Consider the following 144,179-nt stretch of genomic DNA (forward strand, 5'->3'; position numbering starts at 1 on the left):
GCCTAATTTGCAAGTTTGATTGCTTTAACACTTGGTGTGTGCGCACGTAAAAATTGGTGAAAAACTATCAATTGTCAGTGTGTATGTGCATAAAAATTGACAAATGTGTATGCTTAACGGGGTTTGTGAATGCAAATAGATGTTTGCAATATGTAAGTGATGCATTTTTAAAGCTAAAATCAAGGATTTTCATGCTCTAATTACACAAATTTTGACGTAATTTGTCAATGTAATTGCCTAATCTTGGTTTTGATTGATGGAATTAATTGGCAATTGATTTTCTATGCAAATTGTGATTTGATTGAACTGCACAATTTAGCTAAGTATGTGGAATTTAAAAAAGAAAAGGGTATTTATTGGATATTTTTTGTTTTTTGCTAATTATTGAATAATTTCTAATTAATTGGTTAAAATTTTGATAATGCATGATCTTGATGATTTGTTCTGAATGTATGATTTTGGCATGATCATGATTTTGAGTGCTTGTGTGTCTGCCTTGATCGAATTTTGTGCGATTCGCTATTTTGAGGGTTGGTTCACCCACCAAAAGCTAGTCTACTTTCATATAAGCTTCAAGTAATGATTTGTGATAGCTAAAGCACTCCAAATGCACTCAAGATAACCACATAAATTGGCCATATCATAATAGATTTCCCTATGATGTCAAATCCTCATTTATATATACACTTTGGCAAAATCACGTCTATTTCAAACATCTTATTTTTAACATGTCGGTTTGGATTTTTGAAGCACTCAATAGCATCATCTGAGAAATATCTACCTATTTCTATCCTCAAAACTTGATTTGGATATGTATTTTGTGCAATAGAAGAAAAAATTGATGCTAGACAAACATACTTAACATTAAAAAAAAACCCGCAAGAAACTTGCATCAAATGGAAGAGCTTTGACCTATGTACCTATACTTGGAATTGAAATGCTACTTCATACAAGGGAGATATGAGCAAAAGAAACAAGAGCAAAGACATAGTTGACAACAATAGTCGTACTCTCACTTTCATTATCCAAACCTTAGGTTTATTCTTACAACATTGGCTTTTATACCTTAGCCAAAGTTTGAAATAAAAACTTTGACTCAAACTCATGGTAAAATAGGGCTGAGGAACATATCTAATCAGAAGGTAGCTAAAATTTGGAAGTTCTTGGCTCCCATTACCTATTTTACGTTTTTGAATGAATACATTCAGTTACATATTGTACTTGACGGAAATTTCATTCAATAATCAAGGTGAAACTATAATGGTTGGTCTGAGAGTAATAAAAAATAGTATGCTTGTTAGCTTGGTAGCTAGCAATGGCCACCATTGATATTACACCAAGTCTTGGATCCTATCTCAGTTTTTTTTAGAGTTGACACATTCTCTAATATTATGGCATCCGTCAAGAAAAAATTTGTATTGTTTTGGTCGTTTGTGTATTTTATCCAAATCAAACCTCAAGAAATAGATATTACAGCAGGGATGCGAGGGTTAGGTGCGCGCGCGTGCACACACACACACACACACACACACACACACACACACACACACACACACACACACACACACACACACACACACACACACAGAGAGGAAACGGGTTGGAGGGATCAATTGAGGGGGAGGGGCGAGGGATTTTGATTTATAAAAAACTTAAAAGCACTAGCAAAATTGCTAATGCCTTGGTTTTTTAGAGAGAGAGAGAGAGAGAGAGAGAGAGAGAGAGAGAGAGAGAGAGAGAGATGTTACCATACACTAGGATCGTCGGGGCATTTTTTCCCTGTTTAGGAGGTTTTTTCCCTCGTGCATTGTATATACGCCCATCACTCTAGGGCTACCTATCTGTCCATTGCACACTAAGTAGCACATGCCTGCTCACTTTCTCCGATTTGTGTGAGCTTTGGTGAGAGTTCGCAGGTCGACAAAAAATTAGGGAGAGCTCGTAGAGCTCAGTCTGATTCGGGCTCATTTCGACCTCCGTTTCCACTACAGCCAGGCCTGCACGGGCAATTTTGTCATTTTGTGCAAAATTTTTATCAGTGCCAATTACTGCATAACAGCTCCCATACAGTCTGTTGCGGGTTGTGCTATATAGCACGTGTTGGTCTCACTCAGTTTCTCCTCCTTTCAGGAAATTTTCACATCAAGTGCATGCATTTTCCATGGCTGACAACAATAAAGATGTGTTCAAGATGTTTGTTGTTGAGGACAGATTGGATGGGGACAATTACCCTATGTGAGCTTACATGATGCAACATGTTCTTGTGTCAAAGGGCGTTTGGAATATTGTGCAGGGCATTGATGTGCGTCCTGATTCTGAGGATGTAGGCAATGTTGAGGATGTTGCAGGTCTTGCTGCTATTAGAGTTGTTTTGCCTATGGCAAAACAAGCTTGTTGGGATGTAAAGGATGTGCAGGCTCATGCATTGATTGTGTTGTCTGTGAAGCACACCATTACTCCTCACATTCGTTTAGTGAAATCTGCAAAACAGGCTTGGGATATTCTAGCAGGTCTTTATGCAAGCCGTAATGAGGCTAAAATTGCTTTGCTGCGTAAAGAGTTGGAATCGAAGATTGTGCATGAGGAAGATTATATGGAAACTTTCCTTACTGGTGTCAAGGATATTAATGAGCAACTTATTTCTGCAAGTGAAGTCATTTCAGACGGTTCCCTTGTGCAGACTATTCTTGATGCCTTACCAGATTCTTACCAGACTTTTGCTAGTACTTGGAGACTTATGACCCAAGGAAACCCTGAAGTTGTCAAATTTGATGCATTATGCACATTGCTATTGCAAGAGTCACTTTCCAAAAATAACAGGACTAGGCAGCGTGCAGTTGAACAGGTTTTTATTGCTTCTCAAAGAAAGGGTGGTAACAGCAATGCAACCACTTCTTATGGTTCTGTGGCGAGTGGCAATACTTCTGTTCCTAATGCTTCAATTGGCAGCAATTCGTCTAGAAATTCTGGTGATAAGGGCAAAAAGAAAATGCGTTGCCATTATTGTAAAGCTAATGATCACTTGATCAAGCAGTGTCCTAAGTTGAAGGCCAAAGAGGCTAAGAAGAAAGAGGGTGGTTACATTCAAATATTGGTTCCACTACAAATGCAAACATTGTTGAGTCTTCTGTGAAAGGAGACTGTGAAGTTGATGTTGATGCAGAATGGGCTTTTAGTGCAAATTGCACTTACAATCCTGATGTCCATGATGCATGCATGTCAGTTGCTGCAGATCCACATGTGTGGTATTTTGACATTGGTGCTACAAAGTACATTACCTCACATCGTGAATTGTTCACCTCTCTCGAGTCTGTCCCTCATGGGAATTCAGTCACTTGTGCAACAATGCCTCTTATCCGATTCACGGGGTTGGAAAGATTGTGCTTACTACTGCAAATAGCAGTTCTTTACACTTGTTGATGAACTTTATGTACCTGGGATCAAGAAGAATCTTTTGTCTGTATCTGCACTTGCTAGACTTGGACTTGTAGTCAAATTTGTGGATGGCAGATGTATAGTTTACGATCTCAGTTTTGGTGATGAAATTGTTGCATCTGGCCTTTTGTGCCGTGGGATGTATAAGCTCACTTTGTATGACAAGTGTGGACAAAATTTTACAAATGCAGTTGAAGATTCAAGGGGTGTTTCAGATGCAAAACTGTGGCATGCACGTTTTGGGCATCTGAATTTTGCCAGTTTGCTGCGTTTGCAGAAATCTGATATGGTTGCTTCTTTGTTGCCTCTTGAAGCACCTGTCAAACATGTTTGTGAAGGCTGTATTTTGGGTAAGATGCAGTGTTCGAAGTTTCCAAAGGATGGTTCAGTGAGGGCCACATGCAGGTTGCAGCTTGCGCATAGTGATGTTTGTGGGCCCATGCAAACTCCGTCCTTGGGCAAGTACCTTTACTTTGTGACTTTCATTGATGATTCCTCCATGCATGCATGGGTATTTCCTCTTGAAGCAAAGTCCGAAGTTTTTATGTGCTTCAAACAATTTCTGGCTATGGCTGGAAATGTATCGAAATGTACTATGGACACCCTCCGTTCCGATCAAGGGGGGGAGTATATGTCTCATGAATTTAATGCATTTCTGACTAGTCGTGGGATAAAACACCTCAGCAAAATGGTGTTGCTGAGAGGAAAAATAGGTCACTTACGGAAATGGCACGATGTATGGTCAAAAGTCAAGCTTTGCCGCAGTCTTTTTGGCTTGAGTCCATCATGCCACTTATGTACTAAACAAGTGTCCTACGAAAGCTTTGCAGTCTATTACTCCATGTGAAGCATGGCATGATAGAAAGCCTTCAATTGAGCAAATGCGTGTTTTTGGATATTTGGCATATGCTTTGGTGCCACAAACATAGTGCAGAAAATTGGATAATAAGCCTGTCAAATGTTTTTTTGTTGGTTAAAGTGCTGAAAGCTAAGGTTACAAGTTGTATCATCCTCAAACAAAGTGTATTTTGGTTTCACGGGATGTATTGTTTGTGGAAGATTCTATTCAGCCCTTGTTGTCATGTACTAGAGACAATAATGTAAGCTCACAGGACATTTATGACACTTTGTTGCCTCTTTTCAGTGGTGGAGGTTCGAATGTAAATTCCAATGAGGAAAATGTACAGCCTATGGGGGTTTCCAAAAATGTTACAGATCAGCCTATTACTGATGCCGATGTACATGATGTACTTTATGAGGAAAGGGCTGAAAATGAGCAGGCTAGAGGTATGCCAAAACGGCTGGTGCATACATTGTGTGACAACAAATTGGATGCACCTTTGTCTAGTCGTACTCGTTCAGGCTCTAGCCATGCATCTTATGCATCAGATTGTTATGCTTTGGCTCTGTCTAGCTTACATGTTGTTGAGGAACCTCTCTCTTTTGATGAAGCACAGAATTCAAAAAATTGGATGGCTGCCATGCAATTAGAATATGATGCACTTATAGAAAATGACACATGGACTTTATGTGATTTGCCTCCTATCAAAAAGGCCATTGGTACAAAGTGGGTTTACAAGTTGAAACGCAAGCCGGATGGTGAGGTTGACCACCATAAGGCTCGACTTGTTGCAAAAGGCTATGCGCAACAAAAAGGCATAGATTATGAAAAGACTTTAGCTCCCACTCGTCGTATGACTACTGTGCATTTTCTATGTGCATTGGCAACTCATTTTGGTTGGGATGTACATCAATCAGACATTGTTACTGCTTTCTTGAATGGTGACATATTTGAGGAAGTTTATGTAGCACAACCTCGCGGTTTTGTCAAGAAAGGACAAGAGGACAAAGTGTGTAGATGTAAGAAAGCTTTGTATGGGTTAAAGCAATCTCCTCGTGCTTGGTATGAGAAAGCTCACACTCATTTGTTTAAATGAGGCTTTTGTAACAGTCCAACAGAAAGCACTTGTATGTAAAGCGTGAGGGTGATGTACTTCTCATTGTGGTTCTTTATGTAGATGATTTGCTGATCACTGGACCAAATGAGAGACATATTGCTGAATTTAAGGCTGATTTGAATGCTACTTTCAAGATGAAAGGTTTGGGGTTGTTGCATCGTTACTTGGGTATACAGTTTAAGCAGTGTGATGGTGGTATTGCCTTGTGTCAGAAAAGTTGCATGGAGACATTGCTATGTAAGTTTGGACTTGAGGATTGCAAACCAATTGCCACTCCCATGGAAACAGGTTTGAAATTAAGTCTTCATGACGTGGTGATCCTGCTGATGTCACTCTTTACCAAACTGCTGTTGGATGCCTCATTTATGTATGCAACACGAGGCCAAATATTCAGTTTGCAGTCTTACAGGTCAACAGATTTATGCATAGCCCAAGGTCTAAGCATTGGCAGGCTGTCAAGAGGATTTTCCACTACTTAGTGGCACTTTACATCTTGGCTTGTTTTATCCCAAGGGGGGATCATTGCCGCCAGACTTACATGCTTTTATAGAATCAGATTGGGCTGGTTGTTTTGACACGTGAGTGTCCACAAGCAGTTTTTGTTTCATGCTTGGCAGTTCATGTATATCATGGTTGAGAAAGAAGCAACCTACTGTGGCCACTTCGAGTTGTGAGTTTGAGTACATGACAATATTCACAACTACGGTTGAGTGTGGATGGCTCAGACGCCTTATGGCTGATTTGGGTGTTGGACAGGACACTGCCAAAAGCTATCTATACTGAGAGTCAAAGCGCATTGACAATTGCAAGGAACCCAATTTTTCATGCTCGCACAAAGCACATTGAGGTGCATTACCACTATGTCAGGGAGAGGCTCTCAGTAGGAGAGGTCAACTTGGCTTATGTGCCAACACATGACAACCTTGCAGATCTTTTCACAAAGGCATTGTCTCGTGAGAAGCTCGAAGCTTTTCCGCAACGCTTTGGGCTTCCTCCCCTTTGTGGACTCATCATGTCCTCAAGGCATGGCACTTCCCTTTACTCATGTGGCAGCTCTCGTTCACCGCATCACTCTAGGGGGGATTTGTTACCATACACATGTGGTTGTGATGCGTGTGAACACATTAGGATCGCCGGGGCATTTTTCCCTCTTTAGAAGGTTTTCCCCCCATGCATTGTATATACGCCCATCACTCTAAGGCTATCTATCTTTCCATTGCACACTAAGTAACACTCTCTCAGTTGTGTGCCTTGAGCTTCCTTCGTCTTCTCCAAGCTATGTGCGTTTCTTTGCAACCCTAATTCCAACGAGAGAGAGAGAGAGAGAGAGAGAGAGAGAGAGAGAGAGAGAGAGAGAGAGAGAGAGAGAGAGAGAGAGAGAGAGAGAGAGAGAGAGAGAGAGAGAGAGAGAGAGAGAGAGAGAAATGAAATGTTATATTAACGTCTTCAAAAGGCCAAAGTTACCTATGAGACCAGAAAGTTACAATGTGTGGATGTGATACAAAGTCAGAGTAACAAGATGACAGAATGACAAAAAGACAAAATAAAATACTATGGAATCCTAGACTGCTGGGTGTGGACTAAGCAGCTAAAACAGCTAGCTGGGATAGCTAGATCACAGGAGATCCAACATCGGTCGCTGGCGGATCTCATCAATCTCCTCCATGGTAAGTAGTCTGATCGGGCGTCGTGCATCTCGAGCCAAAGTGACCCGAAACCTCTGATGCAGCCTCTGTCGATGTTGTGTAATCCTCCTCAATCGTGGGCGTCTGGATCTCCCCAGCTCAGTCGCTCGATCGATCAGCATTCCCTTGGTGTAAAGCGACGGGCGCTGCTGTGGTAGTAACTCCTCCGGGTGTCCAGTGGCAGCTCTAAAAAAGTCTGTGATCCGTCTCTGAGACTGGCTAGCCTCTCCTCTCATCAGGCTCTCTCTGTGTCTGCGTAGCTCAAGCAAAAACAAACCCAGGCATCTCTGATCCTCGTACCGCATGACTCTAGAGAATGGTCCAAAGCCCTCTTGAACAAGCAATGGAAGCGGCCTCGTATCTCGTAGTAGACGGGGCAGTGGCATGTGTAGTGCAACTCTGTCTCAGGCTCGATGTCACACAGGGAGCATGTCCTGGCCTCTGTTGGTACTCCGTTGTATCTCCTAGTCTTGATCCGCAGCAGCAGCTGGTGTGAAGATGTCCGTATCTGGCCAATAGCACATCGTATCCCATGAGACAGGTGAGTGTCCATATATCTGGGCCTCATCACAAAACCATCCTCCGTAAGCTGGAGGAGATGCTCTCTGTAGAAATCCATCTTCATGCCCAGCTCCTATACTGGTTGTATCCATGTCCTCTTGGTGTCTAGCTGAGTCAAGTCCTGGCAAATGAGCCTGGTGATCTCGGACTTTGTAAGAGTCAGAGAGGGTGCATCCAGTGAGTACTGGAAAGGAGGCAATCTATCTATGCTGAACCCAAGCGCCTGAAACCATGATGTCATCTCCCCATACTAGCATGATGTATCTCCCTGCGTGGCTAACTGTCGAGAGGACTTAGGTGCAAGGTGTGCATATCTGCCTCTGGGAAGTTCCCATGTGCGATGCATGAAGGAGACAGATCTGGTGAGCGCCTCAACCACCAGTGGGGGGGCAGCTAGCTCTGCTCGTATAATAGCACGTGGTACTGAAGCCTTGGCCCTAATGAGCCGCGAGATCATAGAGACCAGAGGCTTCTCCATGTCCCCCCATCCATCACTGCGGCATGTCCTCCCGTGATGGTCCAGTGAAGGTCCCCAAACCTCAGCTTCATAAAGAAATGCAGAAGCCACCAAAATGTCAAAGAGCCAGAGCTTCGTCCGAGGCTCCTGAAACTGGACCCGTGAACACATCCTTTCCAATCTACCCAATGCTGCACGGGCTTTGGTCAATCTAGTCTCCGCTGCCCTCCTCAATGAAAATGCTGGCCCACTAAAAACCACTCTAAGGTAAGTGTAAGCATCTGTATACTCCACCCTTCTCCTGGCCGTATGTGAAGACGGGTGCTGACCTCCTGATCCACTATGGGGTGGTATTAAATACCATGACCTTGGTTTTACCAAGGTTTACGGACAAACCACTTTCTTGGGCAAACCTATGCAAAGCATCCAGGTGACGTTGCATCCCCTCCGGAGAGTCAGAGATCAAAACAATATCATCAGCATATAACAATAGTGGAATCCATGTCCCTGCCAGCTGTGCACTTCTATCACCATCTTTCTCAATGTAGTCAGAAACCTCATCTACAGACATACCAAATAGAGTAGGAGAGAGCGGGCAGCCCTGCTTCACCCCAATAGTGGAGTAAACCGGTGTGGTAGACCCTCTGGGGTGCGTACATGCCCCACTACTGACCTGTATAATCCCGTGACCCTCCAAATGAGCTTTGTGGGTACTCCCATCTGCTGTAATCTGCACATCAATCTAGCTCTGGGCACTGTGTCAAATGCTTTGCGGAAATCCACAAAGCTGCAATAGATCCGTCTCCCGCGCGATCTGCCCTCCTCAATGATAGCTCTGAGTGTCAAGATATGGTCAAGAGTAGAAAAACCCCTCTTGAAACGTGCCTGCCCAGCTGCGCGTATCCCCTCCCTCTCTGCCCATCTACTCAGCTACTGCTCAAGAATAGATGCGTACAACTGTGCCAATGTGTGTCCAATCATGATAGTGCGATAGTTCCCAGGCTCCATAGGGTCTCCCGACTTGACGATAGGTACAATAGTAGATAGGCTCCAAGTATCAGGCAAGCCCTCACACATGGCACGGGTTAAACATAACTGCTAGAAGCTCTGCTAGTAAATCTCTGGCATGCATGAAATTCTCAGCCACTAAGCCATCATGATCATATGCTCTCCCAGTCCTCATCCTGTCAATGGCCTTCCTCACCATCTCAACGGTGAAAAAAACACGTGTGTGGGCATGGATCGGGGTCGGGAAGGGGGGGACTCCTCAGGAACTGTGCACAAAGATGATGCATATTGGCCCCAAGCCTCTGTAGAAGTGATGGCAGGGGGGGGGGGGGGGGGGGGGAGTGCTCATGAAAGAGCCTCCACGCCTCACGCGACTCCTGACTCAAGAATAGCTGGTATAGATCCTGCTCTAGGCAAGCCAAAAATGCCCTCTTCCTCCGCCGCACTAGGCGTCGGAAGTCAATTTGTGACTGCTTGTGAGTGATGTCCCCCAAAAGCACCTCCCTCTGAAGTCTGGCTCTAGTGTCCCGACATTCCTCATCATACCAACTGTTTTGGGGCATGCTCCCCGAACGACGTCTCTGCTCAGGCTGGGTATGTGGGTATGCCTCTGCTGCTGCATCATGTAGTGTCTATGTCAATACATTGGTAAGCTCCTCCAGAGGTCGCCTTGGCTCCTCTGTGCACAGGAGTCTGTAGATCTCATCTATGTAAACAGAGTCCGTCTCCCGCGTGAAGGTGTAGCGAGTAGGGGCTGCTGCCCGTAGCCTGTGTGCTACACAAAATTGAAAAGAGACGGTCAGCGACACAAGAGCATGATCCACTGCCACACCAACAGGTCTAGGTCCAACCGTGAGGTCCTGGATACTAGAGATGAGGCTCGGTTGTGCCATGACATAGTCCACTGTGCTGGCTCCATGTCTGTGTGGGAAGCATGTGAAGCCTCTCGAAGTAGGAAACCTTTGTAGGCCATTCAAGATGGCCACTCCATGTGCGGTGCCCATGTCTATCAGGTGTCGCCCATACTCATTATATTCCGCATCATGTGATAGTCTCGACAAGCCCGTCTCTACAACATCTAGCTCTCTCAGCATCTCCTCTGAAGTATCATAAAACACTGTCTGGTGATAGGCAGTCCTAGCATTGAAGTCCCCTAGAATGATAATGTCACCATCTCTAGAGAACTCCCATATGTCATCATCCAAAATAGGAAAGGGGGAGTGTCCTCTAGGTGATGCATAGACCAACGTACTCGGGGGAAAGTAGCAAATAGCAATGTAGAGATATCTGCCTGTCTCTGCTTTCAATCTCACCCACATGTACCTAGCCTGATCATCCCTACGGGCTATATGTATCAATGGATGGAAATCCTCTCTAAATAACACTGCCACTCCCCCCAGCCCCGTCCTCTGTGTTCTGAGCGTGTCTCTTGTCTGTAAGTTGTCTCCCATCTGTATCCACTGATGTGAGGCATGGATTTCCCAGGGGCCTGGTGTGTCTCAGAGTAGAAGATGATGTCTCTTCCAGTAAAGCTATCCTCAAAAGCACCCACATCAAGATGCATGGATCCATTACAGTTCCAGGCCGCCACTTTGAGTGTGGTCCCATAAGTCTCACACCGTCATGTGGAGCGTCGCTCCAGTATTACCACTCTTCCATCTCGGTAAAAGGCAATCTTACCTTTTCCCCTTGCCGCTCTAATCTCCGACATTGCTTCCTCATATGAGCGATCTGCGAGAGGGTAAGATCATCCCCGAGAAAAATTCCCGTCTCTTTAAGAGTTGACCTTTTCTTCGAGAAGGACTTCTTCGCTTCCATGGAGGGAAAACGGAGGATGAGTGCCCTTTCTTTTGAGGTTTCCCCACTGCTTCCATTTTTCTTTATGTTGCCCACTCTCCAAGCTCTTCTGTGCGTCGGCTCATGAATCTCCATCAAGACCGTGAGTTCTTTTACCTCTTCGTCCACATTGCCTTTGTCTTTAAGATCGCAAATTCTCACATGTAAAGCGTGCACACGTCTTCTTTGCTCCTCCTCTAGTGTCTGATTAATGATAGTGGGTGTGGGTGTGGACGTGGACGTTATCTCCTTGCCTTTTCCTTTCTTGGACACCTCGATCCATTTCTCGGCTTCATCCGCCTTCTGCTGAGTTTTTGTAAGAACATCCACCCAAGAAGTCGTCATCTCTTTGTGTCGCTCTTCTCCCTCTTTGATGGCCCGTACTTGCTCCTTGATCGTGTTGATTTCTTTGATTACTGAGGGTTGCAATTTGCCCTCTTCCACTGTGTTGCTTGATCGTGCTTCGGCGAGATCTTTCTTGAGCGACGCAATCTCTTCATCCTGAGTCGTCACTCGGTCTTCCAGTGTGTTTATCTTGCTTTCTTGGATCAAGACACGTCCTTCAAGCATTTTGATTGTGCCCAATAGATTGCGGTTCATCTTGGTAATAGTCTCCGTCATTTCCTCTTTGCACTTTTGAATGGCATCCTCTAGGGGGTCGACTTTATCATTCAGTTACCTCATGCTGTGAAAAAATCCTAAAGGTCCTGAAAATCCCTACTGATTCTGTTTTTAGCTTGCTGTGTTGTGCTACTACTTGTGCCCGGTTGCGTTTAATTTCTGATTTTCCCCCCAAGGCCTTCCGTTCTATTTTTATTCATCAAGGTGCCCCCTTTCTTGCAAAATACCTGCGCTGCCTCAAGAACGTTAAAGCTGCTGAGAGAGAGAGAGAGAGAGAGAGAGAGAGAGAGAGAGAGAGAGAGAGAGAGAGAGAGAGAGTATGGGGGAGAGAGCAAGATAGATAGTGAAAGATATATAGAGAGGCAGAGTCAAGAAGATAGAGAGATAGTGTGTGTGAGAGAGAGGAGGTCCTTGGCTACTCCATTGGAGGGGAGGGGCGGCAATATGCAGCGATGGTAGGAGTAGGGGAAACACATGGTGGTAGTAAGCTAGCACCACTAACCACCAGTGGCGGGCTAGGATGGTGGTGGTAATGGGTGCTAAGGGGCGGCAACGAGAGGTAGTGGTGGTGGGAGGGGAAAAAAAAGCTCGCTCCAAAGCTAGCTGCGTTGAGCTTTCCCCATAACCGTCCCGTCATATGTGAAACACTCCTTTCCTTGGCCATCCTAGGTTTAACAGCATATGACAAAATTAAAATTTCTTTATTCTTGCCAATAATGAAACAAGACATAAAAACTTGTGTGCATGAGTGCATTAATTGCAAGCAAGTCAAAACTGAGCATAAACAAATGCTTAGGAAAATGTAAAGATTGGATATACATTTGAATAAGTGGGAGTCAATATTTAACGATTTATTACTAAACTACCTACCACACGCCGCCTTTACCATAACATACTCCCACTTAGAGGCAGGTGTGTTGATAAGTGGACCTACTAGCTAACTCTAGTCTATACAAATGATAGGAAGAGGACAACTCTTAACCTACATCCCCTGGCTCTCTCAAAGTGTATACATGTAGTTGTATCCACTCTAGTGGTAAGCACACATGTGCATCATTGCTAGAGCCTGCACGCATATCCTGTAGGTATCCTATAAGAACCTGCATAGCACCACCATGTATCATGCCAATGTCAACCCTCACACAACTAGCAATCCCAAGTACAAATGCTCCCACTATAGCTACTAGGTTGGGTCTCTATCCTAGAAGGTCATACATGAGACTCTTGAACACTCTTGATATTTGGATGACCTCAGTTGACCTAGCCTCCTCAATGCTATCTGTATCAAATGCATCATCACCATCAGGACTAGTCATGTTGGGTGTGTTGACTTTGACTCCTAGAGGGCCACCTCCCCCTCATCCATAAGGACTTGATGCATGTGTCCTTGCATAACCATGTCGGCCTCTAGCATGAGCACATCAAAGAACTCCATATCCATCATCTTAGACTCAGCCTGGTGTGACTCATGAGAGCAATCTTGCTCTACCTTTGTATCTACAGAATTTAGAGACATGTCATGCACAACGTCATGGAGCTCATCCGTGAAAGATACACGTTGCATCTTTCTACATGTTTGCAAAGTGATAAAGACACTACCATTTCATACATGAGGATTACATGGGTTGACATTGGAGACAGGAGGAGTTTTGTCTCAGTGTCGGTCCCAAGTGGGAGGGATGTCCTCTAGGGGTTTAGGGGAAGCTAGACCCGGACATGGCCCTCACATTTCTTACCCAGCACTAGATATGGTCTCGCATGATTTTCTTGATTAACAATCAATAGAGGATGGTTTATGACAAAAAAATTGTTTGATGTTGATGATATTCATGACTTAAGGGTCTCCCAATTTTTCGTCCATGATCTTAACATGGAACACTTGGGGATCTAGGTGATTAGGGACAAGCTAGTTTGATAGAGATGGAGGGAAGAGTTCTTATTTCAAAAACATAGGAATAGAGAATGTAAGCCACATGGAATTGAACGGATTGGCAACATCATCCATTAGGAAGAGAAACCTCCTTATTTGGTAGTTTAAGGAAGTCAAAACTTTAATATTAAGAAAGTATGCAAAGGATAGCTTTTGAATTAAACAAGAATAACAAGTAGTTTATTTAAATTTAAAATTTCCCCTTGAAATGAAATTTAACGTCTAGCGGATAAAACCATAGCATGTAGCATTTATAAGGAAAGGGCTCAATGCATAGACAATATATCTATTATCTCCGCCCAAATTAGAGATCATACGTAGGAATTATGAAAGGCAAAAAAAAAAAGCAAAATTGTCCAAATCCTTTTTGGGAGGAAAAGTACACCCTTTGATCACTCTTACACATATCTTACAAACCCACCATTTTGACAGACATGACGTACACCTATTTGTCATAATCTTAATCACATTCATAATCTTATGGCAAATAACGAGGCCCTCCTAGACCCCATCCTCTTCCTAATGCATCAGTTGTGTCCCACTAATCTACAAAGCCTACCGAGCTAGAACTTTGTCTTGTCACTTAGAATCAAAACTCTTTTCAGAGATCCTTCTAAGGTATCAAATGTGACGAGCTCTATATGCATGCTCACCTCGAGGACCATGGCCGGTGTGCTAAGGGTGTCCTGGTGCTTTGTGGTAGTGCATGCTTATTACCAAAAGCAAGGCAAACGGCATGCTTATTAACAATTGTAGACTAGTGGTGCTTTGAGATTTAGTGAAATTATAGGAGTAGATATCAAGTGTTCAAGCAAGATGTTTTGCAATAGGAGAAGCATGAGTTTTGCATCGAGAAGGAGCACTTATATGCTACTTATGAACTTGCAATGGTCAGGGTGAGCCCACGTGAGTTAGCGAAAAATGATTAAAAACAAAAAAAAATGTGGCTTGTCTTCATAGAGAAATCCATGCAAAAGTCAACTACATAGGGGTAAATAGAGAAGATGATTGCCTACAGGTACTTTCGGCACCAAGAGCCAAGCAGGGAACAAGTTAGGTCCTTCATCAAACCACCAAAGCATTGACCGCAAGTGGCCACTCGAAGATGATGGTGACTCTAGCTCAAAGATTTTGGAGCCTCTTTTATGTGAGTTGTTGGAGAGGCTTAAAATCAATGCAGGAATAAGAGTTTGCAGGTCAAGAAATGCTATGGGTATGGCAAGGAAGGCTTCAAGAAGGGCATGCAAATGCTTCAAAAGAAGGTTATGAGTCTTGAGGATGCCTTGGCAAATATTGTGGATGAGGTATTGAGGCTCAAGATCTCATGCTTAAATTGAAGTTCACATTGAGATTTTTGAAGAGCTTGGGGACAAGATGAAGAATGAAAATGGGCAAATGGATCTTTCAAATTTCCAGGCACACTCCAGTAGCATTAAGAGAGTGGATCCAAGCATGTCATGGCAGAGGAAACAAAAATAAATGTGTCGATTGTTTATTATGCAGGCTAAATTGTAAATCTATGAGGATGACTTGGCTAGGCCACAAAGGCAAGACACATGATTGGATTACATGTGTGATTGTGGACAATTCCCATGCTCTCTTTCCCTCAACACAAAATATCATCGTTACGAAAATGATGCTCATATTTGAAGCCAATATGCTCAACCTATGACATTGGGTTTGCCAAAGATGATATGATGAATGTATGTAAGCTACCTTGTAGGTTTCCTTGCTATTTATTTATGTTTATTTTGATGTACCAGCTACAAAGCAATGCATTGAATTATCCTTGGTTGGGAGTAGCAAGTGACTAGCTAGCTACCTCTTTAGGTAGCATATGTAGCGTGAGGGGTGGAAACTACATGTATACTACCAACCATGTTTGAATAGTTGTAGGCTAAAGGGGAGATAGCTAGACAAGTTGATAAGGCATGGCCAATGACGCCACTTGGTTACCATACTTGGTTGTAGCTACAATGCTCGTACAGCTAGCTGGTCAATGAACAAAGAAAAGTAGGTAACTAGCAAATCTAGAGCTCACGAGTTAGCTGAACGAGCTAGTAAAGCTTGTTAATTATATAGTAGCTTGTGAAGTATACATTGTAAGCCTAGCTAAAAAGTTAGTTAGGTAGGAAAGCTAGCTAAGCAATACTTCCGATAGTTTGGCTCCACTGCTAGTTAAGGAAGCCAATCATAAAGATAAATAGATAACTTGCTAAAGCTAATAGCTAGCTAGGTATCTATACTGGCTAGTAAAACTTAATAGGCTGCTACAACCTATGCTAGCTAGCTAGCATTAGGGATATCTAGAATAATGTCAGCTACCTATACTTAGATTGATACTACCTCATTAGGAAGTTTTTCAGATGGTTGATTAGGTATTAATTAGTCAATTATGAACATTCTGCGTGCCTTTTTCCATGGGGGTAATTTATGTACATACAAGTGTCCTTTTATCTGACTATTCTGCTTAGATGTAAGGATTTATTGCAAGTCAGCTCTACTGGCTGTCCTAATTATTCATTCAACAGACTTTTGCCTTGTACTTGCACATTACATATTTAAAAAAAGGTAAAACTTCTTTCAAAAGGTGTGAAGATATCAAAAGACAAAGCAAGGAAAATCTCGTTTCTTGAGGTTGACTTAGAACCTCCAACCAAGGAAGTTATGGGTAATGGCTTGCAGGCTAAAATACAGGTGGTTGTGATATGCTTAATAGCATATTTTCTGATGTCTATGCTTGACATTTGTAGCACACATAACGAGTACCAAAGAAAACAAAGAACCACATGACAGATGCACTTGCTAGCAAGATGGAGAGAAACAAGAAAGTCACTGCAGTAGTTGTTGCAAGAAAGGAAATATGGAAGATTCTTAGAGTAAGTAATAGAGCTGCCACGTACCCACGTACCCTAAGCAACTATGCCATCTCAAGTAAATTTCTTTTGTTCTTATATTGCAAGAATGATTTCTAACGAAGGCATGATCAACGGAAATCTTGTTGGCCAAGTCTAGGGAATTTTAAAATGGTGGCTTGCATGAAGAGGTTTATGTCAAACCTCCTGATTTTTCCATTAAAGCTGCCGAGCAAAAGATATGTCACCACTTGCGGAAGGCTTTGTGTTTACTTGAGCAAGCACCTCGTACCGCTTACAATGTATATTTTATAAGCTCCTTAAGTATACATTGTAAGCCTAGCTTGTGAAGTATACATTATAAGCCTAGCTTAACACGTATACATTGCGGAAGGCTTCGTGGTTTTCCATGTAGCCCAATAATTGAAAGTACACTTTTGTATGAAAAGTTGGGGATGATTTGATTATGCTTTTGTTCTTGAGGTTGACGATATGCTCTTGATTGGATCGTGGGCTAAAAATGGAGACAAAGGTCCCGAGATGATTCAAGCTTGAAATAGGCACAAAGGCAACTCGTTCTTTGTATGCAAAAAAAAAAAGTCGCAACTTTCATCCGTACTTCCAACAGTTAGTGCCTTGGAGACATATCAGACACTTACCTTGAAAAGAATCCTCAGAAAGAGTTCAGCTCAATACTTAATGAACCGGTCAAGGGAGCCGGTCAATGAACTCAGAAATTCAAAATAGATTTTCAAGAGGCCAAACCCTCAACGACACAGCACATCTAAACCACAAAGTTTCAATTTTATGGGCTGAACCATGAAACATTGGAGAGGCATACCCTGTTACAAAAAGGAAAGGGAATGGCATGTGAAGCGAGAGATATCGAACTTTGCACGTGTAGGACCCGTCATTTTTTATCTCTTATGCATAACCATGCATGAGGTCCCACATATGGAATTTTGCACTTAGTGCAAAGAGCAAAATTGCTTAGCTTCTGGGACACACTAAACCACAATGATGTTACCCTACCACCCTACTCCTAAGATCTCCTGTGCTGGGACAAAAGCTAAACTGACTGACGCATCTGCTGAATATTGAACAATAGAAGTGGAGGAAGCAATTACACTTCCATCAATGGCATAAAAATTGAGCCAGAGTTGATGACCTCTTCAATCAGTCCAAGTTTTCTCAGCTGAACATTTGTGGCAACGGCCTTACTGCCATGAAGGCATCAACCATCTGCAAACCCAAATAACATCATCTGACAGTAATCTAAAGTAGGCTGTAAAATATCAGTGTGACAACACACCGTAGTGCATTCAGCTCATATCTTTGAAAAGAAACATAAACTTGGAAAAAAGCATGCATTTACCTGCTAGCTGCTAATGCAGGAGATAAAAGACAATCTGCACCCTAACTTCTAAGATGGAGTTTTGTGTGAGATAAACAGTGCATGTAGGTGGAGTCAGAGACTGCCGAGAGCTTGGAATAAGATAGATGTAAGGCTTATCTTGGAGACGAGTACCATAGGTGTAAGGCTATGTACGATAGTCATATGGAACAAGACATGGGAATGGGGGACCGTATGATGTACCATTCCCTTTGACTACTTCATCACATGGAATGGGGAATAGAACGGGAAATGGGAACAAAAAACGGGTACCGTAGACCCACAAATGATCATTTCCTGTGACTATGGATCATTCAAGGCTATGTAGGTTTAATTTTTCCTTCCAGCACTTCTTATGTGGATTACATTGGCAACTAATGAACCTTCAATATCAAGTATCAGTACACAACACCATGATAACTTGAGAGCATGCAAACGTGCATATAAAGCAAAAAGTTGATACCTCATCTGTAACAGCAGCACGAGCTTTTTTATGCCGGTCAACCATCCCAGAAAGAACTTCAATAAGACGTCCTTTAACCTCCCCAGTTAGCATTCTACCAGTACCATACTCCTGTAAAAATGAGAAAGATGTCTTGAACATGAACATTCTGACAGTCCATGAAGCACAAACATTCAATACACCTTTGTTTTTTTGGAGGAAGGAGGAGCTGTATTCTGTAAGAGGTACTACAGGCTTAAGGAAATCCAATGTGTAGGAGATATATATACACCAAGGGGTCATATGCAAAGAGTGCAATACATCAAGGGGTATATGTGCATTGTGAACCATCGAGGCGTGTGTAATGCCAATTGATATTGTCACCCCTCTTGTCTCCATCAGTTGTGTAGGACTCTAGTTTCATTTGTAGTGTCACAAAACTTAGGAGACAGACAAAACAGTACCTAACCTCTTGTTAGAGGCACCTTAGAGAAGAGGCTACACAAGAAGAGGCAAGTGTTGTAGGAAAAACACAGTGAGCCATTCTCTAAGATGACTCCCGATTCCCTAACATAGAAAAGGACGACACTAGACAATACTTCTGAAGAATTACCTGTTTAATCTGAGCAAGTTCTTCATCACCCTCAAGAAAAAAGGTAAGATATTTTACTGGAACATCCACCTGTAGTCAAAAGGAAAGTAAAAAGTGACAAAGATTGTGAGAGAAGCTGCAAACTTGCTAACATAATGTCCAACATGATAACAAAAGATGCAACAGCAACAAAATTGCCAAGGACTTTGAAAGAACACCCAGACACACCAAAAATCCTCACCTCTATAGCTCAGAGCACTTCATCATTTCCCTTCTCTTGTAGAGAACACTCAGACCCAGACTCTCAATCCCAATTGCAAGAGGAAGAGCATCAAACATAACATGATCGAACATATATCAGAATGAACCACAAGAAGTTTTGAGAGAGAGAAATCACACTCAAGACTCAACAGACAAGTATTGCGACCATATCACAAAGTAATGCTATTATGTAGACACATGTGGGTCATCTGTACCCTTCATAAGAGAAAAACCAAAACTCTCGGTTTCCATACAAGCTCGCATACTTCCAACAGTGGAGATGGTAGGCTGCACAAGCCACAACTGCCCTCTTCACTCTCCTTAGTGAAGCCTCTTAGCACTCCTCCGCTATCTACTCTTCTGCAACTCCAAAAACACTCTCCTTCTCTCATACTACATTCTACTTTCTTTAGACTCTTTAAATGCCAGTCACTCGGGGGCCCTTGTTGAAACTAATTTCTATTGACCACTCGTAAGCTGCCAGAGAAGCTGGTGTTAAGACTGGGGCTCCCAACTCCCAAGCTTGCCAGCGATCACCAAGACAAGAGTCTTTGCCCCTACCATGTAAGGGGGTGCCCTCAGAAGAGCAACACCCAACACCCACAGCACCTCTAACAGCAGCTGCCCAAGGCCAAAAGCGCAGGCCCGACACCTGCCGTGTGAACTACCCACCATATCCACCAACTCTCCAAGCTCAAGAACACAACCCCTATGCATCCAGTTGGTATATTATTATTGCCTAACCCCTACGCATCTGCTTAACACATGAACCCACATGTAAGTTTACATCTTTCACGATCAAAGAAAATTAACAACCGCAAGACCTTAGCAGCTTGCAAGAGTTTATTAAGTCCGCAACAGCTCGCCAGGGCTTGTAGCAGGCTACAGTGTCACTTTCACAAGACACACAGTTTGTACAGTTGGTCTTGTCTGGTTCACACTGGATGGACTCTCTAGGCAGGGCAATGACACGTGGCAGGGATATGGACGGTAGTCTAGTGGACATCGTGGCCAGGTCACCACCAGTTTGGGATAGACTTAGATGGCTGACATTTATGAGCCGTTGGTGGCTCTTTATGATTGTACATGTGAGTAGTAGCTGTGGGGTCAGGATTATCATCTTCTTTATATATGGTCCAACGTCGTCGTCTAGGGTAGCGGCCCATACACACAGCACGTCTGCACCATCCCTACCCGTCTGAGCCTCGACACCCCCATTGTACCTGTGAGTTCTGGGCTGAAACTGAGTGTGCTGCCACGCCAGAGTCTGTATCGGTTCTTTGAGATAGTCGAGTCCTTATGATGTTCTGGTCTGCTATTGTGTCTCTGTGTTGATTAGCTGTTATCTATTGTTTCCTTTGTTTTCCTTCTGTTTTGAGTGAGATGTCACGCACATTGCACTGAGGAGCACTCACTGTAGAGAGCGCGACACACTGTCCGCGCTACAGGTGCTCTCATTTTTTGCACGTCCGATGGGACCTCAACTGAAGTCTCACTCTCTGTTGAGGTGCAAATCGAGGAACTAGCTGGGTTTTACCTAGCCTCGCCTACGTCGCCTTGCCCAGTGCACCTGCTGGTCTGGTCCTCTCTAGCCCTGGTCCAACCAAGCTCTCGTCCTGGTCTCTCTCGCCCCGGTCCAACAAAACTCTCGTCCTTGTCCAGTCCTTCCTGTCCCTAGTCTAGTCCTTCCTCGTCTTGGTCCAGTGAGGCGGTCTAGTCACTTGCCTGGTCTAGTAGAGTCTAGACCTGTGTTCAACCAGTTAAAGGTCTTCTTGCCCAAAGCTTGGTTGGGTTTGTGGTCACTGCATGACACATACAAGGGGTTCATTAGAGCGTCAAAGCACACTACTGAGTCCTCTAAAGCACTACAAGAGAAGACGTCAACCCTTGGTACGTAGTCGAAGTCCACCAACTTCATCACCTGACACCCATACCTCCACATACAGCTCCATCCGGTTCAACATCTTCCAGGTCACCTTCCCCAGTAAAGCTCTCTCTCATTTTGTTACAACAAGCTATTGAGCAACGGGCTCCTGAGCAAGCGGCCATGGAGGCGTTATCCAATGTTTTGGCCAAGGTAGACATCAGTTTCCTACTTTCAAGGGACTTTCCTCAGAAGATGCAGACGACCATGCAAGGAGGTTTGTATCTATTTGTAGAGGTCGTGGTCTTAATAGAGAAGATGCTTATTTGGTACTCTTTCCATCTACCTTGGATGGCTTAGCAGACAAGTGGTACAGCCAGTTTACAAAGAACCATTTTGCAACTTGGGCAGCTTTAGACAACAGTTCTGTGCAGCATTCAGGCCAGGTGACTACCAGGAAAAGGTTTTGGATGAGTTGGCCAACATGGTGCTCCAGCCAGAGGAGACTTTTGCAAAACTCATGACTAAAACCAAGTCTCTGGTTGCCAAGCTTCCTCAGCAACCAGGGGAATTTATGGTTAAGAAGTGGGTGGAGAAGGCTCTTCCCAAACTTCCCAACAAAAACTCCGAGAGAGTCTCCGACCTGACGCCACTCTAGAGGAGTTTGTCACGGCTGCTACTAGGATAGAGGGAGCTAGGAAGCTGTTCACAAACTCCCCTCAAGTAGAGACCCCCTCAGTATTTTCGGAAAGTCCTTCTGATCCGTTACCTTCTTTACGCAGGGAACTGGAAGCCCTAAAGTTACAGCGTGCTCTTCAAGAGGAGAAATCAATCTCTCTCAGACAGGAGAAGCCCCCACATCACGACGCTTTGGATCAAATCAAGAGAGAGCTAGAAGAGCTTAGGTCCAGCAGGAGACTAAGGCTATGGTATGGTGCAGCTCGTGTCGCTCTCCAGGACACCCTCCACAGGACTGTCCCCTTCGTGCTTATTGCCATTTCTGCGAAAAGTCTAGGCATGAAGACAAGGATTGCTACTATATCAAGGGATTGCGGCAAATACAACAAAGTCTAGGTCCTTCTCTCCAACAAGGGCTAGCTCCAACATCCAATATGGTTTCCCTCTATGGCCATCAAATTTACCTGCCACCTTTGCTCAATACCCCTACTGTCTAAGGTATGTCAAGTACGTTTCCGTCTCAAATTTTTTAAACCCATGCTCCTTCCCCTCACAACTTCTACACCTCAGCCTCCAACTCCATGCAACAACAAGAGCAGAGACCCACCTCGTCCCCCGTTTCGTCCGTCTAATAGGCCCATCTTATGCTACAGATGTGGAGAATATGGGCATTACCAAAGTAAGTGTCCTTTACCTGAAGGGTCTCCTCCTTGCTGACATTGTCCCGAGTCTAAGGACCACTACAGTAAGGATTGTCCCAAGCAAAGGGCATCCTCATCTTCAGACCCAACTCAGACCCAAGAAGAATTCACATTCCCGAAGATCAATCTGATCGCAGTGAACACCACCCATCAACCATCACCTGCTACTCCTACACTTTGGCCACAACAAGTGGAGATCATGCTCCTCGCAAGATCAATCTTAGAGTTGAAGATGTCTAGGGCAAGAATATTCTAACCAATTTCTAGGGGATGGATTTCACTACTGATAAGCTAAGGTCTCTTGTTCGGAGGAGCCCGTTGGCGTTCTCACTTGGGCACAAAGAGCAGCTCTTGGTCTCAGCTTGCCAACAGGTCCATCTCGTCCATCTCCATTTCCACAACCTGACCAAACTTACGAGCCCTTCATTGGTGCTAAGCGTAGGCCAGTCTCTATGCTTCCGGACATTGATGGAGCCTTCTTAGAAGCAATGGCTGGCTTGGAACAGGTCAGAGTTCTAGAGGAAGCCCAATTTAAAGGAGCTAAGCCCACAGCAGGAGCAATCTTGAAGAACGCCTTTCAACAAGTGTCCCGTTATGAGATGCTCCGGCTAGATGCAACCCTCAGAAGTGACACCCTCTCAGTCATTCAGTCTCTGTACCCGAGTGCAGGGCCTAGTGGCTACATCTCCCTATACAGCCTTTAGAGTCTTACATGATTTCTTATCCAGCTGCTCCCCTCACCGACTACAAAAGTCCTCGTCTCACTCTGTCTATTCTTGGGAATCAATTCTCAGGCGTCATAGTGGATGGTGGATCTGAAAACAATCTGATGCCAAAGCTTACTATGTTGGCTTTAGGTCTGCAGCCTACCCGCCCTGCTCCATTCACTGTTACAATGGCGGACCAAAGGACAGTCTATCCAGTGGGCATAATAGATAAGGTGCCTCTGAAGGTACAAGACTTCCCCAGGTGGAGGGAGGATTTCCTTTACTTATTGGTAGACCATGGTTGCGGCATACTAAGGCACTTCATGATTGGGGAAACGACGCCATGTGGATACATACTCCTAGCTCCCCCATGCAACCAATTCGACTCGAAGGAGGTATGGATCCATTGGTGCATCACAGCTCATTGTCAGTACAGTTCAACCCCGACCCCGAGCAGCCTACCCCACCTAACAGGTCTGACGAAGACCTGCTGCAGTGGTTGAAGCTGCTACATCGATGCCGTGCTATGTGGTCTCTATTCAAGCCTCACTTGTGCCGTAACACTCTCTCTCCCGGCTCCTCAGGCTGACACCAGTGACCCAAGCCCTACCACAAAAAGTGTGTCAGTCAAAGAAGCAAGTGTGTTAGTCCCCGATGACCATGATTCAAGTGTTCCTCTGATGGAAGCCATCGGCCTTGGAGAACCTATAACACATCACCCAAGGGGGAAGCAATCTCCTTTGTATGAGCTCGCCAACGTTCCACCTCTTCCTCTAACATCTCTTGGGTCTGACGCCCCGCCCACTCAAAAGCACTCTGCTATGTCTGTGTCTGAAGATTTACCCTTTGAGGAGCTTCCACCAGGATGGTTACAAGAGGAGTATGCGGAGTTTCCAATTGATCAAACACCAGCCCATGATGTCTCGAAGCTCCAAGAGGCAGCTCACTTTTCATCTTCCGAGGCACCCTTTCCAGTTACAGCTGTTGACCCGGTCAAAGAAGTCAACCTGGGCGACCCTGACAACCCTCAGCACGTCCTCTTAGCAGCTTGGTTATGGGAGCATCCCGCGTTACTCGATCAGGTAGTTTCCTTTATACACTCTTTTAAAGATGTTTTTGCTTGGTCATACAAGGATTTGGAAGGGATCCCACCAGAATTGGGTGTCCATACTATCCCTCTTGTTGAAGGGGCTAAAGCCTGTTAGAGGCCGAGCTTACAAGCTCAACCCAAAGTATGCAGAGGCTGTCAAGTTAGAGCTCGAAAAAATGCAAGAGGCGGGGATCATTGTACCTATGGAGCACTCTGAGTGGTTGTAACCCATGGTGATAGCGCCTAAGAAGCAGTCCAATAAAATCCGTGTGTGCGTAGATTACCGCGCTATGAACAAGGTAACTATCGCAGAAGGTTTTCCTACACCTTTCACGGAGCGTGTGCTCGAAGATGTAGCAGGGCATGTATTGCACAATTTCATGCATAGGTTCAGTGGATACAATTAGTTGGGCATCCATCCAGGTGATCAGATTAAAACGACTTTCATGACTCCCTAGGGTATTTTTAGCTACACTAGAATGTCGTTTGGGTTGAAAAACGCTCCACCTTCCTTCAATCAAGCAGTATATCTCATATTCTGTCCTTTACTTACGGATCATCTTCGCATCTTCATGGACAATTTTTCGACCTTCTCAAGTGCTCAATGTTCAACCCCAGTGGAAAATATAGAGGAGCACCTCGCTCGGCTCTCTGCTATCTTCCTCAAGTGCAGAGAGGCACGCCTAAATCTCAATCCTAACAAATGTCATTTTTTGGTCACTGAGGGCACACTTCTAGGCCACGTGGTATCTGCCAAAGGTTTAACGCCTGACCCAAAGAAGATCGTGGCATCTTGAAGTTACCACCTCCCATCAACCCGAAAGGTGTTCAGAGCTTTGTAGGCCACACAGGCTATCATCGCAGGTTTATACAAATGTATGCACAGTTGGCTCAACCATTGACCCGACTCACTAGTGCTACTGTACCCTTCCAATGGTCAAAACCTAAGGCTGAAGCATTTGCATACGTCAGAAAACGCCTCACTGAAGCACCTATTCTAGTGGCTCCAGATTGGTCTCTCCCTTTTCATGTGCATACTGATGCCAGCCAACTGGCTGTGGATGTTGTGCTGACTCAACATAGTAAGGAGTACAACTTGGATCACCCTGTTCACTATGCAAGTCGCCTGCTAACCAAAGCAAAGCGCAACTATAGAACCACACAAACGGAAGGTTTGGCTATTGTGTATGCTTTACAAAAATTTTGCCATTATTTATTAGGAGTCCACTTCACAGTTATTACTGATCACCATGCCCTGCATTATCTACTTAATAAGCCGCAAGTTGCAGGTCAAGTATGGCGATGGCTACTCTTATTTCAAGAGTTTGATTTCAAAGTGGTACTCAGGCCCGGCAAACATCATGTCCTTGCTGACCACCTCTCTCACATTCACACAGGTGAAGAAGCAACAAGGGTTGCAAATGACTTTCCAGATAGTAGTCTCTTTAAGGTGGATACCACTCCGGAATGGTACGGCGATGTATTGCATTTGCTATCTACTGGTCTGTACCCTGATAGTGCGTCTCCACTGCAAAAGCGAAGATTGCTTTTAAAATCGAGGCCATTCACTCTAATTGGAGGCCAGTTCTACAAATCTGGACCTGATGGTGTTCTGAGACGGTGTGTCTCCCCCCACAGTGGTCCCATTGGTGGCCATTACCCTGGTCACATCACCGCCTAGAAGATTCTACAAAGTGGTCTATGGAAGCCAGCTCTACAAATCTGGACCTGATGGTGTTCTGAGACAGTGTGTCTCCCCCCACAGTGGTCCCACTGGTGGCCATTACCCTCGTCACATCACCGCCTAGAAGATTCTACAGAGTGGTCTATGGTGGCCCTACGTTTTCCGGGATGCAATTGCCTATGTGAAAGTATGTGATGTCTGTCAGCGCTGTGGACCTAAACCAACCAAGCAGTCCAACCGTCCTCTGCAGGTCTCTATGGCATGGCTGCCCTTTGAAATGGGGTATAGATTTTGTGGGTGCAATTGCTCCCCCGGCCCCACCAGGTAACCGAAGTATCTGCTGGTGGCTACAGATTATGCAACCAAGTAGGCTGAGGTACTGGCAACAACTGATTGTACTGGCAATACTGTAGCCAAGTTTCTATACGAAAATATTTTGTGCAAGTTTGGCTGTCCCCTAGAGATCACCAGTGATAGGGGCAGTCACTTTGTTAATGAATTGATTTCAACTTTGCTCGCCAACTACAAGATTTTTCACCGTAAGTCTTGTTCCTATTTCCCTAGAGCAAATGGACAGGCAAAGAGTACTAATAAGGTGAGTACTAATAAGGTTCTGATAGCCCTTCTGCGGAAAGCATGTCATCTACATCCGGCGTCTTGGGCTCAAGCTATCCACGGCACTCTTTAGGCTTACCGCACTTCTTTCAAAGTCACGACCAACCACACCCCTTTTCAGTTAGCCTTCGGGTTGGAAGCAATAGCACCCTTTGAATTCAACTCAGGATCTCCACGGGTAGGCAATCTCCGTGCCAATGTTGGTTTGGGGTTTGCCTCTGTATCTCGTCTCGCCCTAATGGAAGAAAGCCACCGTTTGGCTTCTCAGGCTCTTGAAGTAGAGCAACTTCGTAGCAAGGCATGGCATAATCACCATCTCATAAAGCCAAAAATTGTGCAAGGATCATTGGTGCTACTGTATCAAGCTCGATATCAAAAAAAATCAAAGAAGTTGGTTCCAGCTTAGCAAGGTCCGTTCATGGTACAAGAAATTCTACCATAGGGGGCGGTACAATTAATGACTCTCGAAGGTGCTTTCTATCGCTAGTAAATGGCTCCAGAATTAAATGCTACTACCCTTCACCATAATCCATGTTCAAGTTCTTAGTGCTTTCCATCCTGTTAGCCCACTTCTATCATATGCTGTTCCCATTCTTTCTTTAACTTCATCTCAGAGGCACTTCTCAATAGTTTCTTGGTTTACATCTGTCTGCTTATGACTGTCCTCTTCTTGTCTTCTTCTGTCCCCGAGAGTTTCTATGAATCCTGCTCTTTGTCAAATCAATGACGTGTACTCTTTCAATCAGTGTGTGTACTCTTTATAGTTACATTTTGCGTGGGTTGATTGCCTTGTCTATTTATAAAGTTACTGCGTCTCGATCTGTCCATATTTATTTGGGTATTTCTCTCTTCTCATGGAGCTTTCTCTAGGTTTTCTCATCTTAACCGCATTGTTGCTTTCCCTCTTTGGTGTCCCTTCTAAATAGAATATGCTAGTAGAAGTTGTCGTATCACTCTGTCTTTTCCCATTCATTACACGTGGAATTCAAGAACTGTTGTACATCAGAGTGGATGACCTGATAAGGGGCTGCGTTTGAGGCGCCATAGCCAGCCTTTGAGTATTATTCTGGCATTCCTGCCTGGTTATCCCAAGAGGAGGGGGCTTGGCCTATGCTTCAAGTTCCTCAAAGGAGTTCTAAGGCACAGAATGTCATAATTCTGTCTCGACTAGAGCTAGCCCTCCCTATCTTTCCTCCTCTAGCCCCCTCGCCCCTACCCACCCAATTTCCCCCCCTCGCCTCTATCTAATCCCCCTCGTCCCTACTCACAACATCTCCCCTCTCGCCCCTATCTAATTCCCCCCTCGCCCCTATCTAATCCCCACTCGCCCCTACTCCCAGCATCTCCCCTCGCCCCTATCTAATCCCACTGGCCCCTACTCACAACATCTCCCCTCTCGCCCCTATCTAATTCCCCCCTCGCCCCTATCTAATTTCCCCTTGCCCCTACTCACCCAATCTCCCCCTCTCGCCCCTATCTAATTCCCCCTCGTCCCTACTCACCGAATCTCCCCCTCTCGCCCCTATCTAATTTCCCCTTGCCGCTACTCACCCAATCTCCCCCCCTCGCCCCTACTCACCCAATCTCTCCCTCTCGCCCCTACCCTCAATTCCCTCGCCCCTCACCACCCCTCCCTCGTCCCCTCTCTACTCTCGCCCCTCTCTAATACCCCTCGCCCCTACCCTAATCCCCCTCACCTCTACCCTCATCCCCTCTCTGCTCTCGCCGCTACCCTAACCCCACCCCCTCGCCCCTCCCTACAGTCTATCGCCCACCCTCTTCCTCCCTGCCTGCAGCTCCCATGTTGGCTTGGGTCATTAGCATACATGTTAGCCCCATGGATGTTGATACGGAAATGCAACGTAAAAGCTCTAAAGCAAAAGGAAAAGCTATTGAACAGACGAGGGATCTACCTGGGAAACTAAAGAAAAAGAGGGCGAGAGTGGTGAAGGACACAGTAGAATCTCTAATATCACTACCAGTATCTGAAAGCCAGCAGCTTCGAGTGAAGCAACCTGTTCGACGTTCCTCGCATACTCCCGCTACTTGTTCGATGGTAAGTTCAGGCGCTGTAGATCACACTATGCATGTCACAGTTGTGGCTTCTACAGTGTGTGTCCCTCCCTCTATTGCTGCTATTTTTACTCCTACCACAGTGACTAGCTCCCAAGCCGCAGTTGGAATTGCTTCTTCTCCTATGCCTAGTCCTGCTGCAGCCACTCCAACCGTCTCTACTCCACCAGACAAGCATGTTCCCAATCCACCACGAGCAGTGTCACATGCCACCGCAGTGCCACCAGCAGTGCCACTTGCCAGCCCTCTCCCACCTGACACTGTTACGGGATCTTCCACAGTGTCGGACTCTACATCACTTTTTCGCCTATCTGAGGATATATTACAAGAGTCCAAGCAGGCCATTGCTGTTGAGCTTAGCGCAGAGCGGTTGGCAGCTACACACCAGCGTCACGCAGCTATGGAGGGATCTCTGCGAGTCGCTGAGAGCGCCATCGCCGATCGGGATGCTACTATTTTCGCACTACAACAGGCCTTGAAGTTAAAGTCTCAAATGATTAATGACCTTCAAGCTCAAGTACAAGGATTTAGAGAACTGCTTTTACATGAAAATAGGGCAACCCAACCTACGATGATGGATGTGGGGTATGGATGGACTGGAGCAGGTACACCAGTGCACTATGCGGCAACAGGTCCTTCTCAGCAATTTATACGACTCCACCTACAGTCTCCAGTTTAGTACTACAATCAACTGTATCCTCAGGGGTTACCATTGCCTCAGACGCAGAACGTTCCTTGCTGCGACGATATTGCTGGTGCACACCGACGTGGTTGTGTTACTCGACGTCCTCAGTACACTACAGGACAGGTGCTACCCTTTGCCCAGCAGCAGATGGCTGGCCCCTTCCTGGGCGGCCCAGTTACGGATAGGAGAGTATCACCAACGTGTGACTACTATCTATCCTTTTTGTTGATTTCTTTCTTAATATCTATTTACTTTCACTTTTTGGAAACACCCCTCGGGAAATCTAACTGCCCTGCATTGCATAGCTAGTGTGGAACTGTCCAGAGGGAGTCCAGGCCTCAGGGCAAGAGAGCACTAAAGTTGGACAAGGACTATGGTTAGCCAAGTGGGGTCATTGACTAGCCATACTGGAATCCTTTGTTACAGAGGCTACATTTCAGTTCTGGGTGTGGCTGCAGTGTACAAAGAGGGTCGGATGACCTAGAAAGATACAATGGCAGCATCTCCTAAAATTTAGGGAATTGCTATTTTGGGACCTAAAAATGTGTTTGCGTCATTACCTCCGGAATGACAAGGAGAACATTTTCTTACTCTGCCCTGAAGTCCACTGGGCAACCGGTTGGGAGATTTTTAGGCAGCAACCCCGAAACGGGAAAATGCTTGTAAATGTGCCAAGTGGCACCTTTTGGTGCACTTTCCTCATGCAACAAGAAGTGGCGCTGAATTTTAAGCTGGGAGAGGCTCATTTTCAGATTTTGTCACAGGTTAAGAGCTATGGAGTGCTTGCTTTCCCTCTTATGCACAGTGCGGTGCCAGGAGTGATGCCCTGCACGCTACGCACTGCCCTCTCTCTCCCCTTTGGTAGTATGTTATGCCCCACTAGTGGGCTCTTCATTTGACCAATGTATAGTTGTGTGGGTTCATGCGCGATTGCCGAGGCAAGAGCCTCTTGCACAGGTACTAGATTAGCTAGCGGCTAATCCCCCGCAGGTACAGGTGATTCGGAGAGGTTTCACGCTCGAAATCTCGTCCGATTCATAGGGCAAGTAGCCCTAATGGTGCGGGAGCTCGAGGACTTGCTACGGATGCGATCGGCACGCGAAACGGAGCCCGAAACAGTAAATTACAGCCTGCTGTGTATTTTTGCAGGTTTAGGGTTTTGGCCCTAAACGAACCCTAATACCCCTAGGAGGTTCGGGGACGCGAGGGGACTGTTGTACAGGTGATCTGGCACATTTTCGAGGCTGAAAACAGAGAATTCAGCGTGCAGATTCTCGCCAGGTTTTGCAAAGTGCCCGTATGCGTCGGGAAAGTCAGTTAATGTGTGGGAATACTGACTGTGAAGGGTCCTAGTACAATTATGCTGCCGAAATCGGGCCAGAACAGTTGAAATTCAGCCAAGTATGTGCGGGGCAGCTTGTAGGGATCCACAGCGTTTATTCCCTCTTTTGAACAACAAAGAAATACCGAAAGGGGCGCCTAAGTTAGGGGCCAATCTGGTGTCGGTCTACTCATACAGGTGCAATCTAGCAGCCTGTATCCCTCTCCCCTTTGTTGTCTCTTGAAAGTACAGGTAAAGTGGACGACAAATTAAATGGGTGAAAGCTAAATCAAGGTTTGAAGTAAAGTCTACCGCCCTTTTTGGATTGAACAGGCCGGTTTCATGGTTCCATCGACGGGATTAAATCACTTTTTCCCATAGAAGTGAGTCTTGGTCAGATTGGGCTTGAAGACACGGGGGATCATAGACCAGACACAGGGAATTGTAATTATGGCTGACAGACCAGATGATGTGACCGAAGATGTTTCCTCTTCACAGGGTCAACAGACACATGAAGTGGGTGAGTCCTCAAGACCACCACAGACGGATGATGATATATTCAGGACCCAGTTGGCTACTGTTGTGGCTATGTTCACACAAGTAATGCAGAATCCGAGGTTTTTAGCCTTTCTGCAACCTCCTATTCCGTCTCAGCAAGTTGGGTCACTGGATCATATTCAAAAGCCTGTTAAGGCTCCAGCACAGGTGATTCATACTGTACAGTCAATGGAAACACCTGTACACTTGACGGAGAACATGCAGTCTCCACAACCTCTGCCTAAGGTGCAAGAACAGGTGGCTGAGATGCCAGTCTTTCAAGCTGTACCAGTTCAGCCCGCCACCTTTCAGCAGCCTATAGCTGGTTCTAATGGGTAGGGAAGCAACCTACAGGCTATGCAACAGGTCTTCCCACCACCTTCAATACACCCTGGCTATTTTGGAGGTGGATCAGTATTCCAGAGCATGGCTGGTCATGCACCTGGAAATCAGTTTTACACGCCAGGAACAGTGTTCGGGCGTGCTCAAACGATGATGCCTAACCCCATGTATGGTGTCACGCGCATGCTACCAAAGTTTCAGAGCACTTAGGGCCAATTTAGGATGCCACAGGCAAATTTTGGTATGGCTGGAATTACAAATCAGCAGCCAAATATGGCGTTTCCAGGTCAACTTAATTGCGGTCAGGGAACACAAATGAACCCTAACAGTGTTCCCATGTTTCAGTCACTTCCATATGACAATTTAACGCCGCTAGAGAGGCCAACTCCGTACAAAGAAGGTGGCAAAGGTGTGTCTTTCACAACCTTTACAGGGTTTGATGACAGGAAGAAGGCTCTCTCATTCCTCCAGCAGTTTGACAAGGCCTATGCAGGGGGAAACTTTACAGAGGCTTCAAAGGTCCGCAAGGCAACCACTTTCTTGACAGGGAATGTGGGACAATGGTGGACAACTTTATTGCTTCAAGGGCAAGCTCCGTCCACATGGATTTACTTCAAGCAGATTTTTGTAGCAACATGGTTATCTGATGACTTTGAAGCAGATATCATGACAGAATGGCACCAGCTTAATGCTGCCACTTGCAGAAATCTGGATGATTACAATCGGAAGTTTTGGAAAGCTCTACTTCCAGTAACTTCCTATAGGTTTGTGCCATTGACAGAACAGATTGAAAAATACTGTTGTGGCCTTCCTAAGGGATTGAGAAAGTACTGTACGAAGACAAAAGTCACTACTTTGACGCAGCTCATCGAGGTAGCAAACACTGGCAATGGTTTGCTTAAGGGAGAAGATTGTGAATTTAACACTGGCGTCAAAGCAGGATCAGGCAAGAAAAATTCAGCCAAGAAGCACGTTCCCAATGAGGCTCCTAAAGGGACTCAGGAGTCAGCCAACGCAGGGAAGGATAAAGCTACAGCTGAATCAGAAAAGGGACCAGCAAAGAAATGGAAAAGACGTTTTCCTCGCAAGTCGGAAGAGCAAAAGAAGGTCCTGAGGTCAGAGAACAAATGCTTCATCTGTGAGCAGCCTGGCCACATTGCTTACAACTGTCCTACAAAGAAAAGGCCAGCTGATTCTGAAGACAAGGAGGACAGGAAAGGAAAGAAGCCCATGGCTGGTCTAGTGCCAGATATGGTGGGCGACAAGCCAAATTCAGATGCAAGTGAGCTTTGCAGAGCATGGGGAAAGGTCAGGGATCAAACACTGCTAATCTTCTTTGATCCAGGTGCCAAAGCCAACTTCATTTCCCCAGAATTGGCTTCAAAGTTGGGAATCAGACCTGAAGAGATGGGCTATACAACAGAGGCAGGTTTGGCATGTCCTGGCCATACAGAGGCTGTGACACCCATCATTGGAAAGTTGCGTCTACATATCCAGTTCAATGTAGATGCTGAAGAATTTTACATCATTCCACTCGACGGATGTGATGTGTTGTTAGGTATTCCTTGGTTGTTTCGTGTACAAGGAATCATGGATGCCTAAAACAAAAAGATCACTGTACAGAGCAGGGGAAAGACTCACATTCTGGATGTAAAGCTTAAAGGGGAGTCTATTCCCACTGTATCAGCTTCTGCTATTACTTCTGTAATGAAAAAGCATCTTCTTGCGTACTTGGTTTTTGCACGTGAAGTGTCAGATTGTGATGAATCAAATTTATCTATGCTAGATAAAGAAAATTCAAACTTTTTACAACAGCATAGTGACTGCTTTTCCGATTCATTACCGTCTCAATTACCGCTAGAGAGACCCGAGGACCATGCGATAGATTTGGTGCCAGGCAGTACCCCACCAAATAAGCCTCCGTACAGGGTTAGTGCGGCTCAGCAGAAAGAGATAATGGGCCAAGTACAGGAGCTGTTAGAAAAGGGGCTGATTCAGCCCAGTTCATCTCCATTCTGTTCTCCAGTGTTGTTGGTGCAGAAGAAGGATGGCTCATGGTGTATGTGCATCGACTACCGTGCACTGAACAAGAATACCATCAAGAATAGGTTCCCTATACCTAGAATTGATGATATTATGGACAAATTAGAAGGAGCAGCTATGTTTAGCAGGATAGATCTAAAGAGTGGGTACCATCACATCTGCATTAGATCAGAGGATGTGCACAAAACTGATTTTAGAACAACGTTTGGCCTTTACGAATTTTTAGTGATGCCCTTTGGTCTCACAAATTCTCCTGCTACGTTCAATACGATGATGGACAGAATTTTCCGTCCACACCAGCAGTTTGTTGGTACATTCTTTGATGACATGATAGTCTACTCAAAGAATGAAGAGGAGCATAGGCATCACTTGGCCATTGTGTTCGAAGAGCTACGCAGTCATAGGTTGCTCATCAATGCAAAGAAAAGTGAATTTTTTCTGGAAGAGACTGGAATCCTTTGTTACAGAGGCTATAGTTCAGTTCTGGGTGTGGCTGCAGTGTACAAAGAGAGTCGGATGACCTAGAAAGATACAATGGCAGCATCTCCTAAAATTTAGGGAACTGGTATTTTGGGACCTGAAAATGTGTTTGCGTCATTACCTCCGGAATGACAAGGAGAACATTTTCTTACTCTGCCGTGAAGTCAACTGGGCAACCGGTTGGGAGATTCTTAGGCGGCAACCCCGAAACGGGAAAATGCTTGTAAATGTGCCAAGTGGCACCTTCTGGTGCACTTTCCTCATGCAACAAGAAGTGGCGCTGAATTTTAAGCTGGGAGAGGCACAGGTTAAGAGCTACGGAGTGCTTACTTTCCCTCTTATGCACAGTGCGGTGCCAGGAGTGATGCCCTGCACACTACGCACTGCCCTCTCTCCCCCCTTTGGCAGTATGTTATGCCCCACTAGTGGGCTCTTTATTTGACCAATGTACCGTTGTGTGGGTTCATGCGCGATTGTCGAGGCAAGAGCCTCTTGCACAGGTACTGGATTAGCTAGCGGCTAATCCCCCGCAGGTACAGGTGATTCGGAGAGGTTTCACGCTCGAAATCTCGTCCGATTCAAAGGGCAAGTAGCCCTACAGGTGCGGGAGCTCGAGGACTTGCTACGGATGCGACCGGCACGCGAAATGGAGCCCGAAACAGTAAATTACAGCCTGCTGTGTATTTTTGCAGGTTTAGGGTTTTGGCCCTAAACGGACCCTAATACCCCCAGGAGGTTCGGGGACGCGAGGGGACCACTGTACAGGTGATCTAGCGCATTTCGGGGCTGAAAACAGAGAATTCAGCGTGCTGCAGATTCTCGCCAGGTTTTGCAAAATGCCCGTATGCGTCGGGAAAGTCAATCAATGCGTGGGAATACTGACTGTGAAGGGTCCTAGTTCAGTTATGCTGCCGAAATCAGGCCGGACCAGTTGAAATTCAGCCAAGTGTGTGCGGGGCAGCTTGTAGGGATCCACAGCGTTTATTCCCTCTTTTGAACAATAAATAAATACCGAAAGGGGCGCCTAAGTTAGGGGCCAATCTGGTGTCGGTCTACTCATACAAGTGCAATCTGGCAGCCTGTATCCCTCTCCCCTTTGTTGTGTCTTGAAAGTACAGATAAAGTGGACGACAAATTAAATGGGTGAAAGCTAAATCAAGGTTTGAAGTAAAGTCTACCGCCCTTTTTGGAAACACCCCTCGGGGAAATCTAATTGCCCTGCATTGCATAGCTAGTGTGAAACTGTCCAGAGAGAGTCCAAGCCTGAGGGCAAGAGAGCACTAAAGTTGGACAAGGACTATGGTTAGCCAAGTGGGGTCATTCACTAGCCATACTGGAATCCTTTGTTACAGAGGCTACATCTCAGTTCAGGGTGTGGCTGCAGTGTACAAAGAGGGTCGGATGACCTAGAAAGATACAATGGCAGCATCTCCTAAAATTTAGGGAACTGTTATTTTGGGACCTAAAAATGTGTGCGTCATTTCCTCCGGAATGACAAGAACATTTTCTTACTCTGCCGTGAAGTCAACTGGGCAACCGGTTGGGAGATTTTTAGGCGGCAACCCCGAATCGGGAAAATGCTTGTAAATGTGCCAAGTGGCACCTTTTGGTGCACTTTCCTCATGCAACAAGAAGTGGCGCTGAATTTTAAGCTGGGAGAGGCTCATTTTCAGTTTTGTCACAGGTTAAGAGTTATGGAGTGGTTGCTTTCACTCTTATGCACAATGCCGTGCCAGGAGTGAGCCTTGCACGCTACGCACTGCCCTCTCTCTCCCCTTTGGCAGTATGTTATGCCCCACTAGTGGGCTCTTCATTTGACCAATGTATAGTTGTGTGGGTTCATGCACGATTGCCGAGGCAAGAGCCTCTTGCACAGGTACTGGATTAGCTGGCAGCTAATCCCCCGCAGGTACAAGTGATTCGGAGAGGTTTCACGCTCAAAATCTCGTCCGATTCAAAGGGTAAGTAGCCCTACAGGTGCGGGAGCTTGAGGACTTGCTACGGATGCGACCGGCACGCAAAACGGAGCCCAAAACAGTAAATTACAGCCTGCTGTGTATTTTTGCAGGTTTAGGGTTTTGACGAGATCTTGGTCCCGGAACAGATTTTGGCACACAAAGAAAGGAAAGTGAAAGGCAAGGTTGCTAGGCGTTACTTGGTAAAGTTCAGAAACTATCCACCAATGGATGCTAAGTGGATGGAAGAAGGTGAACTTGCAGAGTCACCAACTGTGTTATCACTTTACCTTGAAGCCTTCGATTTGCAACCTACCTTGACCCCTTGAGTTTCAAAGCTACATGGATTGCAGTGTGACAATGGCTTCTGAAACAAATGATGTACATGGTATTTAAAGTGAGCTCAAATCAAATACCTCTTACATGAATGTTAGAGCTGTACAGATTGTCAGTTTGGCGATTGCTCTTATGGAATGTCCAAAAGTTTGGTTCGTGCTATAGAAGTGAGTATTTCTTGTCAGTTTGTCAAGGATACAGTAATTGCTTTTATTAAAGAATACATGTGTACCTGCATTCTTAAACTGTCAGTTTGGGTATGCTTGAAAGTGTTATGGGATCCAACGTGTACTATAAGACAGTGGCAAAATGTGTCGCTACCATTTTGTCATTGGAAAGTTAGTGACTCAGAGCAATGGCAGAGTGCGAAGCTACCACTATGTCTTTGGGACAGGGTTCACACGCAGACAATACATGAGTTGACAAGGTGTTGAATACACCATGGTTGACAATGAGCAAGTATGTGTGGTATATGTGTCGACAGGTGTTGAATACATCAGTGTTGACCGTGAGCATGTACGACATAGATGCAAACGAGGACGTTTGAGTTTTCAAGAGGGGGGTATGTCACCAGCGTGTGACCACTATCTATCCTATTTGTTGATTTCTTTCTTAATATCTATTTACTTTCACTTTTTGGAAACACCCCTCGGGAAATCTAACTGCCCTGCATTGCATAGCTAATGTGGAACTGTCCAGAGGGAGTCCAGGCCTGAGGGCAAGAGAGCACTAAAGTTGGACAAGGACTATGATTAGCCAAGTGGGGTCATTGACTAGCCATACTGGAATCCTTTGTTACAGAGGCTACATTTCAGTTCTGGGTGTGGCTGCAGTGTACAAAGAGGGTCGGATGACCTAGAAAGATACAATGGCAGCATCTCCTAAAATTTAGGGAATTGCTATTTTGGGACCTAAAAATGTGTTTGCGTCATTACCTCCGGAATGACAAGGAGAACATTTTCTTACTCTGCCCTGAAGTCCACTGGGCAACCGGTTGGGAGATTTTTAGGCAGCAACCCCGAAACGGGAAAATGCTTGTAAATGTGCCAAGTGGCACCTTTTGGTGCACTTTCCTCATGCAACAAGAAGTGGCGCTGAATTTTAAGCTGGGAGAGGCTCATTTTCAGATTTTGTCACAGGTTAAGAGCTATGGAGTGCTTGCTTTCCCTCTTATGCACAGTGCGGTGCCAGGAGTGATGCCCTGCACGCTACGCACTGCCCTCTCTCTCCCCTTTGGCAGTATGTTATGCCCCACTAGTGGGCTCTTCATTTGACCAATGTACAGTTGTGTGGGTTCATGCGCGATTGCCGAGGCAAGAGCCTCTTGCACAGGTACTGGATTAGCTAGCGGCTAATCCCCCGCAGGTACAGGTGATTCGGAGACGTTTCACGCTCGAAATCTCGTCCGATTCAAAGGGCAAGTAGCCCTACAGGTGCGGGAGCTCGAGGACTTGCTACGGATGCGACCAGCACGCGAAACGGAGCCCGAAACAGTAAATTACAGCCTGCTGTGTATTTTTGCAGGTTTAGGGTTTTGACCCTAAACGGACCCTAATACCCCTAGGAGGTTCGGGGACGCGAGGGGACCGCTGTACAGGTGATCTAGCGCATTTTCGGGGCTGAAAACAGAGAATTCAGCGTGCTGCAGATTCTCGCCAGGTTTTGCAAAGTGCCCGTATGCGTCGGGAAAGTCAGTCAAGGCGTGGGAATACTGACTGTGAAGGGTCCTAGTACAGTTATGCTGCCGAAATCGGGCCGGAACAGTTGAAATTCAGCCAAGTGTGTGCGGGGCAGCCTGTAGGGATCCACAGCGTTTATTCCCTCTTTTGAACAATAAAGAAATACCGAAAGGGGCGCCTAAGTTAGGGGCCAATCTGGTGTCGGTCTACTCATACAGGTGCAATCTAGCAACATGTATCCCTCTCCCCTTTGTTGTGTCTTGAAAGTACAGGTAAAGTGGACGACAAATTAAATGGGTGAAAGCTAAATCAAGGTTTGAAGTAAAGTCTACTACCCTTTTTGGATTGAACAGGCCGGTTTCAGAGAGCCCACATACAGCAGGGTCCCACCATTGATTGGTGGCTCCACCTTCAAAGACTGATGCTTCGCGTGGTGTGGTGACTAACTTTCGCTTGGGTGATACAAGGCAGTTTTTTCACTAGGACAGTGGAGTGCAATAGTGGTTTATTTTGCATTCTTACGATCTTTTAGCAGTTTCAGTTGTTTCTCTCACCGAGACGGTTAGCGGTCTTGTGGCGGGCAACCTGTAGCAGGCTACAGTGTCACTTTCACAGGACACACAGTTTGTACAGTTGGTCTGGTCTGGTTCACACTAGATGGACTCTATAGGCAGGGCAATGACACGTGGCAGGGATATGGACGGTGGTCTAGTGGACATCGTGGCCAGGTCACCACCACTTTGGGATAGACTTAGATTGTTGACATTTATGAGCCGTTGGTGGCTCTTTATGATTGTACATGTGAGTAGTAGCTATGGGGTCACGATTATCATCTTCTTTATATATGGTTGAACATCGTCGTCTAGAGTAGCAGTCCATACACACAGCACGTCTGCATCATCCCTGCACATCTGAGCCTCGACACCCCCATTGTACCTGAGAGTTCTAGGCTAGAGCTCAGTGTGCTGCCACGCCAGTCTGTATCGGTTCTTTGAGATAGTCGAGTCCTTATGTTCTGGTCTGCTATTGTGTCTATGTGTTGATCAGCTGTTATCTATTGTTTCCTTTGTTTTCCTTCTGTTTTGAGTGAGATGTCATGCACATTGCACTAAGGAGCACCCACTGTAGAGAGCACGACACACTATCCGCGCCACAGGGCTTCCAAGCAAACACGTGTAACTCTCCATGTATTCCAAGCTGGATCAATAGACCTGTATCGACATAGTAATCGCCCACAGGCCAAGCACTCCATAAAAGCCTCATCACCTATACAAAGCTTCTCACAAGCTCACGTGTCCAAAAGAACACTAAAAACTCGTAAAGGGCTAATCAGACATTATCAGAGGCCTGCATGGATTCCAAAAGAAGCCAAACCCCTGCATACATAGTACTTGCTATACCACCACAGAACATCTGTCTTCACTTGGAGTATATAGACCTAAACGTATCTTTAGTAATCCGGTCATATCCTTGCCACAATCAAATCCTTTGCACTTGTATCCAGGAAACCAGTGCGATGTCCTCTGCCATCCAATGGAAAAAATCCCACACCACACTCCTCTCCTACCACATAGGAGCCACTATGCTGCATAATCAAGTCCCCTTCTACTCACATTTCATCCTAGTCAGGTTGTGCCACTTGGTCATTGCACTCCCACAGATCCTATAGATCCTGTAAAAGAGATCTAAGGTTGTTCTTCATGGACCAGATCTGTGATACCTGCTTCCATCCTTGAAATAGCATCCTCTTGTTCAATCACTCGTGGTGATCGTAGGCATCCTAAAAAACCTGAGACTCGACATCCACATCGACAGCATCCTTCATTTATATGCAGCAATCACCATCATGTACACAAGAGTTGCCAGCTAGCCGTTCAATTTCATCATCACTTGTGCTAGAATGCCCAAAGCCGACCGCTGCATTCTAACTTGTATAACTTCCATATAATCTTCATGTGAGCTCCCAGCCTTTGATTCTGTACCGCCATACATACCTCTCAAGGAAAGCAAATGTGTCGAAAACATTGCTTCCAGTTGCCACCAGTCTTCCCTCGCTTCACCATCCAAAACTTTGCTTCACCTTTCACAACATGGAAACGGAATACCTTTGTTGTACAAATCACCACATTGCATCAAGAAGAACGCTTTGAAATCTCAAGGCCGTTTTGTTGGCTTCTTTGATCCCACAAAAACTTGTAACAGTGATTCTTTTGTTTGCTTCTGAAGGCTCCAAGAGTGCTTAATAGATAACAATCACGCTACTTTTTGAAACTTAGATCAAATAATGTTTAACGTGTCCAAACATAAGACGAGAGTAAAAACGATGAAGACTGTCAGAGAAATGGCAGACTTGAACAGAAGATGTAAGACATGATTATGCAAGAGAAGAGAGACCCATGCAATCTTGAAGGGAAACCCAAAGTTTGATGACTTCTTGTAAGGTGGCATTAATGCTTGTATACAGAAACAAGCAAACGCAGCTTTCATGTGAACAGTACTTGCGTATGCACCATAGGGGACATTCAACCCTCGCATAGTGTATGAGAATGGGCAGGCACTCCTAAGTAGCTCAAACTGCACATACATGCTCACTAGCTTAGAGCAGTTGCAGAGAACTGAAGTCAGTTTGAGCTTTATAGAGGAGACCTTCCCATAAGTATTCTCCTGCAGGCATAGCACTCACAAGTTGAAATGCTTTCTAAAGGATAACCCCTACCCATACAAGCATCCCAGATTACTTTCTATGGTTATCCTCCTCCGCGCACAAATATAAAAATGTGGAGACAATAACTGCAACTCTAAGATGCATCACTCTTCCGCATAATGTCGTCATGAAACAGTAACATTTGAAATCAAAACTTGAGTTCCTTTCACAGCATACAATAATACCACCTGGAAATTTTACCACCATGGATGAAAGAAAGAAAATAAATTTTATCGTTTCGGAACGCAAGAAAGAAACTAAATTTCTAGATAAAAACATTTCCCCAGATCATTTTTGATGTCGTGCTCGCTCTGATACCGAGGTTGTTAGCGTGTTGTAAAGCCTGTGCTATTTCACAACCACATCTAAGTGAATTGATTAACCAGGATGTCAAACTAAAAGCAATCACAAAATGGTAATTGTGAGTTCAGATAATTCTGAGCTTTGTATCAGTATGACCTTCCAGAAAGGTTTCTTTGTTGGTTGCAAACCTGTTGTTTTTCACATGACCCCCGAGTTTAGTGACTAGAGAGGATGTCAGACAGAAGTAGTAAACACGCTGATTAGAAGGTTTACCCTAGTCCTTTTAACGGTTCAACTGACATTCAAAAACCTTCGCTAAGTTATTCAGTCACAAGTAAGATAAAATAATGCAAACCATCTTTCTAAAGCTGAAAAGGCAGTCAGCTAGCCCCGTGGGCAGGTATAACTCAATGGATCAGAGTGTCAGATAACCAACTTGAATGCACTGAAACACAAATAAGACAACAACTGCCTTATGGCAAACAGACAAAATAGCATTGGCATAATTTACATAGGCAATCAGCATACGTTATGCAAAAGATGCTTTCAAAAATTTTAATTACAAAAAAAGAGAAAGGGATAAGCATGTGTTTATACCTCAAGATTGGCACCATTCTTCCTATGTTCTTCAATCGTAGCTCCTCCCCCAGAAAACGCATACTTGTTTATCTTTCATTTCCCACAAATCATTATGAATTTAAAATACATCAGTAATATTTTAGGAATAGGGGCCATCCAACCAAGCCATTCAACCGTGCAATAAACAGCACAAATCTTCACCTTGTTCTTGATGTCTTTTAACGAATCAGTGACATAGATTGCTGAATTAGGATCACTTGCAGACATTTTCCCACTCTCACCCTGCACAATATTGGTAAAGGTCAACATTTACTTCATAGCTCAACACTATTACCCAAGCAAAAAAACCCTCAATCTGTGGTCGAGTAAGACAGCTTCTGTTATTATATAATAAACCCCTCGACCAATGTAGCAGCAACCAGAGAGTGTGCTGCTGTTCTGCCTTTGCTCCCCCCCTTAATTCATGTCTGACCTTTTCAGCTCCTGCATTAATGGTGCCACACTGCTTCAGAGCACTGACTTTTGTGTGTCTTTAAGGCTTCCAAGGTTCACATTGGTGATTACGGTTGCAGCACCACTGGATTTGATGAAAGGCTTCAAAGGTCTAAGGCCACACTAATGACAGAAGCAAGAGGCTTGGTTAAGAAGGAAGAGAGCCTCCTTGATGTTGAGAATCACGGGCCCTTCTTAACATGAGGAGGCTCCTTTGGTAGCTCATTCTCTTCCTTTGGGGTCGTGTGAACGCGGCTCCCATCCCCTTCATCTCCTCCTCTATCTTATTGAGCATCTCGTAAGCCCATCCGGGCAGGCTATCCCACCTTGATTTTTATACTCATACCACTGTTCGTCTGGAAGCCTCCTCTGCACATCGTAGTCCTCGTCCCACGTCAATAAGATGAGGAATACAATGTGAGTGCTATGTGTACATCAAGGTCGCATGTATGAGGAATGCAAAATGAACCACTGGGGAAGTGCGTAGTGCCATGTGATATGTCCATAGTCACATTGAAAAGGACTGAAGATTTTGCCCATGTCTTGAGGAAAGAGTACCTACACATAACTTTAAGACAGAACTCTGAGGGCAAAGAGCATTTGTACTTATTCATTGATTGAGTACTTGTTCAGGTGACGCCCGGGTGGTATGGGACGGTCAGTCTTACAGGTGCACGCCTACATCCTCAGACAATAGCCCTAGCACCGAGGTGCTTCCGGATGGTGGCTATGGTCGGATGGTTCGTCCGACGCGTGTCTGCAGGCGTCCGTGTAGCCGAGAGATTTTCTCCGTCTATTCGTTTCACTTTAATAGTTTTCTTGCATATCCCTACAAATAAGTAAGGAATGATAAAAGTATTATCAATTATTTGACATGACCAAAATAATAGTGAGAAGTGGCAGCGGAAGATGGACAGATATGGCTGAAAACAGCAGCAACACGTGCATAACCTCTGATCTCCAATGACACACAGCAGCAATGTCACAAGTGTGATGGCATGGCTCCACTGAGTGGACAAGGGCCATTAGAAGCTTGGACCAAACACAAAATTAAACCGAGGGCAAAAATTTGCGTAAAACAACGTTGTCGACAGTTTTCCGTACAACGCGCCGTAAATTATGGACTGCCACGTGGCAGCCCGTATGATCAGATCAGGGAGTTTTTAAGCGCCTAGCTTTTGCACAGTAAAAAGCATCGGAGGGACACTCAGTTTAGGGGCCCCATGTACTGTTTATTAGCAGAGCCAGGGCCTCACCTCTAGCAGATCAGCTTGGCAACACTGCGGAGAGGACCCTTGGGCATTGTACTTTATGAAGCATTAATAAAGAAAGAAAGACCGAAAGGGACGCTAGTGTTTGGGGCCAATGCATCTAGAAGCAGAACTACGCCACTTCATGTTGACTCTCCTCTCTCTCTCTCTCTCTCTCCAAGTTCAATTGTTGCAAATTCTTTTCATGTGTGGCTATTCATTTCTCACTTGGGTGTCCAAGCTTGTCACAGTGACTTCCGATCACAAGGGTACAACCATAGTCACAGGGGACGGAGGGGACGGACCCTAAGGACGGGGGACGCCCATTTCCGAGACGGGGACGGGTGGGATGGACGGAAAAAGAGCTGCCAAGTGGAAACGCAGGCAAAACGTCCCGGGGACGGCAGGGGATGGGAGGGGACTTTTTTTAAAATTTGAAAACCTGATCATTTCTAGAGGCTAGTTTCTCTCCGATAGCCATATGTTTGAACTTCGAAGCACCCCAATGGCTATAAAAGCCACCCTTTGGGTCCTCATTTCTCGATGTTTTATTAGCACATTTGCGTCTATATGACTCATGTTCTTTGGTCTATTTAGTGTAAATTTGTGGTCAAAGTGATGCTCTATGTGTGTGGCATGTGTATAGGTCAAAAAATGCCCAAAAAAAACTCTTTTTTTTTTTGCCGTCCCGACCCCTATCCCCGTTTCCTGACTTTTGCCATCCCGTCCCCGTTCCCGACCCCGACCCGCCGTCCCATGTAACTATGGGTACAACTCCTGAGGATCCAGATGCTCCCAAAGAGTGGCCCCAAGGGTCCTTAGTACAAGGGATGCCCAAAAACAGGGCCCCAAGAGATTCTGATCCAAAAGCACTGATCCCCAAAAGCATGGCCAAAACTGGCACCCAAGCTACCCCTAAATTTGTGCTGCCACGTCAACAAGTTTCGTGCTTTGCGAATAGGCTGTGAAATTCGAGCCTACCGTACAGTTGCCACATCAACAACAGATTCCCCTTTAAATTTTAGGGTTTGAGGCCCCTCGGCCATACTTCATTAGATTGTCAGGGGTTAGGTTTTTAATCCTAACCCTCTTTTATCTTCACGCCATGTCACTAATTTGTGACATAACCCCTCTTGAAAAATGCAAAACAGACATAGGAAAAAAACTAGCTCAGTAGACAATGATTCTATGTACCCATGCACTAGACTGCACTCATGCAGCACTTGCACAAAGACAACTATCACTGAAATTCACAATTCCGTCGAGGGTCCTAGATACAAATCATGAATCTCGTTGTAAGATATTTAGCAATCACATCCAAATCGTGCTAATCTTTTCTCGAATGTCTTGATCCACTAAATCTTGTCATTGTCACATTCATATCCTTTCTCACATTTCAAGCAAACCATGCCCATGACCATTCTCACAACAAAGTACATTCATAGAGCATGCATTCCATAAATCAAACATTGCGTTCACACTAAATACCAAGGTGAAAACATTCAATCTACTCATCTCACCTAGTCCAGCACTCTTCATGCCCCTAGATCTCTATGTGGCCTGCTTAAAAAAAAGCCTAAAGGTACAACTCAGAATTGAAGAGAATGAACGAAGTTCTCCTCAACCATCCACTTTGCATCAAGAGCCTGAAGAACCGGCTCTTGACCAAATTATCAATGGACCTAGCTTACCCTTCTGATCTTTTTCTTGTGCCCCGGGACCTGTTGGTTGCTGCTCTATCCCCCCTATCCACCAAAACATCATTCTAAATCGTTGGAAATTTCTAATGAACTGTCACGAGACTGTGACAACCACTATATATTTTTGTTGGTTTCTTTCCCTTGATTTTTATTTGATTTTTGGGACCTCTTGTTGAAATCACAAATGCCCGGACATTGCATGGGCCAGTGTAAAACGGCCATTGGCCGGGAGTTTCACCCGCAGGAGTCAAGGCCAGGCAACTATGAGATGATTGGGCTGATCGACACTAGAATCAGACTAGTAAAGAAGTGGCTAGGCTCAGTTAAAGTCATTTAGGCCCCTCGGCAAGACTTAATAAGTTGGTGGGTACTAGAAACTAAACCAAAAGGAGAAAATTGGACACATGGCAATAGGAGAGTAATCTGCAGGTCAACTCACACTCCAGGGTCTCTCATCCCAAGAGAAGGGGCCCAAAATTGAGGCTTGAGGCTGCTTTTCGCATAAGTGCTCCACAGTGTGTGTGAGTAGTGGGTGGAGGTGATCACAGCTTTAATGGAAAGCTTGCCTTCTCCCTTGTCTCATGTAGCGCAATGATTTGCTCTCGTGCATCTCTCTCCCCTTTGCACATATGGTAATGCCCCTCTAGTTGGGCTCCTCAGATGACCATGTACAGTCTTGGGCGTTTTATGCGCGTTTGCCAGGGCAAGAGCCTGTTGTACAAGAACCGGATTAGCAGTCACAAAGTGATGACATGGCATGACAATGTGGACAAATTACAGTAAAAATGACAGACTATAAGTTATAAGTTATGGTACCCCGTCCGTAGGGCCAAAGGGACAAAGGAAATTTAACTTGCGCAAGTAATGCTTACGTGGCACAGTTGTACGGAAGTCCCGGATTTCGCGTTGGTTGTGGTACTTGGCGGATAGTACGAATTCCCACATTTCACGTTGGTTGTGCCATGTGACAGACTGTACGGATTTCCGCAATTCACACTAGCAGCTTTTCGGCCTAAAGCTTTTGAGTTTTGAAGCTTTTGAACTGATTGCTTTTGGCATCCCTTGTAAGTTTGTAAGAGCCCCTAGGGCCTCACTCTGCAGAGCATTTGGACACAAAATCTGAGAGCAGAGGTCCTTCGGGAGTTGTACTTTGCAATGATTAATGATAAAGGAATACCGAAAGGGGCGCCAAACTTTGGGGCCAATACCTTTGGGTACGGAACTACGATGGGCCGTGTCGACTCTCCCTCTCTCTCTATTAAAGTTCAGTGATTATGAAGTTTTTGTTCGTGTTATGCTATTGATTTCTCGCTTGGAGTGTCCAAGCTTGTTACAATGGTATCAGAGCTCAGAAAGATTCTTCTTCGACTCAGGATCCGATCCTTTTTGCAGCACACGCACGTTTTGCGAAAGAATCTTCATGGGCCGACCTCGAAACTATAAGCCACTCCCACCCTTGGTACATCGCGCATCGGGCGCGCTCCCGACTTCATCGCTCTGTCTTACAAGGCATAAGCCATAAAGAAGTCCAGATTACACATGGGTTCTCATGGAGAATCTGACAGAGATAACACTTCGCGATGGGTAGGTAGAGAAAAATCGAAATCCAGCACGAGAACTGAAGAAAAGAATAAAGATTTAGACAAATTCTTGGTAGAAACGTTTGCCAAAATGGAATACAAACGTAAACTAAAGGTTGGCATATGTGTGAATAGATTGATTAGGTACTCTAAAGACAAAAAATTTGCAAAATACTTGAAGAATTACCCAACTAATGAGATTTACTTGAGATGGCGTGATGCCATTGATTCTCCTCTCATGTTAGGAGGAAAGCTGAAAAGACAAACCAATGCAGACAAGCAGAACATGTGCTCACAGAAAGAGCTGGACAGAACTCTTGAAAAGAAGATGAACCAGAGGACCACCAGATGATAAGCCAGAGGATTATAGTGCAACATCCGAGTACGGAAGAAAAGGAAAGACAAAATCATGACTGGTACCAGATTTTGTGGGGACCGCCAACCTTGATCAAATGAACGAAAACACCAACCTTTGCACAACATGGGGCAAAGTGCGAGACCAAGAAGCCCCTTAACTTCTTTGATGGAGAAGCCAAGGCCAACTTCAACCCAATTGGCTGCTCCATTTGGAATTACGCCCAAGGAAATGGGGCCACAGGCCGAGACAGATGTTGCCATTACAGCTGTCATTGGCAAACTACGTTTGCATTGTCGGGGGTATTTAGGGCACAATGACTTTTACATCATGCCTTTGGAAGGGTGTGACGTCCTCCGAGGAATCCCTTGGTTCCCCAAGAACGCTGTGTCACGGGGACGTGGCAGCTGTTAGATATGTCACGAGGACGTGGCAACTACTAACTTTAGTTGTTGGTTTCTTTCTAATGGGTATTGTTTTATTTTTGAGACCCTCTTCTTGAAGTAGCAAACGGTTGGACATTGTATGGCCAATGTGAACGGTAGTTTCACCCGCATATGGGAAGTGGGTCGACACTAGAATTCCTATAGTAAGAGGATGTCTACGCTCCGAGCAAGATCATATAGGTCCCCCCGTCGCACTTAGCAAGTTGGTGGATACTAGGGAGTGAACTCAATAAAGGCCTAAAGTCAAGGTGTGACTACCAACGGAAAGTATCCGACAGTTGGGACACATTGCACTTTTGGATGCGGTCCCAATGCAGATAGATGGTCAGATGACCAGTGGGAGCCCAACGGAATCATTTCCTAAAATTTAGGGAACTGCTATTTTGGGCCGCAAAATGTGTTCGCGTCATTACTCCCGGTATGACTAGGGGAACACTTTACAACTCTGCCGCAAAGTCAAATGGGCGACCAGTCGGGAGATTTTTAGGTGGCAAACCTGAAACGGGCAAATGCTTGTAAATGCGCCAAGTGCAATTTTTCATGAACTTGCCTCATGCAAAAAAATGGGCGCTGAATTTTGCTGGGAGAGGCCTACTTTTGCATTTTTGTCACAGGTTAAGAGCTATGGAGTGCTTCCTTTTCCCCTTATGTACAGTGCGGTGCCAGGAGTGATGCCCTGCACGCTACGCACTGCTCTCTCTCTCCCCCCTATGAGCAGTATGTTATGCCCCTCTAGTGGGCTTTTCATTTGACTAATGTACAGTTATGTGGGTTCATGCGCGATTGCCGAGGCAAGAGCCTCTTGCACAGCTACTGGATTAGCTAGCGGCTAATCCCCCGCAGGTACAGGTGAATTCGGAGAGGTTTCACGTGAGAAATCTCGTCCGATTCAAAGGGCAAGTAGCCCTACAGGTGCGGGAGCTCGAGGTCTTGCTACAGATGCGACCGGCACGCGAAACGGAGCCCAAAACAGGGAAATACAGCCTGCTGTGTATTATTGAGGTTTAGGGTTTCGGCCCTAAACGGACCCTAATACCCCCAGGAGGTTCGGGGACGCGAGGGGGCCGCTGTACAGGTGATCTGGCGCATTTTCAGGGCAGAAAACAGAGAATTCAGTGTGCTGCAGATTCTCGCCAGGTTTTGCAAAGTGTCCATATGCATCAGGAAAGTCATCTATTGCGTGGGGATACTAACTGTGAAGCGTCCTAGTACAGTTATGCTGCCGAAATCGGGCCAGAACAGGTGTTTCTTAGCCTAGATTGTGCGGGGCAGCTCGTAGGAGATCACAAGTTTTATTCCCTCTGTTAAAGAATAAAGAAATACCGAAAGGGGCGCCAATTTTGGGGCCTACAGGTTGTCGACGTCTGCTCGGAGCATTCTAGCTTCAGAGCCATGTGTGTACTTAGGTGTTAATCCCCGTTACAGGTTACCTTTGCAAAGTATTCTGTGTGTGTCTAAAGTAAAGAATTTCGGGTGAAAGCGAACGCCTACTGCCCCACGGGCCAATTTCAAGGTTCCGTTGCGGGACATCAATCACTTTTTCCTTAAAGAGTGAGCCTTGGTTGTTTTGGGTAAAGACACGGAGTGCAGGAACGTGGGATTACACTATGGCCGACAAGGGGAAGGGCATTATGGAAGAGGGTTCCTCTTCAAAGGACAGGCAGGAGATCCCTATGGTTTTCGAGATTGGCTAGAGCTCACGGCCATGTCAGTCTGTACCTCCTGTCAATGTGAATGTCCCTCCAGTAGTACAGGGCTTTATGACTGGGCAACTAGAGGATGATGCGTTCAAGACTCAGTTAGTTGCCGCGGTGAATGTCTTTTCGCAACTGGTACAGAATCGAAGGTTTATGGAGTTCTTGCAAGCGCCACCAGTGCAACAGCAAAATAGGCAACCTACACCGCGTACGGAGCTTGTTGAGGCTCAAGCCCAGGTACTTCATGCGGCTCAGAAGGATAGGGAACACTCGCATGTTGCGGAGTCAGGGGCTCCAAAACAGGTTCCTCCCGTCCTTGAACAGGTGGCTAGAACGCCTATACCACAGGTTATGCCAGTTCAGCCCACCTCCTTTCAGAGCCAACATGCTATCTTAAATGGACAAGGAACGGGATACGAGGCTATGTACCCAGTTTTTCCACCACCCACAGTACATCCTAGGTATTTCGGGGGTGGATCTGTGTTCCGAAGTATGGCTGGTTATGCGCCTGTAGTCAGCTGTACATGCCAGGAACAGTGTTCGGGGGTATGCAAGGCATCATGCCAAACCCCATGTATGGTAGTATCGGCATGCAGCAAGGTTTCATTGCAACCAGGGCCAGTTGGGGTGCCACAGGGTCATTTTAGCATGACTGGTTTTTCTGGACAGCAGCTAGATATCGCACCTCTGACGCAAAATGCCAATGGCCAAGATGTGCCGATCATCCCTACTACAGTGCCCATGTTGCAGACCATCCCTTATGACAACTTGGGGGCACTAGAGAAGCCGAAGGCTTACAAAGAAGGTGGTGTAGCTGTAAAGTTCAGTACCTTCAGTGGTTTCGAGGATAAGACAAAGGCTCTTACCTTCTTCCAGCAGTTTGATACAGCATATGTAGGAGGGAATTTTACAGAGGCGTCGAAAGTCTGGAAAGCTACCACTTTCTTAAAGGACAATGCGCTCACATGGTGGACGACATTGTTAATGCAAGGACACGCACCCGCCACTTGGGTTTACTTCAAGCAAATGTTTGCATCTGCTTGGCTGTCAAATGAATTTGAAGCCGACGTCATGACAGATTGGCACCAGCTTACTTCAACTTCGTGCAAGAGCTTGCTGGAGTACAATAGGAGGTTTTGTAAAGCGTTACTCTCAATGACCTCCTACAGATTTGTGCCATTGACAGAGCAAATAGAGAAGTACTGTTGTGGGTTGCCTAAAGGGCTTCGCGATTACTGTACAAAGGACAGAGTGGCTACCCTCACTCAGCTTATGGAAGTTGCGAACACTGGTCTTGCCTTGTTGAAAGGAGAGGACAGTGGATTTCCAAGCAACGACAAAGGAGGGCAGAAAATTCAGCGAAGAAGCCCTTTGTGAAAACGGCTCCTGATGCGTCACAGGGGTCAGAAAAGGCCACCAAAGACAAGGATTCAGCCGGGACTTCTGGAGCGCAGCCAAAGAAACAGAAAAGGAAGCCTTTTGTGCGCAAGTCGCTCGAGGAAAAGAGGTCCTAATGACTGAGAACAAATGCTTTATATGCGAGCAGCCTGGTCACTTTTCTATCAATTGTCCACAAAGGAAAAGACCAGCTGACTCAGAGGATAAAGAAGACAAAAGGCAAGAACAAACTGGTCATGCGAGGATCACGATCACTGATAATCGATTGTGGCATACCATGGTACTTAAACACATTGTACATGAACAAGCGTGCCATATGATCAGATTTTATCTTCTTCCTGACAGGGATAAAATGGGCCTGCTTGCTGAACCTGCAGATAATGGTCCATATACCATCATTCCCTGTTGGCGTCCTTGGAAGATCAAAGATAAAGTCCATAGCACTGCTTTCCCATGGCTTATCCGGAATCGGCAGTGGTTGTAACAACCCTGGTGCCTTTTCCCTGTCGAACTTGATCTTTTGGCAAACTATGCATGCTCGCACAAAGGCATCCACATCTCTCCTCAAGGGAGGCCAATAGAAGAACATCTCTACCGCTTTAACTGTTGCATCAATGCCACGATGCCCTGCATACGGTGGGACATGACTCTCTTCCATGACCTTATGGCGCAGTGGCCTAGTGACACAAAGTCTGCCATGCATCATCATAAAACCATCTCTGAGGAGGTAGTGCTCGTGATGTTGCCCCTCTTGTAACTGTTCAAAGATCCTTGCAAAATCTTCATCAGCAGTATATTGTTCCTTCATGTCATCTAGCTCATGATGATAAGGAATTGACACAGCTGAAATTTGTGGCTTTCTTGATAACGCATCAGCCACAACATTCTTCTTGCCTTCCACATGCATAATCTGGAAGTGGAACATGGAAAGAATGTTTGCCCATCGCATATGCTTTTCGGATAACTTTGACTGTGTCAAGAAGTATTGCAAGGTCTGATGATCTGTTTGGACAACAAAATCAGCACCTAAGAGGTAGTGCTTCCAGTTAGAAAGCGCATGAATCACGGCCAAGAGCTCTTTCTCATAGACTTGCATGGTCCTCTCTGGCCCTTGCAAAATTCGGCTTTCATAAGCTACTACCCGTCCATCTTGCATTAGCACTGCTCCGATGCTACTGCCACACGCGTCACACTAGACCACAAATGACTTCCTGAGATCTGGCAAAACAATAACTGGATCTGAAGTCAACTTTTCCCTTTAAGAGACTAAAAGCTGAAATCTCTTTTTGGGTCCATCTGAAAGTGACCTCTTTCTTTTGCAATGCGTGAAGAGGCGATGCTATCTCTGCAAAATTTCTGATAAACCTTCTATAGTAGGAACACAATCCCAAGAAGCTTCTGACATCGTGCACAGTCTTCAAGTTTGGCCATGTCTTGATAGCTTCGACCTTTGCGGGATCCATTCTAACACCATCCTTTGAGACTATGTGGCCCAGAAAGTGGATCTCTTCGAGGAAGAATTTCCTTTTCTTAGGATTGACAAGTAACCTGTGACTGCGCAGCTCTTCGAACACAATGGTCAAGTGACGCCTATGCTCCTCTTCATTCTTCGAATACACTATCATGTCATCGAAGAACGTTCCAACAAACTGTTGATGCGAGCGAAAAATCCGGTCTATCATTCTGTCGAAGGTGGCAGGAGCATTTGTTAGCCCAAACGGCATCACTAGAAACTCATAAAGACCAAATGTCGTTCTAAACGCAGTCTTGTGCACATCCTCTGGCCTTACACGAATCTGATAGTACCCACTCTTAAGGTCTATCCTGCTGAAAATTGCAGCACCCTCTAAACGATCGAGAATATCATCAATGCGAGGAATAGGAAACCTATTCTTGATGGTATTCTTATTCAACGCACGGTAATCAATACACATGCGCCATGAGCCATCCTTCTTCTGCACTAGGAGCACTGGGGAGCAAAAGGGTGAAGAACTAGGCTGAATCAGCCTCTTCTCTAATAACTCCTCAACCTGGCCCATAATCTCTTTCTGCTGCGCCGCACTAACCCTGTAGGGAGGTCTATTTGGTGGGCTACACCCTGGCACCAAATCTATCCGATGGTCCTCAGGTCTCTCTGGCGGCAATTGCGACGATAATGAATCAGAAAAACAGTCACTAAACTTTTGCAAAAATGCTGACCTTTCTTTATCTAACACAGATAAATTTGACTGATCACTATCTGAGACATCACGTGCAAAAATCAAGTACACAGAAAGATGATTCTTTATTACAAAAGTGATAGCGGAAGCAGATACAATAGGGACTGGCTCTCCTTTAAGCTTAACATCCAAGATGTGAGTTTCGCCCCTATGCTGTATAGTGATCTTTTTGTTGTAGGCATCCAAGACTCCATGCACTCGGAACATCCACGGGATCCCCAACAAGGCGTCACAACCTTCCAGCGGCATGATGTAAAACTCTTCAGTGTCCACATACGACTGAATATGCACACGCAGTTTTCCAATGATGGGAGTAACACACTCTGAGTGGCCAGGACATGCCAACCCTGCCTCTGCTGTGTACCCCATCTCTTCAGCTCTAATGCCCAGCTTCATAGCTAACTCTGGTGAGATAAAGTTGGCTTTGGCACCTGGATCAAAGAAGATGAATGTCGTCTGATCCCTAACTTTACCCCATGCCCTGCATAACTCACTGGCATCTGTGTTGGGCCTATCACCCACCATGTCTGGCACTAAACCTACCGTGGGTTTTGGCTTCTTGCTTTTCTGATCTTCTTTATCCTCTGAGTCAGCTGGCCTTTTCCTTTGTGGACAATTGATAGAAAAGTGACCAGGCTGCTCGCATATAAAGCATTTGTTCTCAGCCATTAGGACCTTCTTTTCCTCAAGCGACTTGCGCACAAAAGGCTTCCTTTTCTGTTTCTTTGCCTGCGCTCCAGAAGTCCCAGCTGAATCCTTGTCTTTGGTGGCCTTTTCTGACCCCTGTGACGCATCAGGAGCCGTTTTCACAAAGGGCTTCTTCGCTGAATTTTTCTTTTGCTGCCCTCCTTTGTCACTGCTCGGAAATCCATTGTCCTCTCCTTTCAACAAGGCGAGGCCAGTGTTCGCAACTTCCATAAGCTGAGTAAGAGTAGCCACTCTGTTCTTTGTACAGTAATCGTGAAGCCCTTTAGGCAGCCCACAACAGTACTTCTCTATTTGCTCTGTCAATGGCACAAATCTGTAGGAGGTCATTGAGAGTAATGCTTTACAAAACCTCCTATTGTACTCCAGCAAGCTCTTGCACGAAGCTGAAGTAAGCTGGTGCCAATCTGTCAGGACGTCGGCTTCAAATTCATTTGACAACCAAGCAGATGCAAACATTTGCTTGAAGTAAACCCAAGTGGCGGGTGTCTGTCCTTGCATTAACAATGTCGTCCACCATGTAAGCGCATTGTCCTTTAAGAAAGTGGAAGCTTTCCTGACCTTCAAGGCCTCTGTAAAATTCCCTCCCGCATCAGCTGTATCAAACTGCTGGAGGAAAGTGAGTGCCTTTGTCTTGTCCTCGAAACCACTGAAGGTACTGAACTTTACCGCTGCACCACCTTCTTTGTAAGCCTTCGGCTTCTCTAGTGCCCCCAAATTGTCATACGGAATGGTCTGCAACATGGGCACTGTAGTAGGCATGATCGGCACGTGTTGGCCATTCACATTTTGCGTTAGAGGTGCGATATCTGGCTGCTGTCCAGAAAAACCAGCCATGCCAAAATGACCCTGTGGCACCCCAAACTGGCCCCGGTTGCAGTGGAAACCTTGCTGCATGCCGATACTACCATACATGGGGTTTGGCATGATGTCACAAAGTGATGACGTGGCGGACAGCAAAAACCCTAAATTCTGCCAGAAACCCTAAAATTCCTGCAAACCCTAATTTTTGCCAAAAACCCTAAATTCCGGAAAACGCGGAGGCGGATTATTTTATTTAAAAAAAAATATTTTTTTTTTTTGCAAAACAATGAGCGACGCGAATTTTGCTTTTGCTTTTTTTTTATTAAAAAAAGAGAAAAGACTCTCTAAGAGAGAGAGAGAATTGATGCTTTTGATTTTTAAAGCTTTTGGGGCTCTGCTTTTGGGCATCCCTTGTAACCTTTAAATTAGTGGTGAGGGCCTCACTTCTCAGAGCATCTGGACGCAAAGTCTGAGAGTGAAACCCTAACCGCTCTCTTGTACTTTGATGATTGATTAATACAAAAAGAAATACCGAAAGGGGCGCCAGTCTTTGGGGCCAATATCTCTAGGCACGGAACTCCGCCGGGCCAGTGCAAATCTATTGTGATCTGTGAATTGTTTTGAAGTGGTTATTTGGTGCTGTCGCGGTTGATTCTTGACTTGGAGTGTCCAAGTCTGTTACAGTGGTATCAGAGCACGGCCGATTTCTCTTCTACGGGAAATCGATCCCCGAATTTTTTTTCCGCGGCACCTATGGCTTCAGGCAATGATCAGTCGACTCCCTCTGCATCTGGAGATGCGGGCTGGGATCACAACGAAGATTCAGACAAAGAGTATGGCCCGCCTCGGCCTACTCAAGCGGAGCAAAGAGAGATGGAGCGTCGTCAATTGATTGGCGATGCAACAAAGATGATCCTCAATTTTACCAAGGACCCGAAGATGGCAAAATATATAAACCAGACCTCTTTGGAAGAGGTACAGATGGAGTGGCAGAGAACCACAACACCACTCCCGAAACCCGCTCTCAAGAAACCTTCTGCCTCCAAGAAATATACGGATAAGGAACTGGAGAACGTGGTTGATGCACGGATTGCTCAGCTTTTTGACACGCAAAAGAAAGCCAAAAAGCACGGCAAAAAGCAGAAGAAAGGCACTGACTTCCCGGGATATTTGGGTCGTCGGTCGACATTTGACAAGGCAAAGAAATTGAAGAAGCGCGTCAAGTTTGAAGACCTACCCAGTTCTTCTTCTTCTTCTTCTGACAGTTCTTCTAGCTCCTCGGATTCGAGCGAAGAAGACAGAAAAGGTAAAAAGCGAAGCAAGAAGCAACGCTTTGGAAAGGGCAAGAGAAAGGCAAAGAAGGCTAAATCTCGCCCAGAGACTGACAGTTCTACTGAGGACTCGTCTACAGACAGCTCAGATCCTGATGACGGAAAGTTTTATGCGAACAAGAAGAATTTTTACAAAGCCAACCAGTATGACTTTCTCGAAGATAAAAGCAAGAACGTCCGAGAGTTTAAGGAAGGTGGCCACTCGATCAAGTTTGATACTTTTCAGGATACTCAGATGCTTCGAAGGCTTCGTCTTTTATACAGCAGTTTGACATCGCTTTCGCGGGAGGACGCTATTCAGAGCACTCCAAGATTCGGAGAGCTGCCTCTTACTTTAAGGGGAATGCTCGTACTTGGTGGTCCACGCTTCTATTAAGCAAGACTGTGCCAGTTACATGGCTGAAATTCAAGAGGCTTTTTATTTCTTCTTGTTTGACTTAAGAGTTTGAGCGAGATATACGAGCTGCTTGGAACCATCTCCGGATGACCAAGAGCGATACAGTGAATTCTTATTGTGAAAGATTCTGGAGCTCTTTTCTACCCGCCTCTTCATTCAAGAAGATCTCGTTCAGAGAACAGATTGAGCGGTTTACCTTGGGTCTACCTACAGAGATCCGAAATCACTGCTTGGAACAGAAGTCAGCTTCTATTCAGGAGTTGATGAGTCATGCGAAGCGGGGCTTTGCCATTCACTCTTGCAGTCTGAGCTACCCCACAGATGAGGCCATGACACAACGAGCCGAACAGACTTCTGGGAATGAAAGTAGAATGAAAAATAGCAATCCAGAGAAAAAAAAAAGGATGCACGACCCAAGCTTACTCCTGAGGAGAGAGCTCGCTTCATCAGAGAGGGGAAGCGCTTTGGATGCGGGGAACATGGACATATTTCCGCAAAGTGCCCTGATAAGGCACAGAAAGAACAGAATGATAAAGACGACGACAGGTCTGAGAGTTCGAGAGAAGCTGAGGAATGTGGCAGAAAAGGCAGATAGAAAAGCAGAACTGGTACCACATGGCGTGGGACCTGCACCGAATCTAATGAATGAAAGTACAAACTTCGCCGCTTTCGGGGCAAAGCGAAGGATCAGGAAGCTCTTTTGAAGGAGCCAAGGCCAACTTCCTTTCACTTGGAATTGGCGGCTCGATTTGGAACTACGCCCGACAGATTGACGCCACAGGCGGAGGTAGTTTGACTGGCACCCGGATGGGATGTTGCCATTACACTGAGCATTGGCAAACTTCGTTTGCAATGACAGGGGTGTTCAGGGCACGTGAGTGACGTTCTACTCGGGATCCCTTGGTACCACAAGAACTACGCCGTGGTTGACTACCAGGCCGAGAAAGCGACTTTGATAAATAAATAAAGGGCTTAGAGATTGTACTTGATGAACTTCAGTTTTCTTACTCATTCTTTTGGGAGAACTGAACGATGGATAAAAGTTGAATATATTTTGACCTGAAGAAAAGAACGCCAAGATTTTTTTTTCTCCACGCTCATGCCGATTGCTTTTGAGAGGGCATGAAGATCATACCATTGATCTGATATCTGGAAGCACGCCACCGAATCGGCCACCGAATCGTGTGAGCCGAGTACAGAATGAAAAGATTATGAACTCAGTGAAAGACCTCTTGGAAAAGGGTCTTGTCCAGCCTAGTACTTCACCGTACTGCTCTCCAGTGTTGTTGGTTTTGAAGAAAGACGGATCTTGGAGAATGTGCATCGATTATAGCACTCTCAACGAAATCACCATCAAGAACAGATTTCCGATTTCTAGGATCGATGATATACTCGACACGTTACAGGGATCCTGGTGCTTTAGCAGGATTGACTTGAAGAGTGGATATCATCAGATCAGGATAGCGCCAGGAGATGTCTACAAGACAGCTTTTCGGACGACTTTTGGGTTATTTGAGTTTTTGGTGATGCCTTTTGGCTTAACCATTGCTCCTGCGACATTTAACCGGATGATGGATAGGATTTTTCGAGAGTCCAGGCTATTTGTTGGCACTTTCTTTGACGACATCATTGTTTTCTCCAAGAATGAGGCAGAACACAGAGATCATCTGCTTCAAGTCTTTCAGGCATTACGAGATCACACACTAGTGATTAATGCTAAGAAAAGTGAATTTTTCCTACCATGGATAGACTTTTTGAGACACATTGTGTCAGCAGCACAGCAGGAGTGCAAATGGACCCGGCCAAGATAGAGACTATCCGTGATTGGCCCGATTTGAGGAATGTCCATGAAGTTAGAAGCTTCTTGGGACTGTGTTCGTACTACAGGCGGTTCATACGAAAGTTTGCAGAGGTTGCTTCCCCTTTGCATACCTTGACACAGAAAGGAGTACCTTTTTCGTGGGGACCCACAGAGGTGACTGCCTTTCGGACATTGAAAGAGAAATTGACTACGGGACCAGATTTGACTTTGCCGGACTTGCAGAAGTCATTTGAAGTATTTTGTGATGCTTGTGGTCGTAGTCTGGGTGCAGTCTTGATGCAAGAAGGCCATGTCATAGCTTACGAGAGTCGTTTGTTCTCTAGGCCGGAGATGACAGCACAGATTTATGAGAAAGAGCTTTTGGCGGTTATCCATGCTCTTACTCAGTGGCGGCATTACCTACTCGAAGCGGATTTTACTGTCTTTACAAACCATCAGAGTTTGCGCTACTTCTTGTCACAGAAGCAGCTTTCGGAAAAGCAGATGCGGTGGGTGAACATCTTGTCACAGTTCCACTTCGAGATTGTCCATGTGCAGGGACAGAAGAATGTGGTGGCAGATGCTTTGTCTCGGAAACCGTTGGTTCTGGCTATTTCTGCGATACATCATAGGAGCTTCGAGGATATGGTCGATCAATGTGCCACAGATACAGATTTTGCAGATATTTTCACACGGATACGGGATGGGGAGACAGTAGCTGGATACTCCCTTTGGGAAAGCTACTTGATGAAAAAGACTATGTTGTGCGTTACACAGCCGTTGGGGGAAAAGGTTATGACTGATTGCCACTGTCCACCTTTTACGGGTCACCGCGGCATTGCTACCACCATGAAAGGGGTAGAGAGAGATTTCTTTTGGCGGAGACTGAAGAAGGATGTGGAAGAGTTTGTGTGCAGTTGCTTGGTATGCCAGAAGGTCAAGTTTGACAGGCATAAGGCACAGGGATTGTTACAGCCTTTACCCATACCCACCCGCCCCTGGGAAAATATTGAAATGGATTTCATTTTTTTTTATCTCCCGAGAATACAGAATGATCACGATGATTTTCCGATTACATGGCACGCCTGAGACGATTGTCTCCGACAGAGACCCCAGATTTATGAGTTTGTTTTGGAAGGCAATTTGGGAGAACATTGGCACGCGGTTGCAGTTCTCGTCATCGTTCCACTTGCACACTGATGGGCAATCTGAGATTGCCAATTCAGTGATTTATTGAAGTCTTGTATCTCGCATCAGAAGACTCAATGGGAAAAGAACTTACCTTTGGTGGAATTTGCCTACAATAACACGATACATTCTTCGACGGGGAAGACGCCATGAGAGATTGTTGAAACTGCTGCGAAGGTTCCATCCTTCCTGAGCACGAAAGATTAGAAATTTGAAGCGGATAAATATTCGCGAGACTTCGATACGGCTTTTGCCAAGGTTCGCGAGACTTTGCAGGAGTCTCAAGAACGACAGAAAAAGGCAGCGGATCGCCATCGTCGCGACTGGAAACTGAAGGAGGATGATTGGGTGCTCTTACTTTTGAGAAGGCACGCCTAAGAAAGAAAAAGGGAAAGGAGAGGCTTTTTTCCAAAGCTTAGTATGTGATACTACGGACCTTTCCAAATCACTGACAAGATAAATGATGTCTCCTTCCGATTGAAACTGCCAGATACTTGGAGGATTCACAATGCATTGCATGTGAGTCTCTTGAAACCTGTTAAGGGTGATGTGCCTGATGATGGGGAGCCTGATGAGCAACCCAAAGTGGAAGAAAACGAGGAGATCCTTGTTCTTGAACAGATTTTGGCACATAATGATACGAAGAAAGGTAAAGTCCGAAGGCGGTTCTTGGTTAAGTTCAAGAACTTTCCTGCATTTGATGCGAAGTGGATGGAGGAGGAGGACCTAGCAAATACTCCTCGGATTGTGAAACTTTACCTCGATGTTTTGGTTTAGCATAGTCTACTCCAAACGGAACCCAGAATTCAGCTTGGCCGAAGATCTGGTGCAGTGGGATGCACAAGAGGGGAGTCACTCCACTGCTTTGTCAACAGATGCCTCGATTTTGATACTAAAGTCACTGATGTCTCTTTGAGCTTCAGGGATACTCAGAGCTGACAGTATTCTGCTGGATGACTTTATGAAATGGAATTCCTGATTATGATACTGATTTGTTCTTGACTTCTTGTGAGTGCAGGAACTGATAGACGAAATGACTGCAACATTTTGGTCTACTTGATCTCGAATAGACATGGTTGCAATAGGGGTTAGTCAATCGGACATCGATGAGGTCCCGATTGGACCTAGATGTGATTGCTAGCTACATTGCCGATAAATCATGGTCTAAGATCCGAATGAATGTTGAATGTCATGTGATGTCCTGTGATGTTGTGTGATGTGACTGTCGATTTTGTACATGTGCTAGATGTGTGTTCCTAGTACGTAGGTACTAACAGTCAGTGTCTGCTAAGACGGTTTATGGCTTTTGTCGGTTTTGCAGACGTAATCGCGGTCGATTACAATGCTTTCAAGAGGGGGGTATGTCACAAAGTGATGATGTGGCGGACAGCAGAAACCCTAAATTCTGCCAGAAACCCTAAAATTCCTGCAAACCCTAATTTTTGCCAAAAACCCTAAATTCCGGAAAACGCGGAGGCGGATTATTAAAAAAAAAAAACTTTCTTTTTTTTGGAAAACGATGAGCGACGCGAATTTTGCTTTTGCTTTTTTTTTATTAAAAAAAGAGAAAAGACTCTCTAAGAGAGAGAGAGAGAATTGATGCTTTTGATTTTTAAAGCTTTTGGGGCTCTGCTTTTGGGCATCCATTGTAACCTTTAAATTAGTGGTGAGGGCCTCACTTCTCAGAGCATCTGGACGCAGAGTCTGAGAGTGAAACCCTAACCGCTCTCTTGTACTTTGATGATTGATTAATACAAAAAGAAATACCGAAAGGGGCGCCAGTCTTTGGGGCCAATATCTCTAGGCACGGAACTCCGCCGGGCCAGTGCAAATCTATTGTGATCTGTGAATTGTTTTGAAGTGGTTATTTGGTGCTGTCGCGGTTGATTCTTGACTTGGAGTGTCCAAGTCTGTTACACATGATGCCTTGCATACCCCTGAACACTGTTCCTGGCATGTACGGCTGACTTCAGGCGCATAACCAGCCATACTTTGAAACACTGATCCACCCCCAAAATACCGAGGATGTACCGTGGGTGGTGGAAAAACTGAGTGCATAGCCTGGTATCCAGCTCCTTGTCCATTCAAGACAGCATGCTGGCTCTGAAAGGTGGCGGGCTGAACTGGCATAACCTGTGGAATAGGCGTTCTAGCCACCTGTTCAAGCACGGGAGGAACCTGCTTTGGAGCCCCTGACTCCGCAACATGCGGGTGTTCCCTTTCCTCCTGCGCCACATGAAGTACCTGGGCTTGAGCATCAACAAGCTCCGTACGCGGCGTAGGTTGCCTATTTTGTTGTTGCACTGGTGGCGCTTGCAAGAATTCCATAAACCTCAGATTCTGCACCAGCTACGAAAAGACATTCACCGCAGCAACTAACTGAGTCTTGAACGCATCATCCTCAAGTTGCCCTGTCATAAAGCCCTGTACTACTGGAGGGACATTCACGTTGACAGGAGGTATAGACTGACGTGGCCGTGAGCTCTCACCAATCTCAAAAACCATAGGAATCTCCTGCCTGTCCTTTGAAGAGGAACCCTCTTCCATAATTCCCTTCCCCTTGTCAACCAGAGTATAATCCCCGTGTTCCTGCACTATGTGTCTTTACCCTGAACAATCCAGGCTCACTCTTTGAGGAAAAAGTGATTGATATCCCGGCAATGGAACCATGAAACCGGCCCGTAGGGCGGTAGGCGTTGGCTTTCACCCGAAACTCTTTACTTTAGACACACACAGAGCACCTTGAAAGAGAACCTGCGACGGGAATTAACACTTAATCACACAGACGGCTCGGAAGCTAGAATGCTGGGGGTATTAGGGTCCGTTTAGGGCCGAAACCCTAAACCTCTTGGGGGTATTAGGGTCCGTTTAGGGCCGAAACCCTAAACCTGCAAAAATACAGAGCATGCTGTAATTCCCTGTTTTGGGCTCCATTTCGCGTGCCGGTCGCATATAGCAAGACCTCGAGCTCCCGCACCTGTAGGGCTACTTGCCCTTTGAATCGGACGAGATTTCTGGCGTGAAACCTCTCCGAATTCACCTGTACCTGCGGTGGATTAGCCGCTAGCTAATCCAGTACCTGTGCAAGAGGCTCTTGCCTCGGCAATCGCGCATGAACCCACATAATTGTACATTGGTCAAATGAAAAGCCCACTAGTGGGGCATAACATACTGCTCGTAGGGGAGAGAGAGAGCAGTGTGTAGAGTGCAGGGCATCACTCCTAGCACCACACTGTACATGAGAGGGAAAGGAAGCACTCCATAGCTCTTAACCTGTGACAAAAGCTGAAATGAGACCTCTCCCAGCTTAAAAATCAGCACCCATTTTTCTGTAGGAGGAAAGTCCATGAAAAACTGACACTTGGCGCATTTTCAAGCATTTTCCTGTTTCGGGTTTGTCGCTTAAAAATATCCTGACCGGTTGCCCAGTTGACTTCACGGCAGAGTTGTAAAATGTTCCCCTAGTCATACCGAAGGTAATGACGCGAACACATTTTACGGCCCAAAATAGCAGTTCCCTAAATTTTAGGAGATGCTTCCGTTAGGCTCCCACTGGTCTTCTGACCATCTATCCTCATTGGAACCGCATCCAAAAGTGCAATGTGGCCCAACTATCGGATACTTTTTGTTGGTAGTCCCACCTTGACTTTACGCCTTAATTGAGTTCACTTCCTAGTATCCACCAACTTGCTAAGTGTGACGAGAGAACCTATATGATCTTGCTTTGAGCCTAGACATCCTCTTACCATACGAATTCCAGTGCCGACCACTTCCCGTCTGCGGGTGAATGTACCGTTCACATTGGCCATACAATGTCTGACCGTTTGCCAAAAGGTCAAGTTTGACAAGCAAAAGGCACGAGGGTTGTTACAACCACTGCCGATTCCGGATAAGCCATGGGAAAGCATTGCTATGGACTTTATCTTTGATCTTCCAAGAACGCCAACAGGGAATGATGGTATATGGACCATTATCTGTAGGTTCAGCAAGCAGGCGCATTTTATCCCTATGAGGAAGAAGATAAAATCTGATCAGAGGCACGCTTGTTCATGTACAATATGTTTAAGTGTAACAGACTTGGACACTCCAAGTCAAGAATCAACCGCGACAGCACCAAATATCCACTTCAAAACAATTCACAGATCACAATAGATTTGCACTGGCCCGGCGGAGTTCCGTGCCTAGAGATATTGGCCCCAAAGACTGGCGCCCCTTTCGGTATTTCTTTTTATATTAATCAGATCAAAGTACAAGAGAGTGGCTAGGGTTTCACTCTCAAACTCTGCGTCCAGATCCTCTGAGAAGTGAAGCCCTCACCACTTATTTAAAGATACAAGGGATGCCCAAAAGCAGAGCCCCAAAAGCTTTTAAACTAAAAAGCATCAGTTCTCTCTCTCTCTTAGAGAGTCTTTTCTCTTTTTTTATAATAAAAAAAACAAAATTCGTGTCGCTCATCATTTTTCAAAAAAACAACAAAAAAAATTTATTTTATTTTTTTCAGCCTCCGCGATTTCCGTTTCTGGCAGAAATTAGGGTTTCTGTTGTCCGCCTCGTCATCACTTTGTGACATTAAGTACCATGGTATGCCACAATCAATTATCAGTGATCGTGATCCTCGCATGACCAGTTTGTTCTGGAGAGGATTGTTTGAGAACATGGGCACTACGCTCAAGTTCTCATCTTCATTTCATCCACAAATTGATGGACAGTCAGAAGAGGCTAATTCTATTGTCTTAGATCTGCTGAAATGTTATGTGTCAGATAATAAGGGCAAGTGGGAACAGTATTTGCCTATGCTTGAGTATGCGTACAACAATACGGTGCATTCGTCTACTAGCAAAGCACCTTTTGAAATTGTTGAAGGCGGCAAAAAGGTTCCTCCCATTTTGCATACAAAGGACAAGATCTTTGAGGCAGATCGATATGTTGAGAACATGGATGAGATGTATAAGAAAATTAAAGTTGCCTTGGAGAAGACTCGGGCAAAGCAGAAAAAGGTTGATGATCGTCATCATCGTGAATTGCTACTATCACCTGGTGATTGGGTTCTGTTAAGGTTAGAAAAGGCAAGGTAAACTGGGCGACCAGTCGGGAGATTTTTAGGCGGCAAACCCGAAACGGGCAAATGCTTGTAAATGCGCCAAGTGGTAGTTTTTCATGAACTTACCTCATGCAGAAAAATGAGCGCTGAATTTTATGCTGGGAGAGGCCTCCTTTTGCATTTTTGTCATAGGTTAAGGGCTATGGAGTGCTTCCTTTCCCCCTTATGTACAGTCCGGTGCCAGGAGTGATGCCCTGCACGCTACGCACTGCTCTCTCTCTCTCCCCTATGAGCAGTATGTTATGCCCCTCTAGTGGGCTTTTCATTTGACCAATGTACAGTTATGTGGGTACATGCACGATTGCCGAGGCAAGAGCCTCTTGCACAGGTACTGGATTAGCTAGCGGCTAATCCCCCGCAGGTATAGGTGAATTCGGAGAGGTTTCAAGTGAGAAATCTCGTTCAATTCAAAGGGCAAGTAGCCCTATAGGTGCGGGAGCTCAAGGTCTTGCTACAGATGCGACCGGCACGCGAAACGGGGCCCAAAACAGGGAAATACAGCCTGCTGTGTATTTTTGAGGTTTAGGGTTTCGGCCCTAAACGGACCCTAATACCCCCAGGAGGTTCAGGGACACGAGGGGACCACTATACAGGTGATCTGGCGTATTTTCGGGGCAGAAAACAGAGAATTCAGTGTGCTGCAGATTCTCGCCAGGTTTTGCAAAGTGTCCGTATGCATCGGGAAAGTCATCTATTGCGTGGGGATACTGATTGTGAAGCGTCCTAGTACAGTTATGCTGCAGAAATCGGGCCAGAACAGGTGTTTCTTAGCCTAGATTGTGCGGGGCAGCTCGTAGGAGATCACAGGTTTTATTCCCTCTGTTAAAGAATAAAGAAATACGGAAAGGGGCGACAATTTTGGGGCCTAGAGGTTGTCGGCGTCTGCTCGGAGCATTCTAGCTTCCGAGCAGTGTGTACTTAGGTGTTAATCCCCATTACAGGTTACCTGTGTGTGTCTAAAGTAAAGAATTTCGGGTGAAAGCCAACGCCTACCGCCCCACGGGCTAGTTTCATGCTGCCCTGGTCGATTATAAGGCAAGGAAAGCCATCTTGAAAAATGAGAGAGCAAAGAGATTGTACTTGATGGAAAACTAAAAAGCGAGTCCGTCCCACTTGATGAAAACCATTTTTTTTTAAAAACCGTATTTTCTTGAAAGAAGTGAATGATGATTAAAGGTCGAATATGTCAGACCTCAAGAAAGGAACGACAAGATTTTCTGCAAGCACAAGCTTCATGTTTCTCTGAGGGCTTACCAGGCGAGTTGCCTCCTTCACGTCCTGAAGATCACACGATTGATTTGATTCTTGATAGTATACCACCGAACCGGCCGTCTTACCGACCTAGCCGAGCCCAACATAAAGAAATAATGAAACAAGAACAGATTTCCCTATTCCAAGGATCGATGCTATACTCAACAGACTTCAAAGTTCTACTTGCCAAATAGATCTAAAGAGTGGTTATCATCAGATCCAAATTGCTCCTGGAGACGTCTACAAGACATCATTCAAGACGACTTTTGGTTTGCATGAATATTTGGTGATGCCTTTGAGTATTATGAATGCTCGAGCTACATTCAACCGCATGATGGATAGGATTTTTAAAAGAGTACCAATAATTTGTGGGCACTTTCTTTGACAACATTATCGTCTTCTCCAAGAATGAAGCAAAACTCAGACACCACATGTTGCAGGTTTTCCAGGCACTGCAGACGCATAAATTGGTTATAAATGCGAAAAAGAGCGAACTTTTCTTCCTTGAGATACACTTCTTGGGACACATCGTCTCAGCAGAAGGGGTAAAGATGGACCCGACCAAAATTGAGACTATTCGTTACTGGCCTCATTTGAAGAATACTCATGAGGCTCGAAGATTTTTGGGCTTGTGCTTTTATTATCGGCGGTTCATTTGCAGAGATAGCTTCTCCTTTGCATGTGTTGACTCAGAAAGAGGTTCCTTTTACTTTTGAACCATCGGAGATTGTAGCCTTTCAGACTCTCAAGGAAAAGTTGACAACGGGACCAGTTTTGGCCTTGTTAGACTTGCAAAAGCCATTCTAAGTTTACTATGAGGCATGTAGTCACAGTTTGGGAGCAGTCTTGATGCAAGAAGGCCATGTCATAGCTTACGAGAGGAGGATGTTTTTACGTCATGAGTTGGTTGCACAATTTTATGAGGGAGAGCTTCTGGCAATTATCCATGCTCTTATGCAATGGCGACACTATCTTCTCGGAGCCGACTTTACAGTCTTTACAGATCACCAGAGTTTACGCTACTTCTTGTTGCAAACACAATTTTCGGAAAAGCAGATGCGGAGGGCTAACATCTTGTCACAGTTTCACTTCCAGATAGGCCATGTTCAGGGACAAAAAAAACTTAATGACAAATGCATTGTTTTGGAAGCCCTTCGTTCTGGCTATTTCCACGATACATCATCGAAGCTGCGAGGATATGGCACATCAGTACGCCATCTATCCTGACTTTGCAGACATCTTTTACCCGGATACAGAATGGGGAGACAGTTTCAAGTTGTTCCATATGGACGGTTTTTTGATGCGGAAAACGATGTTGTGTGTAACACAGGCTTTGAGAGAAAAGGTCTTGACAGAGTGCCATTGTCCACCTTTCATAGGTCACCGCAACATAGAGACCATCTTGAAGGGTGTGGAGCATTACTTCTATTGGCAGAGGCTCAAAAAGGATGTGGATGACTTTGTTCGTAGTTGTTTAGTGTGCCAAAATGTCAAGCTTTTGGCAAGCATAAGGCACACGGACTTTTTCAGCCTTTACCCATTCCCTCCCGCCCTTGGGAAAGCATTGCCATGGATTTTATTTTTTATCTTCCCATGACACAAAGTCGGCATGATGACATTTGGACAGTCATCAATAGATTCAGTAAGCGGGCTCACTTCTTTACGGTAAAGAAGACAATTAAGGCCGATCATTTGGCGAAACTGTTTCTCTCACAGATTTTCCAATTACATGGCATGCATGAGTCCATTGTTTCGGACACAAACCCCCGGCTTACTAGTTTGTTTTGGAGGGCAATCTAGAAGAACATTGGCACGCGATTGTAGTTCTCGCCCTCGTTCTACCCACAGACAGATGGGCAATTTGCGATAGCCAATTCGATGATTTTGGATTCGCCGCAATCTTATATTTCGGATCAAAAGACTTGATGGGAAAAGTATTTGCCCTTGATGAAGTTTGCCTACAACAACACACGGGAAGGCGCCATTTTTAGTATTCGAGGATGCTAAGAAGGTTTCTCAATTTCTAAGCACCCAAGACAAGATTCTTTTGAAGCAGATTTTTGTAAAAGTCTAGAGAGCATGGAAGGCCATCTAGCAGTTCAGAGGAGGAGAGCTCGTCCTCTTTTGAACATGACCAAATCAACAAGAAAACCAAGGAGTCCAAGGAAGGGAGTCAGACCGTCCGGTTTGAGACGTTTTCACGCTAACAACACACCCATCAAGCCCTTGAGTTTGTACAACAGTTTGACGTCGCCTTCTCTGGAGGACGGTTCTCAAAACATTCCAGGGTGCGAAAGGCAGCATCTTACTTGAAAGAACTATACAGACATGGTGGTCTACTTTGTTGTTACGCACAGAAGCACCTGTGATGTGAACTTTCCGATGAATATGCAACAGATATCATCACGGCTTGGCATCACTTGAAAATGACTGAGAAAGATACATTGGATGACTACTGCAAGAGGTTTTGGGATACTTATTTGCCAGTGCCTTCGTTTCGAAAGGTTACTTTGAAAGAACAAATTGAGAGGTTTTGTTGTGGTTTGCTAAAAGAGATTCGAGACTATTGTCTAAACCAGAAGTATGACTCTATGTATCCACCTCAACAAGGCAAGAGCCCACCAAATTGAAAAGAATCAGTCAGGGGAACCGGATATAGCTCATGGCAGGATTCTGGAGAATCAGATGGTAGCACATCCGCAGGTTCTGATGAACGAAGGGAACCAAATGCAAGTTCATCAAAGGATTCCAAAGAAAGGAGATCACATGATAGTGCGTCTTAGGGTTTCGACGATTGAGACCAACGTGCCAATGGACAGGGAAAGCTAAAGAAGCTACCACAGGTACAAGGAAAGAAAGGTAAAAGGGAATCAACCGGTAGATCAAAGAATTCCCAAGACCTAGGACAAGGTTTTTGAAGCAGATCGGTACAATCTAGATCTGGATACTGCTTTTGCCAAGGTGCACGAGGCTCTTGAGAAGTCTCGAGCACAGCATAAGAAGGCAGCTGACAAGATTCGATGCGACTTGCAGCTAAAGGAAGATGATTGGGTGCTCTTAAGGTTTGAGAAGGCATGCCTAAGGAAACGAAAAGGAAAGGAGCGGCTTTTTCCAAAGCTAAAAATGCGATACTATGGCCATTTCCAGATTCAAGAGAAGATAAATGATGTATCCTTCATAGTGAAGTTGCCAGAAACTTGGAAGATTCACAATTCTTTTCATGTGAGTCTCTTGAAAAATTTCAAAGGTGAGGTGCCAGTCGACACGGAGCCTGAGAAGCAACCTAGAGTGGAAGAGAGCGAGGAGACACTCGTTCCGGAATAGATATTGGCTCACAAGGAAAGGATAGAGAAAGGTAAAGTGAACGGCCGTTCTTAGTCAAGACCTATCTGGCATTGGATGCGAAGTGGATGGAGGGGGAGGACCTAGCAGATACTCCTCAGATTTGAAACTTTACCTTGAGATTTTCGGTCTAGCTTCGACTATTCCGAGAGAGCCCGTGGATTAGCACGGTTGAATTTGGTGCAGAAGGGACCGCACAGGAAGGGAGTCATTCCGCCGTTCCTTTGTCACAGATTACCCAGATGGAATAAAGTCACTGATTTTCCTTTGCACTTCAAGGATACTGATGTGCTAACAATATTCCGTTGGATGACTTTATGAAAGAAGTACTTCGACATGAGAATTCCCAAAAATGAACCTGATTTTTGTGCTCACTCATGTGTTTGTGTTTTGAGTGCAAGATTGAGAGACGAAATGAATGCAGCATTTCGCTCTTCAGAATCTATAGACAAGATCGCAATAAGAATTAGCTAATCCGACATTAGTGAGGTACAGGATGGATCTAGATGCGATTGCTAAATACATTGCCAAGAATCATGGTCTTAGATCTGGAATCAATTTTTATGTGATTGATATGATGTGAATGCGCACTGACCGAGTCGTCTTTGTGCAAGTGCTAGATTTGTGTTGTCTCGTGCATCGGTACTTACAATCAGTGTCTATCGAACTGGTTTATGGCTTATGTCAGTTTCTGCAGGCATCTAGGGCAATTACAATTCTTTCAAGAGAATTCTTTCAAGAGGGGGGTATGTCACAAAGTGATGACGTAGCATGACAACCTGGACAAACTTTAGTAAAAGTGAGAGACTATAAGTTATAAATTATGGTACCCATCCAAAAGGGACAAAGAAAAATTACCTTGCGCAAGTAGAGCTGTACGAAAGTCCCAGATTCCGCGCTGATTGTGCCATGTGGCAGACTGTACGGATTTCCACGATTCATGCTGGCAGCTTTTGGGCCTAAAGCTTTTGAGTTTGAAGCTTTTGAACTGATTTCTTTTGGGGCTCTCCTTTTGGCATCCCTTGTAAGCCTCACTCTACAGAGCATCTGGACGCAGAGTCTGAGAGCAGAGGTCCCTCGGGAGTTGTACTTTGCAATGATTAATGATAAAGAAATACCAAAAGGGGCGCCACACTCTAGGGCCAATACCTCTGCGCACGGAACTACGCCGGACCATGTCAACTCTCTCTCTCTCTCTCTCTCTCTCTCTCTTGAGAAGCAACTGAGTAGATGGGCAAAGAGGGAGGGGATACGCGCAGCCGGGCAGGCAAGTTTCAGGAGGGGTTTTTCTACTCTTGACCATATCTTGACACTCAGAGCCATCATTGAGGAGGGCAGAGTGCATGGGAGACGGATCTATTGTAGCTTTGTGGATTTCCGCAAAGCATTTGACACAGTGCCCAGAGCTAGATTGATGCGCAGATTACAGCAGATGGGAGTACCCAAAGAGCTCATTTGGGGGGTCATGGCATTATCCAGGTCAGTAGTGGGGCATGTACTCACCCCAGAGGGTCTATCCACACCGGTTTACTCCACTATTGGGGTGAAGCAGGGCTACCCGTTCTCTCCTACTCTATTTGGTATGTATGTAGATGAGGTTTCTGACTACATTGAGAGAGATGGTGATAGAGGTGCACAGCTGGCAGGGACATGGATTCCACTATTGTTATATGCTGATGATATTGTGTTGATCTCCGACTCTCCGGAGGGGATGCAACGTCACTTGGATGCTTTGCATAGGTTTGCCCAAGAAAGTGGTTTGTCCGTAAACCTTGGTAGAACCAAGGTCATGGTATTTAATACCACCCCACAGTGGATTACAAGGTCAGCACCCGCCTTCACATACGACCAGGAGAAGGTGGAGTATACAGATGCTTACACTTACCTTGGAGTGGTTTTTAGTGGGCCAGCGTTTTCATTGAGGGCAGCAGAGACTAGATTGACCAGAGCCCATGCAGCATTGGGTAGATTGGAAAGGATGTGTTCACAGGTTCAGTTTCAGGAGCCTCGGACGAAGCTCTAGCTCTTTGACACTCCGGTGGCTTCTGCATTGCTTTATGGAGCTGAGATTTGGGGACCTTCACTGGATCATCATGGGAGGACAGGCCGCAGTGATGGATGTGGGGACATGGAGAAGCCTCTATGATCTCGCGGCTCATTAGAGCCAAGGCTTCAGTACCACGTGCTATTGTACGAGCAGAGCTAGCTGCCCCCCCACTGGTGGTTGAGGCGCTCACCAAATCTGTCTCCTTCATACACCGCATAAGGGAACTTCCTAGAGACGGATATGCACGCCTTGCACTTGAGTCCTCTCGACAGTTGGCCATGCAGGGAGATACAGCATGCTGGTACGGGGAGGTGACATCATGGTTTCAAGCGCATGGGTTCAGCATAGACAGATTGCCCCCCTTCCAGTACTCATTGGATGCGCCCTCTCTGACTCTTACACAGTCCGAGATAACCAGGCTCATTCGCCAAGACTTGACTCAGCTAGACACCAAGAGGACATGGATACAACTAGCACAGGAGCTAGGCACGAAGATGGCTTTCTACAAAGAGCATCTCCTCCAGCTTACGGAGGATGGTTTTGTGACGAGGCCCAGATACATGGACACCCACTTGTCTCATGGAATACGATGTGCTATTGGCCAGATACGCACGTCTTCACACCAGCTGCGGATCGAGACCAGGAGATACAACGGAATACCAGCAGAGGCCAGGACATGCCCCCTGTGTGACATCGAGCCTGAGACAGAGTTGCACTACACATGCCACTGCCCCGTCTACTACGAGATACGAGGCCGCTTCCATTGCTTGTTCAGAGAGGGCTTTGGACCATTCTCTAGAGTCATGCGGTACGAGGATTAGAGATGCATGGGTTTGTTTTTGCTCGAGCTGCGTAGACACAGAGAGAGCCTGATGAGAAGAGAGGCTAGCCAATCTCAGAGACAGATCACAGACTTCTTTAGAGCTGCCATTGGACACCCGGAGGAGTTACTACCACAGCAGAGCCCGTCGCTTTACACCAGAGGCATACTGATCAACCGAGCGACTGAGCTAGGGAGATCCAGACGCCCACGACTACGGGGGACTACAGAGCATCGACAGAGGCTGCATCAGAGAATTCGGGTCACTTTGGCTCGACATGCACGACGCCCGGTCAGACTACTAACCATGGAGGAGATTGATGAGATCCGCCAGCGGATCGATGCTGGATCTCCTGTGATCTAGCTATCCCAGCTAGTTGTTTAGCTGCTTAGTCCACACCTAGCAGTTTAGGATTCCATAGTATTTTATTTTGTCATTTTGTCATTCTGTCATCTTGTTACTCTGACTTTGTATCAGATCCACCACATTGTAACTTTCTGGTCTCATAGGTCACTTTGGCCTTCTGAAGACGTTAATATAACATTTCATTTCATTTCTATCTATCTATATATATATATATATATATATATATATATATATATATATATATATATATATATATATATATATATTAAAGTTCAGTGATCAGGAAGTTTCTGTTCGTGTGTTGCTATTGATTTCTCGCTTGGAGTGTCCAAGCCTGTTACATTAGCTAATTGCTAATCCCCTACAAGTACGCACATTTCCATCCTGAAGGATTGGGAAAACAGAGTTTTCTCGCGTGAAAACTCGTCCATTTTACAGGGGAAATGTCCCATCGTGCACGAGAGCTTCAGAGACACGCGTAGACGTGTTTGCTCCATGCAAAGCAGAAAAGTACACCCTGCTGTGTTTTTCTACAGGTTTAGGGTTTCGCACCTAAACTGCAAGGTAACGCCAGGGGAGAGCCTCGAGAAGACCTTGGGTGCTTATAGGGGACAATTTAGAGAAATTTCCCGCAAGGAATCTCCTCTAATTCATAGAGCAAGTGACCTACAGGTGCGCGAGCTCGAGGACTACCCACATAAGTGATCGGTACGCGAATCGAAGTGCAAAACAAAGAATCACAGCTAGCTGTAATTTTTTACAGGTTTAGGGTTTTGGCCAGTTTGATGCCTTCAAGTCCCAGGAGCTTCGAGGAAGCAAGGAATCACCGAACAAGTGTTTTGGTGTAAATTGGGGGCCAAAAAACAGAGAATGCAGCGTGGTATTTCTTTATTCTTATTGCACTTGAGGAAAACCTGTAAACTTCTACAAGCTGTCCCACTTTTATCAGGCTGAAATTCCCCTACTGTAACCCAATTTCAACAGCATAACCACAGTAGAAGCCTCCACGAACAAAATCCCAGATAAACAATGACTTTCCACGCACTTTAGAACACTTCACAAAACTTGGCGACTTTGTGTCGTAAAGTACAGATAAAGTTAATCAAAGTAACGTGCGGGTGAAAGCCAAAGTCTACCGCCCTTTAGCGAGTCTACAGGCTCATTTCATGAACTATTAGCTGGTTCCCGAGGTTCTTTCTTTGGACACTTTGCGAAGATGTGCCTGTTCACCACAGCCATAACAGTTGCCCTTTTTGAAGTATTCAGAGTGCTGCTCTTCTGTCAATTTGAACCCTATGGATCTCGTCTCCTGGTTCTTTCCCTTCTTGCTTTCCTTGGAAGACTCTTGCCCCGTTGAGGTGGACACTCGGTTGTCCGTACGATATGTCAAAGAGCCCGCATGCATACCAAAACCTTCGTTGGCATGTCCCATAAGTCTTTGAATGGATTTTGACTTTTGCTTCGGGCATACCGTGTTATCTTTGTCAAATTCTCCATGAGAACCCATGTGTAATCTGGGATTCTTTATGGCTTTATGCCTTGTAAGACAAAGCAATGAAGACGGGAACGCGCCCAATGCGTGATGTATGAAGTTGGAAGTGGCTAATAAGTCCGGAGCCGCGACTCAAAGCTTCTTTCACAAAAATCTGCACAAAGCTTCTTTCACAAAAGTCTGCATGTGCTACAAAAAGGATCGGATACTCCGTAGAAGAAGAATCTTTCTGTGCTCTGATACCACTGTAGCCGGCTTGGACACTCCAAGCGAGAAACCAATAGCAACACACAAAAGAAACTTCATAATCATTGACCTTTAATGGAGAGAGAGAGAGAGAGAGCCCGGCGGAGTTCCATGCCCAGAGGTATTGGCCCCAAAGACTGGCGCCCCTTTCGGTATTTCTTTTTATATTAATCTTTGAGCAAAGTACAACTCCCGCGGGTGCTCGCTCTCAGACTTTGCATCCAGATGTCCTGAGAAGTGAGCCCCTTGGGTCACTTATAAAGGTTACAAGGGATGCTAAAAGCAGAGCCCCAGAAGCATTAAACTCAAAAGTAATTATGCCCCAAAAGCATCTTATTAAAAATCTGCTAGTAAAAAGCAGCAGCGCTGAATGCAGAAATCCGTACAATGCCACGTTAGTCAGCCAGCGCGTTTTCCGGGCATCCGTACAGCAGTCAGCGTAATTTGCGGTCGTCCGTACAGCAACCACCTCAGCATGCTCTTCGCTTAAATTTTAATGGCCTAGGTGTCCTCAGGCCCCTCGGCAAAGGTCCATAAGTTGGACATGCCACGTCATCAATTTGTGACAAAAGACACCGGAAGGTAAACATCCAGGAACCTTTGGTTGTAGTCTTCCATGGTTTTCGTGTCAAGCATTTTCATGGTACCTCATTCTGCTAGAAACTATACTTCAAATAGGGACCTCATGTAGCGTCGAGCAAAAAGCCTGCCAAGTCTTTGGAGCATGCGGTTGGGTAGCTATGAAACTCCACCACTACATAGCATTATCCTCGCAGCTCGAGAGATCTTTGACTCTTTTGTGTAGTTTCCCATAGAAGTTGTCACATTGTTGTAGGAGCTGCAAGGCCTTCCTCCCATCTTTTACTCCAAAAAAGGTGAAAATTTTTACTCTACTTCCACCATCCTTGAAATCCTTTGGTTGATTTGGTGCAACTCCAAGATGTGGATAATAATAGGGGAAACCATACGGACTCCAACCATTGTATCCAAGTGGAGGTGGGGGAGGTGGTGGAGGAGGTGGTTGCACTCGGTACACATCAGAGGTGATTGAACCATATCCCTGAAAACTCCCCCAATTGGAATCGAAGGCTGAGTAGGTTGTCAATTAGAAGCCCTTGTGCTTTTTCTGGTGTCGGAGGAGGAGGTACAATTTAGGGCAACACAAGAGGCAACATGTAATTCAAATATTGTTGAAAGCTCTGCAGAGCCGGGAGATTCTGCTAAGGATGCTTCAAGAGAATATCGTGAAGCTCGCCAAAAAAGAAATTGCAACTATTATGTGGAACCTAGAAACGCCATCCTGCCTTGTTTGTTCTTGGGAGGACCAGTATGTTTTCAGAAAAGCACACCACTAAAGCTCTAATAACACTGTAACGGGACGGCACCACATGCCAACTGAAGAACGGACTGAGACAAACTTTTAGCTTCAAATAACTCAACGAAAAGAAAGAGAGAATCAACACAACACAAAGTGGCAATTCCAGTTTAGACAACAATGGCCCCAAACGATGGCGCCCCTTGTGATATTTCTTTATATTGCACCTCAACAGAGTACAACTTTTGTGGCTCTGCACTACATCTCCCGCGAGTAGCATGCTAGAGAGAGAGCCCACAGCACATATTTAAGAGCCCTTGGCCTACCAAAAGCATCCCACATAAAAAGCATCAAGTCTAGAAGCTGTGGAGCCCAGTATCTAGCGCCCTCAGGGGATGTCTGTACAGCAGCACCACATGGCCAATTTTCCACAAAATGCCAGCCGTCCATACAGCAACCACATCAGCATCTTCTCTACGCAAATCTTGAGTGTGTGTGTGCGCGCGCTTTATTAAACTTGGGCCCCTCGACAAGAGTTCTGTAAGTTGACGGAAGGTTAGAATTTTTAATCCTAGCCCATTTTAATAATGGGGCCACTCGACAGGAACTTGCAGGTTGGTGAGGACTTCTTTTGCTCCTTTAGGCCCCTCGGTCTAAATCTGCAAGCTAGTGTTATGATCAGGGAGTCGTAACCCTCTGGGTCTTTAGTGGTTGACACGTGAGCAATTTGTGACAACAGACCCGAGGGACACAACTACGATTGCTATTGCTCACACTACCAATTGCTCCTGCACATGAGACCTCTTGCAACAACTAGTCACTGAGCAAGCACGAGGACAAAAAGTCTAGATCTTCTCCTGGTAAAGGAAGACATGCCCTGAGGATCATCGGATCTGGGACTACTCTCTGGGTGCATGGAGAGCTGACTGCAGCGGATGTGGAAGGATTGATTGGCTGCCCCTCCTCCTACACCTCTCTCCAACTGCCACTCACGGCTTGCTGCACAAAAACGCAAATGCGGGAGGCTACCCAAAACCGCTAGGGCTTCTCCCCTCCCGCCTGCTGCGTGCCGGGCTTCAAGTGCCATCCTTTTGGGACACCCAAGGGAGGCCGCCCCCCTCGGGTAATTTGCATACCATAAAGGTGCTCCCCTAGGGAGCCTGATATAGGTCCCCCTACAAAGCTGCGACCCACATGCCGAGCCCTCAAGAGCAGCAATAATAAACCCAGAAATTGGGAAAAATAGCTACAAAACAGCCCTCACTCCCTAACACTTGTCTCTAGGAGAAACTAAGACCGACTGGACGAATCCAAAGAGATGCCATAACTCTACCAGCTCCCCCACTGGGATTTCGGTTTTCTTCATCTCCCCACAGACGAGTAGTCAGAGGGGTGTCGTCACTGTCAAATCCACTGCTAGAACCCATGTGTGGTGCCAAAAGGATCGGATCCTCCGTAGCAAAAGAATCTCATCTCTGATACCACTATAACAAGCTTGGACACTCAAGCGAGAAATCAATAGCAACACATAAACAGAAACAGTAAATAATTGAATTGAAGAGAGAGAAATGAAATGAAATGAAATGTTATATTAACGTCTTCAAAAGGCCAAAATGACCTATGAGACCAATCAGTTACAAAATAGTGAATCTAATACCATGTCTGGGTACAAAAGAACTAGAAAAGAACTAGAAGTGGAACAAAATACTACTACTACTACTACAATCTAAAACTACGTGGGTGTAGCAGCTGATACAATAGGTACCCGGTAAACTGGATGTAACAGTGTGTGAAACAAAGATGGAAGAAATGGTGAGGATCCATCCTCATCTGCACTCTGGATGTCGAGAGAGTATGGCTCGAATCTTCTGTTGTAGTCTCCGTCGATGCTGTGTAGCTCCTCTCCTCAGTCGCGGTCGTCTGTATCTCTGTAGCTCCAATGCTCGGTCGATGAGAGTGCCAGTAGTGGTCGAATGAGTGTGGGACGAGCTCTGCAGTGGTGGCTGCTCCTCTGGCTGTCCCATATCTAGTGAAAAGAAATCTGTAATGTGTCTCTGGGACTGCCTCTCTCTAGCTCTCCCCAGTAAAGTGTCTCTATACCTGTGTAACTCAAGTAGATATAGTCCAAGACATCTCTGATCCTCATAACTCATGACCCTAGATAGAGTCGGCACGGAATGGTGGAGTTCCATTCCTGGATGCACTAGCCCCAAAGACACGCGTCCCTTTCGGTATTTCTATATTAATTGCTGTCACAAAGGTACAAATCCTCAAGGATCCAGCCCTCCGAGACACTGCATCCAGATGCTCTCTAGAGTGGCCCCAAAAGGACTCTTATAAACTGTACAAGGGATGTCCAAAAGCAGAGCCCCAAGAGCATGCGCAAGACTCCCAGCTTTTCAGCCAGCGCAAAACGCGGATATCCGTATAGTAGTTCCATGTGGTAACAGCCCAAAAATCACGGAATTTAGCAACCACCTCTTACGCTTTGTATTTTTAGGGTTTAGGCCCCTCGGCCGGAGTCCATAAGTTGGTCAAAGTTAGGCTAGCAATGCCCTAACCCTCTGTCTTCTGTGTATGCCACGTCGCCAACTTGTGGACATAATCAGGCAGCTAAGTACTCTTTGTTCACAAATGAATATTTTATTTGTCCACAAGTTGGTCATTTTGGTGAAAGCTTGCTCTTGGGGCCTTGCCCCTTGACAGGCCTACTAACACTCTGACTTAGGGAGCTCCAACTCAACCATAGCTAGGCAGAGATGCAGCTGCTAGCAACCGGAAGTTCATCACTAGATCCTGTAATTTTGACCTCCACGAAGGGGACCAACATCAGCATCATTGCAGCTCAACAAGGATACAGACATACCCAGGGCCATGATGGAGGCCATTGCCTTCAAAGACCAAACGATTGCACGAGCCCGCGGCCAAGGGTGGTGCAAAGTACAGCAGTGTGGTTCTTGTGGGGACCTTTATGGTTCAGACTCCAATTGTCTACAAGCTAAGCCCCTTAATTTTGCCTCAGCATTCTTATTCCACTGAATGTTAAAATGTAGGACCCAGGACCCTTGTTGTATTTCTTGAACCTTCCAAGGTTGCATCCGTGCGTACATATGGATCCATACTGTGCGGTACATCCATACGGTACGGATCCATACGTACGGAAAGGTACTATACGTGATCTTTTCTTTCTTGGAGGTTTTTTTGGAAGTATTGGACAGCCATATGAGCATGGTAGCAGCCAGTCATGGGTTGAAAGCATCCAATGCTTTACTGCATAGACTAAGACTCTCTCTTTCTCTCTCCCAATTTTGACTGAAATTATATACAAAATCAAGTGCAAAAAAGCATCTATTTCGGGGGGCCCTTGGATCCCCCTGGTGACACAAATAAATAGAGGTGGTCCAAAGACGTGGTGGGAAATTGATCAGGCTCCACTGAGAAACCAATGCTTGTCAAGCCTTAAGTCACTGAATCATTTGTAAGTGTCTGAATCGTGCTAAAGTAGAGACTAGTGTAGCTGTGCTAGAGTCTAGTTTTGACTCTTGAAGTAAAGTATTAGTCTTGACATCTTATGAAAATGCAGAAATATTCAATAATTTGTGTTGCGAAAACATGGTACGTACTGTACTGTACTAAAATAATACCGCGACATGCACCTTACGTACACTAACCAAACCGTACACTACATGCCTTTCCACCTTGGTTCAACCTTCACCCTATTCAAAGCCTACCCCTCAACACGACCACCGTCCCACTCCCCCCCCCACTGCACTCTTCTCAGGCTCAGCCAAATTTTCAGCAAGCAATCAAGTACCTGGAGGGCTTAAAGACAAATTAAGAAGCTGGATTTCTTGATTTCTGCTTGGCCTAAACTGCTGATACTGCCCTTTATAGCCGAACGACTCTAAAAATTCCACTATATTACAAAACTGGTCTTATGCTTTCTAAAGTTCAAAGATTTTACATCATTTTGATGCCCAAAGAAAAATCCGCAGGAGCTTGGTTACTTGAAGTGAAAAATTTGACATATCATGTAAGAGAAAAACACCACCTGTAAAGCTGGGAAAAATAAAGACTCAATAAGAGCCGGCTTATGGAAACCAATGCGAGGAGCAACATCTCTAGTCATCCTAAAATAAGGATCCTGCAACAAAGCACCCCAACCATGGGATATAGCAAAGAAACATAACAAATCCTGAACAAAGAGCATAATCAAAAGACAAAGCCAACCTGATCAATTGCACATGGTATAAGACAATGAATATCTCGTTTTTCACCGAAAAGATGAGGAAAAGACGTTGGGAAAGACGGAGCTGCCTGCATGACCCGTACATAGAAATTAGACACTCGCAAGCTTTCTTATCATTTCATGAAACAAAGTTGATGCACCTTATAATCTTTCGACATCCCCACTAACGTCATCAGTGTCCAATAGTGGGTGTAGAACTAGGTACCAAAATATACTCCCACACACACACGAGCATACATCAATACAAAGATCTGCGTAGTGAGTTTCTGTCATAGCTCTAGAGATGCAGCGTAGACTCAGCCATAATGAAGCCTAGCACTAAAAGCAGCACTACGTAGGAAAATTAGCACAAAAATTGCTGATGAAGCATAATCTTGCAACGTTAGAGTGGTTCTTACTTGAAACAGCAATGGGTTAGCTGAGTTCCAGTTAATCTAAGCAAAACTTGATTGGGACGTTAAAAATAACAGAACGCAAATTTGAGAGCCGTGTCCCTTGTCCAAAAAACTATTTTGCTGCTAAAATTGTTGCGGCAACTTCCTCCACAAAATGAAATGGAATGAAACAATTTCAGAAGGCAAAAATGACCTATAGGACCCAAAAGTAACAACCATAGTGAGACTGACACAATTGTCTAGGACAAAAAATAGAAACTAGTGTAACTAAAAGCTGAGAAAGATGCTATACACACATCATGAGTCACGATGTGGGCAATAGGAGAGGAACTCAAACAAAAAAAATCAAGAAAGGGTAGTGTACAAAATGAGGAGCATCTTATGATCTGTGTCATGGGTCTCCATAATATGGTGTCTACCTCCACACACACACACACACACACACACACAAATGAAATGAAATGAAATATTATATTAACGTCTTCAAAAGGCCTATGAGACCAATCTGTTACAAAATGGTGAATCTAATACCATATTTGGGTACAAAAGAACTAGATACTACTACTAGAATCCATCCTCATCTGCACTCTGGATATCGAGAGAGGATAGCTCGAATCCTCTGCTGTAGTCTCCGTCGATGCTGTGTAGCCCCTCTCCTCAATCGTGGCCGTCTAGATCTCCGCAGCTCCAGTACTCGGTCGATGAGAGTGCCAGTAGTGGTCAAATGAGTGTGGGCCGAGCTCTGCAATGATGACTGCTCCTCTGACTGTCCCATATCTAGTGAAAAGAAACCTGTAATCTGTCTCTGGGACTGTCTCTCTCTATCTCTCCCCAGTAAAGTGTCTCTATATCTGTGTAACTCAAGTAGATATAGCCCAAGACATCTCTGATCCTCATAACTCATGACCCTAGAGAAAGGACCGAAACCCTCTCTAAATAAGCAATGGAAACTGTCACGAGGACGTGGCAACTGCTAACCTTAGTTGTTGGTTTCTTTCCAATGATTTTTATTTAATTTTTGAGACCCTCTTTTTGAAATTGCAAACGGTCAAACATTGTATGGCCAATGTGAACAGTAGTTTCACCCGCAGACGGGAAGTTGGTCGGCACTGGAATTCGTATAGTAAGAGGATGTCTAGGCTCAGTGCAAGGTCCTGTAGGTCCCCCCGTCGCACTTAGCAAGTTGGTGGATACTAGGAAGTGAACTCAATAAAGGCATAAAGTCAAGGTGGGATCTACAAAAGAAAGTATCCGACAGTTGGGCCACATTGCACTTTTGGATGCGGTCCCAATGAGGATAGATGGTCAGAAGACCAAAGCAATGGAAACATCTCCTAAAAATTAGGGAACTGCTATTTTGGGCCGTGAAATGTCTTCGCGTCATTACCTTCGGTATGACCAGGGGAACATTTTATTACTCTGCTGCAAAGTCAACTAATGCACCAGTTGAGAGATTTTTAAACAAGAAACCCAATGCGAGGAAATTGCATGTATGAGTGCCTAGTGGCACTTTTTGGCCAATTTACCAAGTCTGGGAGAAGAGAATTCGTAAGTGACTTTTTGGAGCAGTTTTGGAGGCTAATAATTGTGATTTTCAGCCATTTCTTTGCATTTTTGAGCTTCCCGTGACTTTACCTTGGACCAAGAAGCTCATTTTCAGCATTGGAAGGCATCAAATGCGTGTTTACAATGCTATTTTGCTGCGTTTTCAGCGATACGCAGGTTTTGGGAGCCATGGAATCTTCCCCTTTTGCATCTATTTGTTCACAGATGCATTACAGGTCAAGGGCAGAAGAGGGGGCACTCAATTTATGCTGGGGGGATACTTCATTGAGAACCTATCATAGGTTAAGAGCTATGGAGTGCTTTCTTTCTCTCTCATGTACAATGTGGTGCTAGGAGTGATGCCTTGCACGCTACACACTGCTCTCTCTCTCCCCAATGTGCAGTTATGTGATGCCCCACAAGAGGGCTCTTCATTTGACTGACGTACAACTGTGTGGGTTCATGCTTTTGTGCCGAGGCAAGAGCCTCCTTGAGCAGGAACAAGGGTAGCTAGCTGCTACTCCAAAGCAGGCACCGGTGAGGGTCATAACCTCACCGTACAGGTGCATTTTCAGCGTTGTGTATGCGCTGTAAATTGACTGTTTTTCAGCCATACGGACGCCAGAACTATTGGGAATAGTGCCCCACTGGCAAAGGACAGTTAGGGGATTGTTTGGGGTTGAAAACAGGGCAAAAACCAGTAAATGCAGCGTGCTGAATTTACTGTTTTTGGGCAGGAATCGGAGGGTTTATGACAGTGGATGTGAGTTCCAGCAGGGGAATGGGTTTCGCGCAAGTTTTGGGGCTGTTATGCTGCCGAAATTTGGCCAATACAGGTGGTATCTAGCGGGATACTGGTAAAGGATTCCCAAGACTCTACTTTGTAATTAATTTACCCTCTCAAAGTATAAAGAAATACCGAAAGGGGTGCCAATTTTTGGGGCCTATAGGTTGTCGGCGTCTGCTCGGGGCATTCTAGCTTCCGAGCCGTGTGTGTATTCAAGTGTTAATTCCCGTTGCAAGTTACCTTTGCAAAGTGCTCTGTGTGTGTGTTTAAAGTAAAGAATTTCGGGTGAAAGCCAACGCCTACCGCCCCACCACGGGCCGGTTTCAGGAAACAGCCCAGTATCTCATAGTACACTGTGCAATGACATATGTAATGTAGCTCTGTCTCCACCTATAACTGGCATAAGCGGCATATCCTGATGTCTGCCGATATCTCTCTAAATCTACCAGCCTCAATCTCGAGCTCGTGTGAGGATGTGCGTATCTGACCAATGGTACACCGCAAACCATGAGACATATGTGTGTCCATGTAGCTGGGTCGAATCACAAACCCATCTCCTGTGAGGTGGAGAAGATGCTCTGTATAGAAATCCATCTTCGTGCCCAACTCCTATGGCGGCTCTATCCATGTCCTCTTAGTATCCAGTTGGATCAGGTCCTGACAAATGAGTCCAGTAATCTCCACTCGTGTAAGAGACATCGAGGGTGCCTGAAGAGAGTATTGGAAAGGGGGCAGCCTGTCCATGGTGAAACCATGCATCTGAAACCATGATGTCATCTGTGCATACCAGCATGAAGTGTCTTCTGCTGCTTCCTAGAGGCCGTAATCCTGTTGCAAGTATTTGTCCACGTTAATTAGCTCCTGCTCCTCTTCCGTGCCTACTTCCTCGCAATAAACCTCAAGTGTATTTAGCTGGTAGACGTTGTCCAAGTGAATCAAGACATGCTCCTCTTTCGCAGCTGCAGCAACTAGCTCGGCTTGGTGGTAATCCTCGAGGTCGCCGACACCAGTGGAAGACTCAAGGGCCAGTCTAGATACCAAGGGCCTCTCCATACGTCTCCAACCATCCTTGCCTACAGAAGGTCTCCATGTCTGCACCCCATACAACATAGCTGAGGCTACTAAGGTATCAAAGAGCCATAACTTTGTTCGAGGTTCGTGCAATTGAACCTGCGAACACATCCTCTCCAAGCCTCCCAAGGCCGCAAAAGCTCTAGTCAGTCTAGTCTCTGCTGCTCTCCCCAAAGAACAGCTCGGCCCAATGAAGACAACCCCAAGGTAAGTGTATGCATCTGTATACTCTACAATCTCTTGACCATATGTGAAAGTCGGTGTTGATCTCCTAATCCACTGTGTTGTGGTGTTAAACACCATAACCTTGGTTTACCAAGGTTTACAAACAATCCACTATCCTCTGCAAATTTGTGTAATGCATCCAACTGTCGCTGCATACCCTCTGGTGAGTCAGAGATCAATACAATATTATCAGCATATAGCAACAATGGGATCCACGTCCCTGCCAGTTGGGCACCTCTATCACCCTCTCTGTCAATGTAATCAGACACCTCATCAACATACATACCAAATAGAGTAGGAGACAATGGGCAACCCTGTTTCACCCAATGGTGAAGTGAACTAAATCAGATATCCCCTCCGGAGTGCATACATGTCCCATCACTGATCTGTATAGAGCCATAATCCCCCAACACTATGAGCACCCCCATCTCCTGCAATCTGCGCATCAATCAAGATCTCGGTACTATGTCAAATGCTTTGCGGAAATCCACAAAGCTACAATAAATCTGTCTCCCATGTGACCTGCCCTCCTCAAGGATGGCTCTGAGTGTCAGAATATGATCAAGAGTGGAGAAACCCCTCCTGAAACCGGCTTGGCCCTTTGCTCGTACACCCTCACCCTTTGCCCAATTACTCAACTCCTGCTCAAGAATGGATGCATACAACCATGCCAATGTGTGCCCAACCATAATAGTGCGGTAATTCCCAAGCTCTGTAGGATCACGTGCTTTAAAGATAGGCACAATAGTAGACAATCTCCAAGTCTCAGGTAACCCCTCACACATAGTTGAACAACACTGCAAGAACCTCTACCAGCATATCTCTAGCATGTGTAAAGTGCTCTGCTACTAGACCATCATGATCATATGCCCTGCTGGTCCTCATCCTGTCAATGGCTCTCTTTACCATCTCAGTGGTAAAGAAGGTGCTGGTAGGTGGGCATGGCTCTGTAGGATCTGGAAGGGGATCCTGTCCAGGAACCGTATATAACGATGAGGCATACTGGCCCAACACATCAGGAGAAGTAATCACTGGGGGAGGGGATTGCTCATGAAAGAATCGTTATGCCTCTCGTGAGTCTCTACTCAAGAACAGCTGATACAAGTCTCGCTCCATCTGGGCCAAGTGAGCTCGTTTCTTCCGTCGCACAAGGCGTCAGGAAGCAATCCGAGATTGTCTGTAAGTGATGACTCCTAAAGGAAGATCCCTCTGAAGCTAGGCTCTCATCTCTCTGCACTCCTCATCATACCAACTATTCTGGGGCTGAGTGTGTGGGTATGCCTCTGATGCTACACCATGCAGTGTCTCAATCAGTAAAGTGGTGCACTCCTCCATTGAGAGGCCAGGACCAGCTGTGCATAGACGGCTATAGATCTCCTCTGTATAAACTGAATCAGTCTATGGCGTAAATGTATAACGGGTATGTGACCTACCTCCTGATGTTTGGGCTGTACTATACTAAAATGAACCAGAAAATGTCAAGTGCATGATCCACTGCTACGCCCACTGGTCTGGCTCCCACTATGAAATCCTGAATACAAGGAATAAAGCTCAGTTGTGCCATAACATAGTCCACTGTACTGGCCCCGTGTTTGTGTGGAAAGCATGTGAAACTGGCTGCTCCAGGAAATCGTTGTAAGGCATTCAGACGGCTATAGATCTCCTCTGTATAAATTGAGTCAGTCTCTGGTGTAAATGTATAACGGGTATGTGACCTGCCTCCTGATGTCTGGGCTGTACTATACTAAAATGAAACAGAAAATGTCAAAAGTGCATGATCCACTGCTACGCCCATTGGTCTGGCTCCCACTATGAAATCCTGAATACAAGGAATAAAGCTCGGTTGTGCCATAACATAGTCCACTGTACTGGCCCCGTGTTTGTGTGGAAAGCGTGTGAAACTGGCTGCTCCAGGAAATCGTTGTAAGGCATTAAGTATGGCTAACCCATGTGCAATTGTCATCTCCGTGAGGTATCTCCCATACTCCGTCTGTCAAGCCCCAGCTCACCCACATCCAGCTCTCTAAGCATCTCATCTAAAGTGTCGTAGAAGACTATCTGAGAGTTGCCCATTCGGGCATTGAAGTCCCCTAGGGGGATTATCACCATCCCAAGAAAACTCCCATATATCATCATCTAGTATAGAGAAAGGCGATTGTCCTCTAAATGCAGCATATACTGACGTACTGGTGGGGAAGTAGCATATGGCAATGTATAGAAATCAGCCTGTGTCAGCTCTGAGGCTCACCCACATGTATCTAGCATGATCATCTCTCCGTACAATATGTAGTAGTGGATGTAACTCCTCCCTAAATAGCACTGCTACTCCTCCTGAACCTCTACTCCCATGCTCAGATCTTGCGATTGCCCCGTGGGCTGCCTCCCATCTGTATCCCACCACATGTGGCATAAGCTGTCCGGGGGCCTGATGCGTCTCTGAGAAGAAAACAATGTCCCTGTCTCTGAAACTAACTTCAAAGGCACCAACGTCCAACCTCATAGATCCATTACAATTCCAAGTAGCCATCTTCAGTGTGGTCCCATAGGTCTCACACCGTCATGTAGAGCGCCGCTCTACAATCACCACCCGACCATCTCTGTAAAAGGCCATCTTTCCCTTCTCCCTTGCCGCCGTAATCTCTGGCATTACCTCTCTCATATGCGCAAGCTGTGAGAGAGTGAGATCATCACCAACAAAAATACCTGTCTTCTTGAGAGTAGGCCTCTTTCTCAAGAATTCCTTCTTTTCTTCCAAGGAGGGGAAGCGTAGTATGAGAGCTCTCCCTTTTGAAGATTCTCTTGGGCCATGACTCTTCTTGCCCACTCTCCATGCCTTTGTGTGTGAAGGCTTGTCCACCCCCATCATGGATGTGAGGCTTGTGACCTCTTTTTCCACATTGTTTAGGTTCTTGAGGCCGGTGACCCTCACATGTACAACCCGCATCCTCCTCCTTTGTTCCTCTTCGAGGGTCATGTTAATAAGAGTGGGTGTACAAGGAGCTTCCTTACCTTTTCCTTTCTTGGCAACCTCAATCCATTTTTCGGCCTCCTCTACTTTCTTTTGTGTTGCGGAGATGACCGCAGCCCATGACTTCTTCTCCTCACCTTCCTTGATAACCCCGTATTTCTTCTCTCATGGTATTCAATTCTTCCATCATGGATGTGGATCTCCCTAGTTCGGTTTCTCGATCGATCGACGTGCCTTCGGTGTAAGGAGGGTGTGAGCTCTGTGGTGGTAGCTGCTCCTCCGACTGCCAAGTGTCTGCTCTAAAGAAGTCTGTGATCCGTCTCTAAGACTAGCTAGCCTCTCCTCTCATCAGGCTCTCTTTGTGTCTGTGCAGTTCGAACAAAAACAGTCCGAGGCATCTCTGGTCCTCATACCCCATGACTCTAGAGAGTGGTCCAAAGCCCTCTCTGAACCGGCAGTAAAAGCGGCCTCGTATCTCATAATAAATTGGGCAGTGGCATGTGTAGTGTAACTCTACTGGTGTGAAGATGTGCGTATCTGGCCATTAGCGCATCATATCCCACGAGATAAGTGGGTGTCCATGTATCTGGGCCTCATCACAAAACCATCTTCAGTAAGCTAGAGTAAATGCTCTCGATAGAAATCTATCTACGTGCCCAGTTCTTGAGCCAGCTCTATCCAAGTCCTCCTGGTATCTAGCTGACTCAGGTCCTTGCTGATGACCCTGGTGATCTCGTCCAATAAGTCCTCTTCACAGTTATCTCAGCTCCATAGAGAAATGCAAAAGCCACCAAAGTGCAAATGAGCTAGAGCTTCATCCGAGGCTCCTGAAACTGAACTTGCGAACACATCCTCTCCAATCTACCTAATGTTGCATGGGCTCTAGTCAATCTCGTCTCTGCTCCTCTTCTCAGTGAAAATGCAGGTCCGCTAAAAACCACTCCAGGGTAAGTGTAAGCATTTGTATACTCCAGAGTCTCCTAGTCGTATGTGAATGTAGGTGTTGACCTCCTGATCCACTGTGAGGTGGTATTAAACACCATAACCTTGGTTTTACCAAGGTTGACAGACATACCACTTTCGTGGGCAAACCTATGCAAAGCATCCAAGTGACGTTGCATCCCCTCCGCAGAGTCGGAGATCAACACAATATCATCAGCATATAACAATGTTGGAATCCATGTCCCTGCCAACTGTGCACCTCTATCACCATCGCTCTCAATGTAGTCAGAAACCTCATCCACATACATACCGAATAGAGTAGGAGAGAGCGGGCAGCCCTGCTTCACCCCAATAGTGGAGTGAACTAGTGTAGATAGACCCTCAGAGGTGCGTACATGCCCTACTACTGATCTGTACAATGGCATGATCCCCCAAATGAGCTCTGTGGGTACTCCCATCTCCTGTAATCTGCGCATCAATCTAGCTCTGGGTACTGTGTCAAAGACTTTGCGGAAGTCCACAAAGCTACAATAGAATCATCTTCCATGGGATCTGCCCTCCTCAATGATGGCCCTGAGTGTCAAGATATGGTCAAGAGTAGAGAAACCTCTCTTGAACCCTGCCTGCCCAATTGCACGCATTCCTTCCCTCTCTGCCCATCTACTCAGCTGCTGCTCAAGAATGGATGCGTACAACCGTGCCAATGTGTGTCCAATCATGATAGTGCGATAATTCCCAGGCTCCATAGGGTCTCCTGACTTGAAGATCGTAGATGGGCTCCTAGTATCAGGCAAGCCCTCACACATGGCACGGTTAAACATAACTCCTAGAAGCTCTGCTAGTAGATCTCTAGCATGCATGAAATGCTTAGCCACTAAGCCATCATGATCATATGCTCTCCCAGTCCTCACCCTGTCAATGGCCTGTTTCACCATCTCAGCGGTGAAAAAAGCACATGTGTGTGGGCATGGATCGGGGGGGTCGAGAAGGGGCAGATGTCCAGGTACTGTGCACACAGATGACGCGTACTGACCCCAAGTCTCTGTAGAGGTAATGGCAGGGGGGGGGGGGGGGGGGGGGGGGGGGGGGGGGGGGGGGGGGCTCATGAAAGAGTCGCCATGCCTCTCGCGAGTCCTGACTCAAGAATAGCTGGTATAGATCCTGCTCTAGTCGAGCCAAAAATGCCCTCTTCTTCCGCCGTACTAGGCGTCGGAAGTCATCTCTGACTATCTGTGAGTGATGTCCCCCAAAAGCACCTCCCTCTGAAGTCTAGCTCTACTTAGGCGGCATTCCTCATCATACCAGCTGATCTAAGTTATGCTCCCTGAACAGCGTCTCTGCTCAAGCTGGGTGTGTGGGTATGCCTCTGCAAGCTGCATCATGTAATGTCTGTGTCAATATAGTAGTAAGCTCCTCCAGAGGTCGCCCTGGCTCCTCAGTGCATAGGCGTCTGTAGATCCCGTCTATGTATACTGAATCCGTCTCCTGCATGAAGGTGTAGCGAGTAGGGGCTGCTACCCGTGGCCTGTGTGCTACACTAAACTCGAAAGAGATGGTCAACGACACAAGAGCATAATCCACTGCCACCCCAACAGGTCTGGGCCCAACTATGAGATCCTGGATACTAGAGATGAGACTCGGTTGTGCCATGACATAATCCACTGTGTTGGCTCCATGTCTGCGTGGAAAGCATGTGAAACCTCCCGCAACCGGAAATCTCTGTAGGCCATTCAAGATGGTCAGTCCATGTGCAGTTCCCATGTCTATCAAGTGTCGCCCATACTCAGTATATTCCACATCCTGTGATAGTCTGGACAGGCCCGTCTCTACAACAACAGCTCTCTCAGCATCTCCTCTGAAGTATCATAAAATACTATATGGTGATGGGCAGTCCTAGCATTGAAGTCCCCTAGAATGATAATGTCACCATCTCTAGAGAACTCCCATATGTCATCATCCAAAATAGATAAGGGGTATTGTCCTCTGGGTGATGCATAGACTAACGTACTCGGGGGAAAGAAGCAAATAGCAATGTAAAGATATCTGCTTGTCTCTCCTCTCAATCTCACCCACATGTACCTAGCCTGCTCATCTCTGCCGGCTATATGTATCAATGGCTGCAATTCCTCTTACTGCCGGTCCCCCTGAGCCCCGCCCCCCTGAGCCCCGCCCTCTGTGCTCTGATCCCGTCTCCTATCTGCAAGCTATCTCCTATCTGTATCCACTGATGTGAGGCATAGATGCCCAGGGGCTTGATGTGTCTCAGAGTAGAAGATGATGTCTCTTCCAGTAAAACTATCCTCAAAAGCACCCACATCAAGGCGCATAGATCCATTACAATTCCAGGCGGCAACTTTGAATGTGGTCCCATACGTCTCACACCGTCATGTGGAGCGTCGCTCCAGTATTACCAATCTTCCATCTCGGTAAAAGGCAGGAAGACTCGGTAAAAGGCAATCTTATCTTTTCCCCTTGCCGCTCTAATCTCCGGCATTACCTCCTACATATGAGCGATCTGCAAGAGGGTAACATCGTCCCCGAGAAAGATGCCCGTCTTTTTAAGAGTTGGCCTTTTCTTCAAAAAGACCTTCGCTTCCATGGAGGGAAAACGAAGGATGAGTGCCCTTTCTTTTGAGGTTTCCCCATTGCTTTCACATTTCTTGTTGCCCACTCTCCAAGCTCTTGTGTGCATCATCCCATGAACCCCCATCAAAGCCATGAGTTCTTTTACCTCTTCGTCCACATTATCTTTGTCTTTGAGCCCGTAAATTCTCACATGTAAAGCGCGCACACATCTTCTTTGCTCCTCCTCTAGTGTCATATTAATAATTGTGGGTGTGGACGTGGACGTTATTTCCATGCTTATTCCTTTCTTGGCAACCTCAATCCGTTTCTCCGCTTCATCCGCCTTTTGTTGAGTCTTTGTAATAACATCTACCCAAGAAGTCGTCATCTCTTTGTGTTGCTCTTCTCCCTCGTTGATGGCCCGTATTTGCTCCTTGATCGTGTTGATTTCTTTTATTACTGAGGTTTGCAATTCGCCCTCTTCAACTGTGTTTCTTGATCGTACTTCAGCGAGATCCTTCTTGAGTGACGCAATCTCTTCATCTGGAGCCGTCACACGAACTTCCAGTGCATTTATCTTGCTTTCTTGGATCAACACGCATCCTTCGAGCATTTTTATTGTGCCCAATAGGTTGAGGTTTATCTTGGTAATGGTTTCCATCATTTCTTCTTTGCACTTTTGAATGGCATTCTCTAAGGGGTCTATCTTACCATTCTGCTTCCTCATCCTTAATCGCCACCAAAAAAACAAGAGCCACTATGCGCACATATGTTTCCACACTATGCATACATTTTCTCCCACATCAAGCATACATTTTGCGTACCCTTGCAATTTCAATTAGCTTGAGAAACTTGCACCCACACAAGCATCGGATCTTCCGGCTCCATGAAGCCTTCGAAGCAAAGGAAAAGAAGATCCTCGTTCTGAGAGGGAATGCAGAACGAGGAAAGTACAGCGAAACAGAGAGAGAGAGAGAGAGAGAGAGAGAGAGAGAGAGAGAGAGAGAGAGAGAGAGAGAGAGAGAGAGAGAAATGAAATGAAATGAAATGATATATTAACGTCTTCAAAAGGCCAAAATGACCTATGAGACCATCAGATACAAAGTGGTGAATCTAATACAATGTCTGAAGTACAAGTACAAAAAGTACTGAAAGTAAAAATGAAAACTGAAATGAAGTGTGAAATGTGAAATGTGAAAATGGAGAATAGGCCCTCAATGACAATCTGGGTGTCGAGCTAGAATGCCTCTGATCCTCTGCTGGAGTCTCCGTCGATGTAGTGTACTCCTGTGTCTCGGTCGTGGTCGTCTCGATCTCCCGAGCTCAATCGCCCTGTCAATGAGGGTGCCTCTGGTATGAATGCGGGTACAACCCTGTGCTGATGGTTGGTCTCTTGGCTCCCTCGATCCAAAGAAGTCTGTGATCTATCTCTGCGACTGTCGTACTCCATGTCTCCCCAACAGACTGTCTCTATGTTGGTGTAGCTCAAGTAGATATAAGCCAAGGCATCTCTGGTCCTAATACCTCATGACTCTATCTAGGGGTCCAAAACCCTCCCTGAATAAGCAATGGAAGTGCCCTCGTATCTCATAATACACAGTGCAGTGGCATATGTAGTGTAGCTCTGTCTCTGGCTCTCTACCGCATAGTTGACATATCCGAGACTCTGGTGGTATCCCTCTGAATCTACCCGTCTCAATCTCCCGCTGGTGTGAGGATGTGCGAATCTGACCAATAGCACATCGAAGACCATGAGATAAATGAGTGTCCATGTAGTTCGGACGAGTCACAAACCCATCCCCTGAAAGTTGGAGAAGGTGCTCTTTGTAGAAAGCCATCTTCGTGCCCAACTCCTGTATCGGCTCTACCCATGTCCTCCTGGTGTCCAACTTTATAAGATCCTGACGAATGAGTCTAGCGATCTCCGTCCGTGTGACTGGCAGGAAGGGTGCATCCAGGGAATACTGAAAGGGAGGCAATCTATCCATGCTGAGACCATGCCTCTGAAACCATGAGGTCATCTGTGCATACCAACATGATGCATCTCCCGCTAACTGTCTAGAGGACTCAAGAGCCAGTCTAGTATATCTGCCTCTATGTGTATCCCATAGACTGTGCATAAAGGACACTGATCTGGTAAGAGCCTCAATCTCTATAGGAGGGGCGGCTACCTCCGCTCGAATAATCGCATGTGGTACAGAGGCCTTGGCTCTACTCATCCGGGATATCATAAATACCAAGGGTCTCTCCATGTTCCTCCAACTGTCATGATTCACAAATGGTCCCCAAACTTGGACCCCATAAAGCATAGCTAAAGCAACCAAAGTATCAAAGAGCCATAGTTTTGTTCGTGGTTCTTGAAACTGAACCTGCGAACACATCCTCTCTAGCCCTCCTACTGCCGCATAGGCTTTGGATAGTCTAGTCTCTGCTTCTCTCCTCAGGGTAAACCTCGGTCCCGTGAATACCACCCCCAGATATGTATATTCATCTGTGTACTCCACAGTGTCCTAGCCATATACGAGTGTAGGTGCCGATCTCTTGACCCACTGTGGTGTGGTGTTAAACACCATAACCTTGGTTTTACCAATGTTCACAGACAGTCCACTATCCTCCGCAAAGTTGTGCAATGCATCCAAATGTCTTTGCATGCCCTCTGGCGACTCTGTCCCTGCCAGCTGAGCGCCTCTGTCACCCTCTCTGTCAATGTAGTCAGAGACCTCATCTACATACATACCAAAAAGTGTAGGGGACAAAGGACACCCCTGTTTCACTCCAATAGTGGAATGAACAATGTCAGAAATCCCCTCAGGAGTGCGTACCTGGCCAGTCACTGAGCCGTATAAAGCCATGATCCCCCATATGATCTCTGTGGGTACTCCCAACTTCAGTAGCCTGTGCATCAATCTGGCCCTCGGCACTGTGTCAAATGCCTTGCGGAAGTCCACAAAGCAACAATACATCCGTCTCCCATGTGCCCGACCCTCCTCAATAATGGCTCTGAGTGTAAGAATATGGTCCAAAGTGGAGAAACCCCTCCTGAATCCAGCCTGACCTGCTGTTCGTATGCCCTCATTTTCTGCCCATTTACTCAGTTGCTGTTCAAGAATGGATGCATACAATCGTGCCAATGTGTGCCCTATCATAATAGTACGGTAGTTCCCTGGTACCGTGGGGTCCCCTGCCTTGAAAAGAGGTACAATAGTAGATAATCTCCAGGACTCGGGTAGTCCCTCACACATGACACGGTTAAACAACCGCGCAAGAACCTCTGACAGTAAATCTCTAGCATGTATCAAGTGCTCTGCCACCAAACCATCATGATCATATGCTCTCCTAGTCCTCATCCTGTCAATGGCGTTCTTCACCATCTCAGTGGTAAAGAAGGTACTAGTGGCTGGACATGGCTCTAGAGGGTCTGGTAATGGTGGTTGCCCAGGTACTGTATATAATGATGCTGCATATTGACCCCAAATCTCGGGAGAGGTAATCACTGGAGGAGGTGAGTGCTCATGGAAGAGACGCCAGGCCTCACTTGAATCTCGGCTCAAAAAGAGCTAATACAAATCACGTTCCATCTGGGCTAAAAAGGCCTGCTTCTTCCGTCGCACTAAACGCCAAAGGGCAATCTGAGACTGTCTATATGTAATGACTCCAAGTATAAGCTCGCTCTGAATCTGAACTCTCATCTCTCTACACTCCTCATCATACCAACTATTCTGAGGCATGTTCCCAGAACGTCTTCTCTGATATGGTTGAGTGTGTGGGTATGCCTCTGCTGCCGCCCCATGCAAGATCTCCGTCAATAAAGTGGTGATCTCCTCCACTGTATATACAGGCTCGGCTGCCCCCATCCGTCTGTAAATCTCTTCCACATAAACTGAATCCGTCTCTGGTGTAAAAGTATACCGTGTGTGTGCAATCCTCCGTGGTGTCTGAGAGACACTATACTGGAAAGAGACTGAAAAAGTCAGGAGAGCATGGTCCACTGCTACTCCAACAGGCCTAGGGCCCACACTGAGATCTTGAATATGAGAGATGAAGCTCGGTGAAGTCATGACATAGTCCACTGTACTAGCCCCATGTCTGTGTGGAAAGCATGTGAATCCCCTAGACGAAGGAAAAATCTCTAGACCATTAAGTATGGCCAGACCATGCGTGGTTGTCATCTCCATGAGATATCTCCCATACTGTGTGTGCTCTTTATCCTGTGAGTGTCTGTCAAGTCCCATCTCCGATACATCCATCTCTCTAAGCATCTCCTCCGAGGTATCATAAATTACCGTTTGGGAGTTGGCCGTCCTGGCATTAAAGTCTCCCAAGAGAATGATATCTCCATCTCTAGAGAACTCCCATATGTCATCATCAAGTATAGAGAAAGGGGATTGCCCTCTAGGTGAGGTATAGACTGATGTGCTAGGGAGAGAGAGAGAGAGAGATGAAATGAAATGAAATGTTTTATTAACGTCTTCAAGAGGCCAAAGTGACCTATGAGACCAAAAAGTTACAATTGGTGAATCTGATACAATGTTGGGGTACAGAAAATACAAAGAGCTAGAAAAAAAAAAGAAATGATATATTAACGTCTTCAAAAGGCCATAATGACCTATGAGACCAATCCGTTACAAACTGATAGAAGAAAGAAAGCTCTATTAAGATTCTTCGGAGGCTTGAGTTGACCTACAGGACAAATCAAATACATCCCATGTAACATTCCACTTCAAGCAGCGATGCCATGAAGGCATAAAACAAAAATAAAATGCTTCTGAACTCTTAGAACTCATAATAGTTAAAATTACAATGGGGTAAAATGAAAATAGTTGTATCTAGATAGGGTGGATTCACTCCTTGAGGAGAGGATACGGAAGTCTCCAGAGATTGCTTTCCCTCCTCTATATACTACCCATTTGCCATTATTCCTTGCTTCTTAAGCATAGGCACTCTGCTCATCTATTCTTGAGCTGTAGTGGTGTGAACTCATCAGATACCTTTGTCCCTTGCAGAGACTTAAGACTCTTTCATTGTTACTATTTTTTCAAATCATGGTACCATCTAGCATCTCTGACTTCATGCAAAAGTTACTTTACCAGATTGTAGTTGATAAGTTTGCTCAAGTTATAGACAAGCAAATCTCACCCTGAACAGGTCTGCCTGGACAGTAATGCAAGGGGACCCATTGAGGCAAGAGTGTGAGCAAGAAGATGTAAGTGCCTCTACAAGCTCAAATAGAGCAAGGCATTAAACGATCAGCAATGACAAGCTTGTGCATAGATTAAGATGGGTACAGTTGCAGGCATAAGACAAACAAAGAAGCAATGAATAACAATCAGGTGGGGATCTAGCACTAGCCAAATCCTCTGTTCCTAGTCATTTGCCTTCAAAAGTTTCATAGTCGAGGCATTTGTGTGTATACGATGGCAGTTGATACAAATGGCTCAATAAGGCAACCTTTCTTTTGTCACATTATTTTAATCAACGGTAACAGGGAGTTATCATCTTGAGCCGTCTGATTGCTACAAGTTATACTGTCATGCTTCATGTAAATATAATCCTGTGCAAAACAATGTATTAATACTGAGTACGATGCAACTAATACCTGCACAGGCGGAAAGCTCACTTTGCCGATATGGTCCTCCCCCGTAAATCCGAAAATGCCTCTGGCCTACACATACCAGACACAAACATGCCAGTCAAAATCCTCTGCTCAGAAAAGAATAGCATACTCAGAAAGCCCAATCACCCACTGCAAAATACCTAGAAAAAATGATAAACACAACCAATTAAATGGCCAGTTATAACAGTAAACAGTCAAACTTAAATGACAATGACACCTCGAGATCTTGACGGGTTTTGATAATTTACGACAAGCTGAGGTCAAGTAGACATTATGCAATCCTCTCACATTTTCGTGAGGCCTACTATTTGCACATATTCCCATGACCCTATTAGTGGCTCGTAGTCTCTCACATCAAGCGGACTAAATTATAAACTCTGCAGTCACCAATTATCGTAGCAAATCAAGCAAAATGCATTCCACACCTCGATCTTTTGCCTGGATATATTTAAGAACCTAACAGCTTTTAGACAGCTCAAAAAATGCTCAAGTGAATCAAAGGAGAGTACATCATGCATGTGTGACATCTGATTCTCAAGCAAGTATAGGCAATATTGCGATATTACTGTAAAATCCAAAAAACTGAATAGATTGTCCAATTGCTAGGGCAATGCACGTAGAGGAGGTTAATGCAAGCTTACTTGATTCAGAGTGACACACTTGGCAATCCTCACCATGTTCTGGTAAAAGTTACTGAAACATGTAAGCACGGTCAGTTACAAAGCTTTCTTGTGGTAATCAAATGCGTTTGATTCAATGTACCTACCCGCCAACATAATCAAAATCACAAAAAATGAAGGTCCTAGTGATATCAAAACCACAAGCAATAATATCTTTCGCATTCTCGCGCGCCAACCGCCTACTTTCTTCCACAGAGATGTTTTTCCAAATGCACTTCTCATCATCTGTGAGCTGTATAACAAGAGGTACTTTGAAAGCATCTTGCAAGTATCTGTACAGTAAAGCACCATATGTTTACTCTCCTGTAATATAAAACAATAATGATAAATAGCATTGCTAAATCTTCATCATGCCAACTTTCTATCAGACAACGAATGACCATATAATTCTTCATAGGATACGGTGAATCATAGACCTAACGAACCTTTCAAATTGAACTGCACAAAAAATAAGTGAATAAGCGAAGAATTTACTTTGTAAATAAAAATGGTACCAGGTGACCCAAATGCAAGGCCTCCGAGGAAGGTCCCCTGCCAGTGTAAAGATAAAACTTGTCCCCATTCTCATAACTATCTAGAATTTTGTCGAATTCTCTGCAGAGAAAGAAAATATCATTAAAAATTCTACTTTTACCAAAACAAACTCACACCTATTAATATTATTGAGTTGTTTGTACAGAAAACCAAAAATACAACTATCATTTAGATACCCTTGCTTGTAAAACAAATGAAGGGGCGAGAAAGGCCCCCCACCCCTCATGAGAAGGCAAGGTAGTCTATCCTCCAAACATGACATGCCAATCAGCAGGAATAGCAGCTTCAAACTCTATCAAACCTGTAGCAACCCCACGTCGGATCCCATACATACTGCTAATGAAATCTGTGGCTAGCAATGAGGGCCTCAGACCATCTATGTAGAGATGCTGCTGGACCACTGTCCCATCTAGCCCAATTAATGTAGCTCCGCTCACCAAGTTGCCGGCCCTCTCGGTCCATGACATAGGCGTTCCAAATCAAGGGATGTCTCTCATGCTCCTCCAAGCATCAAGTCTCTATCGAATCAATGCAAGATGTATAGTCAACCATATCCTCAACAAGCAACGCCCAATGAAACGGATCGTAGAACGCCAAGAGCGCGTAAAACGAGGAACAGCAGGAAATAAAGCACGGTAAAGAAATTGCTTCCAAGGCTCAGCCCCACGAAACAAACCTCTGACTATGAGCTTGGCAAGCAATTCGCCACTCTATACCTCCAGATCAATAATGCCCAAATCTCCTTGCTCTTTCAGCATGATAATAGTGCGCCAATGAACTCTAGGTCACGTGCCTCTAGCGCCATCTGAGACACTTGTGCACCAAGCACCGCAACAGTGACACAACTCTAGGGTATAAAGTCTAACAAGAGGTAGTAACCCAACTGCACAATCACAAGAACAACCTAATTTACAATCAAAGCTCTACCAACCAAAGATGGACCAATGGCACAACTTTCTCCTAATAGACTACAAGACCAGTGAAAGTTGTCCGAATATCCAAGATACTGTAGCGCGCAAGGACTAGACCAGGATGAGAGCTGGTTGGACCAGGGCGAGAGAGGACCAGACGAGCAGGCTGCACATTGCAAGGCAAAGTAGGCGAAGCTAGGTAAAAACCCAGCTAGCTTCCTCAATTTGTACCTCAACGGAGAGTGAGACTTCAGTTGAGGTCCCACCGGGCGTGCAAAAAATGAGAGCACCTGTAGCGCGGATAATGTGTCTTGCTCTCTACAGTGGGTGCTCCTCAGTGCAATGTGCGCGACAATCTCACTCAAAACAGACTGAAAACAAAGGAACAATAGATAACAACTAATCACACAGAGACACAACAGCAAACCAGAACATATGACTCGACTATCTCAAAGAACCGATACAGACTCTAGCGTGGCAGCACACTCAGCTCCAGCCCAGGACTCACAGGTACAATGGGGGTGTCGAGGCTTAGATGTGCAAGGATGGTGAAGACGTGTTGTGTATCGACTCGCTCCTCTAGACGACGACGCTCCACCATATATGAAGAAGATGATCTCTATGACCCAACAGCTACTACTCATGTCCCACCATAAAGAGCCACCAACGGCTCATAAATGTCAGCCATCTAAGTCTATCTCCAGACTGAGTGGTGGTGGTGACCTGGCCACGATGTCCACTAGAACCACCGTCGTATCCCTGCCACGTGTCGTTGCCCAGCCTAGACAGTCTGTCCAGTGTGAACTAGGCCAGACCAACCGTACTGACCAACCGTACTAACTGTGTGTCCTGTGAAAGTGACATTGTAGCCTGCTACAGGTTGCCCGCCAAAAGACCGCTCACCGTCCCGGTGAGAGGAAATACTGAAAAACTTGAAAGAAAACCACTAGGTACCGCATCTGTACGTATTTCTTGAAGCAGGTGCTAGGCCCAACCATGACCTTACATGCCTCAAAAGTGGAGTTAAAAACACTACATTGCTTGCAAACGCCTTAAGCCTTTGAATAGACAGGAACCCAGTATGATTGCATAGTCCAAGAATCCCAATTGGCAAAACAGACTGAGGCTCCACAGCAAAGAGATATGCTCGGTTGGATCCAGCGCATCTTTATCCTCCATAACCATAGTGAGAGGAAAATGACCACGTCCACGCTTGCAGATGAAGTTGCTCGAAAAGAGGGATGACCAGAAGCTCGAGTAATACCGCAATTAAGGTTAAGCTCCATCGTGATGGCAGATCGAAAAGCATTTACTGCAACACGATGGCAACCATGTCCCATGGCTAGGAGGGGTGGGGATGGCTAGATAGGGGCGAGGGCAGGGAAGGGGTGGGTAGGGCCGAGGGCAAGAGAGGGGTGGGTAGGGGCGAGTAGGGGTTGGGTAGGGACGAGGGTAGAGAGGGGGTGGGTAGGGGCGAGTAGGGGGAGGGTAGGGGCAAGGGCAAAGGGAGGGGGTGGGTAGGGGGCGAGGGCAGGGAGGGAGTGGATAGGGGCGAGGCGCAAGAGAGGGGTGGGTAGGGGCGAGTAGGGGGAGGGCAAGGGTAGTGAATGGTGAGGTTGGAAAGACATAGAGCAGAGAGATATCATGAGCATGAACAGCGAATTTATCAGGCTTGAAATCAACATCTTTTTGGTTGTATCCCGTCTTGAGGAAGCTCTGCGAAGGGAGTTCGCTAGACACAGAGGAGAGCTTTGTTCTGGTCGGAGAAGCAGACACTGGGGCTGATGGTGAAGGGGGGTGAACTCCTGTAGAGGGGATTTCTTTCCGCTTCTATGATTCTTCATAGGCTCATCAAATACAAAGGCTTCCACCAAGGGCGCATCAGGAGTATTCTCTGTGACCTTCAACCTTTGAGCTGGCTCAGGTGGCTCATTAGGTTTAGTTACTGTGGAAACATTGGAAGAGGGTGTAACTTCAAGCAAAGAGTGAATAGAGACTCCATAACAAGGCATAGATTTGGTAGCATCCAACCACTCCAACAAATCCTCATCTGACCCGTCACGTGGAGTAGCCTGTTCCAATTCAAGGCTTGTTGCTAGGGACAAAGAACTAAGTTGCACGACGGGATCCATGCCTCCTTCTAGGCAAATTGGTTGCATCCGGGAGCCAGGAGTATGTATCCACATGGCATCGTTTCCCCAATCATGAAGTGCTTTAGTGTGTCTCAACCATGGTCTACCGATGAGCAAGGGAAATCGCCCTACACCTGTGGAAGACGAACCACAACAAAATCCAAACTAAAAGTGAAATCTTGTACCTGAAGAGGCACCTTTTCCACTATGCCCACAGGGTATAATGTCTTCTGGTCGCCCAATGTTACTGTGAAAGGGGCAGGTTGAGTAGGCTGCAGGCCTAAAGCCATCATAGTGAACCCAGGCATCATATTGATGCCAGATCCACAATTACTCCTGAAAATTGCCGACCCAGGACGGACATTGTCAGGCGAGGGCTTCTATAATCAGTGAGTGGAGCACCGGGATTGGATATCATATAGGACTCTGATGGTCGCACTGGGAGGTGTCCGCCACCGACCTGCTCCAGGGTAAAGTGACTGAATAACAGCAAGGGTGTCACTTCTAAAACTCGCATCTAATCGCAGCATGTCAAGGGGATTGTCACCAGCGTGTGACTACTATCTATCCTTTTTGTTGATTTCTTTCTTATTATCTATTTACTTTCACTTTTTGGAAACACCCCTTGGGAAATCTAACTGCCCTGCATTGCATAGCTAGTGTGGAACTGTCCAGAGGGAGTCCAGGCCTGAGGGCAAGAGAGCACTAAGGTTGGACAAGGACTATGGTTAGCCAAGTGGGGTCATTGACTAGCCATACTGGAATCCTTTGTTACAGAGGCTACATTTCAGTTCTGGATGTGGCCACAGTGTACAAAGAGGGTCGGATGACCTAGAAAGATACAATGGCAGCATCTCCTAAAATTTAGGGAACTGCTATTTTGGGACCTGAAAATGTGTTGGCGTCATTACCTCTGGAATGACAAAGGGAACATTTTCTTACTCTGCCGTAAAGTCAACTGGCCAACCGGTTGGGAGATTTTTAGGCGGCAACCTCGAAACGGGAAAATGCTTGTAAATGTGCCAAGTGGCACCTTCTGGTGCACTTTCCTCATGCAACAAGAAGTGGCGCTGAATTTGAAGGAGAGAGAGCCTCATTTTCAGATTTTGTCACAGGTTAAGAGCTATGGAGTGCTTGCTTTCCCTCTTATGCACAGTGCGGTGCCAGGAGTGATGCCCTACACGCTACGCACTGCCCTCTCTCTCCCCTTTGGCAGTATGTTATGCCCCTCTAGTGGGCTCTTCATTTGACCAATGTACAGTTGTGTGGGTTCATGCGCAATTGCCAAGGCAAGAGCCTCTTGCACAGGTACTGGATTAGCTAGCGGCTAATCCCCCCGCAGGTACAGGTGAATTCGGAGAGGTTTCACGCCAAAAATCTCGTCCGATTCAAAGGGCAAGTAGCCCTACAGGTGCGGGAGCTCGAGGACTTGCTACAGATGCGACCGGCACACGAAATGGAGCCCGAAACAGTAAATTACAGCCTGCTGTGTATTTTTGCAGGTTTAGGGTTTTGGCCCTAAACGGTCCCTAATACCCCCAGGAGGTTCGGGGACGCAAGGGGACCGCTGTACAGGTGATCTGGCGCATTTTCGGGGCTGAAAACAGAGAATTCAGCGTGCTGCAGATTCTCGCCAGGTTTTGCAGAGTGCCCGTATGCGTCGGGAAGGTCAATCAATGCGTGGAAATACTGACTGTGAAGGGTTCTAGTACAGTTATGCTTCCGAAATCAAGCCAGAACAGTCAAAATTCAGCCAAGGTTGTGCGGGGCAGCTTGGAAAGAACCACAGCGTTTATTCCCTCTTTTAAATAATAAAGAAATACCGAAAGGGGCGCCTAAGTTAGGGGCCAATCTGGTGTCGGTCTTCTCATACAGGTGCATTCTAGCATCTGTATCCCATTCCCCTCTCTTGTGTCACTATAGCGCAGGTAAAATAGACGACTAATAATGGGTGAAAGCTAAATCAAGGTTTGAAGTAAAGTCTAACGCCCTTTTTGGATTGAACAGGCCGGTTTCATGGTTCCATCGACGGGATTAAATAACTTTTTCCCATAGAAGTGAGTCTTGGTCAGATTGGGCTTGAAGACACAGGGGATCATAGACCAGACACAGGGAATTGTAATTATGGCTGACAGACCAGATGATGTGACCGAAGATGTTTCCTATTCACAGGGTCAACAGACACATGAAGTGGGTGAGTCCTCAAGACCACCACAGACGGATGATGATATATTCAGGACCCAGTTGGCTACTGCTGTGGCTATGTTCACACAAGTAATGCAGAACCCGAGGTTTTTAGCCTTTCTGCAACCTCCTGGTCCGTCTCAGCAAGTTGGGTCACTGGATCATATTCAAAAGCCTGTTAAGGCTCGAGCACAGGTGATTCATACTGCACAGTCAATGGAAACACCTGTACACTTGACGGAGAACATGCAGTCTCCACAACCTGTGCCTAAGGTGCAAGAGCAGGTGGCTGAGATGCCAGTCTTTCAAGCTGTACCAGTTCAGCCCGCCACCTTTCAGCAGCCTATAGCTGGTTCTCATGGGCAGGGAAGCAACCTACAGGCTATGCAACAAGTCTTCCCACCACCTTCAGTACACCCTGGCTATTTTGATGGTGGATCGGTATTCCAGAGCATGGCTGGTCATGCACCTGGAAATCAGTTTTACACGCCAGGAACAGTGTTTGGGGGTGCTCAAACGATGATGCCTAACCCCATGTACAGTGTCATGGGTATGCAACCAGGGTTTCAGAGCACTCACAGCCAATTTGGGATGCCACAAGCAAATTTTGGTATGGCTGGAATTACAAATCAGCAGCCAAATATGGCGTTTCTAGGTCAACTTAATTGCGGTCAGGGAACACAAATGAACCCTAACAGTGTTCCCATGTTTCAGTCACTTCCATATGACAATTTAACGCCGCTGGAGAGGCCAACTCCGTACAAAGAAGGTGGCAAAGGTGTGTCATTCACGACCTTTACAGGGTTTGATGACAGGAAGAAGGCTCTTCATTCCTCCAGCAGTTTGACAAGGCCTATGCAGGGGGAAACTTTACAGAGGCTTCAAGGTCCGCAAGGCAGCCACTTTTCTTGACAGGGAATGCGGGACAATGGTGGACAACTTTATTGCTTCAAGGGCAAGCTCCGTCCACATGGATTTACTTCAAGCAGATTTTTGCAGCAGCATGGTTATCTGATGACTTTGAAGCAGATGTCATGACAGAATGGCACCAGCTTAATGCTGCCACTTGCAGAAATCTGGATGATTACAATCGGAAGTTTTGGAAAGCTCTACTTCCAGTAACTTCCTATAGGTTTGTGCCGTTGACAGAACAGATTGAAAAATACTGTTGTGGCCTACCTAAAGGATTGAGAAAGTACTGTACGAAGACAAAAGTCACTACTTTGACGCAGCTCATCGAGGTAGCAAACACTGGCAATGGTTTGCTCAAGGGAGAAGATTGTGAATTTAACACTGGCGTCACGGAAGGATCAGCCAAGAAAATTCAGCGAAGAAGTATGTTCCCAAGGAGGCTCCGAAAGTGACTCAGGAGCCAGCCAACGCAGGGAAAGGCAAAGCTTCGGCTGAATCAGAAAAGGGACCAGCGAAGAAATGGAAAAGACGTTTTCCTCGCAAGTCTGAAGAGCAAAAGAAGGTCCTGAGGACAGAGAACAAATGCTTTATCTGTGAGCAGCCTGGCCACATTGCTTACAACTGTCCTACAAAGAAAAGGCCAGCTGATTCTGAAGACAAGGAGGACAGGAAAGGAAAGAAGCCCATGGCTGGTCTAGTGCCAGATATGGTGGGCGACAAGCCAAATTCAGATGCAAGTGAGCTTTGCAGAGCATGGGGAAAGGTCAAGGATCAAACGGTGCTTATCTTCTTTGATCCAGGTGCCAAAGCCAACTTCATTTCCCCAGAATTGGCTTCAAAGTTGGGAATCAGACCTGAAGAGATGGGGTATACAGCAGAGGCAGGTTTGGCATGTCCTGGCCATACAGAGGCTGTGACACCCATCATTGGAAAGTTGCGTCTACATATCCAGTCCTATGTAGATGCTTGAAGAATTTTAATCATGCCACTGGACGGATGTGATGTGTTGTTAGGTATTCCTTGGTTGTTTCGTGTACAGGGAATCATGGATGCCTACAACAAAAAGGTCACTGTACAGAGCAGGGGAAAGACTCACATTCTGGATGTAAAGCTTAAAGGGGAGTCTATTCCTACTGTATCAGCTTCTGCTATTACTTCTGTAATGAAAAAGCATCTTTTTGCGTACTTGGTTTTTGCACGTGATGTGTCAGATTGTGATGAATCAAATTTATCTATGCTAGATAAAGAAAGGTCAATGTTTTTACAACACTACAGTGATTGTTTTTCCGATTCATTACCGTCTCAATTACTGCCAGAGAGACCCGAGGACCATGCGATAGATTTGGTGCCAGGCAGTAGCCCACCAAATAAGCCTCTGTACAAGGTTAGTGCGGCTCAGCAGAAAGAGAAAATGGGCCAAGTACAGGAGCTGTTAGAAAAGGGGTTGATTCAGCCCAGTTCATCTCCATTCTGTTCTCCAGTGTTGTTGGTGCAGAAAAAGGATGGCTCATGGCGTATGTGCATCGACTACCGTGCACTGAACAAGAATACCATCAAGAATAGGTTCCCTATACCTAGAATTGATGATATTATGGACAAATTAGAAGGAGCAGCTATGTTTAGCAGGATAGATCTAAAGAGTGGGTACCATCAGATCCGCATTAGAGCAGAGGATGTGCACAAGACTGCTTTTTGAACAACGTTTGGCCTTTACAAATTTTTAGTGATGCCCTTTGGTCTCACAAATGCTCCTGCTACGTTCAATCGGATGATGGATAGAATTTTCCGTCCACACCAGCAGTTTGTTGGTACATTCTTTGATGACATGATAGTCTACTCAAAGAATGAAGAGGAGCATAGGCATCACTTGGCCATTGTGTTCAAAGAGCTACGCAGTCATAGGTTGCTCATCAATGCAAAGAAAAGTGAGTTTTTTTCTGGAAGAGATTCACTTTCTTGGACACATTGTCTCAAAGGATGGTGTCAGAATGGATCCTGCAAAAGTTGAAGCGATCAAGTCATGGCCAAATTTGAAGACTGTGCATAATGTCCGAAGCTTTTTGGGACTATGCTCCTATTACAGAAGGTTTATCCGAAATTTCGCTGAGATTGCTTCACCTTTACATGCTCTTCAAAAGAAGGCAGTCACCTTTAGAGTCACCTTTAGATGGACACAGAAAGAGATTTCAGCTTTTAATCTCTTAAAGGAAAAGATGACTTCGGATCCAGTCATTGTGTTGCCAGATCTTAGGAAGTCATTTGTGGTCCAATGTGATGCCCGTGGTAGTAGCATTGGTGCAGTGCTAATGCAAGATGACAGGGTAGTAGCCTATGAGAGCAGAATTTTGCAAGGGCCAGAGATGACCATGCAGGTCTATGAGAAAGAGTTATTGGTTGTGATTCATGCACTCTTAAGTTGGAAACACTACCTGCTAGGTGCAGATTTCGTTGTCCAAACGGATCATCAGACCTTGCGATACTTCTTGACACAAACAAAGTTATCTGAGAAGCATATGCGATGGGCAAATATCTTGTCCATGTTCCATTTTCAGATTATGCATGTGGAAGGCAAGAAGAACGTTGTGGCTAATGCCTTGTCAAGGAAGCCACAAATTTCAGCTGTGTCAATTCCTTATCATCATGAACTTGATGATATGAGAGAACAGTATGCAAATGATGAAGATTTTGCAAGGGTCTTCGAGCAACTAATGAATGGACAACGTCATGAACACTATCTTCTTAAAGACGGGTTCATGATAATGCATGGCAGATTGTGTGTCACAAAGCCATTGCGACGCAAAGTGATGGAAGAGAGTCATGTCCCACCGTATGCAGGGCATCGTGGTATCGATGCTACAGTTAAAGCGGTTGAGACATTCTTCTACTGGCCTACATTAAGAAGAGATGTGGATGCCTTTGTGCGAGAATGCCTAATGCCAAAAGGTCAAGTTTGACAGGCAAAAGGCACCAGGGTTATTGCAACCACTACCTATTCCAGATAAACCATGGGAAAGTATTGCTATGGATTTTATCTTTGATCTTCCGAGAACGCAGACAGGAAACGATGGTATTTGGACCATTATTTGCAGATTCAGCAAACAGGCTCATTTTATTCCTGTCAGGAAGAAGATAAAGCCAGATCAGATGGCACGCTTGTTTATGAGCAATATTTTCAAGTATCATGGCATGCCACAGTCGATTGTTAGCGACCGTGATCCACGCATGACAAGTTTGTTCTGGAGAGGTTTGTTTGAGAATATGGGCACCACGCTCAAATTCTCTTCGTCATTTCATCCTCAAACAAATGGGCAGTCAGAAGAGGCAAATTCTACTGTCCTAGATCTGCTGAAGTGCTATGTGTCAGAGCATAAAGGAAAGTGGGAGCATACAATAATACAGTGCATTCATCAACTGGCAAGGCACCCTTTGAGATAGTTGAAGGTGGCAAGAAAGTTCCTCCCATACTGCATACAAAGGACAAGATATTTGAAGCAGATAAGTATGTTCAGGACATGGATGAAATGTACCAGAAGGTCAAAGTGGCCTTAGAAAAGACTCAGGCAAAGCAAAACAAAGAAACTAATCGTCACCGTCGTGAAGTGGTATATTCACTTGGTGCTTGGGTGCTTTTGCGCTTTGAAAAGGCAAGGTTAAAGAAGATGAAGGGCAAGGAAAGACTGTTTCCAAAGCTCAACATGCGTTACTATGGGCCTTTTCAAGTGTGCGACATAATCAGTGATGTTGCATATAGGCTGAAATTGCCTGACAGTTGCAAGATTCACAATGCGTTTCATGTGAGTCTTCTCAGACCCTATGTGGGTGATATGCCAGAAGATATGCCAGCTGAAGATCAGCCGGAAGTCGAGGAACTTGACGAGATCTTGGTCCCTGAACAGATTTTGGCACACAAAGAAAGGAAAGTGAAAGGCAAGGTTGCTAGGCGTTACTTAGTAAAGTTCAGAAACTATCCACCAATGGATGCTAAGTGGATGGAAGAAGGTGAACTTGCAGAGTCACCAACTGTGTTATCACTTTACCTGGAAGCCTTCGATTTGCAACCTACCTTGACCCCTTGAGTTTCAAAGCTAAATGGATTGTCAGTGTGACAATGGCTTCTGAAACAAATGATGTACATGGTATTTAAAGTGAGCTCAAATCAAATACATGTTACATGAATGTTAGAGCTGTACAGATTGTCAGTTTGGCAATTGCTCTTATGGAATGTCCAAAAGTTTGGTTAGTGCTATAGAAGTGAGTATTTCTTGTCAGTTTGTCAAGGATACAGTGATTGCTTCTATTGAAGAGTACATGTGTAACTGCATTCTTAAACTGTCGGTTTGGGTATGCTCGAAAGTGTTACGGGATTCAACGTGTACTATAAGACAGTGGCAAAATGTGCAGCTACCATTTTGTCATTGGAAAGTTAGTGACTCAAAGCAATGGCACAGTGCGAAGCTACCACTATGTCATTGGGACAGGGTTCACACGCAAGCAATACATGAGTCGACAAGGTGTTGAATACACCAGGGTTGACAATGAGCATGTATGTGTCGTACATGTGTCGACAGGTGTTGAATGCATCAGTGTTGACTGTAAGCATGTACGACATAGATGCAAACGAGGACGTTTGAGATTTCAAGAGGGGGGTATGTCACCAGCGTGTGACTACTATCTATCCTTTTTGTTGATTTCTTTCTTATTATCTATTTACTTTCACTTTTTGGAAACACCCCTCGGGAAATCTAACTGCCCTGCATTGCATAGCTAGTGTGGAATTGTCCAGAGGGAGTCCAAGCTTGAGGGCAAGAGAGCACTAAGGTTGGACAAGGACTATGGTTAGCCAAGTGGGGTCATTGACTAGCCATACTGGAATCCTTTGTTACAGAGGCTACATTTCAGTTCTGGATGTGGCCACAGTGTACAAAGAGGGTCGGATGACCTAGAAAGATACAATGGCAGCATCTCCTAAAATTTAGGGAACTGCTATTTTGGGACCTGAAAATGTGTTGGCGTCATTACCTCCGGAATGACAAAGGGAACATTTTCTTACTCTGCCGTGAAGTCAACTGGCCAACCGGTTGGGAGATTTTTAGGCGGCAACCTCGAAACGGGAAAATGCTTGTAAATGTGCCAAGTGGCACCTTCTGGTGCACTTTCCTCATGCAACAAGAAGTGGCGCTGAATTTGAAGGAGAGAGAGCCTCATTTTCAGATTTTGTCACAGGTTAAGAGCTATGGAGTGCTTGCTTTCCCTCTTATGCACAGTGCGGTGCCAGGAGTGATGCCCTGCACGCTACGCACTGTCCTCTCTCTCCCCTTTGACAGTATGTTATGCCCCTCTAGTGGGCTCTTCATTTGACCAATGTACAGTTGTGTGGGTTCATGCGCGATTGCCGAGGCAAGAGCCTCTTGCACAGGTATTGGATTAGCTAGCGGCTAATCCCCCCGCAGGTATAGGTGAATTCGGAGAGGTTTCACGCCAGAAATCTCGTCGATTCAAAGGGCAAGTAGCCCTACAGGTGCGGGAGCTCGAGGACTTGCTACGGATGCGACCGGCACGCGAAATGGAGCCCGAAACAGTAAATTACAGCCTGCTGTGTATTTTTGCAGGTTTAGGGTTTTGGCCCTAAACGGTCCCTAATACCCCCAGGAGGTTCGGGGACGCAAGGGGACCGCTGTACAGGTGATCTAGCGCATTTTCGGGGCTGAAAACAGAGAATTCAGCGTGCTGCAGATTCTCGCCAGGTTTTGCAGAGTGCCCGTATGCGTCGGGAAGGTCAATCAATGCGTGGGAATACTGACTGTGAAGGGTTCTAGTACAGTTATGCTTCCGAAATCAGGCCAGAACAGTCAAAATTCAGCCAAGGTTGTACGGGGCAGCTTGGAAAGAACCACAGCGTTTATTCCCTCTTTTAAATAATAAAGAAATACCGAAAGGGGCGCCTAAGTTAGGGGCCAATCTGGTGTCGGTCTTCTCATACAGGTGCATTCTAGCATCTGTATCCCATTCCCCTCTCTTGTGTCACTATAGCGCAGGTAAAATAGACGACTAATAATGGGTGAAAGCTAAATCAAGGTTTGAAGTAAAGTCTACCGCCCTTTTTGGATTGAACAGGCCGGTTTCAGGGATACTTGTTGGAAGGTGTTCTTCAAGATTATCTCTACTGTAAGCTTCTTTTTTTCTACCTGTTGTTTCTCTGGTACCTTGATCTTCTGTAGATCGGAAAGTGCTTCCAAGAAAGCTTCATCAAGATCATAGAGCAAAGATTTGGATTCTTGCTTTCCACTGAGTGATGGCTTGTCAACAACTAAAGGCAGGGTATCCACTATTGGGAGAATGTGTGGGGGAGTTGAACATGTTGGAATACTAAGACCGAGCGCAGCTCTCTAAGCTCAAGTGAGGGCACCCGATGGCTCCTCTACCAACTGCAGCTTATTTTGAGGGGTAAACCACGTGGGTAGAAGGGGACGGCTGAGGAATGGTGCTAACTACTATCAGATTGAGCTTGGGAAAGGTAAACTCATTCTGGCTTTGACTTGGGTTCGAAGCCGTGGATGCACGAAGTTTAGGGAAATCCTTACTGTAGTGATCCTTTGTTCCAAGGCAATGACGGCATGGAGGGGACCCTTCTGGCAGGGGGCATTTGCTTTGGTAATGCCCATATTCCCTGCATCTGTAGCACAAAATGGGCCGATTCAATGGGCGAGTCGAAGGGTGAGGTGGTCCTTGCTCCTGGTGCATGGAGTTGGAGGTGGAAGCATAGAAGCTTTGAGGTGATGAGGGAGCATGGGTATGATAAAAGCTCTGAGAGGGAGAAGTGCTCTGCATACCTTGCATAGGAGGGGCTGTCAATAAAGGTGGCATGTGGTGTGGATGGCCACAGAAAGAAACCATATTGGATGCCGGTGCTGCCCCTTGTTGAAGAGTATGACCAAGACTTTGCTGTATTTGTCGCAATCCCTTGAGGTAGTAGCAATCCTTGTCCTCATGACCAGACTTTTCACAGAAGTGGCAGTGAACCCGAAGGGGACAGTCCTGTGGAGGGTGTCCTGGAGAGCGGCATGAACTACACCATACCATAGCCTTAGTCTCCTGTTGAGCCCCCACATCACGACGCTTTGGATCAAATAAAGAGAGAGCTAGAAGAGCTTAGGTCTGTCTGAGGGAGATTGATTTCTCCTCTTGAAGGGCTCGTTGTAACTTTAGGCCTTCCAATTCCCTACGTAAAGAAGTTAACGGATCAGAAGGACTTCCGAAAACACTGAGGTTGTCTCTACCTGAGGGGAGTTGGTGAACAGCTTCCTAGCTCCCTCTATCTTGGTAGCAGCCGCGACAAACTCCTCCAGAGTTGTGTCAGGTCGGAGACTCTCTCGGAGTTTTGCTGGGAAGCTTTGGGAAGAGCCTTCTCCACCCACTTCTTAACCATAAATTCCCCTGGTTGCTGAGGAAGCTTGGCAACCAGAGACTTGGTTTTAGTCATGAGTTCTGCAAAAGTCTCCTCTGGCTGGAGCACCATGTTGGCCAACTCATCCAAAACCTCTTCCTGGTAGTCACCTGGCCTGAATGTTGCACAGAACTGAGGAAGCTTGGCAACCAGAGACTTGGTTTTAGTCATGAGTTCTACAAAAGTCTCCTCTCGCTGGAGCACCATGTTGGCCAACTCATCCAAAACCTTTTCCTGGTAGTCACCTGGCCTAAATGCTGCACAAAACTGTTGTCTTAAAGTTGCTAAGTTGCAAAATGGTTCTCTGCAAACTGACTATACCATTTATCTGCTAAGCCATCCAAGGTAGAGGGAAAGAGTACCGAATAAGTATCTTCTCTATTAAGACCACGACCTCTACAGAGAGATATAAACCTCCTTGCATGGTCGTCTGCATCTTCTGAGGAGAGTCCCTTGAAGGTAGGAAACTTGATGTTTACTTTGGCCAAAACAGTGGTGAACGCCTCTATGGCCTCTTGCTCATGAGCCCGTTGCTCAATAGCCTGTTGTAACAAAATAGGGGAGAGCTTTACTGGGGAAGGTGACCTGGAAGATGTGGAACCGGATGGAGGAATGGGTGATGTCGTATGTGGAGGTATGGGTGTCAGGTGATGAGGTTGGTGGACTTCGAATAGGTACCCAGGGTCGTCTTCTGTTGTAGTACTTCAGAGGACTCAGTAGTGCGCTTTGACGCTCTAATGACCGCCTTGTATGTGTCATGCAGCGACCACAAACCCAACCAAGCTTTGGGCAAGAAGACCTTACACTGGCTGAACACAGGTCTAGACTCAACTAGACCAAGGCAAGTGACTAGACCCCAGGCTGGACCACGGACGAGGAAGGACTAGACCAGGGACAACAAGGCCTAGACCAAGACGAGAACTGGTTGGACCAGGGCGAGGGAGGACCACACCAGCAGGATGCACAGTGCAAGGCAAAGTAGGTGAAGCTAGGTGAAAACCAACTAGCTTCCTCGATTTGTACCTCAACAGAGAGTGAGACTTCACATGAGGTCCCACCGGGCATGCCAAAAATGAGAGCACCTGTAGCGCGGGTAATGTGTCGTGCTCTCTACAGTGGGTGCTCCTCAGTGCGATGTGCACGACAATCTCACTCAAAACAGACTGAAACAAAGGAACAATAGATAACAATTGATCACACAGAGACACAACAGCAGACCAGAACATATGACTCGACTATCTCAAAGAACCGATACAGACTCTAGCGTGGCAGCACACTCAACTCCAGCCCAGGACTCACGAGTACAATGGGGGTGTCGAGGCTCAGATGTGCGGGGATGGTGAAGACGTGCTGTGTATCGACTCGCTCCTCTAGACGACGACGCTCCACCATATAAGAAGAAGATGATCTCTATGACCCACTAGCTACTACTCATGTCCCACCATAAAGAGCCACCAACGGCTCATAAATGTCAGCCGTCTAAGTTTATCTCCAGACTGAGTGGTGGTGGTGACCTGGCCACGATGTCCACTAGAACCACCGCCGTATCCCTGCCACGTGTTGCTGCCCAGCCTAGAGAGTCCATCCAGTGTGAACCAGACCATACCAACTGTACTAACTGTGTGTCCTGTGAAAGTGACATTGTAGCCTACTACAGATACGTGGATCATACTGAGTGAATAACAAAGTATCATCTGCATACTCCTAGTTTAGCAAGTCCGGGGACTCGGCCAAGGGCATAGCAAGACCGCATAGCTTCAAAGTCTGGCCTCTCAAGAAAAGTGAAAGTCTCAACAAAGAACAGAAACAAATACGGGGCCAACGGGCATCCCTAATGTACAGAGCGAGATAGATTAAATTGTCACCCAATGTGACCTCATATAGTGATGGCACTCGAAGCAAAACAATAGAGAGTTGCAACTCCTGTAATCCACTGCAAAGAAAATCCCATCCTCTACCCACGTGAACGAAATGAAACACGAATCGCTCAAAATGTTATGGAAAAAACTCAAAACACGGAGATAAAGCACATTTCAGAGATAGAAAAAAAAAAAAGCACATTTCAGAGAGAGAAAAAAATAGGTCTAATTTACAAAATTCAAAATTAGCCATATAGTGTGTGATGTGTGATCTAATTTACCACTTATGAGATTATGTATATAAGATGTATCCACCTACTAGTAATTGAACACCTAAATATTACGTTTTTCTTATAATACGTGTTTCGTCTTGGCATTTTCAAAAGAAATGAAACGAAACCCCTTGAACACCGAAACAAAAAGAAACCCCCCTGAACGCCAAAAGGGGCCTCAGCTCAAGGAGGATGTAGATGAGTTACTGCATACCTATTTGGTATGTCACAAAGTTAAGTACGACAAGCACACACCGACACGACTCTTACAGCCTTTACTTGTTCCAGACTCACTAAAGGAGAACATAGCTATGGATTTCATACTCGAGCTTCCCAAGAATGTAACCGACAGGCACCAAGTGCGAACTACAAAGAACAGAACTAGAATAAACTTAAGCACTTCAGCACAGCCGAAACACACACACACACACACAGTCCACACAATAGACACGGAGTGGCAGAGTTCCACTCCCAGATGCACTAGCCTCAAAGACCCTAGCACCCCTTTAGGTATTGACTCATGATGACTTGTAGCATGATAATGCATGTCCTTCAAGAGGCTCACAAAGTGCCAGGCTAGATCCTAAGCTATACTAACTAAGACTCATGCTTGTCCACATGGCTCAAGTGCAATGCGCACGTGACATCCCCCCTAAATGAAAGGTGAGGCACATTTACCGAACTTCTTCCTATGGATGCCTTCTGTACTTCTGATGCTTGTGGATGTATAAACCGATGAAAACTCCTCCAGACCGGTGGATATTGCTACGATGTAAACACCGACTAAACAAGTTAATAGGTAGCCTTACTATTGTCGCAGATACCTGCCTTGATGTTGACTTTGCCTTGCGAGCAAGTTCTGCCACTGGAATAGTCCTGTCATGAAAACATTGCGAGTGAAGATGAAAGGTAAGGGCGCTCGGAGGAATATCCAATGGTTTCATGTCGATGGGAGTGGATGCACACTACATGCGAATGCAAATGCAGAAGAGGGTTAGGGATCCTTTCTCCAACTCCTTCCATATCCACATAGGAGGCAAGCAGATCTTGGTCATCAAGGATCTTCATGTATCTGATGCCAATCTTCGTTCAAAGACATAGCGGTGAAGACAGGAGTTAGGAGCGCGCCTGATGCGCGATGGACTAAGGGTGTAAGGGTGGCTAATACCTGTAGGCAACAGCTAGTAGCCCAAGGCAAGGACACGAAACTTCTTTAATATAAAGAGGGAAAAAATGTGAGAGAGGTTCCTTGTCACAAACTGCTGATGTCAAGCCACTGAAGACCCGAGCCTACCTCCATATCCTGGCCGAAGGCCTAAACCCTAAGAAGAAGTAGCAAAAGAAGTTCCCACCACCTAATGGGACTCGGTCCGATGGGGCCCAAGTGGCTAGGATTAAAATAAAGCAGGACCGACACACTCACACACGAATCTTACGTTAAACCTGTTGACCTACCAACTGTACAGATCCCCGCGTTTTGCATTGACTACCACATGGCACAGTACAAAATTTCACAAATCATGCTGACAGCCTGATGACGTGGCAACACTATACAGATTTTCAGATTTTAGCGCTTCTAGCTTTTTGCAATCCACATGCTTTTCGAGCTTGAAGCTTTTCATGGAAACTACTTTTAGAGGCCAAGGGCCTTTAAATATGACCCATGGGCTCTCACTCTGCCAGTCTACCCGCGGGAGATGCAAAGCAAGCCATGGGAGTTGTACCTTGTTGAAGTAATATAAAGAGATACCAAAAGGGGAGGCAGCATTTGGGGCCAGTGCTCTCTTGGGGTGGAACTCCACCACTCCCAATCTTGTGCTACATGCTTCTCTTTCAATTCAATGTTATTTGAAGTGCTAAAAGTTGTTCAGTCTATTCTTTTCGGTTGGCACATGATGCCCGTCCTATTAGAGTTCAGTTTCTTGTCCGGTGGTAGCTCCAATATCTCCCGGGAGCAGATTAGGGAGTGAGGGTTGTTTTGTGGCTGTGCCCGGTCGTATCTGAGGTAGACGTACCTGTTCACGAGGTGCAATTCACAGTGTTGCTCACCGTGTAATTTGGCATGATGCGGGACCCCCATTCCTAAGGTTTCCCAGGGTCAGAGTCTAGAGTCTTTTGCATTTATGCTACTAAATATGTCTGTCATGTCAGTTTTAGGGAGTTTACATATTTATTAGCATTTTAGGCCATTTATCTGGGATCGTGGGGTTTTGCAGTAGGTAGGGCAAATCTAGGACTTGCCTATATATGCAACCCCTCCCCTTGTACTTTTGGCATACGTTGTGCATTCCAGAGATCAAATGTTTGGCCACACTCAGTGTTTTGCGGTTTGCTAGCGTTTTGTGTGTGCGCCACATTCTCTCTCTAGCGGTTTTCTCTCTCCACCATTGATCTCCCTCTTTGGCGTTTTCCCTCAATGATCCCTCTTCCTATAGCTAGCGCTCCCTCTCCCTTGCCGTGTGCACACCCTTTCGGTGTGGCATTGCGTGCGAGAGTTCTCATGCCCATTTCGTGGGCGGTACGCGCTAGGCGCTTGATGACGAGGAGATCCATTGCAATAGATACGAGATCTGTTGGCTGCTCAATTTGGAGAAGATATTTGCTCGCAGTTGCAGACAAGTTCATCACCCGATTCACCCTTTTCCGTTGCACCTTTGACATGGTGTCAGAACCACGACATGCTCTTGAATTCGATCAATAATTTGTGCCAGTTTTGGGTGCTGAATTTCCGCTATGAAAAGAGACGGTTTGCTGTTCTTTCTGCGTTCTTCACTCATATTGGGCTGATTTCGGCTGTAGTGCGCAGATTTAAAGATTTTATCACTCCTACCCTGACCTAGCCTCGTCACATGCCCAAGATCTCCAGCACCATGGAGAGGAGTGATGATGCAGGACATGAATTCAGTCCATGATGAAGAAGTACATCATGGGGTTGATACCGGCAATGGTGGTGAACCACCCATCAACGAGGACTGGGGAGATTGGTGTCAGTTCTACTCCGATGTAGGTGATCAATCAGTCAAGATACCTACCCTCCCTACCTTTCCCTCGGATCCATAATTGAATGGAGACAACTATCCTATTTGGAAAGCTACCATGATGGCGGTCTTTGACTCTTACGAGCTTGGAGGTTGTCTTGAGCAACTTTCAAAAGCCAACCACTTATTAGCCACACACGATTGATGAAAGATACAAAGTTGATTTGCGATCGGCTTTCTTTACTTTATGATCGAGTTTCTCCGATAAAGGGGACAGCCCTCGAGGTGCAGTTAAGGACCTTGGATGCGAAGAACTCTTCCATAGTAATCACATCGACGAGATGCAAGAGCTTCAACAAGAGATACTTCATATGGGAAAGCTTGTCAGCTTAGAGGACATGGCCATCCACTTTTTGGCCCAATGACCTCCTCGATACACCAACTTTTACTCTTCATTGATTACGAGTCACCGGCTGAATACCATCTCTTGGAGTGAGATTGTTCCAATGATAATGGACCAAGAGGAGCGATTCAATACGGGGAAGAAGTCAAGCTCCAAAGCCTTGACCGCTTCTTCCAACAACAAGAACCAGAAATGGCAAGAAGAAAAGCAACAACACGAAACACAAGAAGAGTGATGCCGAGCGAAGCATCTCCAACTCGCTTTGAACACTTCCTCCAATAATGTCCTTCTCACCGCAATGTTGAAATGCGTTCCGCCTTCAAGGCTTCTCGACTTCTTCGACGGCAATGATGCAGTCATCGGCCTTTGTTCATTTGGAGATTCTCCCCTCAAAGGACTCTCCAAGGACATCGGAGGTTGAGTTGATTCTTGCGGGTCGAGATGATCATGATTGGATTCTAGATAGTGATGCCTCACGGCACATGACACAACCAAGAATAAAATGACAATGACATCCATCTTATTGTCATACTTACTGAACGTGATCTTCTTGGCAATTGGTTCATTGGTCGTCCGTGTAGCATTGGTCGCCTCCGTGATGGTCTTGGTGTAACAGACTTGGACACTCCCAAGTCGAGATTCTACCGCAACACCACAAGAATTCGCTTCAAAATACTTCACAATTCACAATTGATTCGACACTAGCCCGGCGGAGTTCCATGCCTAGAGATATTGGCCCCATAGACTGGCGCCCCTTTTGGTATTTCTTTTTGTATTAATCTGTTGCAAAAGTACAATTGAGTGGGAGGCTCTCACTCTCAGATTCTGCGTCCAGATGCTTTGAGAAGTGGGAGGCCTGCCCACTTATTTAAAGGGTTTTACAAGGGATGCCAAAAGCAAAGCCCAAAAGCTTCAAAATCAAAAACTCTTTAGAAAAATAAAGCAAGGCTCTCTCTCTCTCCCCCCAATTGAGTAGCCAAAATAAAACAAAAGCTGTCCACGCAAAACTTTCCAAAAGCAGCGCCGTAAATCGCTGACGTCCGTACAGCCTGCTACGTGTCAGCAATTCCGCATTTTTCGGGGGTTGTCGTATAGCCCTGCCACGTCAACATTTCAACGTCTATACAGGGCAGCCACGTCATCACCTACAATCGGGAGTCCTTGCCAGAGGGTGTATGTGTGTGTACTGGGCAGCCACGTCACCGAGTTGTGACATGCCCCCCTCTTGAAAGCATTGTAATCGCCCTCGATTACGCCTACAAAACAAAAAAAAGCCATAAACCGTCTTAGCAGACACTGAGTGTTAGTACCGACGCACTAGGAACACACATCTAGCACATGTACCAAATCAACAGTAACATCACTGGACATCACTTGACATCATAGGACATCACATCACAAATAACATTCAGCATTCATTCGGATCTTAGACCATGATTTATCAGCAATGTAATTAGCAATCGCATCTAGATCCACTCAAGACCTCATAGATGCCCGATTGACTGATCCCTATTGCAACCATGTCTATCGAGATCATTCAGACCAAAATGCTACAGTCATTTCGTCTATCAGTTTCTGCACTTAAACAAGTCAAGAACAAATCAGTTTCATATTTTCCCGAATTCCATTTCATAAAGTCATACAACAGAATACTGTCAGCTCTCAGTATCCCTAAAGCTCAAAGAGACATCAGTGACTCTAGTATTCAAAAATCGAGGCATCTATTGACATAGGAGCGAGGTAATTCCCATCTTCTGCAAACCCATTGTAACAGACATGGACACTCTAAGTCGAAAATCTACCACGACACCACAAATAATCACTTCAAACAGTTCACAATTAACTCGACACTGGCCCGGCGGAGTTCCGTGCCTAGAGATATTGGCCCCTAGAGATATTGGCCCCAAAGACTGGCGCCTCTTTCGGTATTTCTTTTCGTATTAATCTATGTTCAAAGTACAAGAGCCCGGGCAGGTGCTCACACTCAGACTCTGCGTCTAGATGCTCTGAGTTATGAGAGCCTACCTGCATATTTAAATTTAAAGAGTACAAGGGATGCTAAAAGCAGAGGCCAAAAGCTGAAAATCAAAAGCCTTATAAAAGCAATTAAGGCTCTCTCTCTCTCTCTCTCTCTCTCTCTCTCTCTCTCTCTCTCTCTCTCTCTCTCTCTCTCTCTCTCTTATGCTTTTATAAAATAAAGCAAGAACTTCTCCCTCTCTAACTCTTAATTGCGTAGCCAATAAAGTAGCCAAAAGCTTTCGCAAATTACGCCGCAAAACGCGGGCATCCATACAGCCTGCCACGTGGCAAAGTATCCGCAATTTCCACGCATGTCCGTACTTCAGCCAGCCACGTCAGCAAATCCAGCCCCACAAGAGTGTGTGTGTGTGTGTGTGTGTGTTAGGGTTATGCCACGTCACAGAGTTGTGACATACCCCCCTCTTGAAATCACTGTAATCGCCCTCGATTACGCCTGCAAAACAGACAGAAGCCATAAACTGTCTTAGCAGACACTGACTGTTAGTACCGACGCACTAGGAACACACATCTAGCACATGTACCAATCGACAATCACATCACAGGACATCACATGACAAAATTACATTCAACATTCATTCGGATCTTAGACCATGATTTATCGGCAATGCACTTAACAACCGCATCTAGATCCACTCAGGACCTCATACATGCCCGATTGACTAACCCCTATTGCAATAATGTCTATTCGAGATCATTCAGACCAAAATGTTGCAATCATTTCGTCTATCAGTTCTTGCACTTAAAAACAAGTCAAGAACAAATCAATTTCAAATTCCGAAATTCCATTTCATAAAGTCATACAACAGAATACTGTCAGCTCTTAGTATCCCTGAAGCTCAAAAAGACATCAATGACTCTAGTATTCAAAATTCAAGGCATCTGTTGACGAAGAAGCGGAGTAACTCCCCTCTTGTGCAACACACTGCACCATATCTCCGGCCAAGCTGAATTCGGGGTTCCATTTGGAGTAGGCTATGCTAACCAAAATCTTCAAGGTAAAGGTTCACAATCTGAGGAGTATCTGCTAGGTTCTCCTCCTCCATCCACTTTGCATCCAATGCAAGATAGTTCTTGAACTAACCAAGAACTGCCTTCTTAATTTACCATTATTTTTTCTGTCCTTATGTGCCAAAATCTGTCCAGGAACAAGGATCTCCTCGTTTTCTTCCACTTTGGGTTGATCATCAGGCTCTCCATCTTCGAGCATATCACCTTTAAAAGGTTTCAAGAGACTCACATGAAATGCATTGTGAATCCTCCAAGTGTCAGGCATTTTCAGTTCGGATGGAGACATCATTGATCTTTTCAAAGATCTGGAAAGGTCCGTAGTATCTCATACTAAGCTTTGGAAAAAGCCTCTCCTTTCCCTTTTTCTTTCTCAGGCGTGCCTTCTCAAAACGTAAGAGATCACGCCTTCTCAAAGCGTAAGAGATAAAACCACTGAATTGGCAATCGCAGATTGTCCGTCAATTTGCGGGTGGAAAGATGACGAGAACTGCAACCGTGTGCCAATGTTCTCCCAAATTGCCTTCCAAAACAAACTCGTAAATCTGGGTCCCTGTCGGAGACAATCGTCTCTGCATGCCATGTAATCTAAAGATCTGGGCCACAAACTGTCTCGCTAAGTGATCCGGCTTGACTGTTTTCTTCACTGGAATGAAATGAGCTTGTTTGCTAAATCTGTCAATAACAGTCTAGATACCATCGTGACCACTCTTTGTTCTCGGGAGATCAAAAATGAAATCCATTACAATACTTTCCCAGGGGCGGGTGGGTATGGGCAAAGGCTGTAACAATCCATGTGCTTTACGCCTGTCAAACTTGACCTTCTGGCATACCAAGTCATTGCGCACAAACTCGTCCACATCCTTCTTGAGTCTCGGCCAAAAGAAGTATCTCTCTACCCCTTTCATGGTGGTAGCAATGCCGCGGTGACCTCAAAACCTCTCTACGTCAAACACATAGATGTATATACATATACACAAGCTGTATTTATACATATTACGTAACTTTAAGTCTTTCACATGAGTGATAGATCTGACTTGCCACCTCGCCTTGATTATCTATCATCAGTCAGATACAATAAGCTGAATTGAACAATATGCAAAAACTAGAAATTCAATGCAAAAGACTGCTAAGATTTAATGATTTACACAGAATGGAGTTCCTAAGAGAAAACACAAGGTGAGAGATTCCCACGATTGATAACAATGAAGCAGTCCTACTTCAAGTGGATGATGAGAAAAGAAATACCTGTGAGCAAAGAAGACTCCTCTGCGCAGGAAGGGATGGGCACGCTTGCCCGTAATGCGCTCCACACGTTGGACGAGAGTCTCTTCGAGCTTCTGACAGCCGAACTGAACGATGAGCTTATCATAGTCGATTCTCCCTCCGTCTTTAGCCGCCACTTCCCAAGGTGTGATCACCTGCTCTTTCTCCTCTTCTCCATCGACAGCAGCCGCCATGGAATAGCGTGGAGCTGCGACTCTGCGAGAGCGCAAAAGAGAAGGTTTAAAAGGAAATGCAAGTCAATAAATAACGCCTACAATTTTGAAAGCTCAAGCCGATGTCTCAAATCCACCAAAAAAAAAACAAAAACAAAAAAGTCACCGAGCAAAAAAAGCAAGCCTATTAATAGAAAAAGAATGGAGTCTATCGTCTATCACATCTCTGAATTTAACTGATGTAAGAGAGTGAGACAGCGAAAGAGAGAGAGAGAGAGAGAGAGAGAGTCGTTCACATGAAGCACGAGAGAGATAGGTTGCGCACATGCTGACTAACGATCGATATCATTTCTCGAATCTCCATCGACCCACTTCGCGCACATGCCACAATGGCAGCTACTCTACCGGCCTGCCCACTGGTTGCTGGTGGGATCACATGTAGCCCAACTGGCGTAGTTTCGATCACCTATTGTCGACTACCACAGGGTGCACACATCAGTGAACAGTGCCTATTTTTGGCAGTCCACCGTCGTTGTGTCACTGCAAACAGCTAGGGAAAGGTAGAGACTTCTCGGTAGAAGTGGTGGGCAGGCGATGTAGAAAAAGCCAAAGATATAGTAGGCCATGCAGGAATCTCCATCGGTCGCAGCTCTCTTTTTGTGGCATGTGTGCACCCTAAGAGAGAGAAAGAGACGTTCAGAATCAGCCTCAGATGGCCTAATGTGAGCATTGGATGAGAGAGGAGATTGACATCTTAATGGTGAGAAGAGGGAGCAACAAAGTACTTGTTGTGGCTTTTAAGAGCAACTTACAAAGCGCAAAAGCCTCTTCACCTTGCCCAGTACGTTTATTTCAATCTCTCTCTCTCTCTCTCTCTCTCTCTCTCTCTCTCTCTCTCTCTCTCTCTCTCTCTCTCTCTCTCTCTCTCTCTCTCTCTCTCTCAATGTCTAGTCCTCGACCTCTCACCATGTGATTAGGGAAAAAAATATGTACCCAATTTGTTGATGTAGAAGAGGGGAATCTTGAAGCAAGCAAGCAAGTTTCCCTCAAGTTGAGTGAAGAAAGTTGAAAAAAGTAAGCTTAGTAATAAACAAGAACGAATACAAATAGACAATGCACATGCAGTGGTGTTGTTGAGAGAAGCGGTGAGAAGCAAGCAAGCAAGTTGAGTGAAGAAAGTTGAAAAAATCAAGCCTATTAATAAACAAGAACGAATACAGATAAATAACACACATGACGTGGTGTCGTTGAGAGAAATGGTGGGAGTGATCAATCGACGTGCTGGTTGATCTTCATTCACATGCATTGTGCTCTAGAGAGAGAGGGAAATACAAAGAGAGAGAGAGAGAGAGAGAACGATTCGAGAATCTCACCACGAGTCAAAGCTCTGCAGAGCCTGTAGGCGAATGAAACACTCTCTTGATGCAGCCAATGATGAAGATGATGGACTTTGACACAGGCGTGGGAGGATTTTGGTGGGCGAGTAAGCCTATTTCATCGAGCGCATATGCCCACAACATACTTGGGCGAACCATGCTTAGTATTTATAGACGGATACATGTTATATCTACACTGTTTTAACCAATTGAGAATTCCAAGAGACTATATTTTGAGAAGGGACCTACATAGCAACGTCCATTTTCTCCATCTCTCTCTCTCTCTCTCTCTCTCTCTCTCTCTCTCTCAAACATACTAAGACTATAAAGGCATCCTAGTTGTGCAATTATGGGCTTGGTCAACAACTCCACATCATTATGTACATGTGGCATTGAATTGATGATGTGGTGGTGTGTTGAGATGGGTTTTTTGAGTGATTATTCATTTTATGTATAAATTTTTAGGGGTGAGTGGGGGGATGCACCCAAGCCTCGCATGTGTCCGCAATTGTGGGGGTAGTACACTTGTAACTCTCCAAGAAATGCAATGTAAAACTACCCAAGAACTCTAAGTACAAAGCCACTTTTAAAGATGCGATGATTCCAATTCAGGGCCCAACGTTTCAAGCAATGCGCTCACTCATAGCCGAATGGTCTCATGTGTCTATGAGTTTAGAGACCTCTTTGCCTCTACTCTCTGCTATACATACATCTCCATGATTTCATCGCTCCTATTGCAATTTGAGCTTCACGTTCATGTGGCTTGTCCACTTTCCCTCATCTGAAATTCTAATCAAGTTTAAGCTCGATCCCTGGGCTTTTTCTCATTTGCTACAAATCAGTTTGTCTTGGATGGCATAAAGAGTTGAAGCTATTAGTTCTAGCTATGCGGATTAACTGGCGCATTGCATGGAGCTCTAGAGTAGAAGACAAAGCTTGGTTTCTTGCTTATGATTGCATCTTTGCAATAGGTACATAAGAGTTGTAGGCTACATGTTGGTCTTCCCAACTGTTTTATAGTTCACAAAACTGTAGGTCCTCAGCATATTTTGTGTGTGTGCATTCTCCTGAGCTTCCAGAGGCAATCACATACTTGGTTTGGATTGTGTACAGAGTATGTATATGCATGCATGAACATCTTTGTGTCCAATTCAAAGACGTATACATAGTTTATGCTGCTTTAAAAGGGCACCACCCCAAGATGAGAGCATTGGGCTTGTAAATCAACAAGTTCCTGAGAAAACACATGCTATCCCTCTTCCAAAGTATGTAGCACAAGCACCACCGCCTCCTCAAATTGTTTTAAATAGATCTTGCTTTGTTAGAAATATGGTGAGCTATATTCTTGTTTGCTGCTTCCTCTTGTCAGTTGTTTGTTATGCTTTATTCAAGATTCTTCTCTTCTTTATGTATGTCTAAATGATTCATTACAGATTGTATGTATAGATGAGTTAGAAGAGAATTTGTCTACCTTGCAGCAGAAAGAATTTGTTGAGGCTATGCTCAAAGCTGGAGAGGAGTCAAAGGTAAAGTGTTAATTACCTCACTCAGCAATCATGGCATTCTTTTGTATGAATTTGTTGTAAAGAGGGACATACATGGAATGAAACAACAAACTAATTGACAAGGCATGTGAATGTTGCAAAACTTGAACTGTATGATGAATTAAGAACTCGTAGGACCAAATAAAACTAATATGGCAAAGGTTTGGATTGTATGTAGGCTATATAAGATGAAACAAATCAAAGATTTCTCAGCCATAGAGATTTTAGCCTAAGATACATACTCATTACATAGGACTATTTTTGGTGCACAAAGATGATTGTACTCTCGAGCCTTTTTTGCAGTGGCTTAGATTGGGTTGATATAAATATTCTTCAATCAAAACTCAAAATTAAACTTATTTACCCTGTGTCTTATTGAGATTGTGACTCTCTACGGCTCTTTGCGCCAGTTGCACCTGCCCGATGACCAACCCAACTCTCACTTGTTATTAGTGTTGCTCCTCTCGGTGTTGCCTGTGACACGACGGCAAACAAGCTTGTTGCACTACTGCTTACGTCATCATCTGGCATGGTGCTCGTCCGCAGTGCTCTGCACCTGTTGCCTAGGCCCCGCCTCACACTGCCTCATCAGCGACTCACCCTCATCGTTAATTTTGTGGCCCAATCGATTAAAATCAACATAAATCCCCTTCCCACTGGTGGCTTAACTACGTAAAGGCCAACCCAAGGCCTCGTTCCCACAAGCCTCCAACTCATATATAAAAGAGTGCATTCCCGCCTGCTGTAGAAGAGCTCGAGGCTACCAAGGCATATCATCAAAGCTAGCAAGGCTTCAAGGAAGGAGCACACCTAAGCATCTAAAAGCCTTTATCAAGCAAGCTCAAAGGCGACACTCAGAGCTTCAAGGCTTCAACTTTTGAACTTCAAGGGCTTCAACAATAAAATTCAAAGAAAGATCAAACCTTTCCATCTTTTGTGAAGAGGGGCTTCACTCCGGTGAAGAGGAGCTTCACAAAATTCAAAGGAATTTTCTCTCCCTCTCTCTCTCTCTCTCTCTCTCTCTCTCTCTCTTTCTCTCTCTTAACCTTTAAATTTTGCAATCCAAGCACAACAACTTTCGCAATGTGTATCAATTTCTACATTTATGGGGATGATCTTTTAATTGTGTTCATGTAAAGAGGTAGACACTGGTTAGGAGAGTCTCCTGAGCTAAGATCCCTCTATTAGCACAATGGAAGAGAAGGGGCTCAAGAAATTTAACGGTGAGTGCTTTCATACTTGGAACGCCAAGTTGTTAATGAAAAAGCAGTTGTGGAGAGTAGTCAAGCCAACGATCACTGATCTGACATCTACTTATGGTGCACACATACTCACACGAGCTGTGAGTGCACAAATTCAAGCCAAGGACGAGCATGCATTAGGAATTGTAATCACTGCACTACATGACAACTATGTACACTTTATTGGAGTAGAGGTATGGAGAGAGCTTCTTTCTGATTTTTATTTGCACTAGCAAAAATATAAAAAAAGCTTCCTCGTGGAGAGAGCTTTAGGAGGGAGTTTTCTCCCTTCTCTCTCTCTCTCTCTCTCTCTCTCTCTACCTTCACAATGGAGACTTTCATAACTTCTAACCTCTCCATCTCTCTGCTTTTGATTAGTGTACTGCATGATAGGATTAGTGATGTGTGCATCTTGCAATCATTAGTGTGTGTTATTAGGTTGATTTGAGGTGAAGGGAAGTGGATGTGGAGATTGTCAGACATTGTGGTTTAACTCCTCCATAGGCCGAGAAGCCCACTTCATTGAGTTATCGTTCGTGTTGCCATGATAAGCTCACTAATTGGTGAGTATTTCCATGCCCTAGCCGAGTAGTTCATCCCTCCGGATTGACAATTATCATTGGTCATTAGATCTATGCTATGATGGTACCCCCGACATTTGGTGCCATTTTTGGGGAGCGTTTGCCTACGCTAGTGTAATTGTGGCATATTCGAATGGTTTACTGACTAATTTCCTCACTAATTCTCCTTGAGTGTTTATGGTTTTGTGGATTTTGAATGTGTGTGCATGAAGCAATGAGCTCAATTTCCCCTAATTTGTCACCAAATCTTGTCAATTGTGTGCCTACACACCCTAATTTCACACTAACCCCTTGCTAATTTCTCTCTCTCTCTTCTCTCTCTCTCTCTATGTGTGTGTGTGTGTACCTTCACAAGGGAAACTTTCATCACTTCTTTCCTCTCCATCTCTCTTCTCTCTCTCTCTCTCTCTCTCTTTCTCTCTCTCTCTCTCTCTCTCTCTCTCTCTCTCTCTCTCTCTTTCATAACTTTTCTAACTTTTGGATGTGGCTGTATGGCACGGTGGCGTAATTTTGAGTGTCTTTGAGACCTCCTCACGTGCCATTTGGGTAATTGGCAATGATTCAACAATACTTCTCTCTCTCTCTCTCTCTCTCTCTCTCTCTCTCTCTCTCTCACACACACACACACACACACACACACACACACACACACACACACACACAACTTTTTCAGGAAGTAGTTGTATGGCGTGATGACGGAGTTTTATGTTTCTTTAAAACCTCCCCGCACGCCATTCAAACAAATCGTCCATAATGCAATTATAACTCTCTCTCTCTCTCTCTCTATTACTCTCTCTCTCTCTCTCTACACATTCACTGAGATACACACCCCATGCCATTAATGCTTAAATTTGGTTTCTCCTAAAGAAATACACTATGTTATGGGCACATGACTCCAAAATTGAAGTTAGAACTAATTGTGAGCTAACTTAGTTCTCCTAGTTAGGCTAACATGGATATTTGAATAAATTAGTGGACTAACTATCACTACCTTGCTAAGACGACCTAGATGTGACCTAATAGCCTAACTAGATTACAAAAAAAAACCTAACTAAGTTATGCTAAGGCTGTGCCCTAAACATTGATTAAAGTAAGCCTTAGTGTCTCTTTTTTTGGGGACTTGGGATGCAATAAAACCAAGGGCCTATACCCTGAGCCAACTTGAAGATAGGATCCTTTTTACAAGGGTGAAGACCTGGGCTGTTAAAAGATAGGCTCGATGACGCAATTATAATGCCTTTACTGTAACTGAACTCAAGGACAAACGCCTCGAATTTTATGAGGCAGTCCACCTTCATAGCGTCGTGTGCAGGCTTGAGCTACGACACCTTTGATGCAGAGTTAAATACTCTATGCAAGAGAAGTAGTATTTAAAGGGGATCTCATTACCTTGAGCTCACTTAGGTTCCTTTTCAGAAACAGCAAGTGCTTATTATGTGAGCATAATAAGGGCTTCCTTTATGCTAAAGCACTGCTAAGTAAGTAAATCAATAGCTTTACAACTCCTTCTTCTGTTAATGAGAGGGTGAGTAAGATTTACCAGCACTGGAGATTTCAAAACACACTGACATGGTGTCAAACAAAGCAACTGGACCATCCGAGGTACCATGACAGTTAGATTATGCTTAACTTCTCACTAATGTATGGAGTATGGATTAAATAAGCATGCATGATCTATACATGTTAACTATTAGTACAAAGGTACCATGTTGGGTACATGGTTTAGCTAGATTGATATAATGATCAAGGAAACCTGATGAGACTAACGTGTTTTCAGGAATACTACACTCATCCTTGATAGATTCTCCCCCCTGACATGGATAACAACTAGATTCACCCCAATTACCTGTTATGTTCTCTCTTTCTCTCTCTCTCTCTCTCTCGCTTTCTTTTCCCTTTTCTCTAGCAGGACCCCATATAAACTAAGATCTAGCCTGCACATTAGACAATTGTATCTTTTAGTGTGAATGACTAAATAGATATGTCTACTTGAAATGGATGTTGTGGTCTATGGTTCTTGAATTTTTTATGAAGTCTCATGTGCTATTTTAACTTATGTTTATAAGAATCTCTCTCTCTCTCTCTCTCTCTCTTTCCCCTCTATCTCCCTATCTATATCTTTCTCACTCTCTGTACCTCCCTCCCCTCCATCTCTCTCTCTCTCTCTCTCTCTCTCTCTCTCTCTCTCTCTCTCTCTCCACCCTCCCTCTCTCTCATATATATATGTCAAAAAATATATACTATGTCTCTCTCTCTCTCTCTCTCTCTCTCTCTCTCTCTCTCTCTCTCTCTCTCTCTCATGCTCAAGTGAGCACTCACTTGAGCATGAGAGAGAGAGAGAGAGCAAGAATGTGTGTGTGTGTGTGTGTGTACCTTTATATATATATATATATATATATATATATATATATATATATATATATATATATGTATATGTATATATATAAATTTAAACCCCTTAAACGGGGTTGTAGTCGAACAACGTGCAAAGGAAATTCGACAAGAAGTTATAGTGGCTTTGCATGTCGTTCGGCTAAAACCCCCTTTAAAGGTTATATATATATATATATATATATATATATATATATATATATATATATATATATTATTGTCCCTTTTGAAACACTTGGAAGGAAGGTGACCCTTTTTCCCGCAGATGCTGCAAGTCTTTGATGCTAGACATTCCTTTGCTATGTTCCATTCTTTGCCACACTTAATACAATTTTTGTTACTAGACCTAACTGAAAAAACTCCTCCCCCTGAAGTTGCATTCCTCCCTTGCTTCTTCTCCTAGGACATAAAGAGTTAATTACATCTTGGAAATCTGATGTTAGATCCTTCTCCTCAATGATGGTCATGATCTGGTCAAAGCTAGGCCATAAGGCTACTAGAAGAAATGCAATCTTGTCCTCCTCTAGTACTGCACTGTTTACATAAGCTAGTTGTGTGTTCATGCTTTCAAGGCAAGCTTGCAATGTCTTCATTATGTTCCATTTTTAATTTGTATAGATCCTTCTTTAATCTCACTTTGCTCTTATTTTTCCTAGCTCCAAAGTTTTTTTCTACTGCTTCCCATGCAGCTTATGAGGTTTGATGTAATGGGAATGGCCTATGAACTTTGAGAATAGCGGAATTAAGAGAATTAGAGTGAGCATTTTTGTGAGGTTACTTTGAGAACTTGGAGGGTGAACTTAATTGCAACATAAACATAGTACTTAATTAACTTTTCATGAACAATACTTTTGCAAGAGAGAGAGTATTAGAGAACATGACAATAGTTGAGGACCGGATTTACTTGGAGCCGATCCCCCCTCCAAAAGGCGTTTGTATTATAGATTTTCCCTTCAAGAGAGACTTCCTTACAATACAATTTTTGTGTTCCTTGTGACCTTGGTGATGCTATGAAGATGGAAAGCTTCATGCATCACGAGCTTAACATAAACTTTGCTATCCTAAGCCTCAGTCCCAAGGCCTCAAATACCTTCGAAGGTGGAGAGAGCTAGCGGGGAATGAGGGTAGGGAAGAGGAAGAAGAAACATTTCATAGGAGAAAGAAATAGTTCCTCGCTTATCATCACTCTTCTTGCTTAGCATAGCATAATAGCATAGTAATGAAGATGAAGAAGATGGCAAGCTTACGCATTGAAGCATGGTTCTTGGTTGGATTTGCATTCCATAGCCAAGAGTGTTGGTGTAGGCTCTCCACTTCTTCACAAGCTTGGAGAAGGAGAAGGAGCTCTTGCATTTTGCACTCCACACAATGAGAGAATGTGCGTGTGTGTGTGTGTGTGTGTGTGTGTGTGTGTGTGTGGGAGAGTATACCTCCCCTCTCATGCTTGGTCCACACCTCTCTCTCTCTCTCGTATTATTTTATTATTTCATTTGGACATGTATCATCTTTTTCCTCTTTGAGAGAAAGAACATAATTATTTATTTTTATGTATCTAAATTCTCATTGGACCCCTTTAAAACCTAACCAATAGCATTCAAGCACATTATGAGAGCCACATGTGGAGGATCATTTGAACATGTGTCTTTTATGCTTATTAAGTCATTTGGTTGAATTGAATACTTCAAGGACTTAGTCAATCAAGCAAGCATGTGTCTTTTATGCTTTTCAAGTCATTTGTTTTGAATTGGATACTTCAAGCCTTAGTCAATCAAGCATGGACGTTCATCAAGCATGGACGTTCATGCCTCCTGAGAATTTATCTTTGAATTTAACATTTCAAAAACCTTAGTCATTTAAGCATAAAAATCACCTCAAGCTTTGGACAAGGTTCTCACAACCACTTTAAGCGTCTTAGCACCTCATGCTTGGGTACGATTCCCACCTCGAGGTAGCCCTAGCTTGCGTAAGGTCAAAGGACTTTTTAACACTAACTCTAAATTTGGACCCCTTTTGAGATGTAACCATCTCTCCTCTTGGTCCTTTGTTGAGGTAAATCTAGAAGCACTTATTGTACATTGCTCTTTGGTAGACCATCTCCTTTTGGACTCCTATTGAGATGCAACCATTTCTCCTTTCGGTCCCCTTTGAGATAGGCCTAGAAGCACACATATATATACTAACTCTTCATCCCCTTTTATCTTCCCATATTAAGTGATCAGTTTAATATGAGAAAATCATTTGGTAAAGTTAGATATTATATTTTATGACCATTTGACAATCATCAGTAAAGTGGGGATGGGAATCGAGAGAGATTTTTTCTTGATTTTTACTTGCAAAAGCAGAATATAAAAAAGCTTCCTCGTGGAGTGAGCTTCTGGAGCTTCTCTCTCTCTCTCTCATATAAATAAATAAATATATATATATGTATTTGTTCTTTATATATACATACATACACACACACATATATATATAACCCTTAAAGGGAGTTGTAGCCGAATGACGCGTAGAGGCACTGTAACTTCTTGTGGAATGTGCACTGCACGCTGTTCGACTACAACCCCCTTTAAGGGGTTTATATATATAAAAAGAAAAAACATATACATATAGACACACACACACACACACACACACACACACACACACACACACACACACACATGTATATGTATATATATAACCCTTAATGTGGTTTGTAGTCGAACGGCGCGCGGAGGCACAGAAACTCCTTGTATAATTTTGTATGCGGGTCATTCGGCTACAAACCCCTTTAAGGGGTTTCTATATATATACATATGTATATATATATATATATATATATATATATATATATATATATATATATATATAACCCTTAAAGGGGGTTGTAGCCGAATGGCGAACAGAGGCACTATAACTCCTTGTGGAATGTGCTTTGCGCGCCATTCGGTTACAACCCCTTTTAAGGGTTTCATATATATATATATATATATATATATATATATATATATAAAAGAACATATACATACATAGAATTGTATACACACACAAACATATATTCTTGCTCTGTGTGTGTGTATGTGTGGTGTGTGTGACTCTCTCTCACACTCACTCTCACTCATGCTCAAAGTGAGCGCTTGAGAGAGAGAGAGAGAGAGAGAGAGAGAGAGAGAGAGAGAGATGGTGTATATATATATATATATATATATATATATATATATATATATATATAGATAGATAGATAGATAAAAGGCATCACCAACAAAAATTCGAGGCCCAAAGTCTATTTGGTAGAAGAAGACAAAGATGAAGATGAAGAAGGAGGCGGCAGTAGCCTTCTAGTCTACAACGAAGACGTTCTCTAGCTTTTGTTTTGCCTTTCCCCTTCAGTTGTATTTGTTTGGAGATAGCTTGAACTAGATTGTTCTCAGTTTTATACATCTGTTTGAGGGGAGGTGTTGAGTGTCTCTTAGATTCGAGATAGTTTGTCTCCTGGATTGGGGATGGTCTCGTGGATTGGAGATGTTATTTTGCTCATGGATTGCAGTGTGCCAAAGATGTTAGTTCTTTAGTTTCTTCCTAGTCCAAACCTCAAAGGCAGGACTGTAAGGTGTGAGCTTTGTCCTAGAGTACTAGAGTATGAGTCAAGGAGGGAAGAAAAGGAATTATCCCACATGCAGTGGTGCAAGGTTGTAGAGCTACTTAAAGCTCATTTCATGAATGAATAACCATTCAATTTTACATTACATCTCCCTTGTTTATGGTGAGCTTGTGATGGCTTAGCAAATACTCAAGATCGTGTTTATGAGTCCAAGTTAATTGATCTTGGAACCTAATTCGCTTGAGTGATAATCTAGCCAACACACACTCACTTGTGTCCACCATGTTTGTCTTTCATCGACCCTAGCTAGCACGATCCCATCCTTATCATGTCTTGAGTTCAAAACTCGCATATAGATCTTTGATGTCTCTTGTGATGGTTCAATTGTACGACAAATAACTATGTCAGCATTGTGGTCACACGCAAGAGATGAAATTTGGTAGAACCGAGTCCAAGTTTTTGCAACTATGTCAAAATTGGCATAGTTGCAAAATTGTGCCTGAGTATTTGAATTGAAGCCTAATTGCTAGCAAATTGTGGTAGCCTATTCTTCAAAGTTGAGGAGTGGATGCAATGCAGGGGTTGCAAGCCTATCACAATTGTAAAAGGTACTCTCACCTCTCTCTAGCCGGTTTTCTATGCACATGGCAATTATGATGCCTTATTTTTGCTACATGTGAGCACACTTATTGTGGTTGTATGAGTGAGCCTCTATTGATTAGATTGGGGCTAATGGATTTCAGCTTGTAACTCATTTACCCAAAGCACTTTTATTACCAAAAATTATAGCCATATTGGTCAATCTTTGTAAAATGAATTTAAATATCATGAGATAACGAATTGAGTGCTCTGAATGATGTGTACTTCTATTTACCTAGTGTTGTCTATGCTTGTATCTCCCTCATGTGAAGCATGTTTCCAAATCCAAAACTGACATCACGTTTCCAAGTGAAAGTTCTACGCATCAATGTAAGGCACTCATATTTTTGTGTTTGAAGTGTGACCCTCTCTACATGCTATTTTCAACCATAACTTGCAATTTAAGTATTCATTTGTGATTCCAAGAGTAGCTACAGATAGAGCTCGATATTACAAAGCTATAGGGTGCATCAGTTTGCCAAAATCAACCTACTAAATTTAACTCTTATTCATTATTGTTTTTGTATGTAGCATCTTATTGATGGATTTAAGACCGTAGAAATGTCCTAAATGGTCTTTTCTATCATCTAGCTAGTTTGGTTGCAATCGGACACTATTTGGTAGGTTAAGATGCATGATTAAACTAGTGGTTGTAGACTAGCTTTCAAATATTTGGGTTCACTCGAGATTAGCAATTGATTACTGCGTGTTGTGACTATGTTTTTTCAAAATTCTAAGACCCTCTCATAGCCTCCAAGAAATAATCGAGTCAACTATGTTCATCAGATTGACAATTTTGTTTGAGTTTCTTGCTATTAGTACCATAAAATTAGCAGAGTTGGGGAACTCCATAATATTTGTTGATGCTATCGGGGACGAGGCAATTCAAACTAGAGAAAACCATGTAGTCAAATTCATTATTGAGAGCTTTCTCTTAATCATTCTAGAGTAGTCACTTTATATCTAGCACATAGTTAGTCATTAGTTTTGCTGACTGTGTTGAGGGATTTAAGAGTACTGGGGTACTTACCAAAAACCTCTTTAGTGCTATTAAACTAAATTTGAATGAGCGGGATATGCTTTGAGCTCTTGGGTGTGAGTGGGAGAGGTACTCACTGTGTCAAAGTGTTTGAGTGTGTTTTTTTTTCTACGTGTTGTACATTTTTCAGCTTTCATAAAGAATGCATCATTGAAGATGAAAACAAACTCAAAATCCATTCAAAATTAGTTTGGTATGTTTCTTTCAATTTGTGGCTTTGAAGTGTATTGTGGAAGTTTGCCTGATAATTTGACACTAAACAGAGTTGTTAAATCACTGTTTGGATGCACATAAACCATCAAGACTTAAACATATAAAATTTGATACTATTGTTTAGTATCATGATACTAAACAAAAGGGCTAAAACTTGAATTTGACTTTGCATTTGGCTTATGCATGCTGTGTACATGTTGTATGCCAGTTTGGGTAATTTGGAGTTGAAAATAGGGATCAACAGAGCAAACCACTCAAAAAACGCAAACATACAAAAAACTATTGAAAAATGCTTAAAACCAATTGCAAATTGATTGCAAGGGACATCATTGGATTAATCAAGCATAGGAGTATCATTCCAATAAATTTGGAACGAAATTTGAAAGAAAAATTCAGTTTTATGAATTGGTCTTTTGGAAACAAAACTGGACACCTTTGCAAATTTCTTTTTACATAGTGTAAGTTCATGCTTAAAATAACTTGTAGGTGAAGTTAAAATACAATTTAGACATTTTGATCACCTATAGTGACCAAAAAGTATGGGAAAACTTGAACCACTAAACTAAAACCAACACAACAAATATGGGAAAACTACTTCAAACAAACTCCAAATTTCTAAACAAGGGTACCATTGGGTTCCTCTTATAGTGGACAATGATTATTGATGAGCCAAAAGTTGAGCATCTTGATATTGGACTTTTGGACCAAAATTGAGAGATTTTTACAAAATGTGGGTATGCATTGTACATGCATGCCAAATAGAGCCCATAGGTGAAGTTTTATAAAATTTGGTGAATCATATAATCTTTGAGGGCTAGATTTAGAATCAGATAGTCTGATATTGGTAGTTTGGACAAGCAAAAGAGATCCAAATTGAACCAAAATTGTCTAAGGGATATAACTTATCATGTTGAACAGTTCCGTATAGTGAGATCTTTCATAGCTGAAAGAAGTCCAATATTGTGATACTAATCTTTCCTTCACAATGAGACTTAACAAGTTTTTAGACTTACTTGCATACACTTTATATCTCAAGTTTGGGCACAAAATCTCAAGAGGAGACCAAGTTATAAGCAAAAAAACCTCTTGTTGCTGCTTGGTCTTCAAAGTGTTTTGAGTGATGTTTCAAGTGCAGTTTAGCAAAATTGCTTTAACTTTTTATACAACTTCAAATTGAACTAGGTATAGCTTTTATAAAAAAAATGGTGAGCAATAGCACGCACCAACAATTGATTTTGATATTTAACCAATTTTATACAGGATTTCTCATTCCAAACTTTTAGGGTGTCCTAAATGGGTATTCCAAGACCTAAGGGCAACAAGGACTATCTTGAGAGTTTTGAGTGAACCTTAACCATGTCAAATCATCCACCACTAGGGTTTTCATGTGAACCAAGAGATATGCTACACATGCAAACCATAAGAAATGTTGTAGCACCTTTGAGACTCAATTTGAGAGCAAACTAGGGGATGTATCCTTCACACCAAGACAACTTCAAAGTACTTATGAGAAGTTCAACAAGAGAGACGTGTTTTGCTTTTTTTGGAAGGTTTTTGAATAGGAAGTACACACATGCTTATTTAGCATGAGACATGCCACATTGAAATCTGCATACACGATGCCATTGAACTAAAGGATAATTGTGAGATCTATGGGGAAAAATCCCAAGGAAGAGATGCAAGGAGGGGTATGATAGAGGCTACTATACTTATGCAAGTGGGTCCAACAACAAATTCCACAACGGAAGAGTACAAAGAAGCATTGAAGAGAATAAATCAATTGATTGTTGCTAGTCTTTAAACACAAATGTCTGGACAAGGGACTCAGTAAGGACAACCTGAGATTTAACAAAAAACAACTTAAGTGGTATTTAATAGAAAGAAAATGGACAAACCATGAAACATACAAGTGTTCTGATAGGCCAAAGAACAATGGAAATGTATGATATATACCCATGAAACACAAGGGCAACAATATGCCTTACTAGTGGAGATTCAATTTCCCTTGAATTGGTGCAACCTAAAGAGAAAGTGGACAAGTATTCCATGTTTCTTGTCATGTCTTATGGAGCAAGTAGCTCTTCCATGCTAGTTAATGGAGGTTGGCATATGCTACCGCCTACGGTAGACCCATCCAATTATATACCCACAAAAGTCAATCCAGTTTACTTTGGTCCAATAGGCCTCAATTAAAACAAATGATAAAGGGTTTTCATGATTGTGGAGCACATGAACATTGAATGAACGAGTGTTCAAAGCCAGATCAAGACTTCATACCTCCTACTTTAAATTGTCAAGATTACAGTAAGAAAGGGCCTCACTTTCCAAAGGATTGTCCAAGGAACCCCAATAACAAAAACCATACGGCATTAAACATGATAGATGCAATGTCATCTATCGGCCGATTGCCAAACCTCAGCATATCGATGCTAGCAAAACGAGAATCACAAACATAAAAATTGTCAATCTGTAGGACGTAGCTGGCCCAACTAGTGCATGGAGGCTACAAGAGATAGCTGATAACTCAAAAAACTCAAGTCTAAGTCGCTCCTACCTATCTCAGTCTCAAATGTGTGTCAGACATCAAAAGCTACTTTCCTTACTGCAAGCTTGATCTGATGATTTGGCATAGCTACGAGTCTCTGAATGCAACAAAACTTTATGCCTAGTATGAGCAAAGTATCCTTAATGCTCTTGTGTACTCAAATGTCATTTTTGACACTCGGGAAAAATCACGCATAAGATAATCAACCTATCTTAGTTCAGTCAATTTTGGCACCCGAAGCACTCTACGACTTCTCCTAGACGTGCTCTATCTATTCCTAAGGTCAAAAACCACTTTTGGTGCATGTATTGTGCGTAGGAAGTAGAAACAACTCGTAGATAGCACGACTAAAAGCACACTTTCAACGCGAGAAACTTATGTTAAATAGAAGAGCTTTCACAAGTGAACACGTTGGTATGCTCGGAATAACAATGCAACACTCTACGAGAGAGACATGAGGAATTGGAAAACTCACGTTGAGCTTTTGCAGCAAACACTTACTTTCATTAACCAAAAACTTAGGTTTTTAATCACAAAATTTGGCTTTTATACGTTAGCCAAGGTTCAAAGAATGGATTCCTAGCTACTTTGGCTCAATGCAAAGCTTAAAAACTACATATGATTTCAAACTTGGAGGCCCTCAACCCCTTTAGACTCGTTGGAAATCAATAATATTACAATGGATTTGGACTTTGCGAGATTTCTCACTAATACAAAGGGGTTTAATAAAATCAACTGGCTTTAGAAAATGAGTGGCGTTCCTTTTAATGCTCTTTCTCTGGCTCTTGTTAGATGAGTAGTTAACATTTCTCTCCTCCTTGCATGTGTCGTCCGTGACATAACTACTTAGGGGTGCATGTTGCTTGAGACCTTGTTGGTATCTGAGACGGAGTTCTTTATCTTCAATGGACATAGGCTGCATGTGTTAATTTATTTTTTTGCTCAATTGCAGAGTAATCGACCAATCTCGCTCACAAATTGGCGATGATGGGGTCAAAGATTTTGGACCTATAAGTGAAGAAGGCCGTGTAGAATGCTTCTTCAAATGTCTGCATATAGTAGGATGGTAGAAACATCACCCTAGCATAGAATCCATGGAGAACTTCTTTCGAGGGATGGCATGATAAATCATAGCATAAGCCCTTGGAGCCTTCAAGGAAAGACATCCATGCTGCATCTGTTTGCTCTGCACGATGAAAAGTCTGCAAGCAATTCAAGAGCCTTTTTTCAATCTTTACGAACATGATGCATGCTAAATTCGAAATTCCTCAAAACAACTGAATGGTTGAGGATAATGTTTCCACCATGATGTTTCCGTAGGTTGGTTATTTGAGGGTGGTGGAAACCTGGGGTAGTTGAGCCAAGTAGGCCACTTTTGCTAGAGGATAGAATGTTGTTGCCAACTTATGACTCTTGGTACCGGACACTGCATAGGATCTTATTTGATATGTGTTGGTGCATTTGTAAACAAAATAAGATACTTGGCGTACCGGTTTAGCCAGATCTCCCTCCATTTGGGATGGACCAGTGTTGGGTTGGCTTGGAAATACTAGAGGAGTCTCTCTTTGATTTGGAGTACTTCAAACTTTATGAGGGGAAACGGTAGATCTTGTTGATGCCAAGCCTCATTGATATTGGATGGTGTAAGGATGCTGACATTGATGGAGTGTAGTATCTGCTCTTCCCACTGCATGGCTTCCTTCCATATGGTCTCAATTTCCTCTTCCACTTGCTTCTTTAATGTCGCCTCTTCCTTAGTAGTTAAGCTTTTTAGTTGATAGGAGGGTCCAACTTCATCATGAGAAATATCTAACTCTAAAAGATTGGCCTCTTCGGTGGTAGCTGCTTCAAAGTCCATAAGTTGCAAGGTGTCTTGATCTTGCATGGTGGAATCTACATGTTCATCCCCTCGTCTGGTGGCATGTGCCGTGGCAACTACTTGAGCTTTGCTCAATTTCTTTTTGATATCTCTCTTCCCGCTGCATAAGTCCAATGGAGAATTCACTTCTCTACATTTTTTCTAGCTTTAGCTCCATGTCAAGGTCTTTAAGTTTCTATTCCATTGCTTTATATGCCTCATATGTGCCCTATAGTGAAGCTACCATAGGGTTGTCCTTGAGCTGATTTAGCAAGGTATTTTGCTCTTGGCATTGAGCTTATGACTGTGCCAACTGAGTACTGGAAGCAGACTCTTGTAAAGCGAAGGTGGCCGCTGCTGTGACTTGTTGCTCTTGTTGATAATTCCTTGTGTAGAGAGCTTCCAAGTCCGCTGCTGACTTTGCAGTTAGTTCAGCTAGTTGTTTGTCTTTGAATTCCATTGATTCTTTGTACGATTTGACACAAATGTTGGCCATGTCGAGCTTTTCATCTGAGAGCCGCAGTTGCTTATACAAACTATGGAGCTGTTGGTGGCGAGCATAGATCTTGTCTTTCATTTTGTCCACCACATCATGTGCATACTGCGCATATTCATCTATGTCTTCCAGACACTCCAACCTTCTTGTATTGCTCGCTTTAGGGTGATCCATTGATGTGTCATGAGTCTTGATTGGGATTGGTTCATCTGGTTGGTTGGCTTTGGTACTTGGTGTCTCTATTGGGATGGCTGGTTCATCCACTTGCTCATTGGTAGTTTCTTTGGGCGGTTCTGATTCTGTTTCCATATTGCTAGCATTGGGAGCAGTCTCCTCTGGTTGTGGTGGTGTTGTGTCCTCCGGTTGTGGTGGTCTACTTGGAGGAGAGAAGTGTGGAACCTCTTTCGTAGTGTTGACTTTTTCTTTAGGTGAGTCCTCTCTAGGTAGTGTGTCGTCTTTTTCTTGTGTTTTGGCCTGCTCTTGTTGACGTTCTTCTTGGTGATAGAGATGTCTAAGCCGGCCCGAGGATCGTCCTTCATATCAAATGTGAGGTGTTTGGTTAGAATTTTCATCCTTCTAGGAGATGATTTCCATTTCTCCTAAAAACCCCCTTTTACTCCTCTCTCCAGCTCAAAGGCCGCCGTCTCGCTTTCTACTCTTGCTGCTTTTTTGGCTGGTTCCTCTGCTGCCACTGTGCATGTCGTGGCTGCTTTGTGGCTTTTGCGTCATCTACCTTAGCTTTCCCTTTTTCTCTCTTCTTTCTTTCGAGAGGAGTGTCCTTCTGTGCTGTTTCTTCTTCTTGTTGGTTTCTTTCTGTAGCCCTTGCTGCAGTAGCTGTTCCATGGCTGGGGACATCGACTAGTCTTGTCCTCAGTCTTGCCACCACTGGTGGAGCTCTTGTCTGCACTTCTTCTTCATTAGTAGTCTTGCTTAGTAGCCATAGATTCTGCTCCAGGGAAGGTGGTAGATGCTCTGTCTCGCCTATAGCATGGTAAATAAACCGTGTTAGCACTTCTAGATCTCCCAAGAGGTGATGTTCTCTGGATTTTTTACATGAGTGAGAGTTGTGTAAATGTATTGGGCATGGTTCACTTATGTATCTCCTTCTTTCTTTGAGGCCTGTGTGAAAGTGCAAGCTACGAAATGATTTGGAACCGTGTACCTGGGAGGCCTTTTAGCAATGAAATGGAAGTGCTGATGATAGAGCCAAAGTGCTCGCTCTATCTCTCTTTGCTTTAGATCCAAGAAAGAGGTTGACCGACTCGTGAAAATTCTAGTTGTGGGCAGTTGTCGGTCTCTCATGGGTTTTCCTCCTCTTTGCAGCTTTAGGGCTTCAACAACCTAGTCATTTGTGATGTGTACCTCTATTGGAGAGTCATTTAAGTCTAAGATGGTTGCCCTTCCTTCTTCTACCTTCCTTCTTCTATGATGCTATGTAGGTGCTCATAAGCCCTCTTGTAGTCCACACCACAAGGCTCGTCGTCCTTAAGGCCAATTCTCTTCCATAGTGATGACTACCTCTTCTTTGAAAAGATCTTGAGATTCCTTTGGCAACATCTAAACTACTACTTTGGACCCTTGTGCACTTTTGAATGAGCCATGGTACATAGTGACATGCCGAATTTCTAGCTGTTCTGTTGCCAGCCAGGTGGCATTTGCTTCTTTTAGGGAGTCTTCCTCTAACTGGTATGGTGGAAGCTCGAAAGATTTTCCCTTCATAGTTTTCTTCTTTGAATATCCTGAGGTAGTAAGAGTGAACCTGGAAGCGCATCATCCAAATCATTGGTCATACCAAGTCTAGCAAGTCCCAACCAAGTAGAAAAGCTAATAAGTTAGAAATGAGCTCTAAAAAGCACAATCTTGGCAAAATTTATCTTAGGGCACGCCTAAGATACAGATGGTACATGTGCATACAACTTGGTGTTAGAGTGAATGCATAGGAAGCGTATGGGTTGTTGGTGATATGAAAAAAGTTTGATAGGTTTTGGACACTTGTGGTGAGAGTTGTGCACAATTTTGTATCCGCTTTACCACTTTTTGAGATTTTGGTGACTGATAGAGTTATATTGTGCCAAATTTGATGAAAATTGTCAAGGTGCTTTATTTGACCATTGTGGACATATCTGTGTCCTCAAATTGCAAGTTAGGTCCCTCCTTTAGCATTTCTATCTTAGGTGCACCTAAGATAATAATGACTAATTTGGGATTATTTTGTGCTTCTGGTACCTTGATTGGGGGTGGAGGGTTGATTCTTGATGTGCCATAAGGTTGGGTTTGATTTGATAGGCTCAAAGTCACTTTTGGGCACTTGTGTCTATTTGGTGCGGTAAAGTGCATTTGAGAGTGGTTAAGAATGAAAGGAGTGTACCAGTGTAATGTAGGCTTTACGAGGGGTAGGGAAATCATGCCAATGTGTGCAAAATATGCTTCCATCCTAGTAGATCATCTTCGGCGTGCCTAAGATAAGTTTTACAAATTATTGCAATTTAGGGCCTAATCTTGCCCCATATAGCTTCTATTAGATTAACTATGAGGGTTGGAGATTTTGGTTGTGTTCCTTGTACTTGATTTTGTGCCCGATTAGGTTGACAATTTAATTTTGAACCGAGCTTGACTTGGAGTCATTAATCACTAGTTGTATGCCCACTAAAGGTGTCATAATAATCAACATCTAATTCTCCTAAATGATTTTCTCAAAGTTAAACTAATCATTTAATATCGGGAAGTGCTAGGGGAGAAAAAGCTAGAATATTGGTTAAGCTAGCAGATAGGGCCACAATAGGGATCCAAAGGAGGGAAAATAGGGATCCAAAGGGGGGGCCATGTGCAAAAGAGCAATGTGCAACAATGGGCTTAGAAAACCCTAAGGTTCAGCCCATTAAGACTTCCAAAATGCTAAGGCTCCAAAATTCAAAGGTTGTGTCCAAAGGCCAAACACTAGGGAAATTGGATGCTTAGTGTGTATCACAAAAAGTCTTTGTCAATCCCTACATAGGAGGGGGCGAGCCTTGCAAGTAGGGAATGAGAGAGAAACTCACACACACACACACACACACACACACACACACACACACACACACACACACACACACACACACACACACACACACAAGCTCCCTTTACACAAAGGGAATGAGGGACACATGTCAGCTCCCTAGCCTAGATGCCCACAAGGTGTACCCAATTCCTATTGGATGGCCTTAGAGGTGGACCAATGAGAATTAGGCTAGAGTAAATCTAGTTTAATTAATTTAAAAACACTTAATAAAAGAACCAATAAGAATTAAGCTCTATAGAAGACTGTTGGACAGTCTCCCAAGGGGACCAATGAGCATTCAGCAGCCCAATGGCTTGCCTGATTCCTATTGGCCAGGAGGCAAAGGGGTCCAATGAGAGTTTAGTTGAATTAAATAATTACCTAAAGCTCTCACAAAAGGGGAAAGGGGGACACATGTCAGAAGGCTATCACTTATGCTGCTTAATTACCATTGGCTAAGCTTGGGGAGGTCCAATAGGATGCTAGCAACAACAAATAGCAAGAGGGGTCGACCAAGAGAGAGAGGGGGCTGATTTTTGCAAGGCATTATCACACACACACTCACACAATCTCATGTGTGAAGTAAAGAAGACTCTCTCTCCTTCTTCAGCTTTAATGGAAAGCTTATCACCTACTCCAAGCTTGTGACAAGGAAGGCCTTCACCAACAACTCTTCGCTTTGTGATGCAAATCCCAACCAAGAGCCAAGCTTCAATGCATGCTCATATCCTCTACCATGCTAATTACTAAGCTAAGCTATGCTCATATGAGTGATTATGTGAGGAGATGTACATCTTTCTTGTAAGAATACTACTTCTTCCTTTCAATCTACTCTCATACCCCGCTAGCTCTCACCATCTTTGAAGGTGTGTGAGGTCTTGGGTCTGAGACCGTGAGGGAATTCATATTGTGTTTGATAAGTGTTTTGCGTAGTGCATGAATTTTCCATCTTCATTGCACTAGCTAGTATTGAAGGAACACAAGAAATTGTATTGTAAAATGTCTCTCTTGATGGGAGAAACCATAATACAAAGCCTTTTGGAGGGGGGACCGGCTCCATGAAAATCCGGTCCTCAACTGTTGTCAATTGCTTAATTTCTCTATCTTTTGAAGTATTGTTCATGCTATCTAACTAGGTGTTATGCTTTTTGTTGCTCTCTTCACCCAAGCACTCTTGTTAATCTCATTAGAAATCTATTCTAATGAAATGCTCACTATGTTCATGCTATTTTCTGCTACAACAAGTTAGTAGTCCATTAAATGTTACAAAAGGTTGGTAAGGCTCCAATGTAAGGCAAAGAGTGCCCCCTTTGAGTTTGAGGTCAAACATATCAATATTTTGCATTGTGATGCAATATGTCGCTTTGCGATAAAGGATATGGTCATTTTGCCGTATACCGATGTCATAAAATCTAATATCTAACCAACCCAAATGATTGTCTCATATTAAAATTATCATTTAATGTGGGAGAATAAACAAGAACAAGGGTTAGAATATAAACATGTGCTTACAGATCTATCTCAGCACGGGGTTAATGGTAAAGGGGTCCAAATGAGAGATGGTCTGTCAAAGAGCAAGGTTAGCTAATGGAGCTTAAAGACCTTAGGGTTAGCTTCATTAAAGACCTCCAAAGGTTAGTGTTAAAAGTCCTTTGACCTTAGGGAAGCTAGGGATGGTCTTGAGGTGGGAACCCGGCCCAAGCTTGAGGTGTTTGTCGTGCTTGCTGACTAAGGTGCTTGAGATGCTTGAGGTGCTTAATGACTAAGGTACTTCATGACTAAGGTGCTTGAAAAGGTAAGGTGTTCCACAAATTCAACATGATCCCTACTCAAGGGGGGGAGAGCCCTCATTGTAGGAGCTATAGAGAAAACACACACACCCTCACACAAGGAAAGCTTGGTACAAAGAAAGCAAATAGGACACTTGTCAATCTCCTCTTCATGTTGCCCTCAAGGTGTGCCTAAACCCTATTGGTTGGCCTCCTAAGGGGTCCAATGATAATTTAGTTAATTTAATTAATTAACTATACATTTATCAAGTGCTCTCTCTCAAAGGGGAAAGCGGGACACTTGTCCCAAGTGTTGCTTGCTATGCACTAAGCATGTGATTGGCGAGGCTTGAGGAAGTCGAATCAAGTGCCAGCTAGTGCTAGAAGAGCGGGTTGACCAAACCAAGGAGGGGGACTAGCTTGGGGGTTATACTCTCTCTCTCTCTCTCTCTCACACACACACACACACACACACACACACACACACACACACACACACACACACACACACACACACACACACACACACACACACACTCATTGTGTGAAGTGCAAAGTTAAGAGCTCCGTCTCCTTCTCCAAGATAGTAGAGAAGTTGAGAGCCAACACCAACACTCTTGGCTATGGAATGCAAATCCAACCAAGAGCCATGCTCCAATGCTTAAGCTTGCCATATTCTCCATCTTCATTACTATGCTATTATGTATGCTAGCAAGAAGAGTGATGATAAGTGGGGAACTATTTCTTTCTCCGATGAATGTTTCTTCTTCCTCTTCCCTATCCTCATTCCCTGCTAGCTCTCTCCACCTTTGAAGGTGTTTGAAGCCTTGGGACTGAGGCCGGGGATGGTTAATGCTGTTTACAAATTCTATGTTATGCTCGTGATGCATGAAGCTTTACATCTTCATTGCATCACCTAGGTCACAAGGAACACAAAGATTGTATTTTACCAAGTCTCTCTTGATGGGAGAATCTATAATACAAAAGCCATTGGAGGGGGGACCGGCTCCACATAAATCTGGTCCTCAACTGTTGTCAAGTTCTCTAAACTCTCTCTCTTGCAAAATTATTGTTCATGCCAAGTTAATTAAGTATTAGCTACCACTAATTAAGTTCACCCTCTATGTTCTTTAAGTAGTCTCACAAAAATGCTCGCTCTAATTCTCTTAAATCAGCTATTCTCAAAGTTCATAGGCCATTTCCATTACATTGGTATCAGAGCTATGTGTTTCTCATTTCTTGCTTAAGAAGAGAGATCCTTAAGTTGTCCATGAAAGGTTGGGCCTGGTTATTGCAATAGGGTAAGTGGGACAGGGATCTATTATCTTGGTTGAGAAGGACTTAGTTCGAGGTACATCGTTGGGAACTATAGTCTTAATAATGGAGCCTCTCGGGGGTTGCCTTTGGCTTAACCATTACTGAGCTACGAGCAAGCTCAATAAGAACCATATCAACCGAGCAATGTTAAACCCTCTCCACTAGTAATTGCAATCAACAATGTCTAAACCACAGGTGTGGTTGCTTGAGAACTGAACTTCAAAGGTAAAGAAGAATAGCGAGTAAGGTTTATGAGGGTACCAAAGCACAAAGTAATCTATACATAAGTTTAAGTAGCATGGCTGACAATAACCAAGAGAGTAGAATGAACATTGGTAACTTTGATTTTGCAAATGAAGGTTGCTAATGATGATGCCCCCATGTTTGTCAATCATCTTGTTACTAGGTTGTAGCAAGCTATGGGCAACCCTGCTTTGCAAGCCACTTACCCAACAACTTTGTGCTTATGGGATTTCCCTTCCTCTCCAAGAGGAGAGAGAGCTTAGGAGGCCTCTTGATGAGACCCCCAAAAGGAGACTCTCTCCCATAAGAGAGGAGGAATCAAAAGAACAAGAAAGAAACGAATCCATAAGTTCCTCTAAAGATGTGGTTCCATGAAGACGACGATCTAGATGATTGCCAACTCCT

General features: G+C 44.7%; 1 protein-coding gene and 1 pseudogene across 1 annotated transcript; both read right to left on the bottom strand.

Moving 5' to 3' along the window:
* Positions 1–17,018: 17,018 nt before the first annotated feature.
* LOC147463901 (Nucleotidylyl transferase superfamily protein) lies at positions 17,019–119,981 on the bottom strand. The gene is made up of 12 exons (XM_086491829.1): positions 119,718–119,981; positions 96,270–96,389; positions 95,882–96,067; positions 95,757–95,808; positions 95,098–95,163; positions 78,985–79,071; positions 78,806–78,898; positions 41,612–41,692; positions 41,429–41,500; positions 18,795–18,863; positions 18,203–18,313; positions 17,019–17,588 (listed from the first exon to the last, which is right to left on the bottom strand). Exons 1-12 carry the CDS (start codon positions 119,927–119,929, stop codon positions 17,538–17,540), a joined length of 1,200 nt encoding a protein of 399 aa, XP_086347955.1. The 5' UTR covers positions 119,930–119,981; the 3' UTR covers positions 17,019–17,537.
* Positions 119,982–138,060: 18,079 nt separating this feature from the next.
* The window catches only part of LOC147463902 (uncharacterized), a 21,514-nt pseudogene continuing 15,395 nt past the window's right edge, over positions 138,061–144,179 (bottom strand).

This window comes from Adiantum capillus-veneris, chromosome 2, assembly GCF_014529385.1.
Source record: "Adiantum capillus-veneris isolate H3 chromosome 2, ASM1452938v2, whole genome shotgun sequence".
NCBI classification, from domain to species: domain Eukaryota; kingdom Viridiplantae; phylum Streptophyta; class Polypodiopsida; order Polypodiales; family Pteridaceae; genus Adiantum; species Adiantum capillus-veneris.

Coding starts and splice junctions, on each gene's coding strand:
- LOC147463901 (XM_086491829.1), bottom strand. CDS start 119,929: ATGGCGGCTGCTGTCGATGGAGAAGAGGAGAAAGAGCAGGTGATCACA. Junction 96,390..119,717: donor GGAGTCTTCTTTGCTCACAG/GTATTTCTTTTC, acceptor CTTTCTCTGCAG/AGAATTCGACAAAATTCTAG. Junction 18,864..41,428: donor AGAATGGTGCCAATCTTGAG/GTATAAACACAT, acceptor TTTTGACTACAG/GTGGATGTTCCAGTAAAATA.